This window comes from Ochotona curzoniae, unplaced genomic scaffold (genome assembly GCF_017591425.1).
Source record: "Ochotona curzoniae isolate NIBS_2020 unplaced genomic scaffold, NIBS_Ocur_1.0 contig_1014, whole genome shotgun sequence".
In the NCBI taxonomy this organism is placed as follows: domain Eukaryota; kingdom Metazoa; phylum Chordata; class Mammalia; order Lagomorpha; family Ochotonidae; genus Ochotona; species Ochotona curzoniae.
The window spans coordinates 39,641,230-39,785,408 of NW_024464920.1; the positions used below are offsets into that span (position 1 = coordinate 39,641,230).

Here is a 144,179-nt window from a genome sequence, read left to right on the forward strand (position 1 = left end):
CCAAATGAATGCAATGAACAGGGGTGAGCCAGGCTGAAACCAGGAGCCTGTTAACTCCATCCAACTCTTCCCTACAGGTGCCCATGCTTGGGCTGGCTTCCACTGCATTCTCAGGAATGTTAGTAGGGAGGGGGATGGGAAGAAGCACAGCTTGAACTCAAACAGGTGCTCATATGGGGTGAGTGCTCATATGGGATCAGTGCTGCAGGTGGCAGCTTAGCTAGCTGCATCACAATGCCAACTTTGAGTGATCTGTGTTTTTTTTTTTAAAGATCTATTTATTTTTATTAGAAAGAGTTCTAGCTAAAGAAGAAAAGAGAGAGAGAGAAGGATCAATCATCCACTGGTTCACTCCCAAAATGCCCACCACAGCTAGAGTTGGGCCGTTCTGAAGCCAGAATGGCTAACACTTGGTCCAGCTTCCACTGCTTTCCCAGGCTATTAGCAGGAAGCTGGATGGGAAGTGGAGCACGTGGGACTTGAAGCATCACCCACATTGGCGGCTGGTGCCTCATGCGTAGATTTAACCTATTACATCTCAGTGCAGGTCCCCTGATAAGGAGTTTTAATGGGAGAGTGTTCACATGTTTTTATTATTTAATCACTGGACTATTTAACCCAGGATAGAGTTTTTTTTAAAAAATTGTCTGTTTATTTGCTCAAATCCTATGAACAAAGGCAAAAGTGAATATAAACAAGGGTCTTAACACAGAGATAATATGTTTTTTAACTACGATTTTTAAAAAAAGATTTATTTGCTATTTTCATTGGAAAGGCAGATTTAGAGAGAAGGAGAACAAGAGAGAAGTATCTTCCATTTGCTGGTTCACTCCTCACATGGCTGCAGTGGCTAGAGCTGAGCTGATCCACAGTCAGGAGCCAGGAGCTTCCTCCAGGTCTCCCACATGGCTGCAGGGCCCCAAGGCTTTGGCCATCCTCCACTGCTTTCCCAGGTCACAAGCAGGGAGCTGGATGGGAAGTGGAGCGGCCGGAACATGAACTGGCATACTGGCACATGCAAGGCGAGAATTTAGCCACTAAACCACCACACTGGGCCCTCAGCTAAGTTTTAATTTAGTGTTTTCTAATAATCTCAGAAGGGTAAATTTTGACTAACCAAAAACAAACAAACAAATAAATTCCCAAGGTGGCCAGTAACCCATCTGTGGAAATGTGTGTGTCCCTCGCAGCTTTTGTGTAACTTGAATAGCATAATAGAGATTTCAGAATTGACTGGGATCAATTTCAGCAGAGCCTTCAGATAGCCGAGACTCAGACTTTGGGTCACCCTGCCCATCACTCAAACCTTTAGGAGAAAAATCCTCATAGCAACAAGACAAATGAATGGAAATCTGGTTTAAAAATTGACATAACAACTTCTGGAAAATGTCTCTGAAGTCAGTACAGACTTGAATTGGGGAACATGAGTCATTTCCTGGGGTCCCCACAGTTTGTTGGGTAGATACCCCTTGGGAGACTGGGCAGTAGGTTCCAGGAAGCAGCCGGGGGGAAAGGGGGAGTCACTTGCTGGAGCTAACAAGATCAGGCTGGAGTTCTCTCAACCAGCCCCAAATCAAACCCCCTCCAGGCAGTAAAGCTCACTTGGCTCACACTCTCCAGCTCTTTCTTCAGACTTTGGGTCACTACCTCCAATCTCCACAGTGAGTGTCTGCCAGCTGAACTGCCCAGGGTTCTCCCAAAACCCCCATGCTATTGCTCAAGACGCAGGGGGGAGTGCTGTGGGCTCTGTGGCTGGATATCCTGAGTTCAAATACTAAGGTTTGTTCTTAACCAGCTATCCAACCTTGAGTAAATTACCTAGTCATTCTGGGCTTTTGATTTCACACCTGCTGAGGGGGAAAAATTGCAATGCCCGTAAGCAGGATTGTTATGATATTTAAATGAACGAATGCATATCTAGGGCTGAGGACAGGGTCAATTATTCCAAGATTCTGAGTACAGTGCTCTTTCTTCCTGGAATATTCTCTCGCCAACAGCCAGGCAAGAAAGGAACTCCAGCGACTCTCTTCGGCCTCTCTGTCCTCTGCCGTACAAGAGAGGGTCGTGTTTCCTGCTTCTAAACTCCGTTTAATTCCTATGGTACTAAATAGACATTTGTCTGCTTGTCTGATTGTTCTCTTAGCCTCAAGTCTCTGGGAGTAGAAATTTGGTCTTAAGAATTCCAGATTTTGGCATGATGTTTAGCACAAATTATCACACAAAATTGGGCTTTTCAATGAATGCGTAACACAATAATGAAAGAATGAGTGATTCAGTGTGTGAATGAACTAATGAATGAATGAAAATCAAATTTTTCTTCCATTTTTTAAAAGATTTATTTTATTTTTATTGGAAAGGCAGATTTACAGAGAAAGGGAGAAACAGAGAGAAAGATCTTCCATCTGCTGGTACACTCTCCAAGTAACCACAATGGCTGGAGCTGAGCCGATTTCTTTTTTTTTTCTTTTTTTTTAAGATTTATTTATTTTTATTGGAAAGGCAATACAGAGAGGAGGAGAGACAGAGAGGAAAATCTTCCATCCGATGGTTCACTCCCCAGGTGGCAGCAACAGCTGGAGCTGAGCCAATCCGAAGCCAGGAGCTCTTCCCAGGCCTCCCGCATGGGTGCAGGGTCTCAAGGCTTTGGGCCATCCTTCACTGCTTTCCCAGGCCACAAGCAGGGACCTGGATGGGAAGTGGAGCAGCTGGGACACGAACCAGCACCTATATGGGATCTTGGCACAGGCAAGGCGAGGACTTAGCCCCTAGGCTAATGTGCCGGGCAGGCCCCTCTTCCATTTCTTTTATCAAGCTAGACCCTAGATTTTGTCCATGACAGATACTTATCCATCCAGTTTTCAGTGAGTTAGAAAAAAAACTCCCTTTCCTCAAGACACTTTACTTTTATCTCTGAAAACTATAAATGCATTGATAGTGCCCAGCGTGGTAGCCTAGTGTCTAAAGTCCTTTCTTCGCACTCCAGTTCTAATCCTGGTGGACCTGCTTCCCGTTCAGCTCTCTGCTTGTGGCCTGGGAAACCAGTAGAGGATGACCCAAAGATTTATTTATTAAAAGCAAATAAATCTTATAAAAATAAATGTATTGATATAATTAGAACATGATAATTCACTACTATCATTCCCCAAATTTTAATTATAGATGTATACAGTTATATATTATAAAATATATGTGCATATACATGTGTGTGTGTGCATATGGATGTGGCTTACACAGATTTACTGTACCAATACTGTGAATGATATGCCCAAGCTTTGTCTGTGTCCCACTCACACAAATGTGGCCTTGATGGTGCTTTTTAAAGCAGAAAACCAAACTGAAAACCTCAGAACATCTATATAATCTCTGAAACGCAGAAACCAAGCCAGTGTGTGAGATACCTTCTCAGGACAGGTGTTTCGCTGTGAAGGGCTGCAAAGCTAATGGCACAGGGGGCATCTACCAGAATCTGTCTTTTCACTCAATTTGTCCCTCTCCTCCAGTCACCCTTACTCTGGAACTTTTGTCAGCTTTTCCTCCCAGGAGCAAGAAATGCAGCGAAAAGAGTATTGTCGCCAATCCAAGAGATGTGAGTTTTATTTGTAGCTTTACTCCTAATCAGTTCGGCAACCTTGGACAAACCTCTTAACTGAGCTGAGACTTAAAATCCCTAAACTGATAATCATTCGCAAAAGAATTTGAAGGTCACAAGCTGCTTATCACCAATAAAATTACTTCAGTTTTCAGAAGATAACCACACTTTAATAAACCCATGACAGATATCACACTTCAAATTGATTCACATGTTGCATAAATTAGGTGAGATAACGTGTTAAGTCGTGTTTATACCATCAGACTTGATCATCTGATAAATGCCACCCTCAGAACAGACAGCGATGTCTTAGCAAGGACTGACACTTGGTAAAATTTGACATGAAGCCTGGAACCTGGAATGCATCTGTGTTAGAAGAGTTTGAAGCAGAACAACAGGAAGGCATGGGATGCATTTAGCAAGTGCACTTATTCTCATCCTCAAAATTGGCAGGAGGATCTGAGCACAGGGATCGGGACTCTGGGGTGGCTTCAGATGGATTTTCCCCAGTTACGTTGTACACTATTTGTAAACCAAACACTATAGGAACCTCGTGGATTTCAAAGGTTCAGTCCCAGCTGTGGCTCAGGGAGAAACATGAGAAGAGGATTGTCTAAACAGATCCCAGATTCTAGTGAAACTTTGCCATACTCGGGGCTCAGAACAATGTTGCAACCTTATAATTAAGATAAGATGTTTGGGGTCAAGATATGAGAACGTCAAAACTGGGAATGCAAATAATATAGCCCAACAAATATTCCCCCAAGAGATGACAAAGCTGAGGTAAGTAAGTTTCCCAAAGTCACGCATCGGATTAGTGTAATAGCCATAGCCTCAGCAAAGTTATCCCAAATGTGTGAGTAGTATCGAGTAACATTGCTCCAAATGTTGATGTTCTCAAGAGGCGCTCACAAGAGTTCCTGAGAGGGCTCTGGGGGCCTCACTCCCGCAGGTGTCCTGGATGCTGCACTTGTGGAAGCACAGGTCCTGAGAGCACCCTGTTGTTGTTTGAAGTTCATCACCACACAGTGAGGGAATAGAATTCTACACCAACAGGTGTGCAGAAGTGCCAGTGGCAGACATAAACATGATGAATAAGGTGAGGATGTTGGGAAAATGCTTATGTCAGATTTCTGGGTTCGCTGCTTAGTGTGAAACTGGGTACAGAGTAGTGGACATGCTGCCCCCTCTCCATATCTTCCTTGGGATAAGCATGTATCATCGCACAAATACCCGCCATTCTGTGCAGGTTCATGCCTGTATCTGTAAGCTGTCTCATTTTGCTAGGGAACATCCGCATTCATTTCTATCCATTTTCTGCTTTCCCTTGAGATTCCAAGGCCATAAGTCAGGACACTATATCTCCCAGACACTTTTGCCTCCTGGACTAAATGTGTTTTAGTCTTAATGTGATTTATAGTCTGCCAATGATATGCTTTAGGCCTCTAAAATGTGGGAAGTAGAAGAGAGACCAAAGCCACCATTTTCTTCTGATGGATCAGCAAATAATTCTATGCACACATGAGCTTCTATGGGATCTCCTAAATTTACCTGTCTCTGACCTGTAAAGGTAACTGATTTCCAGGTCCTGGAGAGCTTTAGATATTTTATGACTCCTTTAACCATAATTTATTAGTTAATGATGTTTCTTTGACTTGTTCTCCAGACTTTTCGATGGTTTTGTAAGGATTTGCTGCTTGTCTCTCAGATACAGAGTGAGTATGTTCTACAGGCAGCACTTCCTAATCAAACCATCCTGCCACCAACCACTATATGATAATGGCCAAGTGACTGCTCCATTCTGGGCCTCAGCTTCTATGCTGACAATCAACAGGCTTGCAAGAGATGATCACCAAAGTTCCCTTTAGTTTTAAGAGCAATAAAATTCCACAAAATTCTAAGTTCCATATTACATACGTGAAAGCAAGCAAGAGGAACGAGGGAAAAGGTGCTTACTTTTTAAGAATCTAGACATGTCCTGAAGCTAATGGATGTGGTCCTGCACATAGCCACAGGAGTTTAAGAGTTGAAAGGCATTCAGGTACTTCTTACAGGGCTGAGTGGGTTTTTGGAGCCAACTCAATCTTTGAAAGTCTTTGATAGAAAGAATATTAATTGCATTATTAAATGCAGTATTAGTTGCATTCCTTTGTGTGGAGTGAACACTTCACTCCAAATCTCAAGAAAAGCTCATACATCTACTATCTTCAAGTAATGATTCTTCTGTCCCCTTCCACCACAAAACTTGGACATCCTCTCTCATCTTCAGACTTGATCAGACAGGAATGCAATTGAGTTACTGTTGCCTTCATGCTTTTCTGCAGAAGGTCAGGCAGCCTATGAAATTATGTGTAGTGGGTATGACTAGTGACTTTAGCCTGTTAGAGTGAGGGTGGCCAGTGCCTTCAGTGCCAGTCAGCCATTTCATGGGCCTTGGTTACTTCTATCCGTAGCTATCTGCATTTCCTTGCCTCGGAGATTTCTGCAGAGTCAATCTGTCAATCTACACAATGAGATGGGAAGCCTGTAACTTCAGATAATTTCTGCTCCTCAGTCAATGACTGGAAGGCAGAAATATAAACACTCTAGCTCCCTTGTACCTTATTGGGATCACTCTGAGTATGGGGTAGATTTTCCACGCCACTTTTCAGAGTTTGCACATGGCACTAAGGTTAGCAACTGGTTTATGTTTCTGACTTTTTACAATCTGTCTTCCTTTCCCAGTCTCTCTTTCAAAAAGAAAATCACTTGCTTCTGAGAGAACTCAACCTAAGGGAGTTAGTTTATCAAATCCTTGTCTGCACATCAGCCAGCCATCCTCATGGGACTGAAATAATGGGAATTTTTATAGCTAAAGACAGAAAGAGAGTTTGGAGTCAGGGGCCATGCAGCACAGAGACCTGAAGAACAGAGGTAAAGCCAGTTAAGTAGAGACATCAGTGTGGAAAATGCAGGTTGTTTTGTTAGTGTTATCACATAGAAAGCTCTGAGCATAGGACCTGACACCTAACACAGGTTCAGAAGTGTTGGTGGTACTTCTGTGATAGTTTTATTTTCTCCCTGGAAATTTGATGATTCACTCATTCTTTAATATATTGATGTAGTCACATATTCACTTTCAAGTCAACAATCAAAATCATTCCTTAAAACACAGTTTTGTGCTAGTAATGGTGTGAGATACTATGCTAAAGGGATGAATGCAATTTAGTCTTTACGATGTATTCTGTTGAAAGGCCTGGAGTGGAAGTCCCTACTGGCCCAAAACTACCTCCCAGCTCAGGCTAATTTGCCTGAAGTCTTCATAAAGAGCCTGTATTTGGCCTTGGAAGGGTTCTCCTACACACTGTATTTTGCTCATTCCAAGCAAACAAGCAATAATGTAATGGCAGGAAGCCTCATAAAATGGTGATTTCTATTCCCGGACTGCTCTGGGGTTCCATCTAATTTATAAACATTGTTTTATGAAAAATTGAGATCATTCTTGGAAGTGCCCCGAGAGAATGACCTTTGCTTGTTTTGGTGCAGTGTTTGTATGCGAATGTGTACATGGCTATTGTTGCTAAGGAGGCAACTGCCAGCCCAGGGAATGGCTGTCTTCCCACTCTGCCCATTTCCCTCTTTCTGGCTGGTGCAACTGACAACTTGCCGCCTCCATACCTCATTCCCCCTAGAAAGACAGAAATGGAGTCAGGCCACGGAGGCAGCAGCCTCAGTGTATCACCCCTAAGACAATTAGGACCAGCTCCACTAGCAGCCTCCAGCAGCTTTCAGAGGATCCAGAAGAGTGGGTACCTGCCCCAAATACTTTATCAGGGCTTCTCATCTGTTGTGAGAGTCAGTTGCAAATGCCCAGCCCCATTTCTAGGGATTTGCATCTAATTCCAAATCCCACAGCTGGTAGGAAAATTTAGGATCTTAGAAGAATGTGCTTCCTAGATGGAGGACACCATCAGAGACAAGTGAATCAAGTATCCAACCCATGCTGAAAGCACTGTTAACAATTGGAATGGTTTTGGTTAGAAACACAAGCCACTGATTCAGAGTCATATTCAAACTCTGCCCTTAAGTTGGTTGTGTGCCCCCTGGACACTCCATTTAACCTCTCTGTACTTCTGTTTCCTTGACTATCAGTAAAAACACCTGTGTTAGGCTTCATTAACCATCCCAGGAAATCTTCACATTGTGTGTAAATGCTCATGTCTTGCATCAGCCTCTGCATGACCTTCGTTAGGCTATTTCCCTTATGTGTTCTGCCCACAGATATCTCTTGCCCCAACCCCCATTCATGTAAGTACCAGTGCTGATGACATGCCACCCAGGGAAGAAACCTTAGCTCTGCACCCTTCCTAGTGAGCAGCTCTCTCTTCCTATTTCCATTTCCCACTTTCTTCTTCTTCATAGCACTTGTTACCTGAAATGGTGTCATGTATCACTTTTTATTTAAGAAGTTTTTATTTTCTGACCTCCATAACCAGAATCCATGGACCATAAGGCCCGCATTTATTTTGTGCATCGTTGCATTCTGAATGCTCATAATAATGCCCGTCATATAATGGATGCCCTGAGCAAGAGAGTTAAAGCAATAATAATGATGTATACAACAATCCCAGAGTGAACATTAGTCATTGGGAGACCCAGATTAAACCTATGTGTACACAAACATTCCCTCTTAGGTATTTGCTAGGTTTGTGATTGGAAGAAGTGCAACTGGAAGGACACATACATTTCCCTGACCCGTCACAGGTATCAAGTTGAAGGCATCCTTTATTTGCCTATGCGTCCCTTCCATCTCCTCCTTCTGCACCAGTTCGTCTTAGCCCTGAAGCTGTTCGTCAACTGAATCTTTTTACACCAGGACTGTCTAGTTTCTTTTATGGAGCAAAGGCACTTCAGAGAGGAAACATCCTGCTTTGACAGGCTTGAAGGAGGTTGCAGTAGGTTCCATACATGAGGTCATGAATGTGACTTCTCACTTAGCCAGAGTAAGAGAGCTAGCTTGGACAGCAGCTTTTTCAAAGGTTGATGTAATTGGCCCCAGGAGTCTCTGGGTGGGGCCATATGGAGAAGACAGTCTTCTTGATGCGGTGGCATAGACTAGCTCTAAGTAAACAAAAATTGGCTGGTAGTAAGACAGAAGCACAAGTTCAATGAAATGTCTGTGGAGATGGTAAGTCCAACTACTCTTCAAGGGTACTGATATTCCTGTAGAGGTCATGTTGAACTGCAGGTTAAAACAAGAAAACAGAAACCTATGGAGGTGAATTGGTATACCCAAGGTCACATGTCTGGTCAGGAGCAGGACTGGAGTTTAAGCATAAATTGTTTTGTTCTTATCTGGAGTGTAAGTTTAAGACAAGGAAGGAGTCTAGCTTGTCCCTTTGGACTTCTCAGCACCTAGGACAGTGCCTGGTACCATAGTTGGACCATTCCATAGGACCATGCATACACCATTTTGAACTAATGTACTATTAAAAAGTGAACCAAAGAACTCAAAACAACAGAAGATTAGATTGCTTTGTGATTATCCAGGCCATTTGTTGATTGAGCTTTCTCAACTCAACCTGCAGATCCTGTCCGTCACACTCATCTTGCGGAAATCCAACCAATACATCCAAGGCTCTTCATGCCACAGAACTTGCAAACTAGGAGAATCTTCGTTCCATTGTGTAGGCAACTATCTACCTATGACCTTTATATTTGAAGTATGAAATATGTAATGTGTTTATGTAACTAGATCATCTGTTTATTCAAAGTAACAACTGATGCTGTTAGGATCATCTAGAAAAATAATTTGAAATTGAATGTCATACTAAAAAGAAAAATATTGTATGCCATCTTAATTTTATTCTGCTTAACTTTTACTCTTTTCTACTTGATCTCGGTTACCCTTTTATCTTCATTTGCAACACTTGTGGTTTTTCACCTCCTATGAAATGGTTGCCAAAACTATACATGCACTACTTAGATAAATATTGGCAAATTTTGTAGTTTTAAGTTTATATATTAGAAATTTATAATGGTTCCTTCAAACATACTGATTTTTAAATACTAAGTCTTTCTTTTTTTTAATTTCAGCAAAGGTACAGAACAGAATTTAAGGTAATGCTACAGGTACAGGTACAGAATTTAAGAAAACGCGAGATAAATAATAACCATACTATCTTTATTTTTTAAGCATCTCAAAGTTGGTATACAAATGAATGAAGCTTAGAATGCACTACTAAAGCAGTTTCAAGGTTTATCAGCACTGAATTTTCTGGTATATTACCTTTAGCTTTCTGACATAGCATCTCTTAGCAGTTCTAGCTTTATTTCTAAAGGCCTTCTATCAGTCACAGGTGTCACACTTGTCATAGCTCTAATTCTCCAACACTATTTAGAACCTCAGTTATTTCTGAACTTCTATGAAGAGGTGAACATTTACCTATTTCCCTAGGATGCTCTGTGCTATATTTAGCTTCCTTGCTGAGAGACCTGTGGTTTTCTAATCTTATCTCTCTATCACAGACCTTTTTTGCTTTCTGAGAAGTTCCAATTCTGACAAGTATATGACCTACTTGAAATGCACTAAATAGTCTCAATTTGGCATAAGAGCCTTCCTGTCAAATTATAATGCAACAACTAACCCTTTCATTACATAATGGGCTCATGGACTTGTATTTCATATTAAATTTATTATTTTATTTTATTTGAGATACACATGCAGAGATTTCCCAAATTTTGATTCACTCTCCAAATACCGTCAACATCTGAGGCTGGACAAGACCAAAGCCAGAAGTAAGAAATTCCATCCAGATCACTCATATGGATGATGGGGACTCAACTCCATGAGCTATCACCACTAGTCTCTGGAGTCTGCTTTGGCAAGAAGTTACAATTGAGAGTGCAGCTTGGGCTTAAGCTCAGCCACTCCAGTATGGATGTACATTCTTCCAGTGGTGTCTTAAGTGCTCCACCAAGTACCTGCCCTCTTCAGTTCAATTTTAGAGGGATGATCTAAGTCATCCCTTTAGAAGAGAATTTTTCAAATATTAAACTCTGGTTCTTTAGGTAGACCAATAGGAACAACCTACAGTTTTAATATCAACCATAGTAGGGAAAGTCTGCACATTAAATTCTCCCTCTTGTCATCTTCTATTGTAAAATATTAGAATGTAATGATAAAGCATGCCAGTCCCACGGCTAGATGATATGAATTTGAAGTTCATCTACTCCTTACAAGATCCTAGTCTTTGTTTCCTCATTCATGAAACAATACCATTAATGCCTTCTTCATGTATAATTAAATTGGTTATTAAGAGTCTTAGTATAGTGAAAGTATCTCTATAGATTTTGTACCACAAAAGTTGGTTAAATGCTCAAAGAAATCCTGCAAAATTAATGCTGTGTTTAACTTTGTTTAACCTAGATTTTCCTAAATTTATTTAGTGCTGTAAACTTGTCTTCATACACAATTCTCCAGAATATCTATGAGTCAATACTTTGGGAAACACAGTTCCGAAGACTTATGCTGGGAAGCCAAGAGCAGTTGTTTCTTTCAAGATATTTCTCTGTGTGAGCATATGCTGCCCCCAGCTGGACAGAACTGTCTTCCAGATCCACCAAAATTCCAAGAAATGTGGCCAGGAACCTTTTCTCTGGGATGAATCAAAACACACTGAAAAAAATAATTGCTTTTTAACAAAAGTGTCAGCTAGGGTTATAACTCAAAGGATTTGAGTAGTTGACAAAAATTAAATCAACTAGAATAGCTGATTATAAAAAAAAAAGTTTAGTCCAACAATTGTTTCTCTCTGAAAAAAAAATCAGTGAGAGACAATGGAAGAGGAGGTGAGTAGCTCTCAACCGGACCACATCTTCAAAGAAGTCCTTTTTTTCCCAGTTTCTAGGGGTCATTTTTACTTCTTGTTCTCCTTTCTTCTCGTCTTCCATTTTTCTTGATATTTTGAATTTTTCTCTTTATGATTTTTATCATTATTAAACATGGGTTCTTTTGATAAATACAAAGGGGTAAAGAGAAATAAGTTCAACAAGTTAAGCATTCAAACAAGAGAACATTGTCATGACTGAAATAACTCTTGGACCCTGTTTATTTAGGGAGCTGTGTGTTTTGAGAAAGAGTAAGTGCCTTGATTGGATGATCAGAGACCAGGGAAGATTCTGGGAAATTCAACACTGACTGAATAGAGGAAACAGAAGACAAACACAGGAGTCCTGGGCAGCAGATACTCAGAGGGTATCTGTCTTGAGACATTAGCAGTGTTCATTTCAAGTGGTGGTTTCTGTCACTCTGTATTATCAAACTCTGCAGAAAGAACTGATTAGCCAATCTGAAATTGCATGCGCAGTGGTTTCCTGTTTGCTCCTCCAGTTTCACTCTTCTCCCTTCTCTACTCTTCTGCACTGCACTTTTGCTAAAAGAAATTGTCTTGTTATGGGTAGAGTCTTGGGGTCTTTGTCCTCTGTCTTCTCATAGGGTTCAGCCGATAGAGATCAGAGAGAAAGAGGGTAGTGACTAAGGGCTTTCATTGTCCCAATTCCATGCATTCTGAGCCATGAGGCCCAGCTTCCTCCCTCAACATAAGTTAAGTCAGAGGCCTTTCCCTTTATACTTAGAGCCCGTACATTAATTATCCCTTTCAGATTTCCTTATGCCTCGCCCATATCTTAAATTCGTTGGTTCCAACATCAAACTCTTCCTAATTTACCCAATTTGAGTATGTCTCTTCTGCTCCCTTTTGAGACCTGAAAATCTCAAAGATCTAGCATGGATTCCATCAGGCAGCTATTCAACATCTGTGATAGTTTCTTCAGCTGAAAGACCATGCCACAACCTCAAAAGGGCAATGGGGAGCCTTAAGTGTGTTAATGGATAAAAGACTCTCTTTCTCTTTCACACACACACACACACACACACACACACACACACACACCCGATAAACTTCGGCTATTATCATCATTTTGTCTTGGCATTGATAAACGTGTGATTTAATACATTAAAAGTTTTCACAAAAGCACTGTTCAAACTCAGGAAAAATTCATTTATGACTAGATGATCCAATTGGACCAGGGAAAAAATGAGATCAGTATGATATCAACCCAATGGAAAGATGAAATGAAGATTCCTGGTGATGATAGCGTCACCCATGTTAACATGTGACAGATGGGCCATGAGCAGCTCTCCACACCATGGATTTCTTCCTACTGCTCACATAAGAAAGTCAGACACTGTATTTTCCCATAGAGCAATACTACTGTTGTCTTGCCCCAGAGGATTAGAAGTATTTCCACAAACAAAATAATTATACTCACTGAACCCAAGAACATTGCATGAAGGATTTGCTTACTCTCTGTAGCACAAAGCCAGGTCCACAATAAGTATCCTTAACTTCATGTACTCTGTCACTCTGGGGAGGTAAAGACTTGCCAAGAAAGTCTCATCCTGACACATGGTCTCATTTATTTAGTAAGGATTTTTACTTCTTCTTTCCCCAAAAGAAGTTCAGTAGTCCTAAGGTTGAGGAATGGTCATCAAAGTCTGGCAACATTATCCTGCAGATAAAGCATGAAATCTTAAGCCTGAGATATCTTGGTTTGAATCCTAATTCACTAGTTTTCAGCTGGGTGATGTTGAAAATGCTCAATCATAGGCCAAAGGATCGCATCTGTACAGTAGGGGATATTTCCTCTTCTTGTGGATTCTTGCAGGGTTTGAGAAAACATGTAAAGTGCTCAAAGTGATACCTAACTCTCAATTCAGAGTGGCTATTACTGGCAGAAATAGTAACAGTTTCAATGTTAGCAGCATGAAAAGTGACTTTAAAGAATCTCAGAGACCTGCATACTTGTCTCTCCTAGACTATATAAAATCCAATAGAACAGAACGTAGAAATCTTTTGCTTCCATTGGCAAATTCTAGACACAGAGTAATACCTTGCATTTGATGGCTCACTTTGGTGAGCACTGCATTAAGACCATAAGTAGTATTTTTTAAGACAATGATAAAAATCCATCTATCTTACTGCAATTCTTATTACTACCTTGCTTTTACTTATAGGAAAACTAAGACTCAAAAGGATTCATTTAGTTTCCTAAGATGAAAGAAGCTGTGCGTGGACTCCAGAATGTCATCCAAGAAACGCTCTTCCAGAGCACCCATTCTTAACCCTTTCCTTCTATTGCCTTGATATCTGGCTAAAACACATCTCAAAGCAGAGCCACTAGCTATGTGCCAGAAGGGCTATTTGGGGTGAACCAATGAATCAGTAAGCAACTGACGTGATTGATTTGGGTATACTTCACCTACCATTGATGTAGATGCCCTGCAGATCGAAGAGTCTCAACAATGGCAGATATTGGAATTATTTGTCAAGCTTTTCAAGAGGCCCCAGTGCCTGTTTCTCACTGAGAAAACAAACTTCTTTAATTGCGCAGGAGTAGAATCTGGGAATTGAAAATTTTAAGCATTCCACTAGCAGTTCTAAGGTGCATCTAGTGTTCAGAGTTACTAGTACAGATGGTGCTACCCTGGATGGTGCCATTTAATCCCTTAGGGACTAGGTTTGTTTATCTTGGCGTTTAGTTCAGAGATAGAGAATCTTCACACTCTGAGCAATAACGCATTGTGAACATTCTGAATTGGGAAACCACTTTGCCTAAAAATATGAGACGTTCCAAAGAGAACATTTTTCTTTATTACTAAATGTGGTCAAATTTCCTTTGGAAAATGGCAACATCCAAATCTCTTTTTCCTACTAACCATGTGTTGCAAAAAAAAAAAAAAAAAAAAAAAGATTGCTTTGAAATATTGCAAGGCAGCCAACACCATTCAGTAAATTACACCACGTAACTGGCTCATTAGGCTTGCCCTTTTTGTCCCTATCCAGAGAACAGCCATTTCCCTTTGCAATTTCTCATGGGAATGAATTTCTTCATTTTTCTCTGAAAGGTTAGGACATCCACCCTTCCCTGAATCTTTTGCTATCTTCTGTGTGGTTCCCTTGAGAACAAATTTTGTTTGCAAATTAAAAATGTCTGTAATTTTATATAGCTTACACTTGAACAAGAAACAGGACAACTTGATGTTGGACAACGATGATTATGACGAATCTTATTATCTGTCTATCCAGTATTTCCCTTCCTGTTTCTTATAAACATTTACTATTTTTTTTTTACTTTAGGTGTCTCTTTTCCTTGTGAAGTTTATTTCTGCTCCATATTTGTGCTCAGCATCCTGCTATCTCCTCCAAATGAGCTTTCATCCTTCTCCACTGTGACCCAAGTTGGGTGCCTCATCTGTTGGAGTATGTGCATTAATGGAATTAATGTCCTCTTTGTATTGTGGCTTTCAGTAATGTTAGTTTGAGAGAGGTTGAGGGGGAAGGGGAAGAAAGGAAGAGTGGAGGAGCAAGTCTAGGTTTGAGTCCCAGCTTTCCTTTCCATTCCTGCCTTGTGCTACTGTGTGCTGCTGGAGGCAGCGGTAATGGCTTAAGCACCTCGTTCCCTGCCACTCATGTGGGAGAACTTGAGCGAGTCCTCAGCTCACAGTTTCCGGCAGGTGGGATATCTCTCTCGATCTCATTCTCTCTCCATTTCTGTGTCTGCCAGTCACATTCATTAATTACTAATTAATTGATTGATTTTAAAAGTGAGAGTCTAGGTATTTATTCTGCTGACCTCTTCCTTTGCTAGGTAGTTGCAAGATGGTAAGCTGCTTTTGTGACTATTCAGAGCTCCTCCTGAGCTGGGGACCCTCTATTTGATTCTCAATGTATATGTTTGCATAACCAGTCCCTAATCCTCAGGCTGGGCCAGTAATGACTTTGTGTTGTGAACCTGAATGATGCATCCTAATGTTTGCCCACTACCTTAATTATAGTCACTTGTTGGAATTCTCCACATTCAACCAGTTTTAATATGCCAACTCCTTCTTACTGAGACTGACCAAGAATCTCTAGTTTCACAGACTGAATCCTGACTCAGTTAACCTGGTCACAGAATCCATTTTTCAGCTGTCGGTGAAGTCAGTCTTGTGCATTGTACTCCATTTATGAATATTTTTGATATGGGGATGATGACAGACTAAGGCTTATAAGTTAGATGGGAAGGACAAGAGAGGCACCGGGCTTCAGCTTTGAACCTTGTGGCTTCCTCATGAGCAAGAGGAGAGGTATGTCTTAGAGAAGAGCCCATAATAGTGACAATGGAGCCAAGATTGTAACATCTGTGTGAGCACACTGTTTTGGGAAGTAATTAATCACCCTTGGGTTGGGTCTCTTTGGGATTTCTTTCTTTTTTCGGCAATTTGACACAGAGTATTAAATTGTATATCATATTAATGATGTTAGTATTTCTTTTATTAATAATAACAGCAACAATAGTGCTCAAGTCATTTTCTATACACAGTCCCTCTTGATTTTCGCAATAGCCACACTAATGGTTATAATAATAATGTCTTCAGTAATAATTACAGCTATGTGGTAGACACCAGTATATTCATTGTGCTTATTATTAGGTAACAGAAAGATGGAAAAACCTGCCAGAGGTAAGCTCTTGGTAAGCAGCAGTGCTGGAATGTGAACAGAGGTGTGCGGTCATGGAGTCTGTTCTTTATCCCTATATTCTAGGCGACAATACTCTGAGCCAAGGAAATGAGAGAATCAGGACATCTAGTACCTTTTCCATTTGGCCTCATTTCTCTTCCAGAGAACTTCCCATCAGGGCCTTTCTAAGGATTAGTGGAGTAGTGATGAAAATGAAAGTTCTCCACCCCTCCAAGTGGTGCTACAGGTAGAGCAGGATAATGCATGAGAAGCATCTCTCTCTGGGAGCCACTAGGTATAGCACAATCTATGCTATTCAAGGTATTATTATTATTATTATTATTATTATTATTTCACACTCTAATTTTTTTAATTTAACATTTATTTGTTCTTATTGGAAAGGCAGGTCAGATTTATGGCCACAATGGATGGAGCTGAGCCAATCCAAGGCTAAGAGCCAGGAGCTTCTTCGGGGTCACCCACACAGGTACAGGGTCCCAAGGCTTTGGGCCATCCTCTACTGCTTTCCCAGACCATAGCAGAAAACTGGAAGGGAAGTGGAGTAGCTGGGACAGAAACTGGCACCCATGTAAGGTCCCAGCACTTGCACAGTGCAGTTTTAGCTATTGAGCGAATACACCAGGCCTGCCCTAAAAGAATCTTTACAAAAGTATACATCCATCACATATTATAAAGCTGTAGTGTAATTTTTTTTCTCCTATGATTCAGGGGCTATAATTCTTGGTATATTGATATATTGACATTTCAAATATATCTTTTTAGGCTATTCTATAGACATCCATAGAAATAGGTATTACACTGCAATTTGATAACCCAATCAAAATTTTGATAGAATGTCAATTTAGCAGAATACGTAAGATGTATGCCCTCAATTGGAGTATCTGAGTTCAACAGCTGGCTCTGGGTCCTGACTCAAGCTTCCTTCCAGTGCAGACCCTGGAGACAGAAGTGACAGCTCGTTTAACTGACTTATTGCCTTCTATGTGAATGAACTGCACTGAGTTCCTGGCTCCCACTTTTGGCCTCATAACATCCCTGGTCATTTTGGACATACAGGAAGTGAACCAGCAGATAGGAATACACTCTCTCTTTCCATCCCACTCTGTCCCTCTATTATTTTAAAAATTGTTGTATGCACTTTGCTAATACAAAGTTTAAATCTTTCCTTTCTTCTGGAAATACTATTTTGATTCGATATTACACAAAATCCCAACTCAGTATATTTTATTTCATAAAGCACTTCATTTTTCTTTGTAGCAAAAGTATAAATATGATGTAAATATATTTTCTAAAAAGTCCCAATTACAAGATCCTCAAGGTTAAAATAATTTCAAATTGAATAATAGTTAAAATATTATTTTGGTAAGCAATTTACAATCTTTAACCACAAAGGGGCACTTTAATTAAAATGCACTTGTTAGGTAAACAAGGATTTTTTTAAGGTTTGTTTATTTGTTGGAAAGACAGAGAAGAGAGACAGAAGTGATCTTTCATCTGTTATTTCACTCCTCCAATGACCTCAGCATTCAGGTCCAAGTGAGGTCAAAGCCGGGAACCTAGAACTTCATCTGTCTCCACAAGGCGGCAGGGGTACAGGTACTTTGGCCATCTTCCACTGTCTTCCTGAACATGTTAACAGCAAGCTAGATTGGAAAGAAAACTTTTGGGAGCTCAACCAGCATTCTGATAAGGGATGCCCATGTCCCAAAAGCCAGATGGTGCTTTTTGTCAATGTACTTATTGCCAGAATGAATCAGGAACTGGTATAAATACTGTTTTCTCTTTTTATAGTTGTAGATGCTGAGAAGACTTATTGACATAAATAGAAATATAAGTTTTATAGTTGTAAATATCACTTGGTTTCTCAAATATCTGCAGATTATTTGTCAAAAGTCTACCATGATATATCATCAAAAATTATTTTAGTGTACAACCCAGTATTTATTTTTTTTCCCCAAAAGTCTTTATCATATAAAGAGGACTGTGGCTGTATTGTATTATTTATTCTTTATTTCACTGGTGTGTCTCTCTGCCTTCCCACCCAAATACTAGGGGCAAACCCCAAGAAGGTAGAAATTATGCCTGAATTCTTTGAACAGAGTCTGACACATATCAGGTGCTTAATATTTGTGGCATGCAGAATTAAGACAAACTACGAAGAATGAAAGGTGGCCATAATGATTCTGTTAGGACATGGAGGAAGGACTATCAGCTGTGTACACTGTAGATCCAGTGGGTAGGATTCTTCTTCCATTTCCACAAATGCAGCGAAACAACCACACAACATTCCTGTACCTCTAGTTCCTGGAGGCTTTTAAATATTACCTATGAGGAAATTGGAATTCAGGGATATTAACAATCTGTTTAAATAGGTTCCCATGGATGGAAGAACTGTGCTTGCATAACAGTCATCTGCAGAAATGTGCTGTATCTTTTTTATCTAAAACGATAACATATGGGAATTTGTCACCAAAAACTACAATACCTGTCTTTCATCTTTATAAAGTGCAAGAGAATGAGAATTATCACTAAATGGGTAAACGTCTTGCTTTTCTGTTCTGTCTTTATTCAGATGAACTTTATTTCGGGTCTGAAGGAAGTCATACAATTGCTGTGCTATTTTGTATTTTTTTAAAGATTTATTTATTTTTATTGGAAAGGCAGATATGCACAGAGGAAAAGAGAGAGAGGAAGATCTTACATCTGCTGGTTCACTCCCCAAGGGGCCACAATGGCCAGAGCTGAGTTGATGCAAAGCCAGGAGCCAGGAATTTCTTTATAGGTCTCCCATGCAGGGTCTCAAAGCTTTGGGCTGTCCTCTACTGCTTTCCCAGGCCACAAGCAGGGAGCTGGATGGGAAGTGGAGAAGCTGGGTCATGAATTGGTACCCATATGAGATCCTGGCACGTGCAGAGTGAGGACTTTAGTCACTAGGCTGTTGCGCCAGCCCCATGGTCTTGTATTTTGGTCTGTACACAACTTTACTCCCAAGTCTTCTCTACTCTTAATTCTTGCACATAAGACCATGGGGTCCCTGACACAGTGCCATGTTCTCTGTTTTATTAACTACTTTGTGCATTGGATGCTGTCCACGGTGCTGAGAACCTACCTAGTGGCATGGATTGTCTGATTCCTTCACCCCAGCTGCGGGTATCCTGTTTTAGGAGATACTTCTCAGTCATCAATCTTGTGTTTTGAGATTCCAGATTGCCTTCTGGACTGGAAAATTAGCTACTGTTTTCTTACAGGAGTGATTTGGCAGGAAACCACCTACCTCCTTTACCAAGAACATTCTAGAGATGGAAAGTCTGGGAAAATTTTCCCAATCCCCAATCCAAAATTCATTTTGTAAGGACAAAGAAATAGAGCTAATCACAATCCATGGGGTAAAGGTTAATGGCAACAAGGAATGTTTGGGTACTACAGTATTTTGGAACCCTTCTCTGAACATTACAGTTACAATCAGTGTTTGATTGATTCTCTGCTTCTAGGTAATGTTGATGGCTGGAAGCTAAGGAGTCAACAAAATGTGTACTCCTGAGGTTGATATCATGGCATAGTGGATTAAGCAGCCACTTGAGACACTGGCATTTCACATGGGTGCCAGTTTGGGTCCTGGCTGTTCTGCTTTGACCCAGGTTCCTGCTAATGCATCTAGGAAAACATCAGAAATTTATTCAAATGCTATGGCTCCTGTCACCAATGTGGGAGACACAGATGAAGTTCCAAGTTTCCAACTTCATCCTTGTCCAGCCTTATTTGGACCATTTTAGAGTGAACTAATGTATAGATAACTTTCTCTGTGTGTGTGTTGGGGGGGGTGTCTCCCCACTATAACTTTGCTTTTCAAAAAAATAATGAAAACATTCTTCTTCAACATACAAAGAAATGCAGAGTCTAATGGAAGAAGCTATCTTCTCTGCTCTTTTGCAGGTGGAGTTCTCAACTGAACTTTATCTTAGGACCTCTGAGAAGTCAGAGAAAATGAGAGCTGGGACAGTGGGATCATTAGATTCTCAAAGACACACAGTGTATAAACTTTAGAAAAGAGAAAAAGTAGGAAAACCTGAATACACAAGGAAAAGTACACACCTAGTCTTTTCTTTCTAAATACAAACTCCATCCTCCTAGGCCTTTCCCACTGGTAGCAGCCCTGTGGCACCACTTCTCCACTTATAAGGTGATTTTGGACACCTTTCTGTCTTCCTCCCACTCCATCGTCTCTCCTTCCGGTTCTTTCATCTTGCCTTTCAGGTAAATCAATCCATCAATATTTTGTAAAAAGAATGGTCTTTGGGAAGGTGAATTTGGACTGTAATTCAAGATAATTGTTATTTATCTTTTATCCACTTACACACTGGAAAATACAGCTGTGTTGCTTATTGCTAATTATATCACAGATTAGACAAGTTTTAAAGAAAAAAAGATTTATTTTGGCTCATGTTTCACTAGGTCAAAGGGTGTGGGCTACATCTGTTCACGAACTTTTTGTTGAGTCCCAAGGTAGTACAGGCCAACTCATGATAGGACAGACAGTGAACACACACATGGGTATGGGTGTTCTAAGGATTCTCTCTCTTCTTATAAAGCAATCAGTATCACATTATTAAAGTTCTCTTGGGGACCTTTTGGAATGTTTTTCATCTCTCAACGTTATACCTTAAACACTATAGCTAAATGAAGTTTCCATCCTGTGAATACTTTGTTTTCTTTTAAGATTTATTTATTTTTATTACAAAGTCAGATATACAGAGAGGAGGAGAGACAGAGAGGAAGATCTTCCATCCGATGATTCACTCCCCAAGTGAGCGCAACAGCCGGTACTGCGCTGATCCGAAGCTGGGAACCAGGAACCTCCTCCAGGTCTCCCACAGGGTGCAGGGTCCCAAGGCTTTGGGCCATCCTCGACTGCTTTGCCAGGCCACAAGCAGGGAGCTGGATGGGAAGTGGAGCTGCCGGGATTAAAGTGGCACCCATATGGGATCTCCGTGTGTTCAAGGCGAGGACTTTAGCTGCTAGGCCACGCCTCCAGGCCCACCATCCTGTGAATACTTTGTAAGAGATATTAAGCTGCAGCATGGATTGTGCTCAACCCTGCTGGATCATATGGAAGTTCTATTTTTCAGTCTTTAAAACAAATTCCCAATCTATTTTTTACATTGGCTGTATTAATGTATATTTTCATCAGTAGTACTCTGGAGTCTGCTACTTGCCACAATCGCACTTGACACTTGGTATCTTTTGTCCTCTTGATGATATTCATTTGAAAAATTTTCAGGTGGTATCTCCTTAAGGTTTTATTTTGCATTTCCCTTGCAGTTGGTGATGTTGAGTGTTTTTACTTACTCATTGATCATTGTGTCCTCTTAAAAATATCTTTATGGGAGGCTGTATTGTGATGCATCTGGATAAGCTCATGCTTGAACTTTAAGCATCCCTTATTAAGTGCCAATTCCAGCCCTTTTTACTCTTCTTTTGAGACAATGCTCCACTAACATTCCTGAGTGGCATAAAAGGATAACTCAAGTGTTTAAGTTCTGGCCACTCATATGGGAGACCAGGATGGAGTTCCTAGCTTCTGAGTTTGGCTTGGCCTCAAACAAGCAGTGTCAGCATTTGGGAAGCAAGTTAGTGGATGGGAGAGCTCCTCTCTTTCTCTGTTTCTCAGCTTTTCAAACAAATAAATATTTGCTGGATTCTTGGATTATTTTTGAATCAAAATATTTGTTCCACACTTTTGACAGATGTGAATTCCTTATATATGTTGGGTAGTAACCACCTGTTAGATACACGGTTTGCAAATTTTTTTTTCTATTACGTAAACTTTTCACTGTGTTTGTTGTTGCCTTTGCTGGATAGAAGCTTCTCAGTTTCTTGAAGAAGCATCTGTTTATTTTTCTTTTGTCTCCTGTGGTTTTTGCATCATATCCAAAGAAAGAACTTTCCCAATATATTGAAGCAGTTATCTGAGTTTTCTTAAGATAGTTTTATGGTTTAAGGTCTCATATTTATGTCTTTACTCCATTTTAGTTGAAATTTACATAGTATTCAAAACAAGTTCAGGTTCATTCTTCTGAAAGTGAATATTCAGATTTTCAAACACCATCTATGAAATACACCATCCTTTCCCCATTGTGTGTTCTTAAGAATTTTGTTAAAAATTTAATTAACTCTAAATATGAGTTCATTTCTGGGCTCTCCATGCTGGTACATCTGTCTATGTCCCTGTTCTTACAGAGGTGTCGTATTGTTTCAATGATTATAGCTATGTAGTACATTTTGCAGTGTATATTTAGATGCGCTAACATTGGCTTATGTATTTTTGCAATTGCTGCATCTTACTGACAAATTGATGCTTTCATCATTCTCATTATAAAATGGCCTTCTTTTGTCTCACTTTACAATTTTCATGTGATGTAAATGTAACTATCTTACTATCTTTTGGCTTTCATTTGAATGAAAAATCTTTTGCCATATATATTGCGAAAATTTATGTTGTACCTTCAAAGTTTATATGCTAAACCTCAAATTCTGGCATGAGGTTATTAGCCAAATAATAATAATATAGTGGAAATACATCAGATCTCATTGTGAGATCTTACATGCTTACATTCAAATTTCTTAAAAGCTGAGAACTGGGTACCACATTATTAAAATAAAAACATTGTCTTTCGTGAAGCATGCAGTTTCTTTCCGTGAAAATAAAAACTGAAGCCTAACCTTTAACAAGCACATTAATCTATCATTACTGGCTTAAAATTCAGCATTCAAAACTCATTTTATGATACTATGTAATGGGTGTGTGCTGTAGGATGTGCAGTGAATGCCATTTGAGATGCTTTTGTCCTTTACTAAGAGCCTTGGTTTGAGTTCAAGCTGTGCTCCAGAATCTCCTTCCTACTAATGCACAGCCCTGGGGACAGCAAGCTATGCTTCACCTGCGACACATACTGAACACCTGAACTGATCCCAGGTCCTGGCTTCAGCCTGGTTCAGGCTGAACTTACTGGCTCACCGTGTGCATTTCAGGAACAGGGGATGGAAGATAACTGCCTTTCCCCTTTAACTGAACACAATAAGATAATATTTGAAATTTCACTGCAAAGGCATGAGAAAATACAGACATGTAAATCCCAATTTCAAAACAATGAGCTTTCAGATGTATTAATATTAAATCAATCCCCAATGCTGTCATACTTAGGTATGTAATAGGCATAATTACAGCCTTTTAGTGAATCAGGAGCAGCTTGTGCTATGCGTCAAAATTGGAAAGGACATAGATTTCTACAGTGAATTTCCTTATTGTTAGAGTGAAACCAGGAGCCACAAAATCTACGTGGCTTTATTTGTGTTGATGTCATTGGCAGGAGGCATAGTGATCATCAGAAGTCAGGCTTTTTCAAATATACCCAATAGGTCCGGCTGTGAATTAAGCAAAGAACAAGAAACAGAAAAAAGCAAAGTACAGTACTTAAAGTGAAACTCTCTGAATTCCATCTCCGGAGATTCTGAGTGTATGGTACTCAAACTGTTGATAATGCTACAGCTGGTCTGAGAAGTAAAAGATATATTATGTAAATTTTTAGACTGTAATAGTACAAGGGTTTCAAACAGATATTAAACACATAATTTTTCTTCCTGTTACTTGTGAACTATCCAAGAGGTCACAGAAAATGCACAATCAGGGAAAGTCAAAGTCAGTTGGCCATCTAGACATGACTGTCTATTATGATGAGTCCTTGCCAATGTGTTGTAAATCTGTGCAAGGCTAAGCAGAATGTGATGTTGGCCAAAGTACAGCAGAAATGACTCCATGATGAGCTTGTTGACCACCCCGATGGAGTAACTAACTTATCAAGCCCACGCTCTCTATCCTGAATCACTGTGTCATCTCCTGGTGCCGACACTAACATCTGCTGCCTTACCTTTGCACCCATGGGTAAAATGTACGAAGGCCGTGTGCTGTAAGACCTAGGCAGCCATTTCCTTCACACCATCACCTGTGCCAAGTGGAAGTGGTTCTGGGCCATTTCCCACCAGGAAACATCCGTCAGACTCACTCTCTTGATTTTAAACTCTTTGCATGGACTAAGATTCTCTGTCTTTTGCAAGCATGTCTGAAAACCTTCAAACCTAGCATGCTTAGCCTCTGGTCAGTCTTTCATGTTAGAAGATAATCAGTTAATATATTTCTAAGACATTGAGAGGAAGATTTAATTTCAAGAAAGCAAAATTTTCATAATCCTTGATGTTTTCTAACACATAAAATTTTCACTGAATTGGTGTATTTTCTGTTTAACAATTATATTCATTTATTTATTCAATGTGTACTTATGGAATGCCTACCAACTAGCCTTTGGTTAACATCTGTTACAATATAATGGTCTTCAAGCAAACTATGCAATAGAAAAATAATGCTGTAAGTTGTGGAGATCAAAATGGAAAATTCCATCACCTTAAACAGTGATATTTATGATTATAACAAAGCACATGACATTTTTGAATTATTCTGTATAATTTTAATGCTTGTAAGTGTTATAATGGGCTGAATTAAAAGGAACTTACATATGCTCAGTAACAAGGCAGCAATTAAAATCATTATTAACTCAAATAGAAGGCAAAGTTTATAGGTTAACATATAAAATCAAATAATTCTGTGCTGACAATATCCTTATATTTCACATTTAGTCAATATATTCTTCTTTAGCAGTTTTCTATATCAAATAACAAAAAGTCTATATAAATGCAAGCCCCACATTTTAAGTAGCCTTGACAAAATGTGACAGATTAATGATTTACATCAATTGAGAATATGAAATTATAAACAAATCAAACAGGGCCTCAAAAGACACATTATCATCTTTTAGACATATGCTTCCATACTGTCATTTGAGATCACTTTGGTTTATTTGTTGGCCCTCTATCTTGCTCCAAACAGATTTAATACAATCATTTCAAATTAAAGTTTGCTTTCCAGATTTTTTTTTAAAGCAAAAAGAAGCAGCAGTTGGATTTCTATTAGTGATCAGCAGATGACAGACCGCTTCTGTCTGTGCCTTCACTTTATTTTCTGGAGGGCATTGCAAAGGATTCCAACTTCACCTATAAAGAAAAAACACCATCAAAATGAGCCTCTAACTGAACGGACATACAACTTATGCATGTCCACAATGTCCAAAACACTAGGGGTCTATGGAATGCACAGCTCATCTTCAAGGAACTTAAATCTTACTCATAGCAATAGATTTAGCAAGTGGGCAGTTATGGTATAAGTACTCGGGTATTTCAGGAATTGATAGAACTAGGGAAGGAACGGAAAGTGTTTCCCCAGGCAAATTACTCGATACTCTGTTTCAAGGGATTGTTCATAAACGCTTCAACTATAGCTGAGTCAACCTAAAAGTGTGGTTACACAAACATGTGTCAGGATCACCAGAGATAATATCACAAGTTCCCAGACCTCACCAGAGATTCAACCCAGTGCTATAACTCAGGGCTTTAATTCCTAACTGGCCCTCCATGTGATCCTGATGCACGCTAAAGTTTGCCACCACATGGCCTGAGAACATAACCTAACACCCAGCCTGGATCATTCAACCACTGGGCTAAAGTATAATACTCCACTGATGCCATGCTCTTACAATGCCATGGGCCACAGGAATCTAGACTATTCGTAGAGATTGGAGGAGCCTTGAAGACATACAAGACTCCCTCACAGACCTTGAGACAACAGAAATGTCAAGAGATAATGAGGCCTTAACACAAGGATTTTTAGCCCTGAGGACCTTTTGTCTTATAAATTTATTGTTTGTGTTTTTAAAATCTTCCTTGAAAGTAATAGACTATGGATTTTTTTTTTTTCAGAAGAAATGAGGGGGAAAAGCAGACAAGAGGTATGACCTGATATCTCAACTTCTAGCCATTTGGTTGACTTCTTGAGGAAACAAATCTCCATGTGAGTGTTCATCCCTCAGATTTCTCAAAAAAGATTATTACAGGTAGTCAAAACAAAGGAGAAATGACTTTGTTCACAGCCAAAGACAATTATGGCTTGGAGCAATAATATAGGCCTACTGCAGGAAATTCAAGCCCACCTTCCTTTCTGGATTTTAGTGTCATTTAAAAAGGCAGAGATTCCTCCAAACCGGCCTAGAATTCTCTCCCCCTGTCAAAATGGCTTGGTAGTTTCATCGCGCTTAAATTTATTGTAAATGCCCACTACAGTTTTCAGGAGTGAGGCTGGATGCTGGGAACTTGATAGTGAACCCAGCATGGCTCTCCACTCAGGTATAGTTAAGGTGATGACCAAGAACAGTGTAAGGATAAACCCTCGGGTAAAGCCATCTACAGGAAGGCAAAGACATAGGGTTTCTGAACCAGTCATCCTTCAGAAGGAAATATATCTATGCTACCCTTGATGAATTGGAGTTGGATATCTCTAAACTGAAGTGAGAGAGTATTTTGAACACAAAGAACTACTAATGTATAGGCCATGAGAGAGAACGAGAATTAAAGGTTTATCAGTACTGCTGATGGAAATACAAAGGACTACAGAGTGAATCAGGTGATGAACAAGACAGCCCTAAGGGTTCTTAATAATAACTACTACAGCATTTTTATTATCCGGAAAGAATGGAGGATCAATACATTAGCTACTTGATGGCTGACAAAGTAGACACAAGCTGGCTATTCAGGAGTGAGATTCCAGGCAGAATTGTACAAACTGGACTTGTATGGTGAGTAGGAGGAAGGATAAGCAAAAGTAGAGAGACACATGTCAGTGGCAGGCCAGGTGTGCAAGGTGACATGACGCAGAAAGGTTGGGAGATTGTGGGAAAGTCGAAGAATGAAAAATAGGGCAATTCTTGCCTTTTTGCCCTGATGTTTCCTTAATGATGCATGGCTTACACTGAGATGCTTTTCTACTAAACTCGATGTGTAATAAATTCCTTACTGTAATTGTAGTGATGGCAAAAAGAAAAAGAGGGGAAAAAACTCTATCATTTCTGGGGGAAAGCATGGATTCATAAGATATAAGTGACTTACTATTGATGGAGTCAGCCAGAATCTTCAGCTGCTGGGTATTATCCAAGATCTCAATCCTTTGAGTGTACGGATCATAATGAACTGAGAAGGGTCGAGGGATCGTGGCAGCGAAGTTCCTGAAAACAAAACCACAGGCCTGAGTAAAGAATTAATTTCACATAAAGATATCTAGAATACTGTTTGGTATACACTAGTGCTAGACATGAATTATCCATTAATAATGATAATATCAATCAATTAATCAGGTGAGGTAACACACTAATCTGCTAAAATTCGTAGTGCCAAAGAGGACCCTGGGGTAGCACAGTGGAACCATAAGGGGGGTTGGAGAAAGTCTGGGCTACTTGAATACATGGAATTCAGGAAAGAACCGGAAGAGTAGAGGTGGAAGGACTGAGAGCCCTGACATAGGGAAAGAAAGTCAACCTTGCCAAGCATGGTTTTTTTGGTGTAACACCATTTCAGCTTTGATTACCTAAACCCATTGCACCGAAAGTTGGCACGATCCACTTTGTAAGGCCCTGGTGAGCTATATGTCCTAAGTCTATTGTCCATGTTGGTAAGTGTTATTCAAAAATGTTAGCAAAAATGGGTAACAGTGTATCCATATTCAGACTGATTCTCTGCCTCACCTGCCTCCCACATGGATAAAGGTCCGGTTGAAAATTGTCCAAATAAATAATAAGCATTATCTGCTCATAATGCAGAGTCTCATATTCCTAATACTGCTCCCTCAGGCTTTACTGAACACCTTGGAGATTGGTGCCTTTTTCAATTACTTTTTAAAAAATACTTTATTAAGAATTGTACTATGGGTTGGGTGAAAAGCAGAAAACAGAAGGATCCTCATCCAGTTTAAATTACACAATTATAAGAAAAGTAAATCACAGAGATGCTGGCAGTAGGGGTAAGTAGATTTCAAATAAATTGGTTAGAGAAAAACATACACACACAGATTAAATTTGAGTGGAAATGTAAAAGAGGTGATGGAGCAAGCTAGGCAGATATCCAGGAAAATGAATGGATGAAATTTTCCTAGGCTGGAAGATGTCTCTGCTTTGGTTGGGGAACTTTGTACAGAGGTTGTTCAGTGACTGCCTTTGGTGGCCACATGGCACAGGGGCAGGTGGCAGGATTGTTTGCAGAGGATAGCATGTCCAGACTACCAAAAGAGGGTGGAAAAGAATTAGGGTGGAGAAGTGGTGAGACAAATTCTATCTGCTGCAGAAACTTGCTATATCAACAAGGTCCAGAGGCACCAACCCACAACGGATCAGTGGCATCAACCCAAGCGTGGAGACCCACAGAGCTAACTGCCACCCCCTTGGTTGCCACCTCACCTCACTTTCTCCTTGGCATCTGTAAAACTCTCTGCCACGTAGTACAAGGGCTGAAATTCTGTGACGGGGTACTCCTGGACAGCTGTCTTCTCTAGCTCCAGGGGTAGCAGCTTCGGTTTGTCTGATAAGCAATACTGCAGGCACCAAGGGAACAGTTTTTACACTGAAACAGGATACGTTTTCCCAGCTGCATCTCATTGGCTATTTGTGCACCTTCATTTATCTTATCCTGATTTTTTCCACAGCCCAGTCCAAATGCAATAAGCTCAATTAACTTAAATATTGCACCCTTCACAGCTCACTTAAAAGGTACAGGCAAAACAAAAAGGAGTAACTCATTTCAGTCATTTCAAGTAAGGTGATAACTACATGGTGCAGAGGCCAACCACATTCTCTGGCACGTTTGCACATGTATAAGTCATGTGTATTGTTCAAGCTTGGGACCAGAAGGCCCCTAATTCCTAGAGACTTGGGTAGGTCACCATGACCCCAAACATGTGCAGCTGAGATCAAATCGTGGTATTGAGATACCTCTTACTGAAAGATGAGCTCCCAGGTTGTGCCCACAAATAGATGTAAATGGAATTTCAACAGTGCCACGAGAATAGGAATGAGAAATTCATCCTTCATTCCTATTGAGGTCATACCTGTAGTTCGCCAAAGGATGACAGGAGCCCTGCACCATATGCCTTTATGGAATCGCCTTGCTTGCAGAGTCCAAACTCAACAGTAAACCAGTAGATCTGGAATGGAAAGTCAAAATGAGTGAACACCCCAAGAACAGCAAAGGCAACAGGTGCCCGGGGTCACATACACGACCATCAAGTTGGGAATTTGTGCAGGTCTGTTCTTTGAACCAGTGTGACCTGGGCCTGCTTCTCTGTGTTCTAGGTCTCATCTTATCCAATGACCTGTTGAATCTAGAATTGGCTTGATAAAAGTTGTGAAGAGAAGCACTGGGGGAGTCTGAGGTATCCTCGAAAGTATAAACCCAGTAAGCTCCTCCCTTAGGACAGGAACTCTCCATCTCACTTACGTCTCCCTCTGTGGCATCAACTTGAGTAAGATGTTCCTAAGGTACTGTTGTTTGAATTTACATCGCAGGTCTGTTAGGCATAGTGGTGGTAGAGAGAGATTGGGTGCCCGAGTCAAGAATGCAAACTTGCTCAAATGTGGTGTGTTTCTGAGGTTTACTGCTGTATTTGTCTTCCCTGATAGCCCAGTCCCTTTTCTCTTGACACATTCTGGTCCAACATGTCCTAGATGTGTGGCCTCAGCCATACAGTTCTTAGATTCTGGGACCAAGAGGATCTCTAGGCCTTAGCTGCTGGAGGCAGTCATGGTTTTGGAGAAGGAGGGGTGTTTGCCAATCAGAATTTTAGCTGCACCAGAGGATGCTAAGCCTGAGAAGGCTGTCAGAGTAAGCTGACCTTTCCCCTCATACACAAGAGGAGGCTTCTGCCTAGCTCCTTAAAGCAGCAGGCATCTATTTACACAGCGGATTCAGGCAGAACACCCCCAACACACCATTCCCAGAACTGTTCCCTCTCAGAATATAAACAACATAGATTGTTGAGAAGTTAAGTTGGTGATGGGTATTTTTATCCTTCTTATGACCAATGACATAATGTTCTAAGTTCTGAGTTTATTTTCTTCTCACAACTGAGAAATTCCATTCAGGTAGGAAGATAATTTGAAGACTCCTTCTTACATTTCTGCAATGTTTGGCATTTTAAAACTCATATTCCCCACGGATTTGACTCTTTACATGTTGGCGACTCAGGATTGAGTTGTGAAGAATTGGAACTGCTGTGTCCTTTTTTGGAGATGAGGAAACAAAAGCCATTTGCCCAGGATTTCAGTGTAGATAGCAGTGAGGAAAACCCTTTGCAGGGAATTTTTGGACTTTCTGATAAATGTGAAAATTTCTAAGCTGAGATGCATCTTGATAATGGACTTGCATTCATTTGGTGCGCCCAATTCCACCATAAATTTGCATTCTTTTCTTTTCAAATTGAGTGCATTATAAGAAACGTGGCTTAGTGGGCCAGATGCTTGGTACAGAGGGTTTGATATGACTTGTGTTACCCCATGAAACAATGTTTGGGTTCGACTCCTCACTTAACTTCTGATGCCAACTTCCTGGTCATGTGTACCCTGGGAAACAGCTGGTGTTATGTTAGTTCAAGTATTTTGTTCCCTGTTATTCATGTGAGAAACCTGGATAGAGGTCCTGACTCCTGATTTTTACCTGTCTTAACCCTGGCTGTTACGGGCATGTGAGGCGTTAGTCAGCAAACGGAAGGTCTCCCTCTCTCCATTTTTATCTTTATTTCTTTCTATCTCTGCCTCTCTAGTAAAAAATGGTAATAAAATATTAAATAACTAACCAAATTCTTGACAAGAAATGTCTTTTTGTATCCATGGAGGAATTTGCTGGAATGGGAAAGGAGGTTAAAGGATGGAAACCTGCTACTATGTAAAGCTGATACTTTCATGGCTGTCCTCAGATCTGCTTGGAAGAGGAAAATGTGTCTGAAGAAGAAAAATTCATCCTTCATTTCCACTGGGAAACAAAAGATCCCAATACTCACTTCAGTGCAAAGATGGAGAGCTATATATTCCCTTCTTCAAAGCTGTTGGCTTGAATCAAGAATACTTTAAAGTTAAAAAATGCACAAGGCCATGAAGTTAAATAATATGCTACTGAATGACCAGTGTGTCACTGAAGAAATGAAAAAACAAACAAAAAACCTTCTTGCAGCAAATGATGCTACTGTGTGACCTATGAGTTAGTAAAGAAATTAATAAGAAAAATCAAAAACTGTTTTGAATAAATGAAAATAAATGCAAAAATATCAAAACCCATCAGTTGTAGCAAAAACAGTATTGAAAAGGCTATTGATCTTATATTTTGCACAAAGGTTGCTTTATATCAGAGAGAATATATGATGTTTCTTATTTGTTTTATGGTTTTTCATTTAAGTGAATGTATAGTAGTTGTGTAATAAAGGCTATCATATCCAGATGTGAAGATACACCTCTAAAATGGACTCCCAAATAAACTTAAATATATCTTGAAACTGGATGTTAGATTCTCTACCATTGCCCATACCAGCCAATGTCAGGATACACTTAAATAGCAGAATGATGGTCTTAAGATTGTTTATAAAGGACCACACTGTTGTAATAATATAGAGTAAGTCAGTGGGGGAGGGGATTCTGGAAGAGTAAGGAAAATCACAGAGCCTATGGAATTGCATCATAAAATTAAAAAATAATAATAATCCTTTAAAACACCACTTTAGCCCAAGAGCTTTGAGGATTATTAGAGCTATCTTCTAGTGTTTTTAAGATACTATGTTTAAGTTATGTCTATATATTTGCATATAGCTGATTTTATAACCAGGCCATTAAGGAAAAATCAAAATATGAAGTTTTACTTGTGCATATATAACCTACAACGTTCTGATTTTTTCCCCAAATGATTTGAATTTGAGGGGAGGTACAAAGTCTCAAAATTCTAAAGACATCGCTTAGGGCACTTCCACCATCCACCCAGGAAGAAAAGGAACTTACTGTGGCAAGTTTCTCAATGTATTCATCAGGTGCACCCAGAGAGGCAAGGCCAATTTCCTGCAATTGTGCAAAGACAGTCACTAGCACATTCAAGGCCTACCTAGTCCCAACTAAGCATTTGACTGTATGACTATAAAAGGATTATGTGTGGCTTGACGCATGAAGAAGGCCCAGAAAGGCCCTAATAGCTCTCTCAAGTCTTCCCTGGCCACACGTCACAGAATCACAACAGGAGAAACCTTTAATCATCACTTGGTCACGAGATCATCACCAATGAGGAGAGTATTTAAAGCTTCCAACTCTGGTCTCTAGCTCAGTGTCCCCCCAATTGGAACACTCCCAGTGTACTGGATGATTTTTCATCATACAATACAAAAACACCACAGGAGGACTGCAAGTAAATGATTAGTTATTTCTCCTGCAGGTGTGAACATAGCTAGAAAGTATGAGAAGCCATGGATTACCTCTTATCATATGTCCAGCCACAGAATTCTTCTAGTGGTTTCTGTCTTGCAAATAGCATTTGCTCAAGCCTGCTCTCTCTCTCTCTCTCTCTCTCTCTCTGTGTGTGTGTGTGAGAGAGAGAGAGAGAGATACTAATGTATACATTTACTCAAATGTATGGGGATGGTGTAGTGGCATAGTATGACTAAGCTTCCACCTATGGTGCTTGCATCCTATATGGGTACCATTCAAGTGTGGTTGCTCCACTTCCAGTCCAGCTTCCTACATACGGCCTGGAAAAGCAGTGAAAGACGGACCAGGTCCTTGAATAGCTGCATCCACACGGGAGACCCAGAAGAAGCTCCTAGTTTCCAGATCCTTCCTGGCTTCAGTTAGCTCTGGTTATTGTGGCCATTATGGGGGAGAGAGAGTGAACCAGCAGATAGGAGACCTCTCTCCTCTCTCTCTCTCTCTCTCTCTCTCTCTCTCTCTCTCTCTCTCTCTCTCCTCTCTGTATTTCCGCATTTTCAATAAAAATAAAAATGAATCAGATAAAAGAGCTTTTAATGATGACTTCTATGTGCCAGAACAGTGTTCAAAATCCATGTAGGCACTTGACCTTAAGTTTTTTTAGAGGAGGTGGGTGGTAAATGATACATAGCTGTGTCAGAAGCCAATAAGTTCTTTGGAAAGATGAAATGTTGGAATAAAGAAACAGGGGGAGTCAGGAGTTCAAAGAATCAGGGACAGTCTGTTACTTCATAGGGGACCCCATGACATGCATCTTGGACAAAGATCTGGCAGAGGAGAGGTTGTTGGCCTCACTAACATCTGAAGAAAGTATATCACAGGCCAAGCACCAAGCTTGGGCCATCCAAAAGCTCTCTAGGGATGGAAAATATGTAAGGAATAAGGAGGGCCAGTGTGGCCTGAGCAGAGTGAGACGGCCACTCTGGGTGACAATCAAAAAGAAATCTAAAGCTGGATATTGTAGGACTGTTTAGATATTTTAGAACTCAGCCCTTCCTTTCAGGAATGGGGAGACACTGCAGACTTTTGAGCAGAGAAGTAGACATGGTTTAGCTTAGGTCATCAAAGACTTACTCTGACTGCTGTGTGGGAGTAGAATGGAGGCAGCCAAGGGCAGAGACAGGACATCATTAAAGATGTAACTGTAGTCTTTAGAATGGGAAATAGTGGTGGCTGAGACCAGATTACTTGCAGTGGATGTGATAAGAAATGGTCAGATTCTATACACTTTTAAAGTACAAAAAGCATTTTCTGATTATGGAGTGGTATGGCAATGAGTTAATAATTTCTTCAAGTTTTTGGAAATAGGAAGTTGCCATGGACTGATAAGGGTAGGTCTCTAGGGAAAGGAAGTTTGTGTGTAATGATCCAAAACTAAGCTTTGGACAGGATGATAGAGTTGTCACCTACATAGACATGTTAAATATGTAGATTGAGTGGATATTCACGTCAGTAATTGACAATTAAAGACAGAGATGAAGACATACATTCCTTCATCATCAAGTAAGAATGGCATTCAAAGCCATGAGATGGATGGCACCATTGGAAGAATCAGTATAGAAAGAGCACTAACAATAGGCCTATTTTGAAGCAAGAGATTCATGGTCAACATCTTTCTGTCTCTCCCTGTGCTTAGCCCAGATTATATATAAAAAATAGCATCTGGGGCTGGCATTGTGTCAGAGTGAGTTAACTCCTCCCCCCCCCCCCCATTGCAATGTCAGGATTCTATATTGGAGGCTGGCTCAAGTCTTAACTGCTATACTTCTGGTCCAATTTCCTAATACTGTGCCTGTGAAGGCAACAGAGAATTCCCCAAACACTTGAGTCCCTGTCACCTATATGGGAGACAACGATGGATTCTTGGCTGCTGGCTTCAGCTTGGCACAGATCTGGCTGTTACAGCCACATGGGACAAGAATCAGTAGATGAAAGCTCTCTCTCTCTTTCTCTCTCTCTCTCTCTCTCTCTCTCTCTCTCTCTCTCTCTCTCTCTCAGCCTACTTTTCATACGAATAAAGAAGTACCTTCATTATCTCTACTCCATCCAGCTGCCCAACATACCATCACCTTGGGATTAACCAAAGCCATGAATTAATAAACCCAAGCTCAAAACACTGCCCTGTTCCCTTATCCCTTGGTCACCATTATTGATGACTTCAGGGCTTACAAAAACAAGGAACTCGGGTATTTCCAATATTTTCTTTGACTGTGTCTCCACCCCATCATAAACTGAAGTGTCAAGCATGTCCTGCATTTAGCACAAAAGGGAACATCCTCAGAAAACTCCCCAAAACGATCCTCTGACTTGTGATGTCTATATCAAAGTTGGAACTCTACAAAATTGACAGTCCCTTAGCTCTTCTTTGTTGACCTGAGCAATTGTCTGCTCCTTTTAGAGCTTCTAAATGGGGAAGGGCTTAAGAAGAATTACCACACAGCCACTGACTGATCAGAATAACTTCTCCTAGTTAGTATAAAAAAGTTCCTGTTCTTTGAGCAGAAAAACTGATTATTCCTTGACAAATATAACAAGTCCCAGATTTAACTGTCCCAAAAAGTTCATGATAGCTTGGCTACAATAAGACTTCTGAAGGTTGCTATCACTTTTGCCAACCTAACAATTTCCAAACTTTGTAACACCCAAAACTTTACATCAAAGTTAGAGTTTTCTTTGTTTAGAGAGGTCACATCTCACAAGTACAGTTCTCTGTAAGCAATAGGTCTCACTTTATATTTGGTTGTTTCAAATATCAAGTGGTGGCCTCTTTCTTCATCATGTGAATATTTATTTACCCCAGCAGAAGGAAAGGTTTGTAAGATTCACATCATAGTTGACCTAGCATTTGCTAGTGAACCCTTCCATTTGATCCTTGTACCATCTGATTCCTAATCATATCTTGGAAACAGAGGTAAAGAGTGGACTGGCAACTTGCTCCAGGCTACACAGCTGGTCAGTGGCAGGTTAGGACTATGTTAGAATTGTAACTTCAACGTTCCTGGGGTATCAGGCACTCATCTATGGTTTTAGGTTTCCTCTTAGTCCCTGCAGAGAACTAGTAGAATTATGTTGCTCACTGCAAAGCATTTTTTTATTGTTTAGCTCTTGCTTCCCACAGAAAAAGATGAACCAATATCTATTTTGCTGCTTTGATGATAGTGTTAAGACGTTTAATCCATGTGTCTTTCAACTGTAACTATTGGCATTAGAGTATTAACAAATAGCATTGTTACATTTAATCATATGCATAAATGAATGCCTGACAAGGTAAAAGCAAGCAAAGGCTCTAAATATCGGACAGAAAAAGTACCAAGATAATTTGGAAGAAAAGAGGGGTGGCTTCTGGTAGGAATCAGAGAGACTTCCATGAATGAAAAGACAGGAGATTAGCAAATTCAACAGCAAGCTTATGATTCAGAGCAAATCTGAATTATTTGGTTTCTAGAAGGAGTATTTAACTCCACAAAGCTGCTCACCTGTCTCAGGTGGGATTATAGAATTGCATTAGGACCCAGAACTATAGCTCAATTGGCTAATTCTCTACCTCCAAGTGCTGGGAGACCATATACGCGCTGGTTTGTGTCCTGGCTGCTCCACTTCTCCTTCAACTCCTTGACCTGAGAAACCAGTGGTGGATGACCCAAAGCCTTGGATTGCTGCATTAATGCAGATTCTTTCACAGCATCTGCATGGGTGAACAAGAAGCAGCTCCTGATTCCTGACTCTGGATTGGCTCAGCTCAGGCCATTGCAGCCATCTGGGTAGTACACTAGCAGACACAAGATCTTTCTCTCTGTCTCTCCTCTGTAAATTTGCCTTTCAAAAAAATATTTTTTTAAAAAAGAGCTGCATCTGATTTCTACTCCTTGTAGAACCTTGCTCTATAGTCCCTTCGAAGGTTAAACTCAGTCAGTCCAAGTCCCTGATTTATAACCAGACAGCTAAGAAAAGAGTCATTCCTTACCTGGGAAAACTGGGCAAAGCTGCGATCTGAAAACAATGGCACATGTCCCAACAGCTCATGGCAGATGTCCCTGAAAGACAGAAATCATAGAGAGTGGAGGGGAAGAGGGTTTAGTCAAGTTGGCAGTGTTTATGCAAAAAGGATGAATAGGAAGAAAGGGCGACTCATTTAGGCTTATGACTTTACTCCCCAAAATAAATGATAGACTGAGCTTGGAGTCTTGGGGAAAGGTACACATATTGTATCATGAACACTACCACTGCATGTCACCATCTTGGTATCTTCTTTTTGTGGGTGTACACAATATGCTGAGTTATTCCCAAAGGAAACTTTTAAAAATGCTGTTCTCTTAGTTTTAGGGAACACAACAATCAGGAAAGAAAACTTGCCTGTATTTGATATTGCATTTGCCAAATTCATTACAAGCAGGCTTATTCTACTTTGTAACACTGAATCTAGTGGGCAGGGGAAAAAAATCATTTGTGGCATTCGATTTGTATACATTCTTACCAAGGATAGGAGAAATATAGTGGCTAGTCACTCTACCTCTAACCAGCAGATAATCATGGCCAAGAAAGGTTAGAATCAGCCTGCTGTGTTTATGGTGTTGAGATAGCTAGACTGCCTCTGGAACTCCACATCTCTGATTTTGGAACTTGAATGGAACCTCTGTGCCCACACCATGGGGAAGCCTGGATCCTTGTTTCATGGGATGTATAAATCTCACATCAATCAGCTCTATTTGGACAGGAAAGATACCCAAAATAGATAAGCTTCAGAGTACTGCCATCAGAGAATCCAAGAAACCAGTCCTGCAATGAATCCAAATTTCATTCCTGGACCAGAGGAGCCTTCACTGCACCAGGAAGTTTGTAGTGGAAAGTGATACTCACGGTTCAGGTGTGTACATGGGCTTAGACCCATGTCTGATGTACTGTGTGCAGTGGAAGACTCGGAAGGCCAGGCCACCCAAGAAATCCCTAGAGGAAAGCAGGCCAGCCACAGGCCGGAGGCGGAAACCAGTGCAACCTGGAAGGCAAAGAATGGGAACTTAAAGACCATCCCAAGAAAGCTAGAGGAGCCTGAAGACCTTTAGATAAGGAAACAATTCTCATATTTATAGTTTCTTCAGAGCACAGGTTTTGATGCCAAGCTGACTTGTCCTCAAATCTCTGTCCCACACTGCCTTCTAGACAGATAATGTGTAGGAAACAATTCACATTTTGGAACCCAGTTTCCTCCTGTACACACATGTAGATACATACTTCTTGGGGATGTTCAAGGACAGAAAAAGTACCAATGACTATGAGGTACTTTCCCTGAGTCTAGCAAATCAGAAACACCCAATAAATACAGATCTTATTCCTGTTTGTTAAGGTTAAACACATACGCAGTATCTCTCATAGTTCCAGAGTGTGGAGAGAATTTTTGCTTCACTTGTCTGGTGGTAAGAATATGGAAGGAGCACTCCCAGATAGTAAGAGTGCAGAAGGAGCACATTTAGAATTCTGTATTGCTTCTCACACAGTCCGTCCCCTGAGGAACAGTGACCTGTGTGACTGGAGCAATAGAGAGGAAATAAATATCATCTTATCCTTTTCTGCACTTTTCTTTTCTCATGAAACCCATGGAGGAGCATATTCTGATCTACCCTTGGCCATGATAATTGGAATGCACTATATATTGGCAGTAAATTTACTATCAAGGGGTAAAATATTAGTCCATTTTGGTTGCATTCCTAAAAGGGCTTCCGGGGGACTTACTTCTGTTCTTGTGTCTGGTTTCTATATCTTTCTGTTAATTTGTCCCAAACTGGCGGGAAGTGTAACAGTGGTAAAGATGATATGTGATGATAGAGCTAACATTATGTATTAGCTTCCATACATCAGACACTGCTCTATGCACTTTGCATATCCTAACCTCACAACAATCCTGAGAGTAGACATTCCTATTATCCTCAGTTTACAGATGGGGAAGTCTGCTTTCTCGATTACAACAATGCAAGTCTCCCACTGTAGGTGTTACTCTCTTACTAATATCTTATCATTGGCCATGGTGACCTGGTTAATTAGGGAAAGAATGTCTTTAGAACTCCATTCCTCCTCATATGAAATACGAAATATTCTCTGTATTTTCAGACTGAAGCTAACTCTCCATGGATTCTGATTCTTCACCCTATCTTGGAAATCAGCCTCTCTAGATGGACAAAGGATGCAAAAGGTCATCTAGCCCACCATCAATATGTGCTTCTACAGTTTTCTCCCTTAGCTCCTTACTCCAGTTATCCATGGACGCACAACTTTAATGCATAGGAAATTCTTCATTTCTGCAACCTGTTCTCTGTTGTCCTACCTTTCCTCAGTCTGCTGGGCACATAGTAGGTAACTGACTGTTCTGTTTCACTTTTGCTGGCAGCAAGAACACCTATCTTCCCTGATGTGTCATGCTAAAAACTACATTATAGTAGATAATGTAGTTACTTCATTGAGTGACTCAGATTGCAGCTCAGTCCACCTTCACTGAGAACCTGCTGCAGGTGCTGCATGTTGCTGGCTGCTGGCAAATGAAGCATCTTATTGTCCCTCACTACATCGCCATGAGAGAAGTTGGACTGCTTATACATTCTCCACTTGGCTGATAACAAAACTGAGCCAGGTTCACACAGCTAGAGAGGGTCCATGGCAAAATTCCTACTAGATGCACAGAATAGGAATTCAAGATTTCTTGGTCCTGCGTCACACACAGTGCACTTCTTACATAAAGGCACCCTGATGGCACCCATTTCTTAACACAACAGGAGTTGTAAGGGCTCTGATCAGGCATCCTGAATTTGCAATAACAATAATACATATGTGTGGCAAAATCCATCCCTATTTGCTAGGATGGAAGCAAGTTGACAGCAGAGGCCAAAGGGAGGCAGAGAACAGTGCAAGTCAGCTTCTCCTGGGAGAATCAAGTGAGTTGCCTAGCCCAGCACACCCACTCACCCTCGCCTCTGTGTACTTGTCCTCCCTTCCCCTCTCCTCCCCCACTCCCTGCTGGGCCTTTGAACCTGATGTGGACTTACTCTGCAGGAACTGAGAAACATCTTCCAGCTGTGGAATGTTATCCTCGTGGAAGCCACAGTACTTTTCCAGAAGCGGAAAAATGTGATTGTGTTCGTAGCAGGCATGGGTTTTATACAAGGACTTCAGGGTCCTGAACACCGTGCCCCACGTCTTCTTCTCTTCCTCTGTGTATTCCACTCGAGGGATTGGCTGCCCGCTAGAACACAGACACACACACACACACACAAGGGTCTGTGTTTCCAGCAGGTTAAAGACAGAGCTAACAGGACAAGTGAGGGTTAAGCAGAAAGTCAGGGTCTGGAATCTGTGAGGCAGTGCAGCTGACTATATTGGATTTCATAACTTATCTGAAAGAACGCTATTCCTTCATACAGGATACATCGTTTTGGTTTCTCACATGAGTGAGTGATTTTATTCTGCAATGACAAAAACACCCATCCCATCAGTGCTGCTGAGGATTTGCTCTCATTTTGAGAAGTGAATTGGCTTTTTTGCTCTTCTGGCTCTCTAACTGTTCACCCAAGTGGAAATACATTAGCTTTGAAGGGCCAGGCAGGAAGCAAACATAATAAAGTAAGATTGGAGGTATAAACCAATAAGGAAAGGAGAGATTATATCCTCTATGCAAAAACATCTAATTCAGGTAAGGCAACCTTGCTGTTTTATGTTGACTGTGTTGACTAAGTGTATTATGCTGATTAAGGTAATTATTGCGTTGAGTAGATGAACTACAGATTGGAGGTTCCCTGTTGTAGTGGGCATATACTCTCTAGCTTATTGCTGCTAGGAAATTGGAAAGGTATTTGAATACATGTATTCAAATCATATCCTAAATAAGTACAAATTTTGTCAGTGAAGGAACTAAATTAATTCCACATAAACATTAAATTAATATTGAACAAAGGGTGATGGATAAATGAATAAACAGATACTAAGATAGAAGACATTTGTCTACATTGAGTTTGCTAGAATGCAAATGCTGATCCCTGCCTCAGAATCCTGAGTCAGCTGGAAAAGGAAAGATCTAGGTGTCTGGGGCTTAGGAAGTTTCCTAGGTGACAGAAGCAAACTACTGTTTACAGCTTTACTGGGTGGAGGTCAACCTAGAGACACTGAATTCCATTTCCAAGAGAGATGAACCCAATGTCTGCAAGCAAGGCTGGTGTGCAAGACAAAGCAGAATGAGACACTGGGCACTGGACCCCTCGGTGTCTTCAGCTGATAATGTCACCTTCTATTCCTGACATGTCCAACCACAGCAATTATTGACTCTATTCTAGTATTCTTATTCCCATCTGAAAAACAAGGAGTGAGATGATAAAGATGAATGAAAATAATACCTAGACAGCATTGAGCCAAGCCCCAGGAACATAACAAGGAGAAAAGGGATGTGACCCTCTACTGGTCTGAGGCATCCAGCTTCTCACCTGACCATGCTAGGGGAAGGAAGAGGAAGAAGGGTTAGGGGGCAAGTGGCCACGTTCTATGACTCCTCCTTGGCACAAGCCAAGGCTCAGGTGAGCCCAGATCTCACCAAGGGCAGAACCATTCTGGATGCTTCCAGAGACAGGAGACATAACCTTGCCAAGTCCCATCAGCAGCTTTGTCTCCGTGATATTCTAACCAAGCTGTTGAAATGCTGTGACCACAGGGTTCTGCATGACTGTCAATGTCCTCTTACATATGGCCTTTCTTTTTTAATTCAGAAATGACACTGTCCCCAAAACACTGAATTTCCCATCATAGCATTCTGTAGCTCCTGAGGACCCAAACCAGTAAATCATCCCCTTCCAGAATGACATATCTGATATTTGCACTTTCTCTGGGCTAATACAGGGGACGAGAAGAACATGGCATGCTAGACAGATAAAAATCCCAATCTGAAATTCCCCTTCACAGCTGGCTCCGACCAGATGAAAGCAGACCATTGAAGCATGGCTGGCCTAAAATTTCAAATGATTCATTATTTTAGTAAAGAAGCCAACTCCTTCCTAAATGTAAATGATTCTCTTTTTCCTTCTTCCCTGTTTAATGTTTAGAAGACCAGAGGCTGTTTGATACTCAGGAATGAGGCCTTTCATAGTTTCTTCAGACATTGCATAATTAGACAACAAAGTTAGGGAGTGAGCTGGACCTCCACAAAGTGTGTAATTTTGTTTTGTCTATGGCAAGTATTATTTCAACATATGTTATTAAAAGGAAGGTTTGGACACACACCCAGAGTCACATGTATACCACATGCACAAGCAGGCAGAAGATAGAAATCTCTGTGCTAGCATTTTCTGACCTGGGTCAAAGGACAGTGGAATAAAGATGCACTCTCCTTCCTTCCCCACCATGCAAGGCACACTTACTGGCGGTAGTTGTAGGCAATATCAGCAAACTGCTTCCGTCTGGCTCGGTACACGGGATCTTTAAAACCCTGCAAGAAAGGGGATATCTTATGCCTCAAGATTCAGGGGTCTTGTCACCTCTACATATGCCTTGAATGAGAATTTTTAAACTATGGCAGCGCATGAATCCCTTCTACTGAGTATACCCTAAACACAGTCTTAGACTTAGGGCAAACTGTCCCGCTGTATAATGTGAGTGACACATTGATGTGATACCTTCAGTTCAGGTCCAATCTCCCTGCCAGGGCATTGTGATGGGAAGACAGGGTACAGGTATACTCTGGTCTGGAAGAACCCTCGTCTGTCACACGTCTAACTTATAAACCTGATATGCTGGACAAAGTAGGTAGAGAGATGCCAATTGTGAAGACACATAGAATCCACTTAGCTCAGAGCCAAAATGTTGAGTCAAGAGCTCTGCCCCTTACCTTCATGATAGGCAAAATAGGTACACTGGCCACTTTTACAAAGTTGAAAATGCCATTTCTTGGGTGCCAACTATGTGGTGCCTTCAAACGTTTAGAAAATGCACACGATATGGTAGTTCCGTTTTCCCACAAACTTTTCAAAGTACCCTCCTGCCTGTTGAAGAGTTAGCATTTTCACAACCCACCCAACACACTTGGAAGGCAGAGCAGCATGACTGAGAGACAGACTGAGAGGGAAGGCGAATCCAGAATGTGGATCACCCAGTTCCCTGTTCTTTTCACCACACTTCCATAATTGTCAACTTTTTACAACCTGGCAGAGACCCTCTCACTGAGAACTCTGTCTTGGGACATACAAAAAAAAAAAAACGCTGTCTTCTTTGGGCTAACTTGTGAAACAGCCTTTTTTCTGACACCTTTTAAGCAGCCCATTTTGGAGTAACAAGAGGTCATGTTCGCCTTTTAATATTGAGGGTGAGGCGCATCCCTGGGTTGGAAATGGTTCCACTGACTGAAAGAGCATTCTCCAAAAACGGTGTGATGAGTCTTCAGGAGGCAAGAGATTGCTGTTACCCCTGTCATTCTCTGCTTGGCTCCTGCCAAACACATCCCCCAAAAGCTGTGCTTCCCAACACTTCAGCTTGCTGTTTCTCTGACCCACCACCCCTCCAACTGAAGGTGTCAGAGAATGGAAGCTGGAGCACAGTGTATAGCAATCTTTTTAAAACATTTTACAAATCTAATGCTCCCTGATCCTTAGATACTTTTGTTTTGTTTGCTTACCTGATTCGCTTGTTTTGTTTGTTTGTTTCCTGTTCTATCAGGGGCTATCAGTAATTACCAAGCACCAGAGGTCAATAAATGCAATGTAATTTCATCTGAAAACTAGTGGACCTGGTACACAGGAAGAATCACGGATACTTGTTGGAAGAAGAGAGCAGGGGAGGAAGGAGAAACATTTCCTAGGGTAAATTTTGAAAAACAGAAAAATCCAAATATTCCATACTGGAAAAATAAAGTAAAATTACCACCTATTTTTATTCAAAACCTAAATTGTAGTCAGAATAAGTGACTATTCAACTTAGAGAAGATTCCATGGCTTAAATAATACAAACTATAACCCTGTTATTTTCCGTATAGCACTAAATGGTTTTGAGTCATCCTTTAGAGACAAAAAGCTTAAGTACCTGAACTTAAAAACAGCCACTGGACTCATATCTATGGGGTGGAGATAAGTTAGTTTGAGTCTGGGATGAAGTGATAACAAAAGTGGGCACTACGACTGATTCCCAAGCACTGCCAACACACCCTCAAGGGACCTGACTGCTGGACTAAAGGAATGAATTTGTAGACAGTTTGGTCTATAGATAATGTGAGTGGAAGTTGATGGATTCCCACTTCATGCTTCCTCCTGGAAGAAAGTGCCCAGGAACCTTTCCCATGAACATCTGGCTCTATTGTGTTTGTCATTAAAGAATCTTCTCTAGGTGAGTTAAAATTTTTATCATCTGTAGAATTCCTATATTACATAAACACAAAATTACAAATCCAGTAGGCATCAACCATGTCAGTGGGGACACACAAGCAGCTAGATGATGTGACAAAAGAAACCCCACGCTCTAACAAATGTTACCTGCCGATAGTGGGGAAAGGGAATAGCGACTGTACCATTCTTCAATGCCATGCAGGGTTTTTAGGTTTCCTACAGTGAAAAGACATTGCTTTTATGGTTTTAAAAAGCAAAATAATGTTAAAAATGTACCTCCAGAGTCATACACTGGTGCCTGTGAACATACACATATGTAATATACTATACAGATTTTTCATGGGAGATTTTCCACCATGGCCCTTTCTAGCTCCATGTTTATACGAGGTTCATTATCAGCCTGCATGGCGTCCCTGCTAGCTGCCCTCTAGAGGGTACTGCCCTCCTTTGTGGTCAGAGAGATCTGGGGCTGTGAAGCTCAGCTTCTCGAGGGTTCGCATTCGTGGGCTGCCAGGTGACCACATATCATATCTTTGTGATATGTATACAAGGAGTACATTCAGAATGAAGCTACAGTTGGGGATGACTGATCACCCTGTCCCAATTTAGACTAATAGCAGTAATTTTGATAGCTACTGCATGTAATTTATTTATAATTACCCTGTCTCAATTAAGCTAATAGCAGCAATTTGGGTTGCACTGCCTGTAACCAAGGATGCTTGACAGGAAAATGTACTGTTGGCGAAGGAATAGTGAAAGAGATGGGGTAGGGTAAAGAGAGGATTCGAGAAAATAGAGTTCTAGAGGATGCAAAATTGTAACATCCCCCAAATCCTGCATGAAATTGCCTTCCTTCCTTATCTCATTTGTTTTGTTGGGGATGTTGAGGTGTGTGGTGTGATGTAGGGGCAGAGTTTTCAGGAGAAAGATGCTATCAAGGAAGGAATTCTAAGTCTTCTCAACAACTGAGATATTTATTTCATCATTTCTCTGTGTCTTGACTGCATTAAGCCTCAGAAATGCCATCTTTAAGCTAGTGAGAAGAGCACAGATTCTAAGGTCAGACAGGCTGGCCAGGAGCATTAATCCATTCATTCACTGAGAATGGCTTGGGATGGTCAACTCACCTCTTGAAACCTCTGCTTCCTTACCAGGAAAAACAATTCCTCATACCTGTTTTGGTGTGTTGTGTGGATTGAATTAGGCAAGGAAGGTAGGACATTAAACATAACTGATTACGTAGTAGGCACTTGAAAGAAGATAGATTTGTGCAGTTTGGCAAAATTGAGAAGCCAGGGAGACTGGCTTAGAACTTCAGAAGTCTGTGCTCTGGAACCAGCCATTGAGACCCAGCACTCACCTCTGAACACTTCAAAAAAAAAAAAAACTGCAGGGTTATTGCTTTACTACTTATACTTTGTCTAGGCAAATATCAAGAGGCTTTTGTACCCTGTAATTTCCATGCTAACTGGGAAGGATGGCATGCAGGAAATAAGGTTTAAACTGATATTTAAGTATCCACCACTGCCACCCAAAAGACACTGACCAAAGGCGTGTAAACCAATAGTCGTGGGAAGTGTTGACAAGGCCCCCTTTGTTTGTTCACTCTGAGTTACTGCTGACAGTTGCTACCAGTAAATCTCAAAGTCTATTTGAGAAGAGACTTGGGTGCCTCATTGTCCAAGCCAGTGAGCTGGGATTCCTTCTTTCCTCTCTTTGTTTTCTCCAGGCCCGGGAACCACTTTTCATCTATTTCACCTTATAGACTCCTCGAGTTTGTCCTTCTTACTTCATTCTCACTGTCACAGCTGCACGCAGGGGCCTCAGCAGTCCCTGCCTGTAACAGTTCTTCCTGTGCTCTGTCACTGCACCTGCTCACCCTGTCCACAGATCTAGCGAGATCCATTTCCTCTTTGAAAACTTTGCATTTATGTGAGAATAAAGTCCCAAATCCTTCACCCTATCCTCAAGGCTTCAGTGGGTCTGGCCTTTCTAAATTTCAAGTCTATTCCTAGCCACTCTTGCCCTCTTAAGGTGCTCAAGTGATACTGTTTTTGTTTTAACTCTTCCCTGTTTGCCATATCAACATCTTCACCTGTGTTTTTCCTTCTGACCACGATCCTCTTTGATCTGTTCTTTGTTCCTTGATTTAAACTTTTAAAGATCTTTCCAGTTTATTTCGTTTCCTTCTACAATGCATTCCTCAGTAGCCTCACATTTTTCCCTTCAGGTGGTCACCACATGGTTAGCAATGATTAAACTCAAGAACGTGCGTGTCTTACTCCACACATGCGTACTGAGCATATGGAATCTTGTGCAAAACTTGAGAGAAAAAAAAGACAAAACAAGCTCATCATGGGCCATTTCAAGTATGACAAGCTCATGCATAGGGGAACTCATACAGGGGACTTCAAAATTTTCATGTTAATGGAATTAAGCAATGTGTATTTTGGTGCAAAATTTTTTTTGAAATTTATGCGTATTTGTTTCTTAGCATGCATTACTATGAAATTTTAAAGACCTGAAGCATATGAATTTCAAGCAACTTTGCACCAATAGTCTTATCTTTTAACTTCATGTTTCCATTATTGTCAAGTATTCTGCTTACTTTCAACTTTAGACTTTTTAAAGTGGATGCTGACTTTCAGAAAATTCATAATTTGTGAAATATTCATGTTATCATGATTTCTGTCTTACAGAGGGGATGCTTAGCCCAGCATAATGGCTCAGTGGGTAAAGTCCTCACCTTGCAAGTGCTGTGATCCCACACAGGTGCTGGTTTGTGTCCCAGCAGCTCCACTTTTCATCCAGCTCCTTACTTGTGGCCTGAGAAAGCAGTAGAGGATGGCCCAAAGCCTTGGGACCCTGAACCTGTGTGGGAGACCTGGAAGAAGCTCCTGGATCCTAGCTTCAGATTGGTTCAACTCCGGCCATTGCAGCCACTTGGGGAGTGAACCAGCAGAGGGTCTTTCTGTCTCTCCTTCTCTCTGTAAAGCTGCCTTTCTAATAAAAGTTAATAAATCTTTAAGAAAAATTAAAAGAAGAGATACTACTCAGAAGCTGTGCGTCCAGCTGTGCAGCAATATCCCAGCATTCCATTTCTCAATGATTGTGTATACTTCGTTTTTGTGTATCTTTCTTTACACAACTTGTCTCATTATCCCCCACTAATATCATTATCCCTCTTAAATGACTCAAATCTATCTTTGACACATGTTCACTATGTATCTATAGGACAATTAACCGCTATTTAGTTATTTGAGAGACAGAGGGAACAACAGACAGAATGCTGCCATCGGCTAGCTCACACCCCCAAATTCCTGCAGTGGCTAGGTCTGGGTGTGGTCTGGGGCCAGGATAAGAGTCACAATTCTGAGCCAATAGCCAACATCTATGTTTTCCTCACAATTATGTTTTTAACCTTTTAAAATCATATTTCTATAGAACAACTTGTTAAGAGTGGAAAAAGCTTTAATGACACAACTGACTGCCTGACCCTTAGGATAGATTGATGGATTCCTCTGAGGAAGAAGCTCGGGCAAGTGGAAAGGAGAGATCTATTAGAAAATGTAGCCCTCCCTATTCACAGAGAAGTTCTGGAAGAGTCTGGAAAGTTTTAAAAGCCATTTGAGAGTCTTGGCTCAAGAAGTACAAATCTAGTAGAAACAGGGGGGAAATGGTAAATATCCCCTTATGATGCAGATCTTCACTCTGGATTCTAGCTCAGGCGCCAAGGCAGTTGGACCAGTGAGCTCTGACTGACAAAGGCCACTGGGATGCCCCAAGATCTTCCCTCCCTCCTTGCCAAATGCCTGCTAAAATGCCTTCCCCAGCCTCTTTGGCAGTAAGTAGTGCCCACGAAGCTGAGCTCTCCTCAATGGAATCAGAGAGAAGGCCTGTGATGTGAGTTACCCCCAGATGTCAGTTGTCTTAACTGCCCAGAAGGAACTGTCAGTCTGACTCCTCCCAGGTCCTGGAAAAACGAAGGGGGTCCCCAGGAGCTGAAGGAGCGTACAGCCTTGAGCTGGCCAGCACGTTGATTTCTGAAACACTGAACTGAGCAGTTTCCATACTGATCCACACTGGAAGACACCTCAGCCACAGAGCTCTGGGAACTGTTGAATAAATATTGTCTACCCTGGGATCAACTCAGATCTCCCACTTTCTAGAAGTCATCCCTAAATATTCCAGTCACTCTGTAACAGCTCTGCTTTCTGAGTCATCACACCTGGTTTACTTGTTTGAGTTATCCATTAATTAATTCTTGCTCAAACTACACTGCAGTTGAAAACGACATTGCAAAATATGCTGTTTAAAAATGTTTCACGTGCAAATATGAGGTAACATTAGGTTGCATGGATTTCAATTTCAATTTCACAGTATTTTTCAAAGCATCTAATGGGGTAACTGACTTGTGTGGGTTTAAGACAGGGTTGCAGAGTGCATCCCTGCTCTCTTTCACCATGGGATTGTTGTCACAGATGGTTTTGCAAATACACGTAAGGCATTTTTACTTACGTATTCTTTCGTGCTTCCTATGAGATTATAAATTGTGAGGAAGTGAATTTACTGTAATCTGATACTCGGGACCCAGAGTGTAACACACAGTGACAGTGGGTATCACGGAAGCATGCATTCAGATCTTGTTACTAGAGCACGCACCAGGGTTTTTCTGCAGCCAACAGGTGGCAAGGCTCTAAGTCTAGGGAAGAGACTGGGAGATGAAGAGAGATTCCTCAGTGTGGAAAAGTGGACAGAGGAGATGTTGAGAAAGAATATTTTACACAAAGGAAACTATATGACCAGAGAAAAGGCAGCCTGTTTTGAAAGTTAAAGTCAAACCAAACCAGTTGGATTCAGCCTGCTAAGTTTCTAGGTGCCATCCCAGCAGCCTTGTGCTCCCCTTTGAGTGGACACCCCCTTCTCCAGCTCTGTTTCAGGGATCTCCTGGCGGGCAGCAGTCACATGGAGTTCATCACTTCCTCCATCTTTCCGTTACATACCTTGAACACAGTTCCCATCCGTGGGAGACCCGGTGGCCCTCACTAGCTCAAGTTTCTTGTCTGAAAATGACAAGCACAACTTGCACGAGGTGGTGAGAACACTGGAGTTAAAAAAAAAAAAAGCATGCCAAGCCTTAACTATCTGGCGCAGTCATGCCATTGGCTTTGTAAATGTTTGTGCAAGGACGAAAGAAGAAAGGCAGGAGAGAGACTGGCAACCAAAGCGGGGGCGCTGCACAGACGGGGGAAGCATAACTGTCCTGTTGAATGTTCCCACCGAGCCCAAGCTGAGAGGCAAATGCCCTTGACCCTGTGTTTTGAGAACAATCCTTTCTTTAACCCATTTCTCAATGTGTGGGCTGTCTTGTAGTCCCTGATGTGAGACATCGGGCCGAACATCAGTGTCTGCTGCCAAGGGCAGGAGGTCAGGGGACAGAGAGAGCCTACGGAACACACAGGGACAGAGCAGAACAGAGGGTCCTTTTGGGAAGAACACCCTCTTCGCTCTCGAGGCTGGTGTCTGCTTGCAGTTCCCCCGAGAGGCCAGGCGTGCAGGACCTGCAGGGCTGTGGGGGAGCAGCCTTGAGAGCTTGCTTTGACCTTGGCCTGTGTCGAAAACCAAGGAACAGAGAGAGCCTGGTGCTTCCTCTTCAGGGGACTGTGTACCTGATAAGTTGCATTTTTATGGGAAAAAAAAATCCTGACAATGAGGCCAGGGGGCCAAGGATTGGGCTGAGCTTACCCAGAGAAACAAATTCCAGAGAATTCTAAGGTCAGTCAGGCTGCTCTGCAGGGATACAGGCTGAGCGGGAGGAAATGTCTGTCTCTCTGGTTGGCTTCTTGCCACGAAGAAGCAGGGGGTGAAGGATCAGAGGGCCCGTGGGAGGGAAATCGAGTCAGGGCAGGAATAAAGGACTCAGTGAGAGACACAAGTGCGCTGATGGGTAGACCCCACTGGCTGGGCCCAATGCATTAGAGAACTTTGCTGAGAGAAGACATCCCCGGAGCTGTTCCACTTACAGGGTTGTCACCAGGAGGCAACTGGCAGAGGCCTGAAGAAGGAGGCCCTGCAGCAGGGCAGCCCTTGCCACCCTGGGCACCACAGGTCCTGACCACATCACAGAAAAGTGAAACTCAGGTCAGTGTGCCTTCGGGCCTTTGGGAAGAGGGTCCAAGTGTCATGTCCATGGAGATTTCTATACAACTTCTCTCTTCAGGACGACTGGATATCATGGTTAACATGTGAGGAGCCCACAGGGAGCTCCCCCACAGAGGCATGGAACAGGATTTCTCCCCAGGGCTAGAGCAACAGCAAAAGGCTTGAAGACTCACAAAGCTGTGTTGCCGAGGGTTGGTTAGCACTGCTAGTTAGGATAAAATGCCACTGTCTGGGAAAGCGGCAGAAGATGGTCCAAGTCCTGAGGTCCCTGCACCCAACTGGAAGGAAGTCCTGGCTCCTGGCTTCAGACTGGCTCTGCTCTGACCATTGCAGCCATTTGTGGGAGGGAACCAGGGGGTATCCTATCAGGCCCAGTGCTGTAGCCTAGTGGCTAAACTCCTCGCCTTGAATGTCCCGGGATCCCATACGGGCACCAGTTCTAATGCTGACAACCCCACTTTCCATCCAGCTCCCTGCTTGTGGCCTGGGCAAGCAGAGAAGGATGGCCCAACGCCTTGAGACCTGTGTGGGAGACCCAGAAGAGCTCCTGGCTCCTGGCTTTGGATTGGCTCAGCTCTGGCCATTGTGGTCACTTGGGGAGTGAACCATCAGATGGACGATCTTCCTCTCTGTCTCTCCTCCTCTGTATATATATATATATATATATATATATATATATATATATATATCTGTCTTTGCAATAAAAGTAAATAAATTAAAAAAAAATCTCTCTCTCTGATTTTCAAATAAAAATAAACAAATATTCAAAAATCATGGCATTTCTGGTTGGTAGGTTATGCAGAGAGAAAAATAAGGAGTTGGGGAGAGAGCCATAGCGAAATATTGATGTATTGTTTATTATTTATTTAAAGTTTTATATTTAAAATTTTAGATTATTTTAGGAGTGAGCAGGTGTTTTTGGTGTTTGCTCTTTGTGGCAGATGGGAAGAAACTCGCTCTTGTTTGCTTATGAATACTCTCCTGTTACTCACTGCACAACGGCAGCTCCTGAGTGGACTGGAACTAGGAATCCTCTTCATCCCCCGCCCCCGGCTTAACGCTCACCATCAGGGCACATAGTCTTAGAATAAGAACAGGCACTAATTATGTACGTTCTCCAGCCTGCCCCTCGCCTCTGCCCCATGGGTCTGTAAAGGGATCCAGGATTCTGCCACCTACAAGGCCTTAAAGAGCCCAGCAAGGCTTAGGACTCTCGGAGCCTTGGAAGGGACGGCCAATCCTGCCGCATCTGAATGCTCACTGTGGCAGTGGACGCCTCCACTCCCGGCCCTTGCGAGGGCAGGCGCTTCACACTCCGAGGAGACAACAGGCTCCTGAAGAGACACACACACTCGGTCAGCCACGCCTGAGCCCTGGTCACTGTGAACACCTGCCACGTCCTGAGTGTGAAGTCATTTGCCCAGCAGAGAACAAAGACAGCCCCCACTCAGAACCCCCCGCAGGGAATGGGACAGGGATGGCAAGTCCCCTCCTGTCTGTCCTCTACTCAGAATCGCGACAGGTGGCTCCTCTGCTAAACTCCACTAGCAACTCTGCCTTTCAAATATACATATGAAACAAAAACAGTCCAATTCCATTGGTGCTATTCCCATTGCCTCCCAAGGAGGGCAGAGTTGCTAGTGGAGTTTAGCGTTTCCCATGCCCTTGATTGACACTTTTCTAAAGTGAACATGTGTAGAAATAAGAATCATGTGTGTGCTTGTGTGTGTGCGTACATGCATCATAGAGACACACCAGCTTCTTGACAGGGATCACATTTGTTCTAACGATAACGGTGACCATAATAATGGTGATGGCTGAGATAGCCTTGTTCATTTTTGATCTCCGAGCCCTGACCTACGGAGTAACTCAACAACCATGTTCCAAAGCAGGATGTGAAGGCGGGGATACGGGGAGGGTGAAGATGGAGGGAGGAGATGGAGGGAGGAATCAAAAGGACCTTGTCCTAAGGGCCAGGACTCACAGGGTGATCTGCATCCAGTTCTGCTCCGTAGCTGAGGATCTGGTTGGCAAATCTGTCCAGCTCTTGGATGGTTCTGGGAAACCAGGGCACTACAACACATAAAAATAAAGTTTTTGAGTGTAATCACAAGCCTAAGACCTCGCTGAGCTCGCTGGGCAGTGTCAGAGCCTGGTCACGGGTGTTAAGAAGCGGGGGTTCCACCTACCCCCCAAATCACTAGAGTTGAAAAGGGAAATTCCGGGCCCGGCGCGGTGGCGCAAGTGGTTAAAGGTCCTCGCCTTGCACGCCCGGGATCCCATATGGGCGCCGGTTCTAATCCCGGTAGCCCCGCTTCCCTTCCAGCTCCCTGCCTGTGGCCTGGGAAAGCAGTCGAGGACGGCCCAAAGCTTTGGGAACCTGCACCCGCGTGGGAGACCGGGAAGAGGCTCCTGGCTTCGGACCGGCATAGTATCGGCCCGTTGCGCTCACTTGGGGAGTGAATCATCGGACGGAAGATCTTCCTCTCTGTCTCTCCTCTCTGTATATCTGCCTTTCCAATGAAAAATAATAAAAAAATAAATCTTTAAAAAAAAAAAAAAAGAAAAGAAAAGGGAAATTCCACTTTCCTTGGAAGACGGTTTAAAAGTACATTCCCCAAATGTTCTCTTTGCTGGAAGCTTCCTGTAACCATGCCTTCAGAATTCCTCCCCTTCACCCGGCGCAAGACTTGGACTCAGCAGTTTCCTTTGCCGTGGGCCCCAGATACAGAGTACATCAAACCAAAGCTGCTCTCTTGTCATCAAGAATGAGCAGTTGAGGCTCTGTCCTTCCCTGGGGTCCCCACCCAGAGGCCCCAGGCACCCAGGACAGCTAGGGAGAAAGCCACGGCTGAAGCACACGAAAGGGTCCAGGTCGTGGGTGGGGTGGAGATGCGTTGCAGAGCCTGCAGAATTTGTGGGTTTGTTCCTGCGGAAGCACAGTCAGGGAGGAGATGGGACCTGCGTCACCTGGTCCCTGGGTGCGAGCTCCTGCAGAGACAAGGATCCCAGAGAGAGGGGATGGCACCCCATTTCCCATGGCTTCCAGGAAAGAAGATACACTGAGACAGAACTGTCCCAGAAAGGAACAGAGGCCAGAAAGCACTGGAAGGTGAACTGCCTGGTGGTAGGAACCGTGAGTGCTTTGTAATTGTAGAGGAAAAGAAGAGAGGGAGGTGGGGAAAGAAGGGAGGACAGAGAAGGAGCTAACAAAGTTACCCGCAAGTTGACAACGGTAACGACCATCCACAGCATGTCTTCCGTAGCTAGCTGCTAACCCTAAAACACCCCAAAATGAGAAAGGTGTTATTGTAAGAACTGAGGCTCTGGTCAACGAAACGACTGGTATTAGGGAATGCCAAAGTCACAGAGCCAGCGAGAATGCAAAGATGTAATCACAGCGAGGCCTTGAACTGCAACCAGAGCTCCTAAGCCTTCCTCTGAATGAAGGCTGGGGGAAAGATGAGCTTTCCGCCCATAGCAGGCTTCAGCATCACGGTTCTACCTGTGTGCTCTGCTTCGGTCCATCCTCGGAAAAAAGGATATTACAACAAAGGAAGAACGGCAGATGTTTTGTTTGAAGCCGTATTGTGTATCAGGCCTGGGCTTTGCGTTTGTGGCACAGTAATTTCTTTATGGCGAGGACTATGTGAGAAGTAAAGGGCAAAGCAAGCAAGATAGTTTTCCATCTTGTAACTGATCTCTGCATCTGTCTTATCCAGATGGACAAGAAAGAACATGTGTGCCATCTAGTGGACAAGATGGGGAAGTGCCACCGTGAACTTAAGGGTTATCTAGGCTGTCCTAACTGCCCCACCGGAACCTATTTGAGAAGCTAAGCTACCCACTGCCGATGCCAATTATAAAAGCCAGCACAACGCACTTCTAAATACTCTACCTGAGGCCTGATGCAATGGCTCTGCTGGATAATCCTCCCCCTTTAAGCTCCGGGATCCCATATGGGCGCTGATTCGTGCCCTGGCTGCCCATCATTTATCTATCTATCCACCTATTCACTTGTAACAGAATAACCAGCTCCCTGCTTGTGGCCAAGGAGAGCAGAGAAGGATAACCCAAAGCCTTGGGACCCTGCACCTGCGTGGGAGACCTGGTAGAGGCTCCTAGATCCTGGCTTCTGATTCAGCTCAGCTCCGACCATTGCAACCATTTGGGGAGTGAACCAGCAGATGGAAAATCTTTCTGTCTCTCCTTCTCTCTGTATCTTTGTCTTTCCAATAAAAATAAATAAATTTTTTTCAATGAAGAAATTCTGCCATGATATTCCTACTGTCAAAACCATCTTTCCAACTCGGTTTCTAAAAAATAAACAGTTGTGCAGTGGCTACTGTTGGCATCCCCAAACTACAAGTGACAGACTAACTCATGGAAGGGTTTGGATCTGGCTGACTGCGCTGCCCCCGGTCCTGACTGCCAGCCCATCCTGTGACTCCTGGAAAGGATCTGCCACACTGCTCAGGGCTAGCTCTGGAACTTGCTTGGCATTTTCCACTCCAAATGTTCACACCCAGGAAGCACAGTCACTCCCTATGGGTGCCACTAACAGGTGTACTGGTCGTAATTCCAGCTAGTCCTTACATAGAGCCTGCATGCCAGGTACTCCCCTATACACTTCACATGTGCTGACTCCTTCACCCTCACTGCAAACTCAGAAGGAACACATTCCTATCAGACCCCGTTGATATGTACATACATACATATATATGTGAAGTGAGGACCAGGGAGGGTAAGTCGCTGGGTTGACCTCTCTGGCCCCAGATGCTGAAACGCTGGGGGCTCAGCATCACCCTCTGTCCACCTAACTCCTACCCAAGCTCCCCGTCCTGGAGTCTAGCCCTTTCCTTGGCTGGTGAAGCTCTGTGGTCTCCGGTTGCTCAGTATATGACCTCCAGCTTCTCTGGTGTACCGGAGAACAGCAGGATTGCTTTCCCCCGAAGTCTGAATCACATTGTCGTAAGTGAACGGCTGGATGGATAGATGAATGATGGACAGACAGACTTCCTTTATCCATTCGTCTGCCGAGGCTTATTTACACTTCTTTATGTGTTTTGGCTGTTGTGGATGACAAATGCTGGGAACTTGAGACTACGTGCATCTCTTCAAACACTGATTTCACATCCTCTGGATAAATGGATTAGAATGGTAGTTCTGATATTACAGGGTAGTTCTACTGCTAATCTTTGAGGAATCACCAGCCTGGTTTCTGTAGAGGCTACACCAATTACTACACCCCAGCAAAAATGTACAAAGATTTTCTCTTCTCCACATCCTTGTAAATACTTGCTCTATCTTTGTTGTTGTTGTTGTTGTTGTTGTTGTTGTTGTTTTGCTTGATTAGGTGGAGAGGCGGAGAGGTTGCAATCTTAGTCACCAGAGGCCTTCAATGGTTGGGACTAGTTTAGGCCAGTCCCAGGAGCCTGAAATCACCTACTCTATGCATGGGAGATGCAGATGCTTCGGAATGAAGTACTTGGGCCTTCACCTGCTGCTTGCCAAGGTGTGCATTACCAGGAAACAGAAATCAGAAGCAGAGCTGGGACTTGAACCCGGGAGCTCCAATTTGGGGTGCTAGAGTCCTGAGTGGCATCTTTTTTAAAGATTTATTTTTACTTATTTGAAAGGCAAATTGATAAGGAGACACAGAACATCTTCCCCGCTCCCCCCAGCCCCGCTTCACTCCCCAGTGGCTGCCGTGTCTGAAGATAAGTCAGGACAAAGCCAGGAACCGGGAGCCTAGAACTGCGTCTGGTCTCCCACGTGCTTTCAGGAGTTTGGACCAACTTTTCTCACTTCACCAAACACCTGCTTCATCGCTTGTTTTTCCTGTTACCCAAATGATGCCCTTTTATAAGACATGCTACACATTCAAAGGAGAAAATTCTGGGGACGTGACTCTGGCGTCACCTCTCCCCTTTGCCCTTCGTGTCTCACTGAGAAGTGACATTCTACTCCACAAGCTGAAGCCGGTTGGCCTCATCTTTGCTCCCAGCGTCTCTGGCCATACCCCAGATGAACACCAGAGGGCAGCAGAATCAGCACGTTTCTAACTCGGGGAAAACACCAACCGGGTCACATGGCTTAGTTCAGATCTCTCAGGCGGGAGAATCCAAAAGAGGTGAAAAGTCTCAAAGGATTCCAATCAAACAGACACCACCTCCCATGTCTGCACTCAGGACCTTGTCACAGAAACTGTGAAGACCCCCAAAGCAGCGCTTGAAAATGAGCTAATCTGATTTTGGAAGAGAGGCCTGGGCTTGCTGGGGTCGCTGTCCATCCCCAGCTTTGTAGGACCTGGGTGAGGAGAGGGACTTGGGTCATCCACAGAAAAGAAAGCCACGTGACCCCATCCTGACGCAGAAAAGTCCCGATCCACAGACAGGCTGGCGGCCTCAACCACAGGGACTCTTGTTCCAACCTTACTCTGCTACTTCATGATTTTAAGATTTTGCTCCAGTTATTCGGCCTACTTTTCCCCTAGTTCTGTATCTACAAAACGCTGCAAAACTATGTCCTTTTGGAGGCTGATGGGAAGGTTAAGCTGTGCTCCTGCACGTACAGTGCTTAGGGCGGTGTTCAGCACGTAGCAGGTGTTTCTAAGTCTTTCAGCAGCATTACTACCAATACTATTATTGTTGTTATCATTGTCATTATCAACATAGAAGGTTAAGAGACAGCCTGCTTCCTCCAGGAAGCAGCCCAGGTCTACCTGGAATCTGTTCCTACTTTCTCCCCAGGTATCACTTGAGGTCAAGGCCTGTGTGTCATCTGGGATAGAAGGAGGGTACAGGCCAGGTCTAACAATGAAGAGAGAGTCCTCCAGCTGCCCTGTTTGAGCAGGGAGGAGAATCGAAAAAGGAGTGGACGAGGAGTGAGGCAGCTCACTTCCTGGCTGTGCAGGGCTCTGCAGCAAGCAATGTGGGGACCTCAGGAGTGGAAGACCGGTGTCCCACAGATGAGCTGCAGACAACGTCAGCGTTAAGCTCTTACACTGATACCTTCCGCGGCATCAAGGGTGTGCACAGCTTCAGCCGGAAGCCAACAGACCTGCGCTCAAACATCCACAAGCCAAGAGAGCCTGGGCTAATACTTGATTCCTGAAACTCCAGCTCTTCATCTGTGAAGTGGGAGAAGCCACAGAGTCCTCACCTGCCTCCGTGGTTCAGGATGGAAGCAAGGGACCCATGGCAGGTGAATCTGTGTTGTCTTCTGTTCCACTTGGACCACCCAACAAACCCCAAGGAGGCTTGTCTAGCCAAATAAATGCACTTACACAGGCGGAAGAGTTCATAGCCTTGGCCCCAACCTTTACATCGGGGCCCTTCCAGGAAATGTACAACTGTCTACTTTCCTTTAGAGCTATGCTTTCTGGAAAGCTTACTCTGCAGCAGATACTTCACTAACTCCTCTGCTTCCATGGTCCCTTTGGGTTCTCAACATAGTCTTAAGAGTCAGGCATTACCGCTTCTGTTCACTCGTGAACAAGCTGAAGCTCAAAGGGATACAGCAAATGGCGGCAGATCTCTGAGCTGGCTGAGATGAATTCAGAATTCTGCAGCCTGGCCAATCCACCACCAGACTGTGTGGCTTAGAACAGATGGGAAACAGGGGCTCCTTTGAGATCCTGGTCTGTCACCTGGAGCAGGTAAGGATGCACTCAGCAGCCTTAGGAAGGTCCCTAGGGACAGCCTGGCTCCCACTCCCCTGCCCCATCCAATCCCAACCTCCTTTCTTTAGAGGTCGTAACATTGGAATACCCACACTTTCCCTTACACATCAGCTTTCTCTTCTGTGAATGATCCAAGTCCCTCTCCTCACCCAGGTCCTACAAAGCTGGGGATGGAGACTGACCCCAGCAACCAAGGCCTCTCTTTGGAAAAGTTCAATCAGATTAGCTCATGAATGACCTTGCCAAATACCTCAGTGGTGGGTTGGCCTCTGTAAGCCCCTCCATGGGCTGCTGGGCCTGCACTTAATGAATGACTGGGGCAGGCTGGTACAACAGATAACAGAGACCCTCTGTGAAGCCAGAAGGCCCCGGGGAGTCAGAGGGTAGATCATTAATAAATATTGATTTGGCTGCAGAGGAAGCAGCCCTTTGGAGAGCTCGCTCTGGACACCCACGTCGTGGTCCCATTAAGCTGGGGTCAACTGCTCAGCCAGGAGGCTGTGTGGCGGCTGCTGGCCCAAGAGTGTCCCTGAGCAAAAGGCCCATGGGCCTGGTTGGAGCCTGCTTCCTGGACAGCTCCTGCTTCCTGGCCAGAGGGTCAGGGCAGACCCATTAAAGTTACAACAGTTTAGGGTGCAGGTGAAGTCTGATCTGTGTCCCTTCTCCATCAGGCCTTCAGCAGCCCCAGGGTTTAGCCAGCAAGGCACCCAGGCTTGCCTCCAATCTGTCTCAAGCAGAGCAATAAATCCTTCATTTCTTGTGCTCAAAATAGAACGATGCTTCCTCTGCCTTCCTCCCAGACTCCAGGGTGTCTCCTCTGAGGCAAAAACTTTGAGCCCTGCTCAGCAGCAATAGCTCTGTTGACCTCAGGGGCTCCTACAAAGATAGAGAAGGGGGTCTTGCTGGCATCCTGCAAGATAAAGAGTAGGGAGAGCTTTATTTTCCTCTTTAGGATCAATATTGGCATGTAGACAGTGGTCAGGACAGGGGTCAGGAGTGGTGACTACAGCGACAAGCATCTGTTCTTTCTATCCATGTGTTAAAATGGGGATGCAGGGGCTGACGCTGTGGCAAAATAGACTAAGCCTCCACTTGAGCCACCAGCACACTATATACACACCGTTATGTGTCCTGGCTGCTATACTTCTGATCCAGCTCCCTGCTTATGGCTTGGGAAAGCAGCAGAGGAAGGTTCGAGTTCTTGGAACCCTGCACCTATGTGGGAGACCTGGAAGAACTCCTAGCTCCAGATAGGCCCAGCTCCAGCCATTGCAATCATCTCTCTCTCTCTCCCCTTCTCACTATAACTCTGCCTTTCAAATAAAAATAAAATACATCTTTAAAAAATAAGAATCCTGAAATCCCATGAGTAAAACTTACCCCTAACATGAAATAGAATGAATTGGATAGAAGGAGTGATTGAATGGGATGAGTGAAATCATGAATAGATAACAGCCCTTTAGAATTATTTATCAAAACCAACCACAAAAGCTGAAACTGCCTTCCTAATATCCCTTACAAGAGCTCACATGTCCCATAAGTGTAGTTATTAGCAATGTCCCTGGTACATTTCAAATATACAATTTTGTCTTGGGAAGGCTCACACTACACTGGGATACAGTGATCTGTCATTGACTCCTAGAATTACAAACCTATCTTGGGCCAAATAGAACACAAATAGTGCCTCTCACATTGACTGTGTATCTCACCCCAGGAGGTCTTCACTGGTCCTGCTCTTTTTCCCTCCACTATCTGAACCCATTATTGGGAGCAATGCACCTGTTAATTTACTCTTGAGGAGTGCTTTCCTATCCACGCCACATGTGGTATCACATCGTGTAGCAACGGCCTCCCAGGTTATAGCGTACGTGAGGCTAGGAACCACGTCTGCCTTTCTCAGTCCTACAGCCTAGCACATGACACTGAGTGCATGTTCACTTCACCATCAGGGGTATGAGCGAATGCCCAAGTGACTCATGGACAGCATGTGAAAGAGAAGAAGGTGGAAAACAGTGACTGTAGTTCTGGAGAAAGAGCAGTGAGAGAAAGGTTTGTAAAGGTTCAACAGGCAGAGTTTCAAAATGTTTGATTCGTAAAATACCAAAGAATGGAATAATTCCTGCAGAACTTCTGTCAAATGCTACAAAGACACCAAGGAGAATGAAAACAGCAAGACTGCCATGACTGAATTCTCTCCTTGAGCCGCAGAAGGTGGTAGAGTGAGTCTTAGTCCCACTTTAGAGAGGAGCTGAAGAGGTCACCAGTCGAGTAGTAGGTCACAGGGTTCAAAGGTGGGTGACACGTACAAAGAAGGAACCCGGAAGAATCTGGCTTTTGACACTGAGTTCCTCTTTCTTCCTGAGTCCCTGCGATTCTCCTTCAATCCACTACGAACGGTAAAGCGACATTCAGTTACAATCATTTGGTATGCTCTTATTACCTCTTTCCATCGAGGAAATAAACTTCCCCCATGGCAAAAAAAAAAAAGTATTCATAGCTTAACTCCCTATATTTTCATACTAAATAGAATATCATGATGCCCTTTCTTTATCAAAGATCAGGATTTTTAGGATTCTAGACCTGCTCAATTGTAAGATTCACCTAGTATCCTTATAGAGGGCTCAAGGATATGTTTAATGGCAATAGTTTACATGGATCTTACATGTACTTATACAAACTTTATTATGTAATCTACAAAACCACTATTTGTACCCAGATACCTTCATATTATAAATTAGTAGAAGGAAACTTGAAGAGCACAAACAAGGACAGCCCAGGAACTGAAGTGGACCAATGAGGACCACAGAAGTAGGCTGCCTTCCAACTTCACCTCTGTCTTACTTCCTGATGCTAACAGCAAAAACAATGATATCTGCCAGCATCAGCAACCTGAGTTGGTTATAGCAAATCCCAAATGAGACAACCCAAGGGAAAGAGTTTTGAAAGCATTATTTGGCACATAAATGAGGGATTTCCTCTCAGAATGAGAGCCTGTCTGTCATTTTCTCAGCTTCCTTACTGTGAAGCGCTGTGGCTTGGACAACTGTGTTGAGCTTCAGAAACAGTATTCATTTAGCTCTGTCCTTGCCAGCGACTAAAGCCTTCTCGGACAGACCGCAGGGAGCAACCAGACATCAACACAAAAAGACTCCATACTCAGTTCCTGGGGTAATGTCATCTTAAGTGGGATCTTCTTGATTTGATGAGTCAGAATGCTGGATTTTTTTTTTTAAAGTCACTTCCAGAGCCTCCAGGACTTAGGACTGGAGCAAGCCTCCAGAAAGACTGAAAAGGGTCCTCAAACTCAGGTGTTTTACAAGCCTGAAGATGTACAGTTTCTTGAAGACCCAATCATCTTTCTATAAGCTTAGTCATAAAATGTACACATAGAGCAAAGTAAAACACATGAGAAAAGATTTGTAATGAGAGCAAGGGCCTGAGAAGAGAGAAGCAATAGATCAGTCGAAGGAGAGAGAGAGAGAGAGAGAAACATGGGTTGTGGGGATGCAAAGAAACTAGAGCTCTCTGGAGTCCCCTCTTCATCCCTAACAGCTTCTATTTAAAGATTTTTAACTCTTTAGGAATCATGGTCTCTTGAAAAATCTCTCCTAAAAAATATACATATGCATGCCTGTGTACTGTTTTACCCCACAATATTAAAGGGCTTCTCAGAGACCTCAAAGGAATCTTACTGTCCCTCCCAACTCCAAATGATCTGAAATAACAGCCTTACTCAATACAGCTCTTTAGGGCAGCCATATTGAAGCAGAAAATTCAAGAGGGTTGGAGCAGAGTGATCAAATGGAGTGAATAAGGATAACAATGTTGCTTTTGTCTTCTCCCAATAATTGTGGCTCTCAGCTAGACAGATAGAAAGGCAGATGGGCAGGTATACAGACAGACAGATCAATGGCAGATGGATAGATGACAGGTAGAAGACTGACATGTAGAGGATGGTAATGGTGATGAAGGAAGGAAAGAAGGAAGGGAGGGAGGGAGGGAGGAAGGAAGGAAGGAGAGAGAAAAGAAAAAGAAGAGAAAGCAAAAGGAGGACTGGCCGGATGGATCTCTTTGTAAAAAACAGTTGCATTGGCAACTGGATGATTACATCATGAACCAAATCCAGTAAAACTCCATTTGCTGTCTGAAAATAACTCTAAACAGGCAAATTTCTCAAAAGGTGGTACTCCTGGACCTCCTATTCTACTGAAGACATTTTGTCCGTCTGCTTCTCCCGGCTACAATCTGTCTTCACGTCGGCATTTTCCATCCCCCATTGAATACGATGTCATGCAGGAGACTCAAAGAGAAAGGTAAAAGGATTAGTAGACTGATCGATGGATGATATTAATGCTCTTTTATGCTTGCTTGAAGAAGGATTTGAGGTCATCAGGAGAGAGGGAAGCAGGAGAATAGACCTGAAGTATTCAAAAGACTCTCTGGATTAAAATCCTATTAAACTCACATCAGCTTCTCCAGGAGGCATTTGTGAAGGTTGGGGTTGCTTTAACATGTCACCATAATTAACCTTCCCTTAAGCTGTTTTGGGTGGAGAACTTTAGCAATTAAGAAACTGAACAACTTTCATTTTCTATCAACCACATGGCCTTCTGAATAGCTTAAAAACTATAGTGGAAAGTGATTTAGCTTAATTGATTTGAGGGGTTCAGAGCCCTCACTTGAACCTGCTGTCAGACTCACCCCTGAGATCCGAGTCTCTTATTAAAAGGGGCATTTTGTCCAGAGAAAGAATCAAGGGTTTAGATCAACTTGGATGCTTTTCTTCCTCTGATCATCCTCCCACTGAGCCTTACACAGACAGTGGCTCTGCATGGAGCAGTTGTTTTCCCTAAAAACAATCTGTTTCTGGGTTCAGACTTTGTTCAAGTGATAACAGAACTGCAAAGAGCTCATCTCTCCCGCCAGGTGCAAGGTCATGCTATTTTAGCATCAGTTGCATCCTTAGCAGTTGAGTATGAGTAAGTTAAGGTCAAGTAGGGGCAGCCATGAGAGTAATGAAGTGACCAGCCAACCGAAGGCTCAGGAAAATGTGGCATGTTTCAGATGGTGAAGCTTAACATTTTTTTCCATCAATATATAAAATATCACCCCAACTTCAAATGTCAGCTCTCCTGCATTTTAAGCAATAAGCTGAGAGGCCCCATTAGGGAATGGAGTTTGTGCTATATTCAGCCAGCGTAACTCAACAGTGATAACACGATATCTTTGCATGAAAAAAAATAATAATAACATTTTTGCTTTTACATTTGCTGAGTTCTCGGAGTTAAACCATGGAAACGAAGCCAACGAATCTACCAGCCCTTTCCCCACGACTGCACATCTTCCTCTGCTGTATTCGTTTGGGTGTCTCACCCCCTTGTCAGACTGAGCTTCTTACGAACAGGCACTTTGAACTTTCTTTCTGCAGTTCCTAGCTCAGTACCCAGCACAGAGCAGCTCTTGGCACATTCTTGCCCAGATCCACAGAGAATTTACTGTTTGCCTTAAGGCAAGTCATAGCCCCGGTTAAGGCCTCTGTAAGGCTGCGTGACCTCTGAGGTCATTTTCAGCTCTCAGACTCTGAAGAAGCAGTTGTATGCAGGCTGGCTTCTCCTTGGCTCTATGCTTCTGCTAGGGTGTATAATCATGAGGGTCAAAGGGGGACATCACCAAGACCCTAGGTGTACTGTGCTGATCCCAGTGCTTCACGTGAATTACTTGATAAATCTTATAGAGCAAAATTTTTTAAGTTTTCAATGGACATAGTATGTTGGCACGTATTTATGAAATGTGCGATCTTTGTTCTGCTAGAGGCAGTAGTAGACTGCAATGGTCACACCGTGGCTCAGGGACCTGGGCTCCAAACCTTGGTGCTGTATTCCAGTTAGGAACCCTCTGTTAGAGCCTCCAGTTCAGGCTACCAGCCCTCCAGCTGGTCTACACACATCTTGCTTGGCTTCCCCAGGGACCTGCCTGCCTACTTGTCAATTGCTTTGATTTCCTATCCCTGAGCCCCAGCTGGCCTGGCCTCCACCTGCTCCAACCAAATGCAGAGCTTGCCCTAGAATCTGGCAGGCCTTTGTCCTGAGGGCCTGCAGCTCCTGTTGGGAGCAGGTGGCCGGAAAAGCAGAACAGGGTAGTCATTAGGGAAGCAGCAGCTTGGGAGGCCGAAGGGGAAAGATAAGGCTGATCCAGTAGGGAATTCCAAGTGCCTGCCCCCAAAGACCTGAGCCCCTCTGGATGGCTGTTCACACCCAGCAAGGACAGAAGCTGGGGCGGGCTTCCATGCCTAGACTACACCCACAGACGATGTGGGCAAACTTTTCAGAGCTACCCTTCTGAAAATGCTCCAGTGACCTGTTCTATGAAGTGAATCTTTCTCGTTTGAAAGCATCTCTTAATATTAAAACATGATATAATATTTACTGACATGCAGTAACTGTATATATTAATGGGAAAATGTGTTATTTTAATACATGGGCACATTGTGTTACGTTAAATCAAGATAATTCTATCTATCTCTGTAGGGAGCACTTCGTTGTGATGAAAACACTCCAAAGATTTTCTTCCAGGTTTATTTCCAAGATTTTTTAAAATTTTTATTTGAAAAGCAGAGTGTGAGAGAGAAACATCTTCCATCCTCTGGTTTATTCTCCGAATGGCCACAATGGCCAGAGCTGAGCCCACCCAAAACCAGGAGCCAAAGGCTTTTTGGGGGGGTCTCACATATAGGTAGCAGATGTCCAATGACTTGGGCCATTCTCTACTGCTTTTCCAGATCTTACGCAGGAGCTGGATTGAAAGTGGAATATCTAGGGTTCAAATGGGTACCCATATGGGATGCCAGTGCTATAGGCAGAAGTTTAGCCTGCTATGCCATGGCATCGGCCCCTCTTCTAGATTTTTTGAAATATGTAGTAGCTTGTTGTCATTGTAGCCATCCTGCTGTGCAATAGAACAGTAGGACATGCTTCCAATCATAACATGGTACCCACGGTATATCCAGTACCAACATGGTGCTGATCAATTCAATTACAGTGCCTGAAATTTTCTTGAGCTCTAAATTTTGATGAGAAACGTATGATTTTATAGTAAAAAAAAAAAAATTGTAAATGGAAGTTTATCTCAGCAGTTATATTTTATTTATCAAAGTTGGCTGAAAATGTATGCCTCATCAAGAACGTGCAAATGGATGTTTATGAGATTTTTACACATAATAACGAAAAATTGATAAAAATCTAAAGACCCTCCGACAGATGAATGGATTAAACAGACTGTGGTACATCCATACATGGGAATATTATTCAGCAATAAAAAGAAATGAACTTTCAAATCACGGACATGGAGCAAACTTAAATACATTCTCTAGGTTAAAAAAGAAACCAGCCTGAAAACACTATGTACTCTATGATTCTAAGTAGGTTCTGAAGGCTATGAATTTTATGATTCTAAATAGATCAATAAAGAAGAAAACAAAAAGGTTAGTGGTGTCCAGAGGAAGGATATAAAAGTCAAGAGATGATAAAGTGGAGCCCAGAGTATGTAGGGCGGCAAAAACCATTCTATGGACTTTATAATGGTATCTACACACACTGTGTTTCTCAAAACCAACTGGACTAGGAGACATAAAGCATGGTCCAGAACATAAATTATGTATTGTCCTTTATGGCAATATACCAAAATTGATTCACCATATCCACCAATGCAAGCGGTTAATAGGGAAATTGAGGGTAAGGATAGGAAATTTAAAAGAAGATAAATGGGGTGTTTTCTCTACAATTTTCTTAAAAATAAATGTTTTATTTCTCCAAAAAAAAAAAGAATGGTCTATGAAAAAGTAGCTCACCTGAATATGTTTTGGACTCTTATCTGTATTCTTTGTAGTTTAATCAGAATCAGAATAATAACTATGTCCTACAGCTTACATAGTTTTGTAATGTTTCATAGCAACTAAAGGCATTTATCAGGAATCAGAGCGTGGAAGAAGCAGGACTTTAATTGAACCAAAACACGTGCTTATAATTTCTACATTCTATTGCCCTGCTCCCTCCCAGAGGCCAGCTATGATCATCATTTCACTCAATAAATAATAAGCCAGAGCAAGTCTGGACAACTCCTACAATCATTCATTTACAAATACATGTGTGTAGAGCATCGTGGTAAACTCTAAAGACATAAATATAGGTAATATAGGTAAAAGAGCCTTTCCTATCACAAGTACCTCGTGATTCCATAGAATAGACCAAAAAACAGAGGAATGTAACAATGAAATCCTAGGAAACAAGAAGTCACCAACTCCAGCACTGATACATGATAGTATGGACTTGGGCGTGAGTCCTCTGGATGCAGTGGCAGTAACTCGACATCTTGTCTTAAATTAGGATCTACATAGGAGACACTGCCCTGGGAGGAGATTAAGATGCTTCTCCTGGGACCCTCGTGAGTTCCCATAACAATGAGTCATAAAAGAGTGTCCCTGAGGCAGAGAACGTGGTGTAGCGAGTTAAGCAGCCACATTTGACACCAGCATCCCATATGGGTGCCAGTGAGTCCTGGAATGCTCCACTGCCAGTACAGCTTCCTGCTAATGCACCTGGGAAAACAATGGAGGATGGTCCTGCACCCATATAGGAACCCCAGAAGAGGTTCCTAGCTCCTGATTCCAATCTGGCCCAGTTCTAGCTGCTGGGGCCTTTTGGGGGATGAAACAACAGAGAAAAGCTCTCTCTCCCTCTGCTCCCGTGTGTGTGTGTGTGTGTTTGTGTGTGTGTGTGTGTTTGTGTGTGTATCTCTGTAATTCAGCCTTGCAAGTAAATAAAATACATGTTTTTAAAAACTCTTTAAATGAAAAGCACAAGAGTGTATCCAACTCCTCCTTGTTCTGTGGCTTCCCAGCTCGGTGTTACACTTGCAAACAGCTGCCACCATGAAGCCAACTGCCTTGATGTGATGTAACTAGAAGGTACACTCACCAGGGCCAACACCACGTTCCTGGCTCTCCAGAAATTTGACCTAAATAAGCTTTCTTTTTCTGTACGAATTACCAGATCTCAGATGTTTTATTGCAGCAGAAGAAAATGTTTTAACATACAAGATACTATTTTTATCCTTCTGTGAAGACTGTAGTCATTTGTGTTGCATAAGTCCTTTACCTGTGTCTTTCTTCTTATCTCGGGAAAGCTCATGGACAGTGGCACCAACGTCTTGCCTCAAGATCTGAAGGATGCTCTCCAGGGCAGGCATGCTCCGTTTATCCAGGTAGGTGAAAAATTCATACTCATCCTTCTTTAAACGAGAAGGTCTGGACTCAATGTGGGTCAGATTTATATCATTCTCCTACAAGAGTGAGGGGACAGTCAGTGTGACTTACACAAGCACGACAGAGTGCAGAGCTGTTGCTGCAAAAACACAATGGGTTATAGAAGTGAAACACAGGCTGCTTTAGGTATGTGCTAAACCCGTTCATTCTGGATAGTTGCTTTCACTCTTCTGTAAAGCCAAGTGCCAACTAATAAAAGCTGGGAGGAATGCTTTACATGGCATAGAATTTAATTACATAGAAATCTGCTCAAGACCTAGAATTGTCATCATACAAATAAGACTTTGCCTTGGTTTAAACATCTAAGACAGTGATTATCAAAAACATTTATATCAAAAATCTTTTCCAAATAAAACACTGTGGGATAGCAATAAGGAAATAATACAAAAGCAACAGTATTCTCTTTGAATAGTGTCCACAAGGGTCACATTTATTAGGTTTGCATGTAAGTTCTAACTTATTTCAACAATGAAATACAAAGCAATATACATTCAGGTTTCTGTTCTTAATTTTACCTATTTATAATCTATTGGTCTTAATAATACTTGATTTGTAAGTCTGTTGGGAAGTTAAGATGCCAGCTGCTTAGCAAGTAACAAAATGATTTAACTTATCTTTCCTGTCAGAGGTACCGTGAGGCCTTTTTCACAAATGACAATTTTTATTGTTGGTATCATTTTGGCAAACATAATAAAAATTAAACCCTCTGAGCATGATAATAAACACAAGACAAGTAGCTTGACACAGAATTTGTTCCTACTGGTTTGCCCTTTCCATCCCGAAGCGATGTGGTCAATGGTTTGGAGCTGAGAACACCTGTGACAGCTGGCAGCTAACACTACAGAGAGGTTCCAACTGGAGGGCGAAAAGTGGAGGAGCAAAGGCCAGAGAGAGGTGGTCCGAAGCTTTGTGACAAACAGACATTATTTCCTAAACAATACAAAGAACCATGTCATCCTTTTTGGATGCTATTCACCTATGTTGAAACTCAAATGAAGAGATTGCCAAACCATGCCTCCTGGGCCACTAATGACCCACAGCACTCTGCCCCCATGTTCTGAAGAGCCTGATCTCTGTCTTGGGTGGGTTACCTAAGCTCTCACGTCAGTAGCTCAAACTTCATAATGAACACTTAAGAGCCAGTTCTTCTCAGAGTCTCAAACAGATCCATCTAACAACATCTTAGCAGTTAGAAATAGATTCTTCCGTTCAGCCATCGGTTACAGACCTGTACAGAATGTTTGATGCAACACCATTTGTGAGGAATAAACAAAGGAAGCAACTTACACGTCCTCAACAGGAAATGAATAGAGTGTAACCACACAATGAAATACAGATAGAGGAAAATGAGTAAGAAATATATATATCCACCCAGATAAGTCTCTAAACACTACCCACTGTCCAAGGAAAGAACACTGAAAGAGGATTACAGTATGATGTCAAAATTATGATGATTAAAATATTGCAAAACCATGTCATATGTCACTGACAGATATCCATGCAAAAAGAAGTATGAAAGAAGCTCAAGAATAATACGTATGCCATTCCGATAAATAGGCTTCTCTGAGGAGCAAGGCACACGGACTTTAGTCATCTCAGCAGTATTTTGTTTCTTAATCAGGGAGTGAGTCATATACATATTTCGATATCATTATCTATATCTGGGGGTTTGCATAAAATAAAAACATCATCTAGGATATAAAGAATGTTTTTGTTCTTTTTTTGGTTGAGGAAAAAATGTCACCAGTGAACGTTTTATTACTCTTACCTGCTCTAGATCCAAGACTAGAAAGTGAAAGTGACCCTCATGATTCACTCTTTTTTAAAAATTTTTTAATAGAGAGACAAAGTTATAGAAAGAGGAGGACACACCACACACACACACACACACACACACACACACACACACACACACACACACACCTTCTATCCACTGATTTACTCCCTGAGTGGCCAGGCCATGCCAAAGCCAGCAGCCTGGAGCTTCTTTCAGGTATCAGGGATTCAAACAATTGGCTAATATCCCACGGCTTTCTCAGACAGGTTAATGGGGATGGAGATTGGATGTGGAGCAGCTAGATCTTGAATCAGCACCCACCCATTTGGGATGCCACCACTGCAGATGGAGGCTTAACTTGTACACACCACAACACTGCCTTTGTGTGTCTCGATCTGGTCCCCGAAACCAGGCCCAGGGTCCATTGGTAAATCTTTGAGGTCTAAACCTTAGATTGATAAATACAATACATCTACCTAAATGTTCCCTCTTCCACTCAGCCTCTGCCTCAAGGAATCTTGAGATCGGCAGATGGTCAAGCATTCGAGGGTCCTATCTTCTGTCAACTTATGTGTTTTCTCTTCCCTTAAGGCAACTGTTCTTTCAGTCTAGAATTTGCTTACATCTTCCTCTGTCTTACCTTGATCAGCTCGTTCAGACTTCAGTTAAAGTGCTATGTCTCCAAGAAATCTCCCCTCTCCTCTGCTCTACATTATCTATGTTAAGAATGATCATGGGGTGAGTGCTGGACCTAACGCAGTGGCCTAGTGGCTAAATGCTCCCCTTGAATGCATCGGGATCCCATATGGGCACTAATTCATGCCCAGGCTGCTCTATTTCCCATCCAGCTCCCTGCTTGAGTCTTGGAAAAGCTGTGGAGGACAGCCCAAAGCCTTGGGACCCTGCACCCACGTGAAAGACCGGAGGATGTTCCACCTTCTGGCCTTAGATTGGCTCAGTTCCGCCCATTGCAGCAACTTGAGGAGTGCACCAGTAGACAGAAGATCTTTCTCTCTATGAATCTGCCTTTCTAATAAAAATAAATATATCTTTAAAAAATAAAGAGAAAGAAAAGACCATGGAAGGGGATAGCTAGCAATGTGATGGCTCAGTGGCTAAATCCTCCCCTTGCAAGTGCCAGAATCCCACATGGGCACCAATTGTGTCCCAGCTGCTCCACTTCCCATTCAACTACCTGCTTGTAACCTGGGGAAACAGTGGAAGATGATCCAAAGCTTTGGGACCCTGCATGGGAGACCTGGAAAAAGCTCCCAACTCCTGGCTTTGCATCAGTTCAGCTCTGACCTTTGCAGGCATTTGGGGAGTGTACCAGTGAACAGAAAAGCTTTCTCTCTGTCTCTCCTTATTTCTGTAAATTGGCCTTTCAATAAAAACATTCACAGGTATTTGCTATACCATTATTCAAGACAAACGTGAATAAAGCACCTACCTCAAATAAGCGTAGGACTTTGGCCAACGCGCCCACTTCCTCTTTGAGGGAGAAGATCAGTGAGATAGCACTATTTGGATCCGAGTTGTCTTCAATATAGCTTGTTTCCTACAGGATTAGATGCACTTGGTTACAATGTTTTCCACCACTCAACAACTCTTTCCCATGATGCCTCCCTTGGCTTATTTAGATGCATGCAATGTGGTGGGAAATAAATAAGTCAAGGGTGATAGAATGATCAGGAAAGCTAAGGGGTCAATTGCCAACTTGGGGAAGCTTCCATTATGCACTGTCAACCCTAGAAACTTGATGACTTAATAAACATCTACTAAGTTCCAGGCACTATCCAAGACCAGAGATGCATGAATATGAGTAACATAAGAATAAAGTCCTATCCTATTTATAACACAGACCACATTACACAAACCACTTAGCCTCTTTAGTGTTCTCATCTGTAAAATAAAGCTAATTATTAGCTTTATTTTAAAAATTATTAATTTTTTATTATTTATCCTAATAAAAGGTACAGTGTCAGATGAGAAAAAAGAAAAGTTTAAATCAGATATTAAAATTAAGTATGTAAAATGATGGAATATGGTAATTACACAAAAATGGCCTCTCGGTCTTTGGCAAAGATATCAGAAGGCACCAGCCTGTTGCCATACACTAGAATCTGAAATATCTGCTTGTAGAAAAAGAGGCACAAAAATACATACATGTACAAAAATGGAAGTAGGTACTATGGTGATGTGGATTCAGAACTGCTTGGGATAGTAACATTTTAAATCACAAGTCTGAGCCACTTTATTTCTAAAACAGGTCCCTGCCAAAGCACCAGGGAAACAGCAGATTCAAGTGCTGCAGTTCCCTCCACCTGCTTGGGACGACTGGAGGAAGTTCTAAGCTCCTGTCTTCAGCCTGTTTCAGATTCTGCTGTTGTAGCCTTTTGAGAAGTAAACCATGGGTGGAAGCTGTCTCTCCCTCAATTTCATTTGGGTTGTGTGTGTATGTTCCTGTCTGCCTCTCTGCCTTTCAGATAAAAATTTTTTTAAAAAGTTACAAAAGTGAACTATCAGAAGATGACACCTTAAAGTAAATAACAAAGATCTCTTGCATAAATGTTCTTATCACAGAACTGAGTGAGATAAGGGCTGAGTTGCTAGAAAACTCAGTGTTTGCCCTGCTGGTATACTGCATGTACCTATAGGCTGAGAAGACAGAACAATGACGCACTTGTAAGTGAGCTAAGCAATTAACGGAATGGATGTGACACCATCTCAGTGAGAGATGGGAAACTGCTCAGTGACTTGCATTCATAGCTTTGCATGAAGCCCCTGACCCCTAGGCCAAAATTCTTCTAACTCTTCTAATTCAGATTGTCCCAATACCCTACACAGAACAGGGTTGTGGGGGGAGGAGTCAAACATTTCAGCAAATGTGAAATTCAGCAATGGATTGCAAGACAGAACTATTATACTTGTCCATCGCTGTTCGGATCACGATGTCATCTTGTAAAGTAAGACTACTACTCAATATTACTCGTAATAGTCAACACATTGCCCAGTCTCATCCCCGTAAACTTTGCAAATCATTGTTTCTTGGTAAGTGTTCCTCTGACTGCACTTCCAAAATTACCTCGGTTTTCCTTGCTCTAGTTCAGTTTCCTGGACCTAATCCAAGTTTATCAAACCAAAAGATTTGCAGGAAAGTCTTAAAATTTATATTAGCAAAAATATTCTGGATGACTCTTAGCCATAGAAAAATTGGAAGCCACTGGAAACACACAGTCTTCTTTTAAAAATTAAAAATGGAACTTTGAGTAATGCTACTGTTTACTGTTGATATCGTCGCTGGTGATTGTCCACCATTTCCCACGAGCTGAACCTGGAACTTTTCAGCCAGGCAGGATGATCTTGCACAGCAACTGGTGCAATGTTAAGTTTGCAGAGAACAGCTCATTGACTTCTCAGAGTAGCCTCATCAACTAGAAGCTGTTATTTTATAAATAGGGGAATTGACTAAACAAGGATAACTGGCTGGTCCCAGGACATTCAGCTAATATTTGGCAGAGCCTGACCTTGAACCCAGTCCAGCAATATAAAAGTCTATTTTGCTTCCTGATGACAGATTCAGACAGGTCAAGAGCTCCCACTTCTCACAGTCATCGGGGACATCGGATGGAAGGAAATTTAGGGAAGATTAAGAAATGGTATGGCCATGAATGGGCTTGGATTCAGATTCTAACACTGCTGTATCAATCCAAAGGTAGGCACGGCAGCAAATCTCTTCAAGAATACGTTGCAGTTGGCTCCTGAGTTCTTCTTAAGTGTTTTTAACAGATGTGTGAGTTAGGATATGTAGGAGTCAGACAAAATCAGCTTGTAAATGATACAGGAAGAAGGAGAAAAACATCCCTAGGATCCAGAAAAGAAAAAAAAAATTTTTGATCCTTTTTTTCTGAGTAATACTGAGCAATACATTCAATAGGAGGAATACCTTCCCCTTGGGTTGAATGCACCAAATCTGTCCTATAATGCTTTGAAAAGAGCAGTTTTCAAACTCACAAATGATATGCTTTGGCAGCAGTATTGTAAGGGTAGCGCCTGTCAATCTTAGTGGCTTTCAGAACCACAGTTGGAAGTGTGTGTTTGCGTGTTTTGCATAGACTATTGGAAACAGGATGTAGGCTATTGGAATCAGTCTGTGCTTCCACATGCCAGCAATCGCCTATAGGAAAGAAGTGTACAAAGCGGTTGAAGACAGATCTACATTTGAACACTGGCCTCCCTGTTGGCTCTGATGATCGCATTCCCCTCACCTTACATTCCATGACTCTGTTCTAGTTTTCTTCATGGCACTTATCTCCACAAAAATCTGGTATTTATACTTAGTTTTTCATTGTCTCCTCCACTCACTAGAACATGGTTTCACCAGGTCAGAAATTCGATTATGCCCAATACAAAAAATACTCACTTTGTCTACACTGGATAAATAAATGAGCCAAATCTCTCTTAAAGGACTATTGTGTTTCTTGTGCGTACGAAACATTTGACATCTCATATGCCATTATCAAATGGTGGCTCCTTCCTACAGCCTGCTACAGCAAAATGAATGCCAGTGTGGGCTATAGATGTGAATTGGAAGTATGAAGATATACACTGTGTCTCTTTTGCAGACAGACTGTCAGAGCTGGAAGGCATCCTAAAGACAGATCTAGTCCAATGCCTTGTTTCTTGATTTTACTGATACCAAACAGCAGCCTCACTCCAGCACATAGCTTAGGGGAACCAAAGCTGAGAACCAGGGCTACCGACTCCCACACCAGTGAACTCCCGTGGTTAGAATGCAAGAGCCACAGTGCTGACTTACTGCTTTCCCTTCCCAGCCAAGTTTCAAGATGTAGTTTATGGAATGAGCCTGTCCATTCTGGCTAGACATGCCTAGGCACTTTTCCGTGTTCCAGGAAATCTAAGAATTCTACAAATATTATTTCACTTAATTCCCATAGAGACCCTAGAATAAGGACACATTTTAATTCACATTTTTCAAATGAATTCCCATTTTTCAAATGAATAGACTGAAGCTCCAGCAAGTGAAATCCCTTCATTTCAATGTAGACCTGGTCCCAGACTGTGCTTGACATTCCTCTTTGGACCAGAGCTCCAGTAACTGGTAATGGTAACTTCGGGACTCTCCATCTTTCAAACGCTCTACAAGCTTTAAACCCTGTAAGTCCCTATGCAGATTGCTTCCCACTCTCTGACCTGTATGGTTGTGAGCAGCAACACAGAAGCTCAACAGAGGGTGGAAATGGAGCCAGAATCTATTCTTGGATCCATCTGAGTCTTACTCCATTTTCATTCAGCATCTGTTCTCCTTGGTCACGCACCATCTTCATGGGAAGTCCTTCTCTTAGGATCTAAGCAAAGCCAGTCCAAAGGCGTGCAGTCTCCTCAGACACACTGACTGCGACATAAGCACCATCCTCTCTGCTGGAAGAGGATCTTCCCAGAATCTTTCTGCTTAAACCTTACTGGCTCTCTTTTCCAGATCTGGGCTGTGCATGAGACTTGAAGCCCAGAAATTTGATTTCTTACCCTCAAATGAGCACATGAATCCAGTGAAAGAGTGACAACAAATCCTAGAGAGTGCGATACACCTAGGGCACTATCCCTGTCACATTTAGGGTCCTTTCACATCTCACTCAGAACTAACTCTTGTTCATTTTCCTCCCCCTTTAGCCTCACCTTCCCTCCATCTGGGTCAATCCCCCAACCTTTTCCACATCTCCTTTCCTCCCCAGAGTGAAAGGTAGACAGTTTGTTACAACTTTGCCATCTCAATGTCTGGTGGAGGATGTTTTCTAAACATCACAGAAGAGATCAAAAGGCTACCTCTCCTGCTGCAGATCATTCAGGAGCATCCCATTTAGTTACAGAAAAGAGCAGAGGCAACAGAAATGGAGAATGACTTATTCAAAGATACATAGGATCAATAATAAATGTGGAAGCCAAATTCCTAAACCCACAACAGACCTTTTGCCCCCTGAAAATCACATAAGATAGATGCTCTACCATTCAAAAAGAATTGTTGTGGACACAGATTACTTGTGGGTTTTCTGGACAATGTCCTGTTCTAGAAAGAAACTGGAGACTTTTGGGTGAGTTTATGAAGTAGGAAACACCAACAATTCTCAGTCCCTCTTCCCACTCCTCCCCAAAGGAGCCAAACTCCCCAGCGTCAGCAGCTGAGGCTCACCCTGGCTCACCTGTCCAAAGTCAGAGAACTTCCTGCCTAAGCCTCGGTTCTCCAGGACAATGGCAGACATGCTGATTCCCAACAGGAGAGCCCTCCAGTTCCAAGTGTAAGTCACAGGCAGGTTTACAATGAGCACGTGGGGCTGGGAGTTTTAACCTGGCATTAGGGAGGAGTTCCAAAGGGTGTCTCCTTGTGTGTCTCCTGGCACAGTGGGTGTTGTCCTGACGCAGGGGACCAGAGCAGTATGCTCCAGGTCACCTGGGCATGGATCCTGAACTAGGCTGTCTGCTTGGAGAGGAGAGACAAGGGGGAGTTTAATAGATGTGGAAGACTGCCCTAGCCTGTGGACTCTGAGGGGAGAGAAGGACCCAGGGAGCTTGATCAAACAAGTTTGTCACTTGTAAGACTCACAGCAGTCTGAGAAGCAGATTCTCTATAATGGAAATAATGTTGCTACTGTCTGATGGCAACAAGGATATGCATACTTATCCCACAGCAAGAGAGCCAGCTCTCAGTGTAGTTTAGCTTTTGTCCCTCTCGTTAACCACTAGGCAAGCTACCTGGCTTTCTTTTGACTTTACAAAGCTACCGAAGGATGACACCATGAACAGTGAGCATAGCAGCTCCAGAGTGAAGGTGAGTGCCATCCAAGTTGAAATCCAGCCATGTTCCCAAACTGTTTACATCACTGCTGGGAACTCCAAAGAGAGGTAGGAGAGTCCTCTTTGATGAAGACTAGAAATGAGGTAATGCATTCAATAAGTACAGGTCACATAAACACTCACTGAACAGAAGGTAGTGTTTAAAGGCATGCCCGCATACATTCAACAGAAATCATTACTGAAGACCACTACCTTGTGCACAGAGAAGATAGGTAAGTTTTCGTCCCTAGAGTCTCCCAGGAAATGAGCAACTACATTTAGGCAGGAATAAATGTTCTGAAGAAAATGAACTGGAGGAAGTTGAGCTAGGTGTGAGTTGGTGGAGGGGTCTCCTTGGGGTGGATCAGAGGATGCCTTGAATGCATTTTTGTTTTCAGGAAACTGGTAAGGTTTCTGTCAGCTACAGGAAAAGCAAAATACAGGAAAGAGTATAAGAGAGTCAGCATTGTACACAGGATGTGAAAAATCAGGGATTTCAAAGCCTCTACTGCCTGCTCATATTTACCCAGCAGGAATTGATGGGTGGCAAGGAAACAAGCCAATAATACAAGTTGCTAGAAATCCACCTCCTGCTTTCCCAATGTGGTTTGACACGTGCGCAAATATCTGCCAAAAAAGAATGGACAAATCTAAGGTTTGGAATTCAAATCAAGGGGACCAACCGCTGATTCTAACACAGATTCACTGGGCAGCTTTGGTCAAGTGCACATGTCTCAGCTTCTTTGTCTTAAAAATTGGTGGTCTTGAGGGCTACTGCCTAGGATTTCTCGAGCCTCTATAAATGTGCCAGGCTTGCTACTGGCTGCTAAGAGTATGAGCGCAGCAAGTATAATAACTTCTGTCCAAAAGAGGTCCTCTGATATTGTTTGCACACATCACCATGTCACAATGCCCACCATTACAAATGGATTTCCTCGCCTTATCTCACATAAATGTTCTCCAGATCTAGCTCTGGCATTGTGGCACTGTTTGAGCCACCATCTGTGGTGCTGGCATCCCATGTGAACACCGTTTTAAGTTCTAGCTACCCCACTTCTGATACAGGTCTCTACTATTGTACCCAGGCAAGCAGTAGATCGCCCAGTGGAAAATGGCACATGTGCTTGGGCCCCTGCCACCCACATGGGAGTCCTGGAAGGATTTCCAGGCCTCTAGCTTTGACCTGGCCCAGCTGTGGATATTGTTGTTATCTGGGGAGTGAACCAGCAGATGGAAGATCTGTGGTAAGTGTTGTGTAAGTTTGCCTTGCAAATAAAAATGTCTTTTAAATACATACATACTCCAGACATGCTTGAGAGAAGAGCATACTTAATTGTCTTACACTTCTGAGAGGAAAAAAATAACACTAATGGATACTTTTGAAAAAAGAAGTCTGGAAACAAGAGAAAATCTGTCCACACACTATAGTAAAATCTCATTTTTCTTAAATATTTATTTTATTTTTATTGAAAGGCCATTTTACAGAAATAAGGAGAGACAGAAAGATCTTCTGTCTGCTGGTACATGCCCCAAAGGCCAGAGCTGAGCTTATGCAAAGCCAGTAGCCAGGAGCTTTTTCCAGGTCTCCCATGCAGGATCCCAAGGCTTTGGGTCATCCTCCACTGCTTTGCTAGGCTACAAGCAGGGAGCTGGAAGGAAAGTGGAGCAGCCGGGATGTAAATCAGCACCCATGTGGGATACCAGCATAGTCAAAGTGAGAAGCTAGCCACTAGGGTTAAATTTAGCACTGGGCCCTAAAAGTTCATTTATTATTATATGATTGCTTATGACATAAATTTTGTAAATATTTGGATGAGATACAATATTTTATCAAATTATTCACACAGGCAGGACTGCATGCTAAACACATTGAGGAAGATCCGAAAGTACAGAAGAACCACTTTCACAAAGTCAGTCTGCAGCCACAGACGCGTCTCGGCGGCAGTGCAGAAAAGGATCTTGTGGTGAGCAGAGTGCTTGTGTACCTGACAAACTCAGGGCTGACCTTCACTGATTTGGAAACCTTGCAGATTTCCCAACCATTGCAGATTTACCAATCACTTTTTATTTAACTTTCTATACAGAGTTGAGTTAATCATAATCCGTGAGTTCCTGGCACCTAATCAAAACATACAAGACTGCGTTCTCATTTTATTTGTTTTGTTTTATCCTCATCCATCACTCCCACTGCCTTTTCCCAAAGGCAACTTTTTAAAATAGATATGTAGAAAGGTTTGTAGGCACGTTTGTATTTCATGAGTATATGATGGTATACCACAGACTGCGTATAATATGCACACTTCTTTTGTATCTAACTTTTCTTTTCCAGTACTGTTCTTAGGACCTAACCATGCTGCTAAGTTTTTACTCCAGTATCTGGGATTCTACAGTACAGAACAGTTCACCTTGTATGCCCATTATGTCTGACCTCTTCCTTCCCCAGTGACACAAACTTCCGTGGTCGCTAACTCTCCACCACCCAGACAATGCTGTGAAGAGCATCGTTATCATTGTCCCTTACACGCCAAAAGGAGAATGTTCCTGGGGTAGAAGGGTGGTGTCTTCACTAACAGGCAACATGTCTTCTTAGTGTCATGAAGTACTTTAGACTGGTCTGTAAAGCAGCTGGGGGCAGTGCACACTCTCTCCAGTACGTAGCATTTCTGTGTTTGTGCCTTGTTGTGGCACAGTGGGTCAGGCAGCTGCTGCGATGCTCGCATCCCAGATCAGAGCATTAGTCAAAGTCCTTATTACTTCACTTCCCATCAAGCTCCATCCTAATGTGCCTAGGAAGCAGTGAATGGTAATCCAATTATTTGGTCCCCTGCCATCCATGTGGCAAACTAAGATGGAATTGCTGGTTCCTGGCTTTGTTTGGGGTGGCTATATGGAGAGTAAACCAACAGCTGGAGAATTATCTATCTATCTATCTATCTATCTATCTATCATCTATCTATCTATCCAACTATCTATCATCCATTTTAGTTTCTCCCTCTCAGTGTTTGTCACTGTGTCTTTGAAATAAATACCTAAATCTTTCTTAAAAGAATGCTCCTTCCTGTCATTGGATATTCCTTATATTTGGGTCTCCAAAAGTCAGAATTCTCCTTCCAATCTCATTAACATGAAGAGGTAACTCACTATCTTTTATAACTTGAGCTTCTCTTGCAACTAAGAGTCTGAGCCCGTGATGTAAATACTCATGCCTTTGCACACTTTCCCCAAGGATTCCAGCCTTGTTGTAACTGTATTCATCACATAACTTTTATACCTTTCTGCCATTTATTCCTGTTATTTATGCCTTATACCTCTTATCTACCTCTCTGCTACTCTTTTCAGCCTCAGGTAACCACATTACCTTCTCAATTTCTGAGGTCAACTATTGAGACCCCATTTATGAGTGAGGTCACATAGCACTGGTCTTTCCAAGCTTGAGTTATCTCATTTAACATACTGGCCTCCAGTCCATCTATGCTGTTGCAAATGACAAAGTGTCAGCTTTTATGGCTAATAGATTCTATGGTGAGTACGTACCACATTTTCTTTATCCATTCACCAGTTGATGAAGACGTAGGTTGTTTTCACTTCTTTGCTAGGTTCAAGACCCTGATCCATCCACTTACAGCTTGCTGCTAATGCACACTTAGAGAGGCGATAGATGTTGGTTCAAGTACATGGGTCTCCGCCACCCAGATACGAGACCCAGATTAAGTTCCTAGCTCCTGTCTTCAGCCTGGTGCAGCCCCAGCTGTTGTGAATAGTTGGAGAGTAAATCAGCAGCTGGAAGCCATCTCTCTCCTATCCAACTCTAGTCTTCACCTTTCAAATAAATAAACAACCAAAAATAATGATATATTTTATTGGGATCTGGTATCATCGTATTGTGGGTAAACCTGCCACCTGTGATGCTGGCATCCCATATGGGTGATGGTTTGTTTCCCAATTGCTATATTTCCATTTCAGCTATTAATGTCCTGGGAAAATAAAATAAAATAAAATAAAATAAAATAAAATAAAATAAAATAAAATAAAATAAAATAAAATAACTCAAGTGGCTGGCCCTTAACATCCTTGTGGGAGACCCAGATGAAACCCCTAGCTTCAGTCTGGCTTAGACCTAAATATTGTGGTCATTTGGAGAATGGGCCAGCAAATGGAAGGTTTCCTCTCTATGTAGTATCACAGCTTCCTAAGCTTAGTATTCCTCCACTGTGTATTCCCTGTGGATCCACAATGAACTAATGTCCTTGGGACCTGGGGGACTGAAGAACCCATGAAGACATGACATTCGTGTTGTCTTTGGAGCCCTGAACTTTAGAAACTGCCTGACTCCATTGGGCTTTCTGTTCACTTACAGGCCAGTTTTGCAGAAGTGTGGTCATTCTACCTAGCAGCTATGATGTTTGAGAAACCGCTTGACCACTTCACATGGAAGGAAGGAAGGTTTGATGTTACAACTACTTGCTTCATTGCCGTTCCCTTCTATCACAGAAAGAGAAGTTCTACATGCCAGCTAGCCCCAAGACTTCACAAAATGAATACTGCATGCTCTAGACAACCCTACAGCTTCAGGTATAGTATTTAACTAAATAAATGCAAGGAGAAGCAGACTACAACATCTAAGAAACGACCCTAACCCTAATCTCATATATATGAATAAAACTCACATATACATGGATGAACTCAGGCCCCCACAGTTACTGCAGTAGCATCTCCTTTTGGCAACATCAAAGTGAGATCAAAGAGTGTCGTCATCTGTGTACTCACCCATCCAGCAAATATTTGTGCGTACAATCTATTTATCGGGCCCTGTTCTAGACACCGAAAACAGGAAAGCCAAGGTCACTGTTATTGATTCCACATTCAGCCTGGGGACATGTGCAGTAAACACTTAGATCACAAAAGGGGAGGTGGGACGAGATAAACTCAGGAGGGTTACACTTTGAAGAGATAGTTTCAAAAGGAGATGTTAAAATCTAGCTGTTTTAGCAGGTCAATGTAAGTTAAAGGCAGTGAGAGGACCCACTGCACTGAGACCTGGATTGGAAGATCTGGGGAAAGAGGCATTCTAATAGAGACTAACATGTGGGCAGGCGGGAATTTGAGGAATACACATTGGCCACTGGGGTAGGGAGATTGAAGGGGACAGGTTTACTGGAATTTAGAGGGGTAAACAACCTAAGTTCATGGAACTGGTTTATTGTCACCACCGCAGGCCGACAGCCAGCTCACAGCAATTCTCAAGGCAGAGTTTTCAGGGCCTTTGTGAGCTTGTTTCTAAACACAGTTACAACTTAAAAAGTAAAGCATGTGAACTTATAGCTGAATAAGCTATGTTATAATCAAGGCAGTGAATACTGAAAATCTGAAACTTTCGAAATATTTTGCTGAATTTTACTATTTGTGTTTATAAGGTTCTTTGGGCCCGTTTTATCTGTGTGGTAGAAATATTACATAACAGAGTCCGGCTTTGTACCATCATCAGTTTAGCCTCTGCCTGCAATTTTGGCACCTCATGTGGGCACTGTGTTCAAGTCCCGACTGCTCCACTACAGATCCAGCTCCCAGCTAACGCATCTGGTACTGAAGTGGAAGATAACCCAATGCTTGGATCCTGCACCACGTGGGAGACCTGGAAGAAGCTCCTAGCTCCTGACTTCTGCCAGCATGCAGTTTATCTGGGGGAGTGAACCAGTGAATAGAAACTGTCTCTTTTTCTCCCTGTAACTCTTTCAATTTGATAAATATTTTTTAAAAGAAATATTACATAAAAATATGCTGTCACTTACCTTTCCAATCTTATATTCAGAAATGTCATGTCAGTAGTTTAAAATCAGACAAAGATGAATATTTACAGAATGAAAATCAACAGGCTTTACAAATCAGGGCTCTGTCAAAATGGGCCACAGTGGACTGGTTGCAACATTTTTACCATCATGACACTAATAATAACATGCCAGAAAAGCCACAGAATAGGACAGGGCTGAAGCCAAAGCCTCAGAGAGGGACAAAGTGATATGGCCTAAGGCAGCTAGTTCAGGCTCATGAGTTTGAAAGCCACACCTCCCCCACCTGCATAATCCCTTCTACCCACCTGTAAGTCAAATGATGCTCACCTATCACTACCTGAAACCTGGGGTGGGGAGGGGAAGGTGTTGTGTTATTATGTAAACACTCCCCTCCCAAGCTCCTTAAAGCCTCTGTGGATTAGGAAGCTCACCCTCTCGCTCTCCTTGCATGGTCCATGGCTCTGGCTCTTTGACTCTTGCATACTCGCTTGCTGCCTTGCTTCCTGCGGATGGGCTCTGAGCCCCGAGCATGGGCCCACGTATGCCTGTACTCCTTACCCTCTGTACACTGCTTGCGCAAGTCAGGGAAGGTGGAAATGCTAATTTTGTGTACTTTCAAGAGTCTCAGGAGAGGTGAGGCCCATGCAGTCCACTAGCATTAATGGAATGAGGGCAGAAACACCAGGAAAAGGCCAGTTAGTTTGTGAATGTTTGCAGTTTTATAGGTGTGCTATAGGTTTGCAGTTTTATAGGTTGTTTGTTCCAAGTCTCTTAGGATAATTGATGTTGCTAGGGAAACTGGAACATAGGTGTTCAGTTTAATGAACGGATTTCACAGTCATGATCACATCTCTTTTTTTTAAAATATATTTATTTATTTTTATTGGAAAAGTAGATTTACAGAGAGAGAAAGAGACAGAACAATTTTCTGTCTGCTGGTTCACTTCCCAAATGGCCACAGCAGCTAGAGCTGAGCCAATCTGAAGCAAGGAACCAGGAGATTTTTCTGGGTCTCCCACATTGGTGCAGGGTTCCCAAGCTTTGCACCATTCTCTACCGTCTTCCTAGGCCACAAACAGCGAGCTGGACGGGAAGTGGAGCAGCTGGGACACAAACTGGTGCCCACATGGGATCCCAGCAAGTGCAAAGTGAAGATTTAACCACTGAGCCATCATACTGGGTCCAGTAATAAACAGTTCTTTGTCTCAGAGTTTTGATCATTTGCTAATTCCTACTAACACCAGATGAATGGTTTCCTAGTAACTGCAGCCAGTATTAGGAAGATGTGACTCCTAGAGTGTAGTGAGCATTGCTGTGGCCAAATATGCCTGTTTACAGCCTACAAGGCATGACCTCTCTCACTCTGTGACAAAAGCAATCCCAGCCATAGGTTAATGGAGCGGGGTGCATGGACTCCCAAGAGCAGGATAAAGTTTGGCAGCAGAAGACTCCGGGGTCAAAGCAGAGTGGGGCGGTTTGCCACAAAGGCCAGGCTCAGGAATCAGGGCAGGTACCCAACTGACCCACCAATATTGCCTCTTTCAAGGAGCTTTCCCCGACTAGTTTCCCCAAATCCTTTGTTAATGGTACTCAGATGTCAGGAGCTTAAGCCAACTATAGTGTTTAGAGATGGGGTCTTTGGGAAATAGACAGGATTAAGCTACAGGATTGGACCAATGGCTTTACAAGTCATCATAAAGAACAAGGGTAGACAAGTATGCTCTCCATCTCTTGCCATATGAGGCAGCAGGTCACTTCTGAACTATGCTAGTCAAAAAGGCCATCATGAGTCCAAGCGTTTGGGGCCCTGAAATCAACATGGGAGACACGGATGGAATACTTGGTCCCTGACATCTGCCTGACCCAGCTCCAATTTCTGTGGCCATTTGGAAAGTGAAAGAGGAGAAGGAAGATCTCTCTTCTCTCTCTCTCTCTCCCTCTCTCTCTCTCTCTCTCTTCTTCCTCCACCTCCTCCTCCTTTTTCTCTATAACTCCTTCAAATAGATAAATCTATCTTTAATAAAACAAGATTATCGTCAGAAGCTCAACTGATGGGGATTGTCCGATCTTTGGGAACCTCCTGGAATCCAAAATCCACCTCTTGTCTGTATAATGAGAATGACCCAGATATTCTGTTACAGTAAAAATAAAAAATAAAACCCCAATTCACACATTGATAATAATAATTTTAAAAATCTCTGATAATCCTCTCTTTTTCTCTCTAGCTCTAAATGGGGTATAGAGAAGGAATGCCAAGAACTGAGCACTCAGCATCACCTGAGCCAATTGAAAGCTGTGGCCTGAAAGACTGCAGTCATTCCTCCTCTTGTAAAAATGAGAGAAGTGTGTCTACCAAGGCACACAGCCACTGGCCCACAAGGTGTTCAATTTCTTCAAACGGCACAGATTTGATCACCAGATTCCTTTTCTAGAATAAGCAAAGGCCATGTTGTGGAAACCACTTGGGACATGGCCAAAGATGAAGCTGAAAAGCGAAGGAAAGCAGACATGCAGAACCTCGAGGCTCATGGCAAGTGGATTCTGTCTTCATTCTGAACCAGCTTGGAGGCACGGGATGACCTACAAAATCTGGGAATGGACAAGAACCTGCTTGAAATACAGTGAAGGAGGAACAAGAGCAGTTAGCAAGGGATGGCAGCCACCCTAAGAAATGGCCAGGATGATACCTCAGACTGAAGTGGGGGTGGCGGGGAATGTGAAGAAAACAAGGTGATTGGAGAAAAATGTAAAATGTGAATTAAGAAGGGAGTCAGGTGACAGAGGGTGAGAAATAAATCCAGGACTCCTTGATTAAGTGGCCGGAGAATGCTGATCCAAACCTACATCATCCTTGCTCTTAGAGAACCCAACTTAGAGATCCAACTCCTGGGAATGGCCCTGTGGAACTGAGACTCATTGCAAAGTCTTACTTAAAAGAGAAAAGCCAGACTTTACAAATATGTGCAGTATTTAAAAAAAAAAAGATGTTCTGGCTTGTGTGTTACACGGTATTTTCATATGTATTATCTATAAGATACAGATTGTTACTATTCTTTTGAAAATGAGGAAATAGACTGTGAGCAGTTAAGTGACTTGTCCAGTCCATAGAACACAGAGATCCAATTTTAATGCTCTTTTACTTTATTTCACCCATTCATTTATCATTCTTTCATTCACTTTAAAGTTACAGAATATTCACAGATACTAAAGGCAGATAGTCCATGAAGCTGATGATGCTTGGGCATGGTGGCCTGTCTGCTGGACTTTAAGACCTTCAGAAGAAGGTTAGATACAGGCTTCCCTGGCTATAGATGATGATCTAGTTTTTCAAAGTTTGCCAAAGTAAGATGGTTACTGTGTGTTCCTGGGAGAGAAGACCCAATTGCTTTCCTGGAAACTGAGAAGTCTGTCACATACATCACCAGTGATGTTTGAGAGCCCATGCCCAGGAACCAGTGAGGTTACAGGCCTTCCAAGAGTTAGGCAACAGTTCTTCTGAGTCTGTTAACTAAAAGTGTTTGCAAGATGCACACACTTCATATCACCCCAATGCCTTTTCTTTAGTTCTGGGACTGGCAGGGTTGTGGCATAGTTGGTGAAACCTCTACCTGCAGCACCAGTATCCCATATGGGTGCCGGTTTAAGCCCTGATTGTACCTCTTTCAGCTATCCCTATCCAGCTTCCTACTAATGGGCGGGGAAACGCAGGGAGAGATGGACCAAGTGTTTGCACCCCTGATGCTCCTGTGGGAGATTCAGATGAATCCCCTGGTTTCTGGCCCCAGCCTGGCCCAGCCCCAGCCATTGCAACCATCTGAAAAATGAACCAGTGGATGGACGATTTCTCTGTGTCTGCATCTTTCTGTAACTTAGATTTTCAAACAAGCAAAGAAATCTTTAAAGATAAATGAATAAAATAATTAGATTTAAGTTGTAACAAGTCCACTCACCATTCAGCAAGCTGACAGAGCACCTACCTTGTTCCAGAAGTTGTGTTGTCCACTAAATACGAAAGGAGGCAGAACAGAACCCCTAGTCTTGTAGAGTTCTGAGAGCAGTGGATTCTTAAAGAATAGGAGGCTACAGAAATATCAGGGTGTGTTATACTTTGAGCTGTGTTACAGAGCATCGTGACTGTACACTCTAAATTGTCTTATACGTGTAACTAGTTGGATTGTTCTCATGGCAATGAGAAGGTATGAGGAAAATGCAACTTGAAGCAGGTGGTCTCGTTGCAAAAATATTGAAATAGTCAATGGTATTAGAGATGAAGGAAATCATTTAACCAGAATCACCCCTCAGCACCTGAAGGAGGTTGGTTTCAGACTACCGTGGATATTGAAATCCATGGATGCTCAAGTTTCATACACCGTGATATAATATCAGCACCTTACCCAGACATATCTTCCTCATTTCCTAGCACAACTTCCCATACTTTTTAGTTAATTTCCATGTTAATTTTAGTTCCCAGTACAACATAAGTGCTATGTAAATAACTGTTATACTCCATTGTTCAGAGAATAAAGAGGTAGATGTCTATACAGGGCTAGTATACATATCATTTTAAGAAAATGTTTCCCACTTGTACTTATCTGAATCTATGCAAAGGAATCCTTAGATACATAACTAGAGTACTGACAGTTCAAATCATGTAAACCATGGATGTGAGTTCCTGACATTTGTGAACTCAACAAATTGTAAGGGATCAAAAATAATTGAAGATCACTGTGCACATATTGAACACGGAGAGGTTGTCCTTATTTGCCATTATTCCCTAAACAAGACTGCAAAATTAAGCATTTGCATGGTGATTACACTGTGTGAGATTGATCTAGAATGTACAAGAGGATGGTATAGGCTATATTTGAACACTACACTATTTTATACAAATGACTAAACACCTGAGAATTTTTAAGCTCATGTGTGGTCCTGGAACCAATTGTTTCCCATGCATCCATGCATACCAAAGAACGATTTTTTTTTAAGATTGATTTTTTCATTGCAAAGTCAGATATACAGAAATAAGGAGAGACAGAGAGGAAGAACTTCTGTCCGATGATTAATTTCCCAAGTGACTGCAACTGCCGGAGCTGAGCTGATCTGAAGCCAGGAGCCCAGAGCTTCTTCCAGGTGTCCCACATGGGTGCAGGATCCAAAGGATTTGGGTCGTCCTTGACTGCTTTCTCAGGCCACAAGCAGGGAGCTAGATGGAAAGGGGGCTGCTGGGATTAGAACCAGCACCCATATATTCCAGAACGTTCAAGGTGAGGACTTTAGCCTCTAGACTAGCGTGCTAGGCACCAAAGAATAATTTTGAATATTAGTGTGGAGTTGCTGTAGGATCAAAGTTAATGGGAGATGGGATGGATGGATAGATAGATAGATAATAGATTAAATAGATAGGTAAATAGATAGATAATTGGAAAGTAATGCCTCATGCAGTTTGGAGTCCAAGAAATCCTCTATCTACATTAGCAAACAGGAGACTCAGGGTGGGTAGCTACAGACTCATTCCCAAGAGAGTTCTGCTCTGAGGACAGCTAAAGACAAAGCCCAGAAAGGGATGGCTGAAAGAGTGTGCTAGCTAAGGCTTTCAGAGTTGAGAATACCAAGGAAGTAAGACTCCCGTACTGGGCGGGCTGCTCCCATTGCCCTTTGCTTTCCTCCGAGAATTTCTCACTATTGATCAGAGTCAGTATCACTTAGCTACCCTCTCGTCCCTCAAAGTTACCAAGAAAGGCAATTTTCTTTACCCAAGGAAATTACATTCACAAGAACTCTTTATCAGAGAAGACCAGTTTTTTGACTAGCGTCTGTAATAGAAACTGTCTCATTCTGCCACATATCACTGGAGAAGTGACTGCAGCATAAAGCTCCAGAGTGTGAGTATTCACCAACGTCTCAGACATTTGGGTATCTTAATAAACGGAGGCAGGCAGTACGATACTGTATGATTAATTGCATTGTGTGGAGTAGAGTTAATAGAACCAAATTGAGTGGTACTGAGTGAATCTAATTGCACAAACTTCGCAGTCCACGCAACAATTCTGGATGTGACCGGCAGGTGGCGTGCCGCGCACACAACTCGCAAGGAAGGATTTGGAGATGTCTAGATCTCCAAACCTTAACAGGTGCCCGGGCAGCAGAGGAAACCTATTCTCCGAGCGAGGCTGTTGGCTGCGGTGATGGGTCTAGTCACCTCGCAAGTGAATCTACGCGCCAGCGGCCCACCTGAGGTCATGGTGTTCGGCGTAATGTCATGCTAACCTCATAGCGCCACCTTCTGGTCGTGCACCAGCAAAAAAAAAAGTCACATTTTGCAGGCTGAAGATGATCTCTTTTGCCCCCAAATCCCTTGGAGAACAGAGCAGCAAAAATGATTTGTTCAAAAGGAAGTGTAGTTGACACCGGAGGGTCATGTGGTCATGCTTGTACTATCTATAGGTTCAGACCTAGAGGGGAGGCATCCTGCTCGGGGCTTTCATTTGGAGACAGAGTAACTTAGAAAACATCAATTGCTTGTCTGAGATCACAAGCTCTGGAACTTCCTTGGGGCCAGCGAGGCAGTGTATCAGGCTCCTGCTCCGTCGGTGGCACCAGCATTCCATAGGGTTCTGGTTCGTGTCCTGGCTGCTCCACTTCTGACCCAGCTCCGGGCTAGTGGCCTGAAAGAGCAGTGAATAATCCAAGGTCTTGGGACCCTGCACCCAGGCGGGAGACTCAGAAGAAGCCCCTGGCTCCAAGCTTCAAAGCAACCCAGCTGTGATTGTAGCGGTGGTTTGGGGAGTGAACTAATAGATAGAAGATATCTCTCTCTCTCTCTCTCTCTCTCTCTCTCTCTCTCTCTCTAATTATGACTTCCAAGTAAAACAAGTTTCAGAACTTCCTGGGGGGCTGTCTGTTCAAGTGATTTGCCTTTTTCCAGCACTTATTCCTAATATGTTCTGTGGAGTGTGTGTCCCATAGGAGAGACCTAGGAAAAACCACCTGGTTTGGGATGCAGGCTGGGTGACATTGGGACACATATGCATGGCAAATCCACTGCTTTTACTAGACTGTGTTTACTTGGGGAGCGGGGAGCCTGACAGATGGAGGTGGCTAGGAAACTGAAGACTATCGGAAGATAGGAGGAAAAAACCCTAAATCATTGCTACCATGACAGGCTTCATACTTTTTTTTTTATATACCTCCCTTTTCCAGCTACTTTATTACTTCATGACAGATGTGACTTTGAAAGGGCTGGCTGAACTTCAGTCAGCACTAGAGCTGCTGGAGTTCAGAAAACCGACACAGTGAGTGTGTACAGCTACAGTGCATTGAGAGCACTGGCAATGTCTTCTTCATTATTGATTACATTTTGTAAATATCTGAGAATTCTAAAGGTCCTTTTCTAGCATCTTCGATGGCTGACATACTCTGCCTGTCATATACTGGCATTTGTGTGTGCTTCTATTTATTTAACACATATCCAAAGTTTATGACAGCAAAGCACTGTGTTCGGCAGTTTACAAATATCACTTCATTCCATTTTGTCCTTCTTGCAGTTGAAGGTCCCATGTCAATGAATGCTCTCTTAGATAAATAACTCTGTTGTTCCTCTTGCACCTTTCCCTAAAGGGTTTTTGAATCGGCAGGTGGTTTCCACCAGTGCTGTAAACGCTAGAGTGAGGGACAGTGCAGGAGAGAAAGCTAGGAGTACCTAGCACCCTTGGCGGCCGGTGTCTCCCGTGAACACTGAGCCCTGCTTGCCGCCCCCTTCATCACCTGTTGCCAGCAAATTCTCCTGTGGTGCAGCTGGACCAGCATCCAGGTTTGCATAGAGGTGGCGCAACAACTCGCAGCCCACGGGAGAATTTAGAAGCCCCAGCATTACCGGTGCGCACCACCAGGAGTCGGGCTGAGCCCGGACTTTGGGGAGGTGATGATGGACGCGAGACACGTGGCCACACAATGGGGACACACGACTGACCTCAGTCACTTCGGTAAACTGTCCCTGCGTTTCGTGAGGCCTCAGAAGCGATGCAGGCGTTCCAGGGCTCCGGGAGCCCGCGTCCCACACTCGCTTTGCTTGTAACTGCGCTTGCCCCGCTAAACACGGAGAGCACTCCCAGAGAGCGCGAAACTCGCAGAAGCCTCTTTCTGACACTGAACCTTGCAGCTGGTCCTCGCAGACCCGGGCTTGGATGCCTTCCATGCTGGGTAAACATTTCGGCTTAGGAGTTGACACTGACCTTGCCCAAGCGCAGGCCAGGTGTAGACTGCCGGCCTGAGGAGTGAGGATGGAGCGACACTGTGAGGACCGGAGCAGGGGGAAGGGAGTGAAATACAGAGGCAGGATCAAAAGGGAGTGGTGGAAGGAGTCGAACATGTGACTAGAGGTTCAGAGCAGCGGATGGGGAAGAGGAGAGTGGGAAAAGGGGCTGAGGGCACACGAATTGAGAAGAAACAGTCAAGTTGAGGTGAAAATCGCAGTTCTTTTTTGCTTTCCCCCCCTATATGGAAACTGTCACTTCGGGTTAGTGTGGGCCCTTATCTGGCTCATTAGCATGAGCTGTGGCTAACACGCTTAAATCCTCTAATTATTTATTATGCCGTCACGGAGCGGGTCGCAACCCTGGGGCACACTGGTGGGCACCGGCCGAGCGGGGCCCAGCGCGAGGGTGGGGCTGCCGGCTGCTGGGAGACCCTCCTGGCTCAGAGCCCCGCAGGGCGCTGTGCCACCCTCTTTGCTTCGGGGTCAGGGTTGTTGGGATCTATAAGGAATGCCCTGAGAGGTAGTACGCACTGGACCTCCATCTACTCTTAGGGCAGGATGCTCCAGCGCCAAGATGGAAACTGGAGCAAAAAAAGAAGTTTACAAAAATGCAAACCAAACACAGGGGGCTGGAAATGGGTGCATCTTTCAGCCATACCCTGGGAAGGACTCAAGGGACGCCTGCACTCCTTTCCCACACTCACCTCTGCTTCCTACGGGTGCACTAAGTTGGAAGGGAATGGGAACAAACCCATGACTGAATTTTGGGTCACTCACATACATGGTCTTCTTCAGACAACAGTTTCAAAATAAGTTAACCTCCGCGGTGTGGATTGGTCCCCTCCCCTTCTAATTGTCCCCCCGGCCCCTCCCTCTCAGCCAGCCCTCTAGCTCGTTTTATGTTCCCCTGCGTTGTGCCAACTATTTCATCTTTATTCCTTCTCTTTCTTGCTGGCCATTCATTCCCTTTTTTGTGTGTGTGGCGTCGTGGGCTGATGTGCGGCTGCTACCACCCACTACAAGCTCGCTCCTGTAGCTGAGGTGTTTCTATACAAACCGGAGCGTCCAGTTGTCATATTAATTATTACACTGAGTAATGACTGAAATGGTCAAAATAAGCGGGGGGGACTCAACAGCGCTTTTTCTTGCTGCTCAAAGATTCAGCAAAGAAGCTGTACAACAAAGCACTAATTGGTCGCCAGAAACGCTCTGACAAGCCATGGAAGATAGGTTTCATAGAGCCCTGCGATTGTGAAGGGGGGAAGGCTCTGAAAAGACCCCACGCTTCTTTTCTAAACTCTTTGCTGAGCAAAAAATGGACCTCTGTTTGAATACTGCCCTGATCCTTGAATACTATACCCAGCAGAGAAAAAAAAAATGCACCATTTATTGTAAGGTTTTTTTTTTTCTTCCTCTTCTTCTTCTTCTTCTTCAGCTATTCAGGGGTTCCCTGTGAAGAATCAGCTGGTTTTGTTTACCGTGAAAGGCCTTTACTTTATTTTCATTCTTGGAAGAGGCAGGGAGGCGGAGGGAAAGGAGAGCCATGTGCCTAGACAAGAGAGGAGCTGGTCTACTGTAACAAAATAGAGTAACAAATCCTACAAAAGTTTAGAATGTATTGATTCTTTGGAGAGCTATATAGATTAACGACTTTCTTTATGCTTCCCAAGGAAGGTATTTAATCATAATGTAAATGGGGCCTTAGAAAAAAGACTTAGCCTTACTCCTCCTTATCTGGAGAACTTCAAAAGGACTTGTGAGGGTGGCTGCAAATTACCCCCTCCTTCCCCTCCCCAGCCAAGAGAGCCACAATAAAATATAGTTTGTGCTTTTTTTCTTTTTGTTTTTCCAACTTTTTCTTCTCTTTTTAAGGCATGTTGAAAAAGAAAAAAGTGAATAGATTTGTTAGAAGGCCTGGATTCCTTAATGCAGGTGCAGGCCAGGCTGCTGGGATGAGGAGGAAGCTGAGCCAAGCTCAATGTCTGCCCTGGAACAAGTCCTCGGCCCAGACTGGCGCAGACTCTGCCAGCCTGGGCAGTGGCCGTTGCTGAAGGCACCTTGAGAAGATGTGCTTGTAGATGTGCAGTCCTTTCTCCTTCCCTGTGGTAGGACTGGGTAGGCGCATGCGCTCCAGCACGGAGGCCCCACCTTAGGGTTAGCAAAGACCATAGATTTGCCCACCTGTGGGGTACATTCACCTTCCTCAAAGCACCCACAGTTTCCCCCAATCAAGGATTGCACACAAAGTCTCCTAACCAAATCCATGCTGTATCCATGTGTGTTTGTGTGTCATTGCTCCTTATTCAAGAGCCACTATAAGCAACAACTGCATTATTTGATTTGTCCAATCGAAAGCCCCTCCCCTCCCACGTAAATGCCTCTCCCTTGAGGAAAAACACAAGTGGAATGTCTCCAATGCAATGCAGGCCATCCATCTCCTTTCCACAGAGGAGGTACACAATTCTGGCACTTACAGAGAGAGAATGAGCAAAAGTGACACTCCTCTGGCCTTCAGCTGTGAATGGAATTAAGGAGGCACCAGAGTTTCATTGTTCCTGCACAGAAGATTCCTACAGGTTCCATAGAAAATTCATCTGCACCAACAGGCCCTGGTGCAGAGCAGACAGAAGGTCTGGTCCAAATCCAGGACGGGATCTGAAGATTCAGAAATGAAGTCCTTTATGCTACTGGAGGCTGAAAAGAAATCATCTCCTCACTCCTGGCCTGACTGTATTCTAGGCGGTATCCACTAAGGGAGTCAGGGTCCTTGGGTCCTCACCCATGGCAAGGCAGAGTACTGTTTGCAGGGAATGCCTAGAGGAATGCTAAGGCAACCCTTGATACACAGGGAGAAATGTTCAAAGCAAACACCAGCAGCCTCTGAACTTGAATCTCCTACGCCCTTCACAGGTGGACAGAGAGGGTGCCAGTTCCTTCATCCTGGGTGAGGATTTCAAGTCTTCCCCTTTATTTCTCTCTGTGTGGCTACACCACTGGGACTTTGTTCAATGTCCCCATCAAGTAAACTCTTGGGGACTTGCTCGGAGTCAGGTCCTCTGGCTGGCAAGGGTACCATAGAAATCCAGTGTGCTGTTCGGGCCAGGAGCTCCATGTGTCTTTGATTTCTTTCTTGACTGTCGACATTCAAGAATTTGGTTCCATTCACCTGTCCCTGACCTATGCCAGCATCACCTGCCTGTCTCTAAAATGACAGGAAATGTTGGCTCCTCCTTGCAGGGACAGTGAAACAAAGCGGTGTTGGGGTTCCACTGGCTGGAGCCAGGATGGTCACGGAGTGGTTACAGGAAGTCAGGAGCTGGGCCTCCCTCTGATATGAACCCCATGCCTGAGAGGCCACAGGAGCATCATGCACCTCTTTATTTAGACTTATTTTGAGTGCCGCACATCTGCCTCACTGAAATCTCACAACTCTTGGTGGTGGATGCATGGGGCAGGGGAAGGATCCTGTTCTTCTAGCGGGCGAGCTGTTTGCTTTCAGATCACACAGCCAGCAGAGCCTGAGCACCAGGCCAGCCCACCTGCTCTTTCTGGAGTATGGTGGACTTAGAAGAATGTGCCATCAGCTCTCTTAGTTGTGGTGGGGATGTCACAATCTAGGTCAGAGACAGGATTCAAATTTTGCTGCTTTAGCCTCCGTGCTTTGGTCCAAACTAGTGAAAACAACCAAGATGCCATTTCTTTAGGAAAGTCTCCTTGGGAATACAGAGCCCTGAAAGGTAGGGCTGCAACCCCTTAAAGAACAATTCTAGAATGTTGCCCCTGAAGGCTGGAGAAAGTGGAGTTAGCAAGGCTGGGGAGCATCTCTGGGTGTACTGAAGCAGGGAACAGATCTCCGCTCCTGGAAAGCTTTGCAAAGCATGTAAGGAACAAGCTTAGCACATGAAGGTGGAGACAGTGAGGAAAGAATTTTGGCTGCAGGTTGGAGAACAGCCAGAAGTCTCCCAGTGGCCACTGCAAGGCAAAGCTTCACCAGTTGGGGCTTCCATTAGTCACCTGTTTTGTGCCATTCCTGGGAGTTTCTGTAATCACAGTTTCTATGTGGATGGGGAAGACAGTATCCCCTTTGGGAAACTGGGAACATTGCGCTGGAAAGCAACAAACTTTTCCTGCTCCTAGCTTTAAGTTTCAAAATTGACTACCATGTGCCCCTTTTGTGGGGCTGGGGAACAAAGGCCAAAAGTAGTGCTAGGGACACAGGACTTGTCAAGTGTGAAATAGGAGACTGGAGTTGGAAGGGAGCTCAGAGCTCATAATCCCCCTGAAACTGACTGCACATGCATGCGAGTGTGTCCATATTGCAACACCCCTTCCCGCATGTCCACCTCAATTCCTTCGCAAAGAAGACATGGATAAAATAGGAGGAGGTTTTCTCTAGAAGCTTCCCACTCTGTACCTGGACTCCTAGCATGGGCAGTGAAAGAGTGGGAAGCCCTGGAAGAATCCCCTTTCTCCCATAGCCAGAGGCTTCCTGGGGTGAGAAAGTGCTAGAGGCCAGTGCTGGGTGCTGGGGCTCTGCTTGAGGTCCTTTTGCCTCCCTTCCTTCTGACTTGAAGAAGATAAATGTGACCTTGGCCAGTTCCTCGCCTCTGGTGGAGTTCCAGGAAGTGGCCAGGCCAGTGGGAGGGCGATGGCCCAATCCCTGGGGTGACTGTGGAGTTGGCAGAGGAGGAGGTTGTGTGTGATGGAGATCCTTGAGCAGATCTCACTTCTGTGCTACCCAAATCTCCTCCTGTCCACGGCGGGAAAACTGAGGCAGAGAAGTGCGGGCATTTACCTGCGAAATTACCAGTGTATCCTACCCAGGAACTTCACTTGTGTCCTGCAGGCACTCCTAGCCTGCCAGGCATCCCAAGAGACAGCTCCCTGGTCACCCACACTGTCCTTTAAAATCTCACCTCGTCAATGAGAAGTTATATTCCAAAGGGAAGCAATTAGCCAGATAATTCATCCCTAAGCATTGCTGCGCTCAGGTCCTTAAATAAAATGACATTTCTACTGGACAAAATCAACCGGATGACTGCCTTCATTGATGCGGCCCGAGACACGCCCCGGCCCGAGACACTCTCTCCACCCGAGCGGTTGCTGGGCCCGCTTTCTTAGCAGCCACGCATCCTCAGACTACCCGAAGCTGGACCGGATTCCGGCCTGAGAGCGCCAGGGCGGAGGGCCCAGGAAGGGCGGCTGGACAGACGCTGTCCAAGTGGCCAAGCGACGGCTGCAGGCGCCTCCCTCTCTCTTGCGGCGCCAGCACGCGGCCCCGCCGGGCTCGGCTCCCAGTCGCCTGCCACCGGCCTGCCGGGCACACGCCTGGGGCGGGATGGAGGCTGCGCCAAGGCCGCCGAGGTGGCTGCGGCGGCATGGAGCAACTAGGACAGCTCCTCCGTTTCTCCAGGCTCTATCGGCTGTCCGCCTCCCATTTTTCTCCTCTCCGGGAGAGCCTTGGAGTATCGCAGGGTGCTCCCCCTCCATATACCCTCTCTTGGGCCAGCCAGCTCAAAAACAAAAACAAGGGTTGGGGGTGATTCTGTAAGGGTCCTGAAGGTCGCCCTGGGACGCCGTGCCAGGTGCACCTATCCACGGCGTGGATCGCAACCACCCATCAGACGCCTTCTTCTCTGCCCCTCCACCTTTGCTGGCTGTGGGAAGCACACTGTGGTTTTCATAACTGGATAGAACACGGGACGTTCTAGAACTCAACCTTCTCTGCCGCCAGAGGAGCAGCGGAGGAACAGCCCCCTCCCCCACCTCTCGCTTATTGCTGGTGAGAGAGCACCTGGGGACTTCACCCTCTTGGGTACTTAACCCCCATTATCAGCCCTACTTTTGCTTCGGGCGCCTGAGGGCGGAGAAGGCTTCCCTAGAGGGAAGTAGAAGAAATCAGGAAAAACTGAGCCCCAAGGCCGGCTAACCTCCGCTCCCGCCCCCATGCTACTGGCGCTGTCCAAACTCTTCCCTGTGCTTGACTCCAAGTTCGCAGGAGACTCCTAGGGCACTTCGCCCCAAACCTTTTCACCCCTACACCCTGATCCCCAGAGCCATTTTTTCCGCACCCCTCCCGCCCCCTTGCGGGAGCCACCCCCATCCCAGCCGCAGCCCGCCCCGAGCGCGCCGCCTGTTTATTCAGCCGGGAGTCCGGCACGCGCCAGGCGCACGCACTGCAACAACAAACCCGACTGAATGGGGAGTTTGCAAGGAGCGGGCGGCGGGCGACGGGAGGGTGGAGGGGAGGGAGGAGGGGAATTTAGGGAGTGGGAGGGAGGAGGAGGGCGGAGGAGGGGGTAGTGGGGGCTGCAGCCGCTCGCAATAGCAGCAGGGAGTGGGGGGCGAGGCGGGGCCAGGGCTGCGCGTGGGGCTGGGAGCCCCATTGAAAAGGCTGCGGCACTCCGGCCGCCCAGCACTCTCTCACTTCTGGCCAGGGAACGTGGAAGGCGCAGCGACAGGGAGCTGGCCAGAGAGGGCGAGTGAACGAAGGCAATCAGAAGGAAAGGGGTTCACAAAATAATTCTAAAAAGCCAGAGCCGCAGCTGCCGAGATCAAGACCAGGCGCCCGAGAGCGCAGCTTAGGACGACAGGGACCGGGGACGCGGAGAGCGCGCTCGGCACAGACTTTTGCAGCTTCTCTTGGCTTTTTTCCCCCCCTTTCTTTAACCAGAAGGTGCCAGCGGCAGCCTCACACGCGAGTGCCACGCGAGGCTCCCAAAGCCAACCGGGAAGGGAGGAGGGGAGGGAGGAGGCGGCGGCTTAGAGGGAGGACCACCGTTTGTACCAGCCTTGCTCCTTCTAAACAGTCTCCCAGGGATTTTTGTATTTCTTCAACTTCCCTCGGGACTGCCTCCTCATTTCTTCGCTTCTTTCCTTCTCTGTTCTTGGACCCAAGTCTCCTCTGTGCCCTCGCACCTAGCGCCCCCACCCCCTACCCCGCTCGCTCTGTTCCCGAGACTCCTTGGCTGTCGTTGCGCGCATGGAGAGCTCTGCCAAGATGGAGAGCGCAGGCGTGGGCCAGCAGCCCCAGCCGCAGCCGCCCTTCCTGCCGCCCGCAGCCTGCTTCTTTGCCACGGCCGCTGCCGCCGCGGCCGCCGCGGCCGCAGCCGCAGCTCAGAGCGCCCAGCAGCAGCAGCAGCAGCAGCAGCAGCAGCAGGCGCCGCAGCTGAGCCCGGCAGCCGACGGCCAGCCCTCAGGGGGCGGTCACAAGTCAGGGCCCAAGCAAGTCAAGCGACAGCGCTCGTCCTCGCCCGAACTGATGCGCTGCAAACGCCGGCTCAACTTCAGCGGCTTCGGCTATAGCCTGCCGCAGCAGCAGCCGGCCGCCGTGGCGCGCCGCAACGAGCGCGAGCGCAACCGCGTCAAGCTGGTGAACCTGGGCTTTGCCACTCTGCGGGAGCACGTCCCCAACGGCGCAGCCAACAAGAAGATGAGCAAGGTGGAGACGCTGCGTTCGGCCGTCGAGTACATCCGCGCGCTGCAGCAGCTACTGGATGAGCACGACGCGGTGAGCGCCGCCTTCCAGGCGGGCGTGCTGTCACCCACTATCTCCCCCAACTATTCCAACGACATGAACTCCATGGCCGGTTCTCCCGTCTCTTCCTACTCGTCGGACGAGGGCTCCTACGACCCGCTCAGCCCCGAGGAGCAGGAGCTGCTCGACTTCACCAACTGGTTCTGAGGGACTGGGCCTGTCAGGCCTGGGTGCCAGTGGATTTTGGAAGCAGGTGGGTAGCTTTGGGGAGACGTGCACGGGGGCCTTCTTTCCAAATGTCTGGGAAACCTCAGAGGGGACTGTCTCCAGGAGATGGGAGGGGGAGCTGTTATTTAAATGATTTGTTCAAGTTTGTCCATTGCATATAAAGTATTGACCCCTGAAAGTGGCTGTACCCTGGAGTGGAGGGTAGGAGCGAAGTGCGGAGATTCTGGAAGACCGAAGCCTGGGACAAGACAGGGGTGTTCTATCTGACAGCTTCCTCTCCTCCACCCCACCCCCTCCATCTCGTCCCTGCCACTGGCTCCCAAGTTCATGCTAACGTCTCCTGCTATTCTTATGTTACAGGGTGACACACTTCCTGCGTCTTTCGTGCTTTTTGGTCAGTGACGTTGAGAGGGAGGGAAAAATGAAAAGAAAAAAAAAAACATAACAGAAGAAGATAAAAAAGAAAGGGGGCAACCTCCCAAAACAAACCAGGGGCAACCAACCCCAACGCCAGCTACGCCCTGGGAGGCAAGACTCCAGGGATGCGTCCAGAGCCGCATCCTTGCGCTCCCATCGTTCACGGAGATACCAAGAGCGACTAGGACCTGAGTCAAGGCACAAAATACAGCTGCGTGCGAGAGCAGCGGGCTCCTGGCAGAAGGGAGCAGCACACGCCGCATAGTAACTGCCACCCACCACTAACTCACAGAGTTGAAAGCGCCAGCTCAGGCGCCACCTCCCCGCCCTCTTTGAAAGCGTAGCTCTTAGCCCTGTACAAACGGGTTGGTGTCTTTGGTCTCAGTAACCCCACCCCATCGACTGTGGACAATTGTCTGCAGGAACACTATGCTGTACTCAGTTCTTGACAACCCTGTGGGTCCCAGCGTCTTTTCTACTGTTTTTGTCATAGAATGCTTCCAATCTTTTGTGAATTTTTTTATTATAAGAAAAAAAATCTATTTGTATCTATCCTAACCAGTTTGGGGATATATTAAGATATTTTTGTACATAAGAGAGAGAGAGAGACAGACAGACAGACAGACAGAGAGAAAATTTATAGACCTTTTGTACAAATGGTTTAAAATGTGTATATCTTGATACTTTAACATGTGATGCTATTACCTCTGCCTATTTTAGATGTCATAGTTCATCTTGCAACTGCCATTTTCCCGATGTGGTTTTGTAAAGAACTCTCCACATAGGTGAGATCAAAATACCACCAGATGTACTTCAGCACCGATGTGTCTTACTTTAGAGAGAAATTGTTAATGTATTAATGAGGTTATTAAATACTGTTCAAGAAGAACAAAGTTTATGCAGCTACTGTCCAAACACAAAACGGCAGCCAGTTGGTTTTGAGAGGTTGCCTTCTGGAAGTTTCTATCACTTCACTGCCTTTTTTTTTTCCTTACTGTTTTATTACAAACTTACAAAAAAAAAGTGTATAACTCTGTTTTATACAAACTAGTTTCGTAATAAAACTTTTTTCTTTTTTAAAAATGAAAAGAATCAGCTGCCTCAACGCCTTCTTTGATTCCAAGCCCCTTGAGCCACGGTCTCAAAATGCCAAAGGAGGAAGGGGTGGGGGAGAGGAGGGTGGCACAGGGGTTGCGAAGTGGCAGAACTAGGATGCTGAGTGCCACGCCAGTTCTGCCATACACGTGAGGCTTTCTTCTCCTTCTGCACTGCAAGTGTGTTCACCCAGTCACATCAAGAGACTGTATTGTGCTTATGTCAACCTCTGATAAAATTACTACACATTAAAAATATTCCTGAAAAGGTTCCCTCAGCTTGCAACACACACACACACACACACACACACACACACACACACACACACACACACTCACTTTCTAACCCTCATCTCTATTTCACAAGGAATGGTGGTCTTAACATTGGGAATAGGGGTCAGAGGCATGACCCTGGTGTTCAAGGTGGGAGCTTTGGGGGGCACTTTCCCTAGCCAGGTTCAAGCTGCCAGAGTGGGCATGCTCTTCTTGCCTCATTGGCATACTCATATTGCTCCCCCCACTTCCCCACATATTCTTTCTGCAAGTATTTTAAGTAAAAAACATGTATGATATGAATTCTTTGCAGTTAGACTTATCTTTGGAGTTAGACTTAAAGACATGAACACCGTAGAATTGTGTGCTTTCTCCGAGACACTGGCCTATCTAAGCTTGTGACTCTATCCCAATAGCGTGAGCTGCGTGTAAAAGTACCCAATTACCAAGATTCAAAAAGAAATTGGTAGGTTTTTGGCTGGCTTGCTTCTTGTCAGTTAGCAAGGACGTGATTAGAATGCTACTGGGCCTCTCGCCTGCTCCTAGCTTGCTGCCTGCATTACTTGCAGATTCAGTTTGCGTGTCTCCAGCCAAGCGGAAAGCCAAGCGCAAAATGCATCTTACAAAAACCCAACAAAGAGCAGGGAGCCAGCATGTCTTCCAGAGTTAAAAATCTAGTCTGTGTTGGTACATCTATACTATTTAGTGGCATGGAATGATCATTTTTTAAAGCCGCGATGCACAGAGCATGCCACTGCGTCTGATGTCATTTTGCTAAACGACCTTCTATAGAATGCGCATTGAGGCTTCAGTTCTTTTCAAAAAGATGAGTGTAATTAAGAAAAAAAAATCAGTAAATTCCTCATCGCCATAAATAATCGGACTTTCTGCCAGCAGTGGACCAATTTAGAGCTTACTGAAAGGAAGTGATGCTTTTGTGATGCGTGCTTTTATTTTTATCTTCTTATTTGGAGAACCCGAATTGGGTCTCACTCACCCCACTCTCCATTTCTTTTTCATTTAATTTAGCTCCTTTGCAAGTTTCCACAGAAGGTATGCAAAGAAAGTGTAGCAAGTCATTTATGGCTATGAATATAACATTAGGATAATGTTTCAACCCCACAAAAGGGATTTTTTCCCCTTCTCCTCTGGACGACAGGTGCTCTTTTACTCATTCCTGAATGGGGAAATATCCAGTCTCGTTAAACTCGAGGCAAAGTTAGCCGTTGTTTGCCACAATGCGAAGGCAAACTCAAAAAATTCACAAACACACACACAATTTTGCCGAAGCTAGGAAAGGGCAAAGCCGGGATTGGGCAAAATCTCATTACATCTGCTCTAATCGCTTAGCAACACAAAGCCGGGGCTTGTGCGGGGAAGGGAAGCCATTCAGTGGGCTCTGACAGGCCGCATTCAGTCAGCATTAGTCAGCTCCATAAATCACCGCTGCCCATTGGCTGCGCGGCGGGCTTTAGAGCGGCTGGGGCTGTCAACGAAATACGAAATGTAGACCCCAGCGACTAGCAATCTAGCAATCGCAGCCTGCCCCCGCCCCTCATGTGAGCCCCCTCCTCACTGTTTTTGAGGGAAAGGATGCTGGGCAAGAAGACTGAGTTGACTTTATTGACTGAGAAGTCTTACCTATTGAAAAAAAAAAATGGCCCTGAGGCCACCGAGTGAAAACTGGAGGTACCTTTGAAATTGACTAGAAGGAGTCTGGCGGTGGGGGACAGGAGGAAAATACAGACCCGCAGCTGCCCGCAGGGCTGTTAAATGCCGGGTTATCAGAGCCTGGGAGAGAGCTAGGATGCAGGTATCACCTGCCTGACACAGTGTTTAACATTTTAGACTGAGAGTTGAAGGGGTATGAAGAAGGGGGAAAAAAAAATCTATCTCCAGCTCACAGCAGAAGAGCTGCCAAGAAAGAGTGAGGAGACTACTGGGCTCCCTTCATAGAACTGCAAGAGAGAAAGGCTGAGTTCTCTAAGGGGGAGAGAGAAAGAGAGAGAGAGAGAGGACACACAAATGCATCTCACCGTGCTCTCAGAGACTGTAGATGCTGCAGTCCCTATCGTGTTTATGGTTCTGCCTTGCATCTTTACTGGGTGCATCTAAATCAAACCACATAGAAGGAAGTTTGTGGTGTCCAGGAAAACTTTCCTAGGAAGTCTGTAACTGCCTCCTCCTCCGAGAAGCCTTCCCTGCTGGCTCCATCTGAAATAGCTCCCCCATTTATTGTAGGCACTCTGTCCTCAATCTTGTTCATTCTCCATGCTTACCAGGGTCTGAAAACGCTTTCTCGCCTATGTGATGGTTGAGTGTGGACACCAGACAGGGTGGGTTTCATGCGGTGTTGACAGTTAGGTGGCTTCCCCTCCACTCCCCCCTCCCTCCAGCCATTCTCCTCCCCGCTGGGTTTTCTGCAACTCAGAAAGAATTCACCACCAGGATGCCCTTATTCTCTTGGATTTGGCCAGTAGAAGGCAGCAACAGGAAACTGGGAGGCAAAGCAAGGCCCAAGGAGAGGCCAATGGCCTGTTATCCATCTGTATCTAGGTTTCCTCGCTATATAGGTTGGTTGACTTGGACCGCCCTTGTCGCTTCAGACTCAGACGTGGTAAAGGCTCTGCCTCAGTTTAGGAACATGCTGGGTACCACCTTTTGGTTTCCATTCCTTTACTCCAGCCATGCTCCTGCTTCTGCCTTCCACTCCCTACTCCTATTCTCTACTCTAAGCATGCCATCAGCCGAGCAGTCAACAGGTTCTATTCTTCCCTCCTTCTTACCCCATGACCTCATCCACACACTAGTTGTAGAGGAGAGTCTCAGGGACTCTTGAGGGGCCATCACCAACTTCACACGATAAGGGTGAATGTCTAACCCATCTTTCTGAGCCAAGAGCGATTTCCCAGAGCCATCTGCAAAGGAAAGTGAGAATAACAACACGTTCCCTTGCATAGACCACGAGAGGAGTAGGAACATGAAAAAAAAAAAGATTTTAGAGCTGCCAGTGCCTGCATCTATCACAGTTACACTTCCGTGCTTTCTTGTGCTGGGGACTCGCCATTCACGCAAGGGAAGACGATGCTCTCCAGCAGTTGGCCAGTTCCTCTCACCAAAGGACTCTTTTCAAACGTTCGTTTTAAAGGGCTGGGCAAAATGATCAAACACAGTCAACATTTCTAGGCCTTGGCCGTCTAACTCTGTACCTTTTAGCAAGACCTTTTCAGAAACGTGTTTGATCATAACCACTTGCTAAAACAACTTGATTTCTTTTCTGCTGTACTAAATGCCCTCCATCCTATTTCTTGGATATTGCAGCTGAGAAGCATCTGAACTTCTTTCTCCTTCTCTCATCCTCTTGGGGCAAGAAATGATCGTTTTGTACTTCCCCCCAGAAACTCTAGGCTACCCAAAGTCAAAGGTAGGACGGCACTAGAGAACTCGCTGACGCTGAAGTGCTTGCCCAAGCTGGGAAGGCAACTGGCTTCTCTCTAGTGCAGGTCTAAGTTATATTCCTGCTTCCTTTGTATGCAAGATTAGGTTGTTACAAAAGAGGGTGTGTAGGTTAATGGCAGGAAGCAAGTTGCAAGCGCGGGGCGCGGGCCCGGGAGCGCGTGTCAGGCTTAATGATTTATTCAAGCTGCAGCGCATCCGAGCGGTGATTGGCTGCAGGCATGCGCCCGCTGTCAGCTGCGCGCGCCAGGGACTCCCTGCTACCTGACACTGGCCCGGAGGGGTGGGGGCGGGGCGGGGAGAGCGCAGCCGCGGAGCGAGGAGGCTCCGAGAGGTGTGAAGAACAGGGAGCAGGTAGGAGCAGAGAGCTGGGGCATGTGGAGGAAGCCAGAGTGAGAGGAAAGAGTTTCCGAGAGGGGAGAGTGGCGGTGAAGGAGAGAGAATAGAGCATAGGATCGGTTGCATCAGGTGAAGCAAAAGAGACAGAAGTGGAGAAAGAGGAAAATGAGAGAGAGAGAGAGAGAGAGAGAGAGAGAGAGAGAGAGAGAGAATGTGGGATGCGATCCCAGTGCGTCCCGCGTGCGCCCCCCTCAAGGCAGCCGGCCGGCTGCCTCACACAAAGACGCCTTTGACATGCTGGCGACCAGAGCTATTTTGGGGACGAGATGGGGGAAGGCCGCCAACCCACACTCCTTGAAGGGAGTCACTTTCTGCAAGTATCTTGGAGATGACCGGGCCCTGGGTCCGGGCAGGAAATGGATGGAGGGGACAAAAGCTCCGCACCTGCCAAAAGCTAGAGCACTTGGCGAGCATCTCCTGTTCTTTCCCTCGGGCTCCCTGCCGGCCCTGAGCCTGCACCACTGCCCCAGTTCCGCAGCCCCTGACCTCCACCGAGGCCCAGTCCCGCCCTCTACTGCTTCCCCAGACCATGGCCCTCTGCCTGCCAGTCCTTGGCTCTGCTCTTCTCTGTGTAACCCATCTTCTGAGTGACTTTTCTTCTTCTCCCGTAATACTTCTCGCTGTTCCTAGTTTTCATTTCTTTACCCTCTTGCTCACTCCCACCTTTTTCCCATCATGATTACTCTCCCCTCTCCCCGCCCCCCACATCTCCCACCCCTGCAACGCTTACACACTGGAGCACTGCTTCAGCTAGCCCACCCTTTGGAGGAAATGAGGGGGCAAGCAGGAAAAAGAAAAGAAGAAAAAATATTATTGGGGTAAGAGAGTGTGGCCCTTGAAGATCCAAAGGGAAAACCAGGCCACTGTGTGCCTTGCCTTGGATGAAGTTGTTGAACCTGGAGCGGCAGCCGTCAGAGGGTGGCTCCTTGTGTTAGGGCAGTTGGAAATTCTATCAGTAACCCCGTCTCAAGACAGAAGCAAAGCTGGCATGTGGGTCCCCCACCCCGCCTCTCTCCAGTACACACAGCTCTTGGCCTCCCCCAGCTATCTCTTTACTAGGAAAACAGTCTGTCTCCATTGTCCAGGTGCCAGCAAGGCCTTTGGCAAAAGGAAGGCCGTCCAGCCCTCTGATCAAACTCAAAGGTTAGTTAAAAGACAAAAACAGCTGAAAGTCTTCATGAATAATGCTGGGCCAGCCTACCCCCACCAGAGCCCCCCCCCCAGCTCAGTGTAGTGCAAGCTATGCTCAATGCCTTACCACTTTGTTATGCTGCTCGCCTAAGTCAGAATTTCACAGAAAGGCCCAGAAGAAAAGCTCCCACAATTAGGGGTCGCCTGTCAGAAAACATTAACGCCTTCCTCTCCCAGCCTGTCAGGCCTGCTGCACAGACAAACCGCCATGGCGAATTGGCCCTCCACTGCTGTGAAGCGCCTGCTGGCCCAAGGGGCAGGGATTTGCAAGCCAAAGGAGATGTTTCTGGCCTGAGTGGGGTGTGTGTCTGCAGTGTCCTGTCACCTGGGGGTGCCCCCCAGCTTCGGTTTCCTAGGATGGAGACAGAAAGTTGGATGCTTGGCACAGGTTACATAGGATAGTTTTCTGCAGAAGACAGATACACACACTCCCCAGACCAAGGCAATGGAAATGGTTACTCTATATCAGGACACACATGGCTCCATCTTATCCCCCTTTTTATAAAGAAATGGCAAATGCTAGGCATCTTGTATTATTAATGATTACAGCAATCCTGCAAGGTGGTACAAGATGATTAACCACCTTGCAGGGGAGAGAATGGAGGGCATTGTAGAGATTCTATGGCCGCTAAGTAGCAACAGAGACAGGATTTGAACCCAGATTTGGCTGACTGTGAATTCCATGCCCTGTCCACCATGATTTAACCTTAAGCTACTCCAATGAGGTCCTGACACCTGGGAGTGGGTATTTGGCAGAGCAGTTGAGATGCTTGCATCTAATTTTCGAATGCTGGAGTTTCATTTCTACCTTGTTTTAGCTTCCTGGGAGGCAGAGTGCTCAAGTATTTGGGTCCATGCTGCCCATGTGAGAGGTCAGGACTGAACTTCAGCAACCTGGCTTTGGTCTATCCCTACCGTGGCAGCTACAGATGTTCGGTTGGGGAATCAGCCTCTTTCCCTGTCTCTGTCTCTCTGCTTTTATAGATGTATACACAAACACACATGCATACAACCCAACTTAATGCACACTTACTTCTGAAAGCACTATTACTCCTATAACATATTCCTGGCCTTTATTTATTTTTTTCTATTACCAAACATTCTCTACATTTACAACAATTTCTGGCATGTGCCTGACATAAACACATGGAAGGGAAGAGAGAAGGATAGAAAGAAGGATTTTTTAAAGAGAAGATTCTTTTGGTTTTCTTTGAGCATTGTTTCGATGAAGATAGAATATGATAAACCATATGGAGCACAAAATATTTTACTCAATTCATACTATTCAGTTGAAGATGAAATAGGAGTTGACTTTTGTTTTGTGTATCAACAAAGTATATGCCATGTGTCTGATAACATCTATGAAGTCAAATGCTGTACTATAAGTCTTCAGGAAATTTTTCTTTTAAAGATTTATTTATTTTTATTGGAAAGTCAGATTCACAGACAGAAGGAGAGGCTGAGAGAAAGATCCTCTATCCACTAGTTCACTCCCCAAGTGGCCACAATGGCCAGAGCTGAGCTAATATGAAGCTAGGAGCCAGGAGCCTCCTCTGTGTCTCCCACGCAGGTATAGGGTCCCAAGGCTTTAGGCTGTACTCAGCTGCTTTCCCAGGCCACAAGCAGGGAGCTGGATGGGAAGTGGAGCAGCTGGGACACAAACCAGCACCCATATGGGACTCTGGCACATGCATGGTGAGAACCTTAGTCACAAAGGCTACCACGCCGGGCCTATCTTTAGGAAATTTTATGCACTGTTTGCAGCACCAAGGTGGTATGAGATACTGCACACATCATCTACACAGGATTAAAGATAATTTCTAGGGTTGTGAAAGAGTTTGTAGTTTCCAGAATATTGTCTTCCATTGGCAGCAAATGCTTTGGCTCCTACTGATTCCTTCCTGGTGAAACAGGTGGGAAATTGTCATCCCATGTTGTGGAAGAGCTAAATGAAGCCCCAGGAGCCACTAATCTGCTAGGAAAAGGAAGTACTGGACATTAGAACTGATCAGCAGATTTTTTTTCTCCAAGAGGCTTACCTATCTTCTCAACATCCTCGATTGATTCTGAAATTTGGTCTCGTCTCCTTAGAAGGAACAAATTCAAAAAATGTGTTGATTCCTTGTGTGCTGATTGGCTTTTAGAGACCAGGGATAATCTTACTTCCTACATTTTCTCTTTCTCCTCCTTCTCTGGATACCCCTATTCTTGCAGATAACAGACAATGCCCCTGATCTAGAACCACTATTTTACAGGCTGTTGGCAGAACATAATGGAGGGGTATACACACAAGGCCTGCTTTGAAAAGACTTTGGGGAGATGTTACGTTGTCTGACCATGTCCAGAATTCGGAGTTGTTTGCAACACGGACTGTCCTTATGAGCAGCTCCCTATGTCACATCCACAAAAGCATATCATACAGGACTGCCAAGGAGAAAACTATGGAGTCTGCAGAATTCCACAGAGCTGTGGCCAGTGATGGTTTATGCAAATGAATGTGGACATCATTTTTCCTTAAATACCAACAGAAAAACAGGCTGACCAAATATGGCAGCTCTGGAAAGAGTGCTAGAGCTAGCCTTTAAGCTGTTCATCTCAACATTGATTCTTGTTCTTGAGAGAGAAAACCCAGGACTCTTGTGGGCCAGATTCTTTCCACAGCTGGCTCCTGTGCAAGTGACAAAGATGCCCATTTTCTTCCCAGCTCCCATATCAGAGTGCCATTTGAAGTCCCTGCCGCTTCACTTTCAGTCCAACTTCCTACTACTGTGCCCGAGTCAACAGCTCATGATGGTCCAGGTACTTGAGCCCCTGACACTTACATGGGGGCACAAGATGATATTCTCTGGCTTGGTCCTGCCATGGGCTACCATTGTTGTTGTGAACCAGTGGATGGGAGATCTCGCACACTCTCTGTTTCTCCATCTCTGTTGGATACTTTGCCTTTCAAATCAATAAATAAGAAATTCTTATTTTTGAAAAACCTGAAATGATCGGAAACTTGGAGACTGACTAGTGGCTCAAATAAATGTCTGCTGGCTCATCCAATGGCATATCATGTAGAATTTTCACTGGTGATGTAGCTACAATTATTAACATGGAATTGTGTCCATGATATTTTGTATGTGAGACTAGTAATAACCATAATTCCAAAACTAGAGAAAAGCAGTTAATGTCCAATGAACGAGTAGCTTACAAAAGAGCACCATATCTTTTACTTTTATTTTATTTAAAAATAAAAATTAATTGGCTTAGTTATTAAGAAATACTTCCCTGGGCTCTATTCTAGGATCTCAAGTTAGAGCAGAAGAAAAGATAACCACGGTCCCAATCCTTCAGGCTTACGGGGTGAGATGGAAATTTAAACATCTAGGAGTTATAGAAGAGCCACTAGTGTTCAACAGGATTTTAGATATTGATTGAATACACAGTTGCATCTTCATCAATCTGTACATTATAATGCAAAGATGTTTCCTTTTAAAAATTATTTTTTCATTTTAGAAAACCTTGCTATTTGTGATTAAATTTTGTGATAAAAGATTTTAGAAGCAAATGATTACACATATCCTTGATTTTTTTCCCCACAGGATAAGATCTGCTGAATTGGAAGAAATGTGCCTTTTTGAAGGTATTTAGATTCATACTGTTTAATTGTCTTCAGAAAGACCGAATGCGTTACTTTCTTTTTTCATCAGTACTGTTATGTGTTTCAATTCCACATAGCCTGAGTATCATCATGCTTTAACCAAGCTGTTTTACAAATAAGCTATTACAGTGACATCTCACCAGTGGTTCTCCCCCTTTTCTCCCCCCATATTTACATGAGTGATGTTTATCCATCTATTAAAATGGGCTGCATTATATACAGGGAGAGGAAGCTTACTTAAAATACATTTTTCCAGGAAATTCTGATAAACTAGGTGACTCTGCCACAAGGCCTGTTAGTGGATGTTGGCCATTTCATGGTAACCTTTGGAAAGAGAAAATCCAGATACCTAACTTCAAAATGATAACTGTGGATAAAACAAAACCACCAATCTCACAATGCTAAGTTTACTTTTCTAAAGTTACAGGGGTTGAATGCCCCCAGTGGTAATCTTCAGGAGGTGAATGGAGAGGATTACTTTGATGCTCCTGTGTTCCTGTCTCTCCTTTCCAGTTTCTTCCCATTCATGCTGACCTCCCCGCCCTGCCCCCCACCTGCTGCTGGCCTGGAGAAGAAAGCCATTTCCATTGGCCTTGGCTGCCTGGGGAGATCTATATTACTCTCAGGAAGACAAGAGCTGTCCCCATCTTGGTAAAGTGTGAAATTCGGTTTTGATTGCAAAGGGAAACCATTTCAACGGGATTACACCGTGACCATGTAGATTAAATTCAGCCATATGGCCAGGGGACGCTTGTTCCTACTGTCAGGTAACAGTGCATTGTTAATGACGTGGTGATGACATTTTCAGATGAAAAATAAAACCACCTGGACACGAATAAAGGAAGCCATAGAAAAACCAGAATGAAATCCTGATAAGCATTAACAGAGGTTTTCATTTTCAGTTGGCTTTAAGAAGAGTTATGGTTTCTTCAATTTATAAGTAAAAGCAATGGTCATGATATTGTACAAAGGCTTCTGGTGGCATAGTAGAAGGAGATTCCTTGTGCTAAAAACAAAGACTAGTGTAGATTCAATCAGTTTGCTTAGCCCTACTTGGCCTCGGTTTTTTAACCTGTTGAATGGATATAAAAACTCACACAGAAGGGCGTTTGTAAGGACAAAAACAGGTACTGTGATAGTGCCATGTAAAATAGATGGGAAAAAATGGTTTTATGTCAAAGTTCTCAGTTGCAAGCAACAGAATCAAACTTTGGTAAATTTAAACTGAAAGAAAACTTTCAGGTTTGGCTAGTTCATAGATTCCTGAAAAAGCTAATTCCAAGATTAGAAAATATACTACACTGAGAAGTAACCCAAGCCCTTAGAATAGTTGGGTAAGTCTGTAGCTGCTCCAGCCTCTGCTTTCTGGACACCACCCCTTGAACTAACAATATCTCCAGGATTAGACATTGAATGATCCAGCCTGATGGTGCCACTGCCAGCAAACTGGTTGCAGCTATGGCCATCATTGCACTTGTGACAACAGCAAATTCTTCACTGTTCCTAGCCCATTAAATCCATATCTAGTGAGCTTGTGACTGGTGGAGACACAGATGCAAGGAAGTGAGTACCTGACTTTCTTGCCTATTTTTATACCAGGAGATGGGGCTCTGCCTTCCCAAGTGACAGATCATCAGATCCTGAGCCAAGAGAAAATGTACAAATAACGTTTAAATAGGGGTTTCGCAAACCATTTCTGTGTAAGGCAATGTGATAGATATTTTCAGTTTTGTGAGCAGCTACTTGTTTCTGCAATCGTAGTACAAGGGCAGCTGGGAGCAACATATAAATGAATGAGTATGACTGGGCTCTAATAACATCATTTTCAACAATAGGAATTAGCTCTCAGGTTGTATTTTGCAAGTTCTTTCTCTAAATAAAATCGTCCTGATGGTGACAATTTTAAGACCGTCCTTAGACCTTTGCTGGTAGTGCATTAGGTAATGATTGCAGCGAACCTGTCACTTGTGTGCTGGCAAGATTTCTTCCCTAATTCAGTTACCTTGTCTCTCATGACTACTGGCTTTGTTGTGAAAACTGTTTCCCAGTTAGGGAGTTAATGACATGTCGAGTGTTTACATTCAGACACAATGTCAGTCCAGACAGGATCATTGGCTAAGACTCCTACACTACATCTGTATTGCAGAACTCAGGTGGCAGAAAGGAAGGAAGCTTCAGTTTTCTATCCTCTCCCACCATCACTCGAGTTCTGCGTTAGATCTGCTGGGTGCTTCTCTCCTTGCTGCTTATCACACCTCTCAGCAGCAAGGCTCAACATTGTCTGCCCTAGACAGTACCGTAAGGGCACTTAGTCTAAGCCAGAACGCTTGAATCTTGGCTTTTTCCTAAAAGCACCTCAGTCAAACTTGGTAAAAGCATAACTTCTTAAGGTTTTTATGACACTTCCATGCACTGTCTTGTAGTAAATGTGGGTGTGGTTGGTGGGAGGGGGCAGTTAATCAGTATCCAATGAGGAATCATCAGATAAAAAGATTTGCTGTTATATAGATCAAGTAACTCACTGAGGAGGGAAGGTAGCTTCCGTATTTCCATCACTCATTTAACCTGTAGTGATCGTGACCCCAAAGACTGGCAAGCTGATACTGGGAAGTAGGGCTGTAAGGAGGGATAATACTGCCATTATCTGTCTTGGAGGACATTCGACTTATTTTCAGCTTATTGCTGAAAATAAGCTTGCTTATTTAATAAGCAAGCTTTGCCCTTAAACTGAAATTAGTCATTCATTGCATCTATAGCCTGTAATCATATAAAGTATTACAGGGAAATGGGCTTATTCATCTCAGGATGAAGGTTGGTCCCCAGATCATATCTACTCCAGGAAAGAAACAAGAAATAGAGAGGCTCAGCTGAAGCCACTCTTCTCCCAGGAGTCTGGGCATTCACTTTTTAAGCTGGAAATGTTATCATTTTAAGCACAAGTGAGATTATATTACTAAGGAAGCGGGAGAAGATGGACATGGGATCACAGAAACCACTCTGCACAAATCATGGATTCTACTAATATCGGTTTCCATTTTTCAGTCTTTATTATTTTCCTGATCTTTTAAGTTGGAAAACAGGGTTGATTTCCCAACCCAGTTCCATCAACCTCATCTATGCAGTAACCAAATGTAAATATGTAGCTTTAGAGGTCTTTTCCTGCAATCCTCTGAGCTAATGATGAGGAAGCAGGCACCCAAGGCACTGAACAGCTTGCCCAAGATCGTGTAGCTAGCCTATGGGCTGTCCAACATCATAGTGTACAGGAAGAGTAACAGGGGGAACGTTCTTCTGAAAGATTGCTCAATTACACTGTAAAATTACAAAAGCTGGGAACTGGGTTTAGGCCCTAGCATCGACATTAGCATTGGAGTTGTATTTCTAGTCCTTCCTCGCTTTGTATCCCTACAATCTCATTGAATGTTTAGCAGGCTCTTGGGAGGACACAACTGTTAGTAGCAGAACTTGCTCAGCAATTCTGGTTATCTTGGTTTGTGGTATTGCCATTCCCCTGATATTTTCAAGCAGAAATCCAGCCATTTGCCTCTTCTCCTCTCTCATCCTGGCAAATCAGTCTCCAGTGAGCCTCATGGAATGTGTCGAAAGTTTAGAAAACCTGAAAAAGACTTCAATTTTTTTTTTTTTTAACATTTTCCTCAGATCAATTCATATATTTTGAGTTTGGGGAAATCTTGCCTATTAAGAAGTCTGGAGGTTGGAGAAAAGATTCTGAGTATGTACATGTTTAAATGTAACTGATGTATTAATTATATATTAACTTCTTCTGTTTTCAGACACTTTAGTAATATTCTATTCATCCCTTAGATCTGATTCCTGCTTTCTCAACCACGTTACTTCTGCCTTTGTTCAGGAACTTTTAGTTTTTCCATGGACTTTTGCCTCTAACACAGTCTCCTTACTCCTGTTACTCCCATCCAGCCTCCATATTATGGTCATCTCAGTGGTTAAAAATAATACATAGATCACACAACTGCCACCCAAGTCATCTGTATAGAATGAAATAATAAATCTCTCTTTTAAAAGGGAAGAGTTACAAGTAGGAAGGAAAAGATAGAGCTCTTCCACCTGCTGGTTCACTCTTCCAAAGCCTTTAATGGCCACCTCCGGGCCTCAAAGCTCAGAGACAGGAAGTTGATCTGGATTTCTCCATGGGTGGCAGGGATCCAAGTACTTGTGCCATCTTCTGATGCATTCCCAGGCAATTCAGCATTCCCAGGCAATTCAGCAGGAAACCATATTGGAAGCAGAGTACGTGGGACTCAAATAGGCAGTCTGAAACGGGTTTGCGGGCATTGGCTTACCATGTAGCACTACAATGTTGCCACCCTCCCTCCCCAGTCTCTCCTGTTTAATATATTTCTGTGGTTTCCCTATTGCACATAACAGTGGTTACTTTATCCATGCCACAAGTAGTTATGAAGTACCTATCATATGCCAAGACACTGCTGGGCAATGTCAGTGCGATGCTCTCATACTCCAGAACACCAAACTGCTTAGCATACTTTGCACCCATTCGCCCTTTTATCTTCTTTGTAACTTTAGGCTTGCCTTCTTTGTTGATTTGCTGTTTGCAATGTCGCTTCCTCTAGGAAGTCTTCATTGGTTTTTATACACATCAATCATCTTTGAAATTATCACATATTCAGTTGTTCTTTAGCTGCCCTTATCACAACATTCTCTAATTTCTTCATTTACCATCCTTTTTTCCCCACGGAATGGAAAAAAATGAATCAAAATAAAAGAAGCTTGAATTGCATTTAAAACTTAGAAGAACCACCAGAATTATATTTATACTGTAGACTCTGCTGCATCAAAAAAAAAGATGAATTTTTCATATTAACCATTGAGAATTTCAAGCAGCATCTGTAGTTCCAAGAACAAAAGCTCTTAAGAAAAGGAGCAAAAAACACTCCATGAAGCTTTATCTCACTCAATGGTTACAAGTTGTGAATCCTCATTAATTGTCTAACAATGTTTCATGAATCCTGAAAGTAACTGAAATAAAAAGGTTCATTAGTACGTGCTTCATAATGGGGAAAACTGAATTTTCAGAACAGAAGAAGGGAGCTATTCTTCTCTCTCTCTCTCTCTCTAGGTATCAGGAAGCCCAGGAAACAGAAAGAAAATAGTCCATAGCAAAATGCAAACTGATTCAGGCCTGGTCTTCTTAAGGTAAAAACAGATCCTGGGAGCAAGAAAGTGGGGTGCATAAAGAGAAATCTCAAATTAATCCATATATGAAAGGAGATTTTGATATTTCCATTGCCATACTTTCTTTTATCTGTGAGAAGGTGTTTTTTATTTATTTGCATGCTACAGTGTAGGACAATGAAGAACAGGACCATATGTTGTGTTTCCAGTGCCTAGTACAGAAACATGGAAAGAGCTCCATGAATATGCACTCTTTTTTTTTTTTTAAGATTTATTTACTTTTATTGGAAAGGCAGATTTTACAGAGAGAAGGAAAGACAGAGAGAAGTATCTTCCGTCCACTCAGTCACTATCTAAGTGGTTGCAACGGCCAAAGCTGAGCTGATCTGAAGCCAGGAGACCAGTCTTCTTCTGGGTCTCCCACACAGGTGCAGGGACCCAAGGCTTTGGGCCATCCTCGACTGCTTTCCCAGGACACAAGCAGGGAGCTGGATGGGACATGTAGCAGCTGAGATAGGAACTGGTGTCCTTTTGCGATACCGGCTCATGCAAGGCAAGGCCTTTAGCCACTAGGCAGTCCCCATGCGTATGAGGTGGGAAAAAGATCTAAAATCCAATAGAGGTACTAGATATTGCATGAAAGAAAAAAAAAATCTAAAACATAGTTCTACAGAATGTGTTTAATTTAGTGGTTAAGGGGCTGTTTGGGTCTTTCAGTTCTGACTTGCCCCCTCAGATTCCAGTGTCCTGCTAATGTGTACCCTGGGAGGCAGCAATGATAGTTCACACAATTGAGCTCCTGGCACCCATGTAGAAGACCAGTTCCTGGCTTTGTCTCAGCACAGCCTCATCCATTGCAGAGCAGAGAGGAGATCTGTGTTGTCTGTCTGTGTCTCTATCTTTGCATTTCAAATAATCAAAATGCAACAAAAAATAAAACCACAGGGATTAGGGTAGGACTCATATATCTACATATTGTGATAGAAGGCATATGTGTGCACACAGGACACATAACAGATGGGTCATGCGTGTACAATAAGGCTTAGACAGTACTTGGGCTTCCTAATTCCAGTGTTATTTTATTTATTATTTTTTTCTGCTAGTCTCCTTCTCTTCTGTTGTCTTTGCCAGCAACACTGAACTTTATTTCTGCATCTTATTTTCAACTTTTCCAACAACCTCAGGAAGTCCAGGTGTGAAAGAAGAGGTGAAAGAGGTGAAGGCCTGCAGTGTTGTCGCCATTCATGGAAGTTGGGGGTGGGGCTGACTTCCATTCTCCAGGCTTCAATTCATAATTTTTTTTTTTTATTTTGTTCTTGAAGGCCTCCTTTTTTTTTTTTTTTTTCTAAATCCATTCAGCAATTTTTAAAAAATTTAAACAAATTCAATGTGCCTGTGTGTTTTGGGTGGGCTGTGGAAATTGATTTACGAGTCAACCACTTTTTTCTTGCCATCGTCCGCTTGAGTGGTTTGTCGGCCCTGGGCTTTGCTTTCACTGGAGGAGAATAAGGTTGTCTTTGGAAGAGGTCAGCATTTCAAATGGGTGGAGTTCAACTGCACAAACGACATAGAACTGACAAGAAAAGACAGGGTTTGGAGGTCACAGACTGCATAGGTCTCGCTTAGGGTTTTTGCTTTGTGATGAACCCTGGCACCAAAATGAATTAAATAACAGGCTTAAGGACTATTGAAAGAGGACTGAATGCAAAGCCAAGATAAGTAGAAGTTTTCTTTCCTAAAAGGGGGATGATTTTTTTTTTTTCTCCCTTCCTTCTCCCCCTTCCATATCTGTGCCGGCAAGAGCTGGATGTTAAACATGATTTTGTTGGCATTATCCCTGGCGCTTTCACGGCACACTGCGGAGATGGCCTAGGCTGGCCTATGATTAATGACCTGCTAGGCAATTTGGAAGCCATAATAACTCCACGGTCCACACACAAACTATATAGTCACATTCCTTTCGCGGATTTGCCAAGCTGTTACCAAGGGGCCCGCGCGGTAGCCGGATTGCTCGAGAGATAGTGAGGTATCCTCTGTAAATGCCATTCGGGCCTTATCTTGCTGAAAAGTGCAGGGAGTCATGGGGCTCATTTACAAAATTCAAAGCCCAGATCTCGCAGTGTCCTTATTTCAGCCCAGATTAGTGAGAACAGCAAAAAAATGTAAACCAAACATGCTTAAAAAAAAAAAAAAAAGCTGATCTAAACCAATTTCTATTTGGTCTGAGTGATTACACAGGCAGGCAGCATGGCGTGGTATTTTCAAATTTTGAGTTGAATTTATCAAGTTTAATGCTAATATCCTCTGAAAGCAAAGATGGGGTGTTTGAGTGTGAGGCAGAAACAAAGGCTGTTCTTCCAGGTTTGATCAGAAAACCCGCTATTTAGCGGGAAACAGTATTGCAGGAATCGGGAGGCGAGGGCTGCTCCTAGTTCAGCCATGGCCTGGATACATTGCTTCTCTCAGGGCTGCAGTTTCCTCAACAGTTCAGTAAGGAGGTTGGATGAATTCGTGAGCCATCTCTCGGGCTCCGGTTTGAATTCACGCTGCAGACACTCACTGAACGTGGACCACGGACTTGGCCTTCTTTTCGGCTCTTGAGGTCTTTAGGGAACCGGGGAGAAGGTGAAGATCCTGGTGCTGAAGAGACTTCCGTGTTAAACGGATTCATGCCTTTTATTTAAATTCTCACTTTTCTATTGTTTTCATCATATTTATAAAATCATCTTTTGGATATATGTACATAAAACTGTATAAAACTACACTGGGTATTTTTACACACATATGCAATTGTGGCAATAACAAATATACATTTCTACACTATCTCAAATCACCCCCAGCATGTCTATTAAAGGAAAGCAAGCTACACTTTGGAAAACACAACTGAACGGGGTACGGGAGGGGGATAATCGAGATAGAAAGAAAACACATTTGCACTGAAGGACTCAGGGTTCTTGTTTTATTTACATATGCAAATGATTGATGCAATACCAAGGTTAAATGGTTGGGGTAGGCCGCCTAATTACATAACTCATTAATCAGTGTTGGATGATTAGCAGATGGATTTTCCTTTGGCATTCCCAAGTGTCAGGCATCGTTTGCTTTGGATCTTATGATTACATCTTCCTTTTCTTTTTGTGATGTCAAAGTGTTAGGATTAGCCAACTTTGTGCAGCGTGACCTCAACAGAACTAATGACTCCCAGCGCTTTATGAAAAGATTTATTTATTTTTATTGGAAACATAGAAGTACAGAGAGCAGGAGAGACAGAAAGATCTCCTCCCCAAGCAGTCACAATGATGGAGCTGAGCTGATCTGAAGTCAGGAGCCAGCAGCTTCTTCCGGGTCTCCCATATGGGTGCAGGGTCCCCAGGCTTTGGGCCATCCTCGACTGCTTTCCCAGGCCACAAGCAGGGAGCTGGATGGGGAGTGGAGCAACTGGAACACAAACTTGCTCCCATATAGAATCCTGGCCCATCTAATGTGAGGACTTTAGCCACTAGGCTACCACACCAGGTCCATGAATTCTAAGTATTTTTAGGAGAAATTATAAAATGGAAATTTCACTCAAATGGTTCATGTTATTCTGAAGGACTCATGTTTGAGAAAAGAAAAGAAAAAAAATTAAGATGCTTTTTAGAATGCATACCACCATATCACATATCTGTGTATCTGTCTCTAGAATTGACATTGAAAAGGAAAATTTGTGGGGTACAAGATGTTTGTGCTTGTAGCTTTTTTTTTTTAAAACATTCATTTTTAGTGGAAAAACAAACCATATTTGTGGAGAGAAGGAGAAAGAGGAAAGCATCTTTTTTCATTGTTTCACTCCTCAAATGGCCGCAACAGCCAGATCTGAGCTGATCAAAGCCAGCATCCAGGAGCTTCTTCGGGGTCTTCCACATGGGTGTAAGGTCCCAAGGCTTGAAGCCATACTTGACTGCTTTCTCAGGCTAGAAGCAGAGAGCTGGATGGGAAGTGGGGTAGCTGGGACAGAAATCAGCACCTGTATGGGATCCTGACACTCGCATGATGAGAATTTAGCTGTTGAAACTTTGTGCTTGACCCTGTGGTTTTTCTTTGTTTGTTTGTTTTGTAAAATTTATTCATTTATTTATTTTATTGGAAAGGTAGATTTACAGAGAAGAGAGACAAAGAGGAAGATTTTGCAAGGTCAGAGCTGAGCCGATCTGAAGCCAGGAGCTTCTTCTAGATCTCCCACATGGGTACAGGGTCCTAAGGCTTTGGGCTATTCTCTAATATTCCAGGTCACAGCAGGGAGTGGGTGGGAAACGGAGCAGCTGGCACAGGAACCAGCACCCATATGGGATCTCAGTGTTTGCAAGGTGAGTACTTAGTCACTGAGCTATTATGCTGGGCCTGTGTTTTTAACTTCAGTATAGACTGCCAACATGGCTATCAAACTAGCTTAACCAGTTTTCACCAGGCGGTAGGGTTGTAGACGTGTCTTTCTTGTAGTTCTTCTCTTTGTAGGTGGTGTAGTCATCACAGTGTTCCCAATAGGCAATGCGCACTCTCATGTACAACTCAGAAAAGTGAGTCTGATGAGGTCATTGTGAACAGTGTATTACTATCTGGTCCAGGTAGGGATGGTCTTCCTTATCTTAACACGATGCTTTGACAAACTGAGCTAATCAATGTTCCAGCACCTTTGAAGAACTGAAAACCACAGAACTTACGAAGTCCTCTTGGCAATTTCATGTTGCATTAACTAGAGAAACACAGACCATTGTGTCTTGTTTTTCTTTGCTTACAGCAATGCCCTATCCCATCTGGTCCCCAACGAGGCATTGCTACAGACACACAGCCAGGAAGAGGAAGAGGATATCCCCAGAAGTCATATTTAACCTTTTTGTAAACAGATTATAGTCCAATAGATACATCTGTCGATAAAGTAACCTGCAAAATTAGATTAAAAAAATAACCAAGCAGTCATTGAAAATCCAGAGGTTCTATTACTATAAAAGAAAAAGACATATGGCAGATAATAGTAACCTTGCTACATAGGTCGAAAGAACTATTGCACAGTATGTCAACAACAGGAACAATGTCAAGATTATCTAGTCACTATTACATGTGTTAATACAGATTGTCTCATTTACCATCACACACTCTATGTAAATAGAGAACTGAGGAGGGAACTACTCAAAAAAGCAAAAAAAAAAAAAAAAAAAAAAAGAGAGAGAAAGACAGATCTGAAATGCTCACCGTGAACAGCCGTTGTCAGCTGGTACACTTAATTTAAAAGCATCATTTGGTCATGGAAGGAGCAGACTTCCATTTTTTTTGGATCGTATGGGAGATAATATTTTTAAACATTTATTTGTTTGAAAGTGAAATAGAGAGAGAGAGGGAGAAAGAGAGAATCTTCTACCTGCTGTTTAACTCCCCAAGTGGCTGCAGTGGCAGGGCTGAACCAGGTTGAAGCCAGCAGCTAACAGTTTCATCTAGGTCTCCCGTGTGGGTATCAGGAGCCAAGCACTTGCATCATATTCCACTACTCTTCCCAGGCCATTAGAGGAAGTCAGATTGAAAATGGAGCAGACGGGATACAAACTGACACCCAATGGGGCTGTCAGTGTTGCAGGTGGCAGCGGTACCTGCTGGTTATAACTCCAGCCCCTGGAGAAGATAACAGTTTCAGAGAAGTGGAGATCCTGCCTTTCAAGATGGATGGTGGAGCAGAAAGGCTTCGAGAAGCTAAGCAGATAGGAACACAGAACAAAGGTATTTTGAAGGGAAATACTCAACTGTAAGAGATGATTGCTGGCTTCTTAATTATATTTTCTTAGTTGCCATAAGTGCACATTAGCTGGGATTTCAGTCATTGCTCATTTTGAACGTCTTCTTGGGCTGGAGGTATCAAAGAAATGAGAATTCAGATCTTCCAGTTCCCAAGGACTACATGCAAAGGGATGTGATTCAATTTACTGAGCATCTACTATGTGCATGGCACTCATAATAACACGAGTCATCTTGTTTTGATCCTCTTCGCTGCAGGAAACAGCAGTTGTCACAATTCATTTACAAGTTATGAACTAGGCTCAAAGAATTTGAGCCACATGGCGTAACGGGAGATGGTTGTTAACCTTGTGAGCCTTCAGACTACAAGGTGATACTTGCTGGGTGCGCATGTCCCAAGTCCTACTGTTAAAAGTAACAATGATGTTCACTAGGTGCATGGTCCTTTTTCAAACCAGAGTACTCTTGGATGTTATTCTTTGGGAGCCAAGATTTGCAGTCCCATTTATCTGTTTTTCTTTCTCTTTTTCTATTTTTGAATGAAGAGTAAACCTTTGAATTTTCTAAATCTCCCTCTCCCTCAGACTGTCAGTGCTTAATTCTTGGGTGGAGCAGGTATTGGAGATACCTGTGATTCAGAAGGCCAGTGCCTGGCGTATTAGCTCATGGAGAAAAATGGCAACAAAGAAATCTCTTTTGATTGACATTCATGGTACTTCATGCCCTGTCCTCAATCTACCTCCCCAAGTCTTGTCTCCTATCACGTTCAATACATGGCTGCTTTGTTCATTTCATTCAATGGATCTCTCTCTCTCTCTCTCTCTCTCTCTCTCTCTCTCTCTGTCTCTGTCTCTTAGACTTACAGATAAAGAGGAAAGGAAGATGAATAGAAAGCAGTAGTTTCTATCCACTGATTCACATCCCAAATGACCCTAACAACTGGGACCAAGCTAGACCAAAGCAAGGAATCTGGGACTCCATTTGGGTTTCTACACGGATAGCATGAGCTCAAGCACACTGGATGCCTTCTGCTGATTCTCTCTGATGCATCAGTAGGAAGCTGGATTGGAAGTGAAGAAGCTGGAGTAACACCTCACATTCATATGGGATGCTGATATCAGAGGTGGTGACTTAACTTGCTCCAACACATGGCCATTGTCATTCCACAACTCTTTATTGAGTCATCTATAGAAAGTCCCAGGTGGCATATGTGGGTGGGAATTTAAACACATGTACTAAACAGTAAGACCCTGCTATCACAGAACAACATTTAAGTGAATGAATGAATGAGTGAATAAATGAATATTTTTAGATTACGGTAACTACAGTGAAGGAGATTAAAGTGAGTAACAGGGTGCGTGCTTGGAATACATGTGAAATATTTTGGCAAGGGTATTCTGGGGGTGGGACATCTCTGAGGAGTACCAGAGTGTTGAAACCTGAATGATGAGAGTAAACCAGGAAAAGAAGGGCCTTAGCAAGTGAAAACAGAAATACAATGGTCTTGGCAGGAAGGAGCATAGGAAGGAAGAGGGAGCCATGGGAGGCTGCACAGGAGGGCAGAGCCAGCTCAGGGTGCCCTGTAGGTCATCACAGGCAGTTGGGATTTTACATCTAACAGTAAACTTGGATGATCATATACAGGAAAATGATTGGAGTCATGTTTTAAGGGGATGTTTCTGACTTTCGAGTGAGATGAACAAAGGCAGGTGGCAGCAATGGAAGCACAGGGGCAGTAGGCAGGCTGTTGTCCCTGATGGTTTGGATCAGGTTTGTCACAATGACCAACTACCATAGAATGCACTTTTTGTCCATTTGTCTTTCCTTTAAACATGTTTATTTTATTTTTAAATTTTAGTTTTAATTGTGGACAGAAAGAGGACATAGAAGAATCACTCTCATAGAGGATTCACTTTCCGAAATTCTTCCGAAAGATGACATTGAAACAGGACAAATCCAGAATCCCAGAGCTCAATCCACGTCTCCCTACTTCAAACAAATTCCACACTTGAAATTTTATCAAAAAAGTGTGTAGTGCCCTGCCATACATCAAGAATAATAGTGCAGAACTTCTGGGATAAATACGGTGTTTGCATGAGAGATCATTCTTTGCTGAACTGAGACCATCCATGCCACATTTTGTTGAAACTTTGTCAAAGCAAAAAGCAGTATGATGTGGTGGAACAGGATCCTACACTGGGCACAGAGGATTCCGTTCCAGAACTGGCTCTTTTTCTAGTGAGCTGGGGAATCTTGGGCAAGTCACATCAGCATTTGCCTATTAAGAAATGAAGTTGAAAATATTTGTGATATTCAGTTCAAGCCCATGGAACTATTGCACAATGGTTGGTGGGAATCCAAATATCAAGAATGTTGACAATCTTATGTGCTTTAACAAAGAAATTCCATCCATTGCGATTAATGTCCAGCAAAAATATAAAGAAACTATCTGATACGTAGCCAAGATTGTATCTGTGACGCTCTCAATTGAGGAGCAAGTCTTTGGCACAGAGGTTAAGACACAGCTTGGAATGCCCACATTCTGTTTGAGAGTGCCTGGGTTTAAGTCTTAGCTCTGCTTTCTGGCAATGCACATCTTGGGTTGCGACAGGCAATGGCTCACCTACATGGGGCTCTGCCAGTCATATGGGAAATCTAAATAGAGTTCTGGGCTCCTGGCTTTTGCCTGACCCAACTCCAGGGGCTTTTTTTTTTTTTTTTTAAACAGTTAGGGCCTTTTGAGAGGTGGATCAGTGGAACAGATTTTTTTGTTTCTATGTCTGCTTCTTTGCCTTGAACATAAAACAGAAATAAGTAATTAATTAAAAAATTAAAAGAGCTTGACTTCCAGCAAACATTATATATATATGAAAGACCTTAAAGGCTGGTGCAATGGCTTAATCGGCTAATCCTTTGCCTGCATCTCATATGGTTGGGGAAGCAGTAGATAATTTCCCAAGGTCTTGGGACCCTGCACCCATGTAGCAGACTACCTCCTGAATTGGCTCAGCTTTGAATTGGCTCAGCTTTGAATTGGCTCAGCGTTAGCCATTGTGGACATTTGGGGGAATGAACCAGCAGACTGAAGATCTTTCCCTCTGACTCTCCTTCTCTCTGTAAATCTTCCTGTCAATAAAAATAAATAAATCTTATTTTTTAAAAAAAAGACCTTAAATGAAATTATTTTTAAAAAGAAAAAAAAAAGACTTGGAAAACCCCAAATAGTCAGCAACAAAGGGATAATAGTTGACAGTAGAACCATAATGTAAGTGATCAGGGTCTTCATTGAAACAAGTATTTAAAAGTATGCCTACTGACATGAGATTTTAAACTAAAACTTAAAAATCAAGATCAAAGTGGCTTATTTAGAACTCAAATCCACTTGTGTAAGTATCCTTAGGCTATAAAACCACTTAGCAAACGGCATGAAGGCAGAGAAGCAGCATGTTAAAGTTCCCTAGTGGAAGGATTTCAAATAGTTTCATCTATTTTACATTTCCTTTTATGAACACATCTTTTATTTATGTCAGCAGAAAAATTCAATCATCACAAGATCTGGTAGCAAGCAAACTCCCCCTCATTATTATAGATGTTCTACAGCAGAGGCATTGAGACTCTATGTGTATTTTTAGTTTTATTTAGAAAGAATAGAATAAGATTTAATTCACTCACTCATTTTAGGAAGCCTCTGAGACAGAATACATGGTCAGCTAATGGTAGCTACATGTGACACCACTGAGTGGACAACCACTCTTTCCTGGGCAAGATGCTAGGCACCTAGCATTTGTTATTCCATTTTAGTTACTCAGGTCTCACCCCAGGACTACTCAATATGCCCATTCTGATTGAATCTTCCAGGAGGCTCTGTACCTGCTGCAGGGAAAAGTGGGAAGAAAGAGATATGTCCTGGAGGAACTTGGAAATCAATGGTTTCATGAAAGCATTATTAATGGGGATGAGAAATTAGGCTCTCAAATGTGATTCAATTTACAGATTCTTCTATATAATCATTTTCTATGGCATGTATAGTTCTCTTTTCTCAATCTAGAAATCTAAGTTTGGTTTAGTAAACTTGATTTTTTAGGATGTTGACTTTTTATGTCAATGATTTTCAATATTTTGCATTTTCTTTTAATTTTAATTAGCTTTCTTAACAGAGTAAATGTGTTTTGTAGGTATAATTCTGAGAATATAATGATATTTTCTTCCTTTCACCCTCCTTCTTTTATCAATGCCCTTTTATATTTTTTTTAGTTTTTAAGATACAATGTTTTAAATTTATACTGCAGTAAAGTGGCTTAACATTTCACCAAATAAGAAATTTAATAAATCAAAAACAAAAAGACCTTAGTACAGCGAGAATGTAAACAATGGCCATAAACATTAATTAAATGGAAAAATTTCCATTTTACTCACAGTAAAATTTTAAGTGAATAACAGATCATTAAATTTATAACAGTACAGCACTCAAACCACTCACACCAGTGGTTTGAATGTTTTTACAAAATTATATTTAGTGTGGTTGAGTGCTTGATGTGTGTTTGGCATCTTGTAAGAGCATTGTTCTCATGATCTCATTGAACTTTTTGTGTGGTATGAGCCTACTACATTATTCTCACATTACTAAGAAACATGGGAGCTTTAGTTAAGTTAGTGTTCTCAGTTCTAACGTGCCTAAGGATAACCTGAATGTTGTGCTAAAATCTGGATTCTGACTCAGTAGATGTAAGGCTGGAGCTTGAGATTCTATTTCTTATAAATCTCAGCGGAGGGCCCGCCGCGGTGGCGCAGTAGTTCAGGTCCTCGCCTTGCATGTGCCGGGATCCCATATGGGCGCCGGTTCTAATCCCAGCAGCTCCACTTCCCATCTAGCTCCCTGCCTGCTTGTGGCCTGGGAAAGCAGTTGAGGAAGGCCCAAAGCTTTGGGACCCTGCACCTGTGTAGGAGACCTGGAAGAGGCTCCTGGCTTCGGATTGGCTCAGCTGTATTCCCAAGGTGCTGGTTAACCAAAGGAAACAAAAAGATAGAATTTCAGCAGAGCTGCAATGGGAACAACAACAAAAAAGCCCCTTTTTTCCTGTAATTTGTGACAGTGAGAGGGACTGGCTAGAACTCACTGGAGAGCCTTTGGAGCAATGACAATGGCCACTGTCCCTGCATCCAATTCTCTTTCAGTTTGGCTCTGTTGATCTGCTTATCAGGATTTGAGATTTGCTTCTCCATTGCCTGAATCTGGACTGGCTTTGTGATATGTTTGGCCAACAGAATGTAGCAAAAGTAATCTGTCAGTTCCAATTGGCTCCTCAAAGGTGTTGTGCGTGGGTCTCTGGAACCTTGCCTGCTACCATCAGAGTAGGCAAATCTGCTAGGGAGAGGATGCACAGCGTGCAATGATTGGTCATCATCCCAGCTATAGCTACCGTTGGATCGGTAGTCCCTCAGCTGACCTAGTAGTAGCTGATGCATGAGTGAGCCTAGCCAAGTGGCGAAGAACTGCTCATCTGAGCCCAGCCCAAATTGCTGACCCACACCTCATGAGAGAAAATACTGTCAGTTTAAGGCATTAAGGTCTGTGCTGGCTTTGTGTTTTAAGCACCAAAAGCTGATACTGCAGTTAGCACACCCCACTAGTTTCCTAGAACTCCTGTAACAAATGGCTAAAGAGCAAGCAAGCAAACAAGAATTCATTTGCTTACAGTTCTGAAGACTAAAAGAGTGAAATAACTGAGTCAGCAAGGTTGGATTCTGCTGAAGGGTCCAAGAGAGAATCCATTGGATGTGTGCAACCTGCCTTCTGCTGTAGCGTCCTGGCTGCCTCTTGGCTTGTGAACACATCACTCCAACAGCTAATTCTACAATCACATAATTTTCTGTATGTTTCCAGATTTTTCATAGCTTATGAGAACCCCAGTTAATAGTTCTACCCCAATACAGTGTGACCTTTATTTGATTTTATCTTCAAAGACTCTATTGGCAAATGAAGTCATATTTACAAGTACCAGGGGCTAGAATTTCAATGCATCTTTTAGGTGGACAAAATTCAACTTCCGATATACCCTACAGATTCCCTTGCATTTGGAAACTCATTCAGGATTCCAAATACTATATACTAAATGAATATTTGGAAAACCATTCATTAGCAGGGTGAGTCTACATTTTGTATATATTGATTTGTGGATTTGAGCTGAGTTTGTGCCATTTTGTCAGCCTTGGAGCATAGATCAAATAGTTTGGAAAGCAAGACTGTTACGAATACTTACAGTAAACAAATTATTTCATTGAATCCTTATAAATCCCTGTAAGTGTAGGCATAAAAATCCTAAATTTGCGTAAGTCTCACTAAACATCAGGCTTCTGAACTCAAGTCCATATGATTTCAAAGCTGTTGTTTATCTCCTGGACTCATGCATCTCCATTGATACCAGAAGTCCCGAGTTGTCACAGTCCATAGTCTACTAAGTGGTATGAGCTGCAGTTTGTCTCTGAATTTTGTCAGATTTCCTCTTCTGTGAAGCAAAGTTAACAGGTGTCATACTGACGGTTTTTATGAGCATCTGGAAAGGTGAAGCAGTGTTGTAGCAATGGTTGGCTTTAGAGGTTTGAAAGCCTTAATTGGAACCTTGCTTTCAACTATACAACTCTGATTTCAAACTTTAATTTCCTTAGCAGTGCAAAGAAGTTAATAATATTCACCATTTCAAGGTTTATTGCAATCATTAAATAAGATTATATAGGTAATCCATTTAGCTTGGTATATTGCTACAGTAAGCTCTCAAATATGACCTATAATTAGGTATTTAAAAGCAGTCTCTAAAGTAGTAGGTTCTAATTAACATCAATTATTAAGATTGAATTTTATTTTGGGCTCAATGGAATCACATGCTCTCTAAAGCCAGAATGACCCTGCTGGGATTGTTGAAACCAGGTTTCACTGTCACGCCTAACTCCGTACAGCATGCAAGGCAGACCGGTCCTGTTTGCTGCAGATACTCCTCACAGGAGGACAAAGGCACCTGCCACAGAATGCCCAAGCACCTCTACTCTGAAAATGGGAGGGGGAGGGCTGTCAAGCTGCTTTAGGCCAGCCTGAGGTCTCCGAGTCCCTGACAAGTTCCTCATTAGCTCATCCTTGTTTGCATGCTCCATGACCTCTGCAGCTTGTGTGGGTCTGTACTTGTTCCAAGTTACCACATGACTGGTTTCCCTAGACCTGTTTCAGCTTGAGTGACTCGGGGCAAAACCAACTGCCCATCAAAGTCGGCCAGAGGACTCCAATAAGACTTCCAAGCGTTTTCCCCAGCTTCCTCTGATAACCCGCCTGGAAATCCTTCACTGGTAAACTAGCCTTTTCTCTGCCATGTCCTATTCTCATGTTTTCCTCACTCAGGCAATGATTGGAACAGGCATTGGGGTCAGTTTGCTTCAAGCTATAGTATCCTGTGATGGAAGTTGCTTTATGTATAAATCTTGATGATAATTTGGGGGCCGGTGCTGTGCCACAGCAAGTTAAGTCCCCGCTTGAAATGCTAGTACCTCGTATCAGAGTGCTGAGTTCAGGCCTGGGTTGCTCCTCTTCTGATCCAGTTCCCTCTCAGTGTGCCTGGGAAGGTAGTAGAAGATGGCCAAAGCGCTTATGAGAGTCCCAGATGAGGCTCCAGGCTCCTGACTTTGGCCTAATACAGCCCAAGAAATTGTGACCATTTGAGAGTGAGCCACTGTATGGAAGATCTTCATCTTTGTAACTTCCTCTCTCTTTGTCACTCTGCTTTCCAAAGAAACACAATCAATCATAAAAATCTCTTGACACTTTCTACCCACATGAACTTGACAAGTACTATTTAGACCAAGGACTGGAGTCTACATCAAAGGAAGTTACCTGCAGACTAGGAGGTAGTGTAGCTGAAATCTCTGGTCAGGAGGCAGTTCTAAGCCTTCCAATAATTGCAACGCTCAACAGCTTTTGAGTAGTTTGGACTGAGTCACCCAGAGGGGAATAGGACAGGGAGGCAGAAAGCCCTCAGTCTCACTGAGAGAAGGTAGGAAGCAGAAACCACTAGGGAGCAGAAGGGGGGGTCTATTTGGAGGGAAGAATAGAACACAAATGGGGTGAGGCCTGAGGATGGTGGAGTTGTGATCACCCGAGGGGCGGTTACTACTGTCTGTCTGTCTCTCTCTCCCTCTAAATATTTATTATTATTATTTGGAAAGTCAGATATACAGAGAGGAGGAGAAAAAGAGAGGAAGATCTTCTGTCCACTGATTCACTTCCAAAAAGGCTGGTGCTGAGCTGATCCAAAGCCAGGAGCCAGGAGCTTCTTCCTGGTCTCCCATGAGGGTGCAGGATCCCAAGGCTTTGGGCCATCCTCCACTGCTTTCCCAGGCCACAAGCAGGGAGCTGGATGGTAAGTTGGGCTGCTGGGATTAGAACTAGTGCCCATATGAGATCCAAGCACATTTAAGGTGAGGACTTTAGCTGCTAGGCCATGCCCTGGGCCCAACTACTGTGATTCTTAAGTCACCAGACTTGATGCAACAAATTTCAGTTTCTGAGACACCCAAGGTACATTGTAGCTTAGATTGTTTCATTCAAACTACAAGCAACTCCTAACTCCAGAAACTTCAGAGAAAAGGGAACATATTGGGAAGACAGGAGAAGAATCTTAGACTCAAAGAGTAGCTCTGGAGATGGGCATGGTGAGGATCAGAAGGAAGCCAACTGTGGGAATCTAGGAGGCAAGCCTCTCCTCCCAACTGGGTTCTACTATAGAGTCAGGTTCGCTTGCAACTTCACCCTAAAGTCAAGGTCATTGATTTAGGGTGAATGCTTTGCTGGGATTGTCCTAGAGCGGAAATTGTAGGAAGCTTTTGTCAATGGAACTCAGCTTTTCGAGTGTTTTACTAAAATATAGGGGCCTGTGCTTGTGGATCAATCATTGATTCTTGTGCCCAAGAATCAATCATCTTGTCTTCTGAATCCTGGCTCCGTGGCTCCTAATGCTGTGCCCTTTACCTTCATCTATAAACTCCGATCGACTGAGGTTGCCTGGGTCTCTCACCCTGGAGGGCCCTCCTTTACCTTCTCCAATTGTGCAGTTACCCAGTCTGAGGGTAAGTTAGGTGGCAGGCATTTGGCACAGTTGTTTAAGTTGCCTTTTGACACTTGTATCTCCTTTTTAGGTTTGAATCCTAACTTAGTGTCCCATTCTGGTTTTCTGTTAACACACTCCCGGGGAGGCTGTAAGTGATAGCTCAAGTGCCCGGGTGATTGCCATTCACATGGGGTGGAGTTCTGGGTTTCTGTCTTCTGTATGGCCCAAAAGTAGCTGTTGCAAGTGTTGGAGGAGTGAACTGACAGGTGGAAATTCCCTTTTTCTGTTTATGTCTCAGTTTTTCTGTCTCTGCAATTCTGGCAGAGTTGCAGAATGTGTGTGTGTGTGTGTGTGTGTGTGTGTGTGTGTGTGTGTGTGTGTGTTATTAGAGTGGCAGTTATAGCAAAAAAAGACAGAGGGAAATTTTCCATCTGCTGACTCACTCCCTAGATGGCCACAATAGCTGCAGTTGGACCAGGCTGAAGCCAAGAGCCAGGAACTTCTTCTTGACTCTTCCATGTGAGTGCGGGGCTCAGGCACATTAGCAGGGAGCTGGAACAGAAGTGGAGCAGTGGAGACTCAAACTGCTGCTCCTGTGGGATGCTGCCACTGCAGGTGGTGACTTAAAAAGCTCTTCAGCACCAGCTCCAGCTCCAATTCTTAGAAAATTTCAAGGTAACTTAAATTTTCTATGTACATCCATGTAAATCACCCTGTCATTAAAAATTGTAATCACATCTATTTGTTCTCTTTCATAGATTGTGAGAAAACATCAACTTATTTCCGTATACATACACATATATCTTTAAGGAAAAAAGACATTAATTCTGTATCTGTTGATCCCAAACTCATAATGAGGAATAAACATTCAGTCCATGATCTTGTAAGTTGTGAGATCCCTTGTCACTGAGTCAGGAAGTCCCATATTATATTGAGAATTTGAACTCCTTTGTTTTACCCCATTATTACTAAATTATATCTTATGGGAGTTAGGATGAGCCCCTTACTGACCCATTCCTATCATTGTGACCTCTCTTAGGCCCAGGTAACACGGCAAATCCGGAGTCACTTATGAAGAGAAGTGAGATGAGAAAAGATACAGACTGTATTGTGAATGAGCTAATCTTTCAGTGGGAACAACCCAGATGTACAACTGAAAGGCCATGACACAGAGTGATAAATGCCACAGCAGAGCATGGAACAAATGGTGTGGAATCACAAAATAGAGCTGTCATTCTTGCAGACAATGTGGGAGTGGGGGTGGGGGAAGACTTCACGTTGATGGTGGGTGGAAAAGTATGAGAAGAGGTCTGCTGCTGAGCCAATGCAAGTGCAAGGAGAGGGTGCGCAAGGCACAGAACACCGCACGAACCAAGACACAGAAGCATTTGAGGGTGGGATGTGTGCAGCCTACTGTGACATTTACTGTTTGAACTTCATGGAGCAAAAAGTGACAGAGAACAAGACTAAGAAGTATAGAGCAAGATGCCTAAGACATTTAAATATGCTGAAGAGTTTAGACTATTTCCTAGGCTGATTGACTTCAGGAGTCATTACCAATTAGTAATGTAAGGTAAGAACGGCCTAGACAACCTTTTTAGTATTGTTGAGTATAGTGAATTGGGATAAGGTCAGAGGCAGGGATCAGTTTGGAGTCTGTTAGAATAACCTAGTTTGGAAAAATGAAGATCTGAACAAGGGTGACTGGCCTGGCAGCTAGGCATAGAGGATTCAACAATCACATTTCACAGAAAATGTGAAAAAAAGAGCCAACAAATACTTAAAATTTTCTCATGAGCCTTTTCTCCAGGGAAAGCAGTGAAATATAATGTTCCTGGAAAACATCAAGGGGGAGATGTTCAAATCATCAGTTAAAACGAGGCATGGAGCTGAGGAGAGAGGCTGGAACCGAGGTCTGTAGAGTTGGACATAATTAGAAAACAATGCAGTGGAAATCAATGGATGGGGGAATGGAGAGAGTGAGAGGGGAGATGCCTGAGCCCATGAAACCCTATTAGAAAAATTAAAAAATGGGTCCTGGCACTATAGCCTAGTAGCTAAAGTCCTCGCCTTGCATACCCCAGGATCCTATGTGCTGATCCTAATCCTCACAGCCCCTGCTTATGGCCTGGCAAAGCAGTGGAGGATGGCTCAAAAAGCTTGGGGACCCTGTACCTGCGTAGGATACCAGGAAGAAGCTCCTGGCTCTTGACTCCTGGCTTTGGATCAGTTCAGCTCTGGCCATTGCGGCCACTTTGGGAGTGAATCCGCAGATGGAAGATCTTCCTCTCTGCCTCTCTTTCTCTATATATCTTACCTTCCAATAAAAAAAGAACAAAATCTTAAAAAAAATGGAAAAAGGAAAGAAAATAGGGATAGTGTTAGTCTTCTGTTGCTATACAAATTCCTACAAATGTTTTTTTTTTTTTTTTTACAGCAAAAGCAATACGTTCAGGAGCCTGAGTAAGTCTTTTGAGACAGCACTCCAAGTATCAGCAGTCCTTCTTTGGGTTCTAGGAAATTTCATTTCTTTCTCTTGTCCAAAGTCTAGAAGCTGCTTTCATTGCTTGGGTTGTGCCTCCTTTGTCTTCAAAATGTATCACTCAAACTCAACTTCCATTGTCACAATTCCTTTAAGTGTGACCCATCTGCTGAACCAGATGACACAGTTTAATTTTCTGATCTCAACATCCTTCACTAAGTTGTGTCTGCAAAATCACATCTTCACAGGTTCTGGGGACTGGGATGTAGACAACCTTGCAGAAGAAAGGTAATTGTTTCACCTACCATGGGGTAGGTGAGAAAAGCAGATGAACTGCCTGAATACAAAAACTCCGAGGACCATCAATATGAGAAAAATGAAGTTGCTTATAGAATAAATGTTTCTCAGAAGGCAATGGATTAAGAAATATTTTAAAGGAGCAGCTAAACTTCTCCAAGTGTCTTCCCTTCTCATGGATGCTGTGCCAGCCCCAAGGTTTGCCTTATTATAGAAAGTTAATGAAAAGAGCCACTTGCATCTATTGGCTGATTCCGGATCTGGTTGGTCCCAGCTCTAAATACAGAGTTGATATTCAGGGAAATGACACTTCTGCTTTTCTAACTCAGGCTGACATGCCTCCTGACTCCCTTCTTTTTCCACAATAGAGGTGAGTGGCTTCACCCTTTAAATTCCCTAGGGTCTTCAGCTTCTGGGATATTTGATTCCTTTCCCAAGCCTTTTCATCAGAAGGATGCAAGCGTAAGTCCTGTTATCATTACTTAATTCCTTCCCCTTTTACAAGAGAGGAGCACCAACAGAAAGCCACTTCTTTTGGGGGCCATACGCTTCATCTTTGGGGCAACTATTTCACAAGGGCTTTTCTGGGCTTCTTGGGTTGTCTGTCCCCCATCCAGGTGCAGAGTGGGATATTCTGAATTGCAACAACCCCAGAATCGCATGGAATAGTGGAACTTCATTTCCCTCAGCAGAGAGTGGGTGTTACTATAATGGTAAAGGAACGAATATGCTGTGCAAGATACAAATAAGATGTACACTATGCTGAGAGACCTCTTGCTTTTCTACTGAAGAAGTGATGGAATCCTTGAAGCTTTCATGAACTCAGGGTGAAGGCACTCCATGATGAGACCTTTAATTATGCAATTTACAAAGAATGAGTTACACTCCCTGGTCCTTGGCAACCAGAAGCAATGAAAATGACACATCTTTCTGGCCCATAGTAGAATGCCTGGTTGTTATTGAGTCCGTTAATGAATATGTAGAGTATAGATAATGTACTTTCTTGAGGCAGGGTTGACATTTTTTATGAAAGCTTTATAATCGTGAGCATGTCCAGTGGTGAAAATTTAAAATTTAGGCTTTGAAGCCAGCATGTTAGAAACTCTAGCTTATCCTCACACACTGGCTTTAGAAAATAAGAACATCTGGAAGCTTTTGCATAATCTGATTAAGAGCTAATTAAGAAGAGGCAAGGGGTTTTACACCACATCTTATCTAAGTTGAAATGGTTTTTCTAAAGATATTAAAGAAAATCTTTTTGAAGCACGTAATATGAGGGTTGGGCTTGCAACCCAAAGTTAACACACCCAGCACCCCCTTTGCCCATTCTTGTCAGCACTTACGGTCAGTCTTCTGCCACACTGAGACAGTTCCTACACTTTCATTTGGGTCAGAACTGTTCCCTGTTGTTATGGCTCAACCAGGAAGCTGCGTTTTTTTGCTATTGTTGTTGCTGTTGTTTTACTCTGAATGATTCTATGAGTTACAGCAAGCATTCTCCTGGGAAGTGACATCACTCCCAAGATGGCAAAAATGATTCTTGGGACTAGGGAAATCTTGGCTATTATGGTGATTTGTAACTCTTCAAAGTTCATAAGCACACGGGATTCCTCTGAACATTTCATGAAGATCATTGTGGGGAAGAGGGGGAGTCATGAATGTCTCTAAAAAACAACAGTGACAACAACAATAACAATAATAGTAACATCTTTAAAGCTGTAAAACGTCGGGGTATAAAAGAGTATTTAGAAACACGCCAGAACACACTAGAATCCTTCTATTCCCCCAAGAAGAAAGCGATCACATTGGGAGCTGGGGGGGGGGTGAATTAGAATATCTGCCACCAGAAATCATATTTACTTATTCATCAAGTACTTACCGAGTTACTTCTATGCTCTGACAAATGCACTAGATTCTGGAATGGCAGTCATCAACAAGGCAATATTCCTGTTGCCATGGCTTTTATATTTGGGGATGGAATAAGCAGTAAATAACTTGCAGATATCTCTTTGTCATAATAATAAGAGTGATAACATAAGCAGTTTTAATAGCTATCAAGAGTAATTATTCATTTTAAAATTTATAATAATAAATGCTATACAGCAATTTTAAGAGGACAAGTGAAGTGATACTTCTAAGTGTGCCTGGAGATGGTCTCCTGAGATGGCAACACGTGTTGAATGTTTAGAAGAATGGATTCTTGATAAGATCAATGAGTAGAATTATCTGGGCAGGGCAGAAGGTCTGAGGTTGGCATAAGCTTATCACATCTGAGGAAGAGCAAAAGATTGATTGGCTAGAGTCAACTGAGTTAGAGAGAAAGACAGAGGACCAATCAGCTAGGACCACGTCACTCGGGACCATGCAGGGGCAGGACCTTGCAGGTGGTATGGAAGACTTCAACTTAATTTCAATGCTTTGCGACAGGTCAGCATTTGACCATTTGACCTAGAGGTCAAAGCCCAAGCTGGAATGCCTGCATCCTATTTAACCCAGGGCCTGGATTATAGCCAGCTCAGTTTGTGATTCCAGCTTCCTGTTAATGAGCATCCTGGAAAGACAGCAGGTGATGGCATATTGTTGCAGCCCTATCACCCACATGGGAGATCTGAATTGAATTCTCAAATCTAGGGTTTGATCTGGTCCCACTGTAACTATTGCAGACATTCAGGGAATGAACCAGTGGGTGAGAACTTTGTGTCACTTCTCTGCCTCTGAAATAAATATAAATAATAACAAACAAAAGAAAAATGCTTCGTGACTTTAAGCAATGCCTTCCACTCCCTCAACTGGCAAGTGTGAATTGTGGTTAGAGCATCTGTGAGTAGACTCCTTTAAATTAGGACCTGGGAAAGATGCCTTCCTTGAGTGTACAGTGCCAGAAAAGGAAGGCAACAAAACCAACCTCAGAGGAAGATTCTTGGAGTTTTGGTAGAAGTAGGACAGGAGAGAACAGCATTCAGGACCGTACGCCTGGAAACCAAAATCCACCTTCGGTTGTGCAGGTGCGCAAGCTCACTGTCATAATCAGACAGCAGTGCCTTGGAGTGGGGGGAAGGGCGGGCGTGGAGGTCAGTGGCCTTGGACTCTGCAACCCCATCTGTCAGTGAGCAGCTATGTGACCTGAGCCAGGCCATTCCTAGATCTGGGTCTGCAGACCCTCATCTGGGGACCATCATTAAGATTCTTGGTAGAACACAGACTCTGTGATTCTATTATTTTCCTCCTTGCCAGAGCTAGGGAGGAGTTGAAACCCCTGCATGCAGGCTCACCAACACTGTCCTAAAATAATAAAGCAATTTCCTTTGAAATGGTTGAGAAGCAAAGTTGAGAGGCCCTTGCAGAATATGACAAAACCCAGTCCCAGCTGAATATTAAGTTAGAGAGGGGTCTGCAACTGGTGCAGGGGCTGGAGAGACAGAGGAGATGCAGGGTGGAAAGAGAAATTTTAATTGCAATTGTGTGGCCTGCTGATCTTAGGCAAATGACAAGGAGCCCCAAGCAGCCTCAAACATAGATATTTGAAAAGCAGAGACGGCTGGGGGTGGTTCTGCTTCTCTCCAACAACCCCCCGCCCTTGGAGGCTGTTTGAGGAGCGGTCTACAGTGCTGACAAGCATGGGTTTTGGAGGCCATTGAAAAGTTTTGGGCCTAAATAGGGTAGGCAGCTTGGCTTAAGTGTTGCTAAGGAATACCTGGCAACCAGCAACAATAGGCCTTTTAGAGAATCCAGGGCAAACAGTGACCGTGGCAATGGGGTGGGCTTAAGGGTCTCCTTGCCCGGCTGGGCCCCTCCTCTCCTCACAGAGGCCTGGGCACTGGACTATGTTCCGGAAATTCCCTGCACAAAGCCCCATTCAGTGGGAGGAGGGCCAATGCGTGTGCTTGGGGAGGAGTGGGGATGGAGACAGGGGGTAAGAGCGGGCGGGGGAGGGAGGACCAGAGACGAGCTTTACTGCCAAAAAAAAAAAAAACCCCAAAAAACAAAAACCTCTCAAGTCTCTTTCTTCTTGCAAAGACTAAAAGAGGCACAGAAAGTGCTAAGTTTGTAAAAGAGGCTGAGAAGGTTCAGAAAAGTAGCATAAAAGGGTCTGGGGAACGCCCCGTGAATTTTGAACAGAGAGTAGAAAAGGGACCCTAAAAAGCAATTAGTGATGCTGCTTGTAAATGCCGAGGCAGTGCAGTTGGTGTGGGGAGTGGAGGACTGGAGGTAGATACACAGGAGTGGGTGGGAGGTGGAGGCAGTGCTGGGAGCAGGTGAGGACAAGGGTGGAAGGATGAATAATGGGGAGCTGAGGCCCCAGTCCCTGCTTGGCCCACAAGTCTTCAGTGTGCTCCTGCCTGGTTTTGTTCCCCGGTAAGGCATTACGCAGAAAGGTAGGGGAGCCTGCAACAGTGACCATCCTCCATGGGCTGAGCTTCGCAGCCCCTTTGGTCCCTGTTGACCACAGAGGAAGCTTCCACATTCTGAGTGCAGCCCGCGGTTGCTCGGTTCACTACTGAGTGAGTGGCAGGATGCTCCCGGGAGCTGGGTGTCTGCCTGAGTTCCTGGGGGAGACTCAGATGACAGCCAGAGAAGGAAGGCAAGGGAGCCAACAAATTAGTGCTCTACAAATTCCACGTGCCCGAGCTGCATAACATTCACGCTCAAACACTCTACTCAACGGCTTTAAAGATAATAATTTTACATTTCCAGCAGAATGTGCACAGTGACAATTATCTGTATTCCTACTGTGTCACAGCATCAACCAATAATCAAGAGAATTATGTTCTAGTTGAAAGCAGATTTAAATAAACAGACACTAAATGGGAGCCAATAATAGATGCACCAAAATAGTCCAGGCAAGGAAGCAGCCATTCAAATACACAGCCATTTCGTAGGGAAAACATGCAGCATGCAGACCCCCGGGTTTGCAGCTTCCTGTCTGCGGTTCAGCCAGGCTGATTCTAGCTGTCCCTGCAGACATTTGTGCTATCCTACCCGCTTCTTCCCTCTCGTCCTCCTTCCTTCTCTCCCCTTCTCTTCTTTGAGTAAATATTCAAACTTGGGTGCTGCTACAACTTGGAGGTAACTTATTCCCAGAGAGCTCCTGCTTTGGATTGTGAGTCCTTAGCAGATTCACAAATGTATTTCCTGCGTCTCTTTTACTTGGAAAGTGTGGTCTTCAGTTAGTGATGGTAAGAGGTGGACTTTTAAGAGCTGGTGAGATCCAGCAAGCGGCCCTTAGATCCACAAGTTTCTGACCTCATGAGGAATGGAGTAGTTCTTCTGGGGACTGGTGAATGAGTTCTTACACAAGCAAGTTATAAAAGCTTAAACATGGCTCTTGAATTTCTAGCTTTCTGTATTTGATGTCACTTCTCACTCACCCATGCACTCCTGCCGTTGTGGCACCATCTGCCATGTGGTCACCAGAGCTGATGTGGCACTTTGACTTTCAGCCTCGAGAACAGGGATTTAAATGAATCTCATTTCTCTGTAGATTTATCAGTCTTGTGTATTTTAATTATGTAAAACTGATGATTAAAGGCACCATTAGCAAAATTAATAAGGTTCCCTTCCCTTGATATTTGTGTGCCTTTGCTCGCAATTTGGATTGAATCACATTGGTCCTGTGTAGGGCATGGGAAGCAGGTGCCCGTTCTTGATGGGAAAAAGAACAACAGGATGCTCAAGAATCAAAAGAAGGGCTGGCATTATGACACAGTGGGTTAAATCACTACTTAAAATGATGATATCCCATATTGGAGTGGTGGTTTTCATCCCAGCTTCAATTCTGATTCAGCTCCATGCAGATGCTCCCAAGAAAGCAATGGAGGATGGCCCATGTGCTTGGGCCACTGTCACTTGGGAGATACCTAGATGAAGGTTTCTGGTTGTGGCTTGATCCAATTCTTGCCATTAGGGCCATTTGAGAAGTGAACCAGTAGACAGAAGATCTCTCTCTGTTTTGCTCCACCTTTCAGTAATTCTGCCTTTCTAGTAAATAATAATAAAAAACTTTTTAAAGGAGATAAAAGAGCAGAAGTCTACCATACATTTTTTCAGCTATTTCATATCTATTAGGACCTCCTCTTTGTGCTATGTCCTAGATTCTGAAAGTAAAGATGGAAGAGATAAGACTCTGTTAGGGGCAGGAGAGTCAGGCTTACAGCATCTTGTGATATGCTTATGATGTGCAGTGGGAGCGCCAGAGAAGAACTGGGCAGGAATGAGGTATAGGAGACATCAAGAGGGTGTCGCTGGACAGAGGCCTAAGGGAAGGTGTGCACTGGCAATAAAAGAGCACAGTCAAAGGCAAGGAAGTGAGTTAAGGAAGTCAGAGTGGAGTTTGCTGGGCAGAAGATGTTGGGGTTAACAACCTTTGGGGGCTCTTTTTCCCTCAAACCTAAACCCAGTTCTTGGAATGAATTTTATTAATAAAGCTGACATACTGATCTCAGCCTATCTTTGGTTCATTTTATTGAGTAGAGAATGGGAATGCTACTTTTTAACTTCTTGAAATTAAACAGGTTAGAATCCCTCCTGAAGGAAGAGCAACAGGGTCATGTTAAACTGCATAAGATGAACAGAGGAGTGGAGGATGGATTCGAGAATGTAGGGAAGTCAGAAGCGAAAAGTAGACTTTACTCAACTCTTAAATCATCAGTAGTGGAAGATTTGAGTACAAAAGCAGAAAGGATGTTTGGGGGAAGATATTTTGAAGATAGAATTGTAAGTAGTTGGGGGTTGATCTTTGTAGGGATAAGCAATATTGTGGTTTTCTGGTAAGTTAACTGGAACTGCAGTTACTGAGGTACAGAATGAGAAGGAAATGTAAGTTTGGGAGAGAGAAAGAATGCTAACAAGTTCGTTTTTGTGATATTCTGCATTTGTGGGCAAAAAGTTTATTATGTAGTTAGATAGGTAGACTATGAGCTCTGTGGAAAATAATCTGGCTAAATTTAAAAATTCATCTAGGTGGGAACTGGCTTGGCACACTAATGTCCTTCCTCTAGTGTTGGTGTCCCACATGGGTGCTGGTTTGTGTCCTATTTGCTCCATTTCCAATCAAGTTCCCTGACTGCAGCTTAGGGAAGCAACAGAGGATGGCTCAAGTCCTTAGGTTCCTGCACCCATGTGGGAGACCTGGAAGAAGCTCCTGGTTTTGGATCTCCTCTGCTCGTCCATTGCAGTCATTTGGAGAGTAAACTAGTGGATGGAAGATGTCTCTCTTTCTTTCTGTTTTTCTCCCTGTAAATCTGCCTCTCAAAAATAAATAAATCTTTATAAAATTTATCTAGAAATAATTTTTGAAGCACAGGAGGAGGGGAAATTGAGAAGGAAAGAGGTTTTAGAACGAGGCAGAGAACTTTATAGATGTGGATCAACATTTAAGAACATTAATGAATAAACAAATGAACGAATGAGTTTGAGACACACAGAGAATCCTTGTCTTTCACCAGTTTACTTCTTAAATGACTTGTGCCTGCCGAGGTGCCGAATAGGAGAGACATGAGGCAGAGGTCTCCAAGGCATGCAATGGATGTGCAAATGGAGTAAAAAAAAGAAATCTTTTTATTTAAAAGAATATAAAATTACATTTACTTTCCGGAGAATAGTCATAATAAAAAGTAATGGCCTAATTGTGACAAGAACTGTTTATAAATACAGAAGAAATCTAACAAGAATTGTGTGATACTATTTGGGCTTTGATGCGAGCTCTTTCTTTGTCAGAAGACAATAATTAAGACAGAGAAGATTAGATGTATTCACTCCTGTTTATGCTTTTTTACTATTTGTATTTATTAATACTTTGTAGCTACTTATTATTGTAATTTAAGGCTGTCTTCCAGGATGAGGAATGTAATTTCTCTGTTAATTTATCTGTTCAGGAGTAATTAAAGTCAAGGAAGAGGAGACTAAATTCTCTAATTATATTCAGTATTCCTCAGAAACAGTTTTGGCTTTTGGGAAAATGCCTCACTATTAGTTATAATCAAAATGAATAACAAAATTTTATGCATTTAATAATTGAATTTTCAGGACCACAGACAGCTCAGTACATTTCAGTTACACCTCCTTGCCCAATGTATTTCATTTCACAGTCAAAAGTAAAATTAAAAATGTAATATTACATGGTCAAAAATTAAATTATACAGTGCTTATTTTCAAAATCTATTTTTATTCTAAAAGAAACAGGTGTATCTAGGAAAGTTTTTTTTTCCGTTTTCAAACATTTGGGGTATTCTGTTTTAGTTTATGTGACTAATTTGATGTACTTAGCAAGACATGTTGAAACTAACTGGGATCTAGATCTTCCTCATATTATTCCTTCAAAATGACTTTAATATTTTTAAGATAACAGTGTTTAGCCAGAGGGAGTATGCATTTAAAAGGAAATATAGAGTAGAAAGGAAGCTGAGAAAGTAAGATCAAAATTGGTTTCATTTTGAAAAACTTACACTAATTTTATTTGAAAGGCAGAGTCACAGAAGTGACAGAGAGAGATCTTCTGTCTTCTAGTTCACTTCCCAAATGGCGACGATAGAATGAGCTAAGCTGACTGAAGACACGAGCCAGGAGCTCTTTCCTATGAGTGTTCTTGAATCTGCATTCTCCTTTAATGGTATTTCTTCATGGCTATGCTAAAAGGAGAATCTCCATCAAGAATTTAGGATGGTTTAAAGAGGAAAGAAATTGAATGCAGGGTGGTAAAACCAGTTACATTAATTAATAAAAACTTAGTTGTTAGTGAGGGAAACTTACATCAAACTGAATCAATCCTTAAAATACACTTTTGTGGGAGAGATACAAGACTTTGCAGATTCAAGAACAGTTGTACTCAGGCACTCAAGCTATATGTTGTTAGAACTTTCTCTCCATCTGTTGGTTTCACTATTCTCTACTTTGGCTTCACTCATAGGAAGGCTCTCTCCACAAGATAGCAATGTGGGTACCACTCACTCCAGATCTACTTCTGAGCAGAGTTCAGTCCTCAGCATCGCGGTACTCTGATCTTGGATTTTCAGGATCCAGAACTTCTGTTCTTTATCAATTACTTAGCCTTAATGACTGTGGTTGCTGCAATAAAAACAGTCTAAGACACCAGTTGCCTGTGTTTGGGAAAATCCATTTATCTTTTTAAAACTCATTTTTCTCATGTGTAAAATAATGTATTTCTCAATGGGCTGTAATGTTAAAAATATATGCTCTGTGGAAATATCATGATATTTGGGATTGCAAGAACCTCAATACTGAAAAAAAATTAGTGAAGTTTAAAGATGATAAAAGAGGTGAAGTAGGATAGTGTGTGGATTCTTTGAAAAGTAGAAGACAAGATGGAACCTAAAATGCAAGAGATTTATTGTGGGGGCAGGGCATGGGCTGGGAAGGATAAGGAGAAAAAGGATGAGGAGTACTTGGGAAGGGCTCGAGCCACCATGTAAATACGATATCTGTGAAGGGAATGGGGATGAAGGAAGGGTGGACAGAAAGAGGCTCCAACAGCAAGGTCACAAAGGTGGCCTGTTTCAGGCACCCTGTGTTCAACTGAGTGCCGTCTATTGATGCCAGGGCCGTCTACTAAGCTCAGTCACTGCTTTGGAGCAGTCTTGGGTGAGTTCAGTCTTGATCCGAGTGTTGCTGCAGTGGATTCCAGATGTGCAGTAGTTGGGGACTGTCAGCTAACCACACTCTTTGAAGTGTGTTCTCTTTGGCAGAGAGAGATCTGCCTGCCATTCCTATCACTTTTTTTCTCCTCACTGCCTTCAGGATACTTGCCAACCTGGCAAGGCAAATGGGCAGCAAGGAGCAAAGCTAGTTGCTTTTTCATCTTCTTAGCCATTTGTCAGTGTCTGCTTTGCTTAAGCCAATTTCATCTTTTGCTTATTTTTATTTTGTTATTATTAATACAAATTATTATATTTTCATTATTTGTCTCATAAAGGAGCTTTTTCACCAGTCCTGGACCTTGGTTCAATCTAATCTCAGCCTGACACCCAGAACCATCCTTTTGACATGCAAGTCAGATGCTGGTAGTCTTTACTCAAAATCTGCTAAGAAGCTTCAATGGAACTCAGAAAAATTCTTAGGCTGGACTAAATGCCTGGTTCTTTGACTTTGTAGTACCCCTGGATCTCCTCTCCAATTCCTTTGCTGCTTTCCTGCCCAACTCCAATCATACTGGCTTCTGTATAAGCTATGAAAGCACCACGCTTAGAAATCCTTGCTGGTCCCACCCTCTGTGAGAAATTAACACAACCAGCAGGTTTATACTCTTAAAGGCCTTAGGTGTTTGCTCACATACTGGCTTTCAGAGATGGCTCCATAGAACACTTGATCTAACCATCACAACTATTCTGTCTCTAGAAAATCATTTCCAGGTAGAGTTTCCTTAAGAGCCCTCACCATCACCCAACATAGAATACCTTTTTATTGATGGTGAGTGTTGTCTTTTACTATGATGTAAGTTCCGTGGACCAGGGATTTGGGTATCTTTTGTCTATTACTATACTTTTTGTTGGGTAGATGAATAGAACTTATGAAAAACAGTGGAAATGGGTGGTGCAGGTAGGTGATAAAAATAATCTCCCCTGGTAAAAGGATAAAAATTATAAAATGTGGCCTCACCAGGCCTGGGTTTGGGTCATGTTCCAGCACTTAGTAGCTGGATGACTTTGGAAAAGAACTCATGATTCATCAGCTCTACTTTCCAAATCTGCACCCATATCTGGTAACAGTAAGGATCTTGCTAGTTAGGAGGAATGACTTAAATTGTACTTTTAACACCCTATTGTAAAATAGATGTAGGTCACTTTTTTTTTTAACATACATATGATGGTGCTCTGTTTACAAGCATATTTGGTACATCAACCCATGTCAGTAAATGAATGTGAGAAGACAGAGAACGGGCATTTTTGTTACTGTTTCTATGATCTAACATAGGGTAGTAACTTGTCTCCACACTAGGGTGTTTAGTCATTTATAATTCCTGCAGTGATATTTTAAACATTGAGTTGGTTATCATTCGTTAGAGGCTGGGTCTTAATCCTAGCCCTGAATTCATTTAGTCTGTAATTCCAAGGCAAGATCTGGTCTTCAGTCTCTCCATTTGTTAAGAAGCGATGAGAATATCCACCAAGCCCAGCTTGGAGTCATGAGACACAATGAAACTGTTAGCGAAGTGGAACTACTGTCGCTGTGTCTGCCTCCTGGTATCTGAGTTTAGTGTTCCTAGCCAGAGAATCGAAGAAAAAACTTAAGAACAAAAATTGCAGCAAACAAGAGTTCTGCCCCTTCATGTTCCCCTACCCAGCCCCTTAATCCAATCATAGCCTTCGTATCATTAGTTATCTGGGAATCACAGACTTTGCATTCCTCAAGTTTCTTCCCAATTGGGCTAGCTATGTTTTAAATATTTGGGCCAAAGTGTTTGTGTTTGGGCTACCTTTAGGAATAGTTTTAAGTGGACACAAGGTGTAGTTAGGATCAAGGAAACACTGGCTTAACCAACATTATCTGGAGTTTGGTATTCACACTTATAATAAATAACATGTTCTCTAATGTCTTTATTTTAAAGCTATTTCATTTCATGTCTCTAATAAATTCTAGGATGCTTTTACCTTTTACGAGAGGGGCAGTCTCTCCTGCCAGTTCAGTTTGTTGTCCCTAATGAATATGTAAACAGGGCATCCTCTATATGCGAAGAAAGATGACCTACATACATGTTGGTACAGTAGGATATTAAAAATACAATTTCAGTCATTCCTCCCAATTAAGGCTAACTCATCTGTGATTTCAGCCTTCCATTTGAAATAAAAGTCTAGCAGTAATTGGAGCACTGAGCTATTCACCACTGTATTTCGATCTGGAAATAATTGTCTTTGTTCAATTAAGAATCTGCATTTTCATGCCAGTCTTCACAGATTATTTTGAATGGGGAATGCACTGTGGTTAAAGAGGAAAACAAATAACAGAAAAACAAGACAGCAGCCCAATGTCCTGTTGCTTGTCTGGTATAATATTTTGCTCATCTGACTGAGAAGTATGCTGCAGAAATTACTTTTCGAATTCATTTAATTTAACTGGCAAAAATGTCTTGTGATTTAAAAAATGTGAAAGCTCTAGGAGCTGATTCTTAGAGTTGAGTTTACAAAAGTTTTTATTTGAGACTTTGGATTATTTTGACTTACGATAATGACCAACTTTTATAGAGTGCAAAATCTGATCACATGTAAATTGTTTTGTCCATTTTGCATCCCTTCAATCAAGCATCATTACTAAATAGAAAGCAAATGTAACTTTCTAGTACTATAATAGTACTTTGCTTTCTATTTAGTAATGATGATATATGTATATATGATATATATATGTATGTAATTATAACTCCAAGAGGTCGATAGGACATAGAATCCATACATTATATATGTAATGCGTTACAATACATACAAGCAAGTGCAAAAATCTCATCACTCCCAAAGTAGAACTCTGTTCAAACCCTTCATTATTCATTTTAGAAGCATTATACCAGCTCAATAAATCACCATCTTTGGTGCAAAGCAAGTTCTTAATACTCTGGTAATTAACTGTGAGTGCTTCCCCTTTCTGCTCTGCCTTGATCAGGCTGCTCTATAATGACAAGAAGAAAAGGCTGATTTAGGCACCTGGATGGAAATAGATAGCTCACTCCATTTGTCTTTTTGCAAATGTAGAAAGTCAGTATTTGAGAGATTTCAGGTCAAATGAGTTTGTGAGCAAAGTTGGTGATAACTTCTACAGTTCATGATGAATGTAGTTCTTGCTTTGGAGTGTTTGCTTATGGGTGTGAGTTAGTGGGAGAAAGGCAATACATCCTTTTGTTACCCGCTGGTGCAATGGTCATGGCAGGTGTGGAGATAACTTTTAATAACGACAGAAGACATTATTGCCCCCCTCATGACAGGAGCTTGCCATCTGGTGCAAAGGGTCAGTGCTAATCTGGTCTCTAAGTTCAGCACCCCAGCCAAGATTGATAAATGAGTTCAATTACACGAATGCACAGCAATGTCAATAACACACCAGTATAGTATTTGACCAGTCTGAGTGAGCTCTTCAGACGCCAGAAAGTAAAGCTCTAATTAAATAACCCAACTGCATTATTTAAAGAGAAGACTACAAAGAAACACGAATAACATGCTTGTGTATTATGCAGATCACCTCCTCCAACCTCTAGCTTGTACAGTAACTTGCCAGATTCAATGTTGGGCTGTGTTTTCTGGGATGAATAACATCACCCATGGAATCTTTCTTCCCAATAAAAGTGGCTAGTGCATATTACTATGTTACTGGTATTACACTGTGTGAGTTTTTAAGGCGAGTTTTACTTACTTACTTGAAAGGCAGAGTTGCAGAGAAAAACATAAAGAGAGCAAGAGAACAACCAAGGGAAAGAGATCTTCTATCTGTTGATTT

General features: G+C 43.2%; 2 protein-coding genes across 2 annotated transcripts; one reads left to right on the forward strand and one right to left on the reverse strand.

Annotated features, from left to right (window-relative positions):
• Nucleotides 1–24,619: 24,619 nt before the first annotated feature.
• Nucleotides 24,620–75,183, reverse strand: PAH (phenylalanine hydroxylase). The gene is made up of 13 exons (XM_040984601.1): nt 75,091–75,183; nt 70,323–70,430; nt 66,929–67,112; nt 52,077–52,165; nt 41,978–42,045; nt 39,623–39,819; nt 37,449–37,584; nt 36,556–36,625; nt 32,118–32,174; nt 29,186–29,281; nt 28,539–28,672; nt 27,199–27,314; nt 24,620–25,254 (listed from the first exon to the last, which is right to left on the reverse strand). Exons 1-13 carry the CDS (start codon nt 75,148–75,150, stop codon nt 25,211–25,213), a joined length of 1,359 nt encoding a protein of 452 aa, XP_040840535.1. The 5' UTR covers nt 75,151–75,183; the 3' UTR covers nt 24,620–25,210.
• Nucleotides 75,184–96,184: 21,001 nt separating this feature from the next.
• Nucleotides 96,185–97,489, forward strand: ASCL1 (achaete-scute family bHLH transcription factor 1). Its single transcript, XM_040990938.1, has one exon. The coding sequence runs from the start codon at nt 96,747–96,749 to the stop codon at nt 97,446–97,448; it is 702 nt and encodes a 233-aa protein (XP_040846872.1). The 5' UTR covers nt 96,185–96,746; the 3' UTR covers nt 97,449–97,489.
• Nucleotides 97,490–144,179: the final 46,690 nt, after the last annotated feature.

Excerpts from the sequence above, each read along its gene's own strand:
- PAH (XM_040984601.1), bottom strand. The coding sequence starts at position 75,150 with ATGTCTGCCATTGTCCTGGAGAACCGAGGCTTAGGCAGGAAGTTCTCT. Across the intron at positions 52,166-66,928 it reads AGATAAGAAGAAAGACACAG|TGCCCTGGTTTCCCAGAACC; the intron begins GTAAAGGACTTA and ends TATGTGTTGTAG. Across the intron at positions 37,585-39,622 it reads TGTTTCTCAGTTCCTGCAGA|GTTGCACTGGTTTCCGCCTC; the intron begins GTAAGTCCACAT and ends TTTGCCTTCCAG.
- ASCL1 (XM_040990938.1), top strand. The coding sequence starts at position 96,747 with ATGGAGAGCTCTGCCAAGATGGAGAGCGCAGGCGTGGGCCAGCAGCCC.